Genomic DNA, 144,179 nt, shown 5'->3' with positions numbered 1-144,179 from the left:
TATTTACTTATTTAGCTACTTTGGTTGCCACTAATGGGGTTGGCCGGTGGAAGTTTTTAGCAGATGGCGCCATCATAGCTTGCCCCGTCAATCCCTAGAATTGTGTCAAATTTTTGTTTTTTTAATACCCTGGATGCCAGCTCTTTAAGCCAAATCTCATAGAAAAAGGGGCAAGCTATGATGGCGCCATCTAGGCAAACCTTTGACAGTTGCCAACCCCATTCTTTGACGCTGACTGTACTTCCTATCTAGGTACCTGAAGAGTGAAGACCTATGTAAGTGCATAACTGATACCAGGCGTGTCTCACTCCGCGATTTCGTCGCTTTGCTACAGGTAGCTAAAAGTACATCCGTTCGGCCCCAATTTTGGGGTTTGCCATAAGCCGCGCGTGGCGCTGTCGCCACCTAGCGGCCATATCTGTGCTGATCGTAACAGACGCGTTTTGTTAGAGAGTGAGTCTTCTGTACTTAGTACTATTATTTATTCTGTGCTGATACTATGAATTGGTAATTTTTTGACATTAAGTTTTTGGTTCATACGCCATTTCACTTTCAGTCATTTGGTGTGACAGAATAACAGTATATGATAAAATTATAGTGAGATTTGGTTCTACAGGTACATGATAGGTATGGAGATAATACGGACTAGGAGACAAAATGCATGGAATAAAATAAGCGTAGCAACAAAAACGTATAGAAATTCATGCGTCCGAGAAAGTAGCCTTAAGCCCCTGCTACACGGCAGCCGACAAGCCTACTAACCGTCTGACCTAGGTCTGTCCTTGGTGTGTGGGTCCGTCTGAGTTGTCTGGCTAGACGGTGGCAAACCACAGTGTGTTCAGAACTCGCGGACAGACAACACGTATTGCAAGCGCACAAAATGGCCCCTAACCTTTCAGAAAGTTGGCGTGGCATTAGTACCTACTCAGTGGCGTATGGCCCTAAGGGCGGCGTATGCCACCCCTGGCGGATTGCATTTTGTTTTTCTTCCTTCACTTCTGGGGCGGCAAAACTTATTGGCCGGGGCGCCAAATTTCATAACCTACCTACTCGACTAGTGCAATGACAAAAAAATAAGTTTTTGGCAAAAAAATAATATTTGGTACAAGCTTTTATCGCTGACTGTACTTTTCTTTCCAGAGGCATCTAATACTCGTCGAGACAATTCTAAAAACCCCAAACACAATTACGTCGCGTTGTTCTATCACAGGGTTCCTATGGCCACCTCCTGTCTCCATCTCCCATAAAAACATATTTACATACTTACATTAGGTATATTGCAAGTTAATAAAAAGTTTGTAAAAAAAGAAAAGGGTATATGAATGAAACGCTGGCTCAAAAAACGGCATTTGTTGAGTCATTTCAACTTAATGAATTCGCTGGACTACGCTACGGGGACATACATAACTTTCTGAGAATGAAGAGGAAAGTATTTGATGAATTATTAGAAATGCTACTGAGTACCCATGGCATGGCTATTAACCACACGAGCGCACACGGCGCGTCCTTCAAGCGAAATGGCCTAGTGCGGTCGGTGTCGGGCGGCTACACGGTTCCGGACCGACCGCTCAGACCGCGGTCGCTGGCGCGCGCTCGCATGCCAAGGGCGTCCGGAGGTCAAACGAAATTTTGTTGGTAACAACTGTCTACACGGTCCGGGACAGACCAAGGCCACGCGGTTTGGGGGCTTGTCGGCTGCCGTGTAGCAGGGGCTTAATAGTGACACAACTGCATAGGAAAATAAAAAAGTGGGGAAAAACGCGAATGGAACAAAAAATAATGGGGAACAAAAATTTAGGGTAGCTATACTATACACTCAATATTTAACATGGCCCGATACAAGGCAGAATTCCTAACCTCAAAGTCGTAGAGAAATTCCGCTTTTATAATGTTCTCTGAAGTGCCCGTGAATTTCTAATAACTGTCGGGACTTTCATTTCATGTGTGGAGCCTAACAATATACTAATCATGTTTAGCGAGTATTGGGCCAAACTTGTATGGGAGCGGAACATCATCCTTTAAATGTATAACAACTCTGTTACTCCGATAAAATTGAGGTTTTACCCCCAAGGGGTTAATTATCGGGTCATATCGATAGTTTACGAGGATACTTTCGTTCGCCTAGCGGCCGGTGGAATAGAGCCCTTAATAAATAAATAGTATGCGGTTTGAGGGTATTGCCTCGGGGATGGATTGAGATAGTTTTAGTTACGTGCGGTCCTGCGCGACGTTATGTCACGAGGATTTCGTTAGTTTCATTACTGATGATTACCCTAGAAAACCTTAGAGCATTTAATAACTGGAGTCGCCTTTAAGAGCTCCTCTGCCGAAAAACTAGCACAATTGTGCAAACTTTTGTATGGACTGACATGGCTATTTGTACGTTAAATACGTACACATCATGTAAAAATAGCAATGCATTTGACGTCCCCTCCCCCGCAAAAATCGGCACACTGTTTCGTACAGAAAATGTCAGCCATGACGTCTCCAGTTACTAAATTCTCTAAGTAGAAAACGTAATGAGGGGTTTATTTATTCAACGTGCAAAGTTTAAAAGCAGATGGTACTGCAATCGTTAAAAAACATGTCATTAGGTTATGTTTTGTTTTGATTTGGACAAAACAAAACATCAACATTACGCGTGTGCATTGGTCATTACACACATAGGCTGGTTTTAGTGTCGCGCGGACCGTCCGTGTGGATCCGTCAGCTTTACTCTACAACGCTCCCTGAACTTAATACATATTGGTCCGGTGCGGAGCGATCCGCACGGACGGTCCGCGTGACACTAAAACCAGCCATAGACTTTCTTATTGCGCGCTCGCTTTCAACTCACGCGCACAATATCGCCTCGTGTGTAATGACCAACGACACCAACGTAGCACACTTGTATCACAATGTACTATTATTGCTCCAATATTACATCCTACGTGTAAAATTACAACATACATTCAGAAGAATATAAGAACTAGGTAACAACAGGTAGTCTTATCGCTAAAAAGCTAAGGTTAAGTTTAGTTGTTATAAAAGAAGTCGTCTCCAAGGTCCTTCGTTGTAAGTATGTACCTATTACTTACTGGCAAACTTCAAACTTCAACATTTATTCAGCAAATATGCCACAAGGGCACTTCTACACAGGGCAGATTCTCAAATACTTACTGTAGTCGTAGGGACCTATATCATTATTACTTTACTCGGTCAATTTACAAATAGAAGTACGAAAATTAGTTCAAATCAGTATTTAGAGTCTTAATTTGTTTAAAATAAGTACTACGTTGTTCGTGTATATTAGGCGTAACATTAAAGTTTTGACCTAAATAGGTCGGGAGTATTTATACATAAATATACTCTCTTCGGGCTGCCCTTAAATATTTCTATTAAGTACATTTTAGCTTCCAATTCTATTCCCATTTCGCTATTCCTCATATTGAAATTAAATATTCACTGCCACTCTAAATCTGCATATCGAAATTAGACCGTCAAATGAAAATGCATGCAATTAAATCAATTAACGCCATTTGAAACTCAGGACACTAAAAACAGCTCATTTTGTATGGAAATTAATAATAAAGTGACGCGTTTTCATTTGAGCTTAGGTGTGTGCTACGATAACTATATAAGTAGATTTTTTGTTGTTTTGGTTTATTCTGAAAATGGCGGAAATTGTGAAATAGATCGAATCGATAATAATTTAACGAAGTATTTCTTATTTTTACATTTTTTTAAGCTTATTCCGAAGTCTACAGCTCACAGAGCCACTAGAGTACTTAATAATCAAAATTGTGAGCATTTGTATAAGCTAATCTCAATTTATATGTTCTAACATACGGAAAGAGAAAATACAAATAATAACACTAAATCTTTAATAACCCAGGTAATTGTAATCGTAATTTGTTTGCCAAAACAAGTGCCTCCAACACTGCCAGTTAAAGAAGTTTTTACTATCAACGGGTTTAAAAGCAAAATGTCATAAGTACAGATAATTCAGAAGGTACTTACTACCTTTAGAATGTCGCCAGCAAAGTTGTATCGTCGCTGGCTCGAGTCATAAAACCGATTTACATTATGTTACAAAGTGTCCTTCCACATGGTACCTTTAATACACTTCCATTTTCATTTTGCACCTTATACAGTTGATATAAGATTCATAGTCGCATGACCTAAGTACCTATTAGTATTGCCTGTGCTATTTCGAGTTTAGTATATTAGGTACGTTAAACTTGCCGGCATAGGTAAATAAGGTTTTCTGTTTATGACTTAATTGTGACGTCCCACGGTCAAAGGTACCTTATGGCGGGTATGGAGTTATCCATACCCCAGTAATCTACAATAAATAAGCTATCGATAACACAAAAGATCAACCTTCTAGGTTGCGTAGTTACAGAGATATGATTTTTTGAAAATAATGTTGTGAAATGAGCAACTTTACGATAGAGAAGTTTTAAGTTTAGCCGCCTAAAAAACTATGTTCCTGAAGTAAGTTACATAGTTGACTACAAATAATAATGCCTTATATATCTGAGATTAAAAAAATATTGCGACTTGTTCTGTAATGCAAATAGAAACTTTTGATATCGACTGATTTATGTGTATACTAACCAATCTCTTGAAAATAAAGTTTTATTTCATTTTCACGATTGATTGCAATGAGCTCTCAAGATTTAAATTTTATCTATTAGAAAACGACACTGACAGACAGTTTAAGCAAAAAACAATACCGATTTAGAGGTGAAAATGTATTTTCTGACTTTTTCATATAAAATCACAAAATTGAATATTTTTACTTTTAATGTGACACACAATCAATTTTTCTGAGCACATATGAAAGAAATTCTGTCATTCAAATGAAATAAATCCTAAAACCCCAACTAAATACTATATTTAACCCCTTATGCCACTTTAAACTTACATAACAATAACAGTATTTGCTCCATACATTTACGAAAAGGTACCTTATGGAAATAAATCTAATAATACATCGCTACAAAATATCAATCATATTATAGTTTATCTTTTATGAATAGAAAATATTAATTTACATTAAACTGCCCCCAATTTAATTAGTTCTTCGTCATAATAATCTTAAAAAAGACCAATAATTTGTATGTAATGAAAAGGTACCTTGTGGTCAAGTTACATGATGAGGCATGATGATGATGGAACAGTTAGGATAAACTAATAATATTTTGGGGTTAAGATGGTATAAATCGTCTATTTCTTATCAATAATATATTTCGGTTGCTATTGAAGATAAGCGGCATTGAGGTTCAATGACCTCAGATATTCCATAAGGTAATGCGTCGGGTATTGGCATTTTTCAGCAAACCAATGGCTGATTTACTGCATGCGACCAAACCAAATGAAGATTATTCTAGTTAAGAAAGACTTGACGAGAGTAACTTTGGTATAATAGCAGTCTACTTGGATTTGTGATGTCGGTCTATGTACGGTTATAATATTTGCGAGGCGCCCCAACCAGAACTGAAATTATCAAATTAGTTTTGCAGAATGCTAATACAGTTCTCTACCAAACTTCTTTTCCCGTATTGACTAGTTTTTTTGGGAATTTTCAATCTTTTTTCCATAAGGTACCTTTTCTACTAAACTCTGAGACGACATTACTAGGCTTATAACTAACTTATAACAAAAATAAAAACAGGTAAACAAACGTTACGCATTAAGGTTTCAGATCACACAATAAAAAAAAATTGAGCATTTTTTCACCTCTTTACAAAACATTTAATATCTCCGAAACTAGAAACCCTCATAAGGTACCTTTTCCCGTGGAACGTCACAATTATGTTTAACTGTAGATGAAAGAAAACAGTTAGAAAACAGTCAGCGGCATTTCATTTACAAGCAGTTTGTTGTGTGGTTGTACAGTCGATGTCAAAGATAAATGTTTACACTTTTCGTCTTATTACAAAGAAGTAAGGTGCAAAATGTTAACATATCTTTGATGTCGACTGTTCATATTAGGAAAATCGGACCTAGTGCATAAGTGCAGCTTTGCGGCTTTGCAATAAAATGAGAATACTTAGTTAGGGGTTGTGCACAAATCACGCGAGGTGTTTTCGGCTACTTTTTGACCCCCCTCCCCCCTGGTGATATTTGTTGAGGTTTTTCGCTACCCCCCTACCCCCACACAACCTCACGTATATTTTATTGAAATTTTTTCATTCGACCTAAATTTAAGAAAAACTGTATTGTATGTAGAAAATCTTGTTTATTTTTCTATTTTCGTTAAATAGACTCGCTATTTTGAAGTGCAGAGTGAAGATTTATGTTTAACGAAACCGAGAAAAAGTATCTACGCATGTGGTAGGTGTCTTTTTTTTCATAGTTTCGTTCACTGTAGAAAAATACACGTGAGGTTTCCTTATACCCCCCTCCCCCAACCTGATATATCGTGATTTTTTCGTGACCCCCCACCCCCTATCGAACCTCGCGTGATTAGTGCACAAGCCCTTACTTGAGCAAGTACGGCAAAGTAAGGGCCCCGTATCGAATGAACATTTGTGCCGTTGCGCGAAAAAGGGGCCTTGTAGTGTATTTATTGGCTTGACAATTTTCACGTGAAGTGATAATTTTTATTCGTAATAATCCTTGAGTTAAAATTTGCCTGTTTTGTCAACAAAATCCGTGCAGAAATACTCGTGCTCTACTGTTTTAGGTGAAAATTAAATATTTGTTAAAACTTGTTTTCCAAATCTTACGTGAAAACGCATTTTCACTAATTAAAACAAATTTTCCGAAACGTCAGTAATACCAAAAAGAATAATACAGATGTAGTGCATAATTGTTTTCCATCGCATTTTCTCGGAAACGTTCGTATTGGTCATGCTATTTCAGTCAACCTCAGTATTTTTTGTACCGAGACTTGACGGAAATAGCAAGACACGTTCGGGAGCTTCCGTGAAAATACGATGGAAATAAATAATTGTGCACTACATCTGTAAATATTTTAAACTGGACTTTCTCAGTCAAACCCAGAAAGTATTCATAGAATAGAATAGAAAGTTCTTTATTGTTTATCATTTTCGTTACATACAATTGAAGGGATGTTTACAAAAACAACATAACTGCTTAGAGCGGTTGACACTTTTTTAAGAACATTGTTACATAATCGTTTCAGGTGTCAACCAGTGTAGTCAGTTATGTTGTTTTTGTAAACATCCCTTCAATTATGTCCGCCAAAGGGGTGTGTTCTTAATGTAATATGTTTTAAAGATCTATACATTTATTTTATGTCGTGTAAAAGAATTCATAGATGATGCAAAGTTTATTTTTGGCAGTGAAAGCAGTTACTATACAACTGTAGGTACATAGCTTGAGCTCGGCTTAAACATTTAAACGTACGATAACCTGTTTCCTTACTCTTATAATCCACTTTCGAGTGTGGAAAGCAAGGCTGCATTTAAAATATTACAAGCAGTATTGTGACTTGTATGTACCGTGCTTGTACGCCACGTAAAAAGTGATTTATTAAAAAATAGGTTCAAAAATGTATATTACTTACCTCTTAAGCAAGTTCACATACCTTAATAGATATAATATACATAGAAATGCTACCATACTTAAGATAATATTATATGAATAATGTAATGCGTGATGCCGTGGTCGTAGTGAGGTCACAGCAAAATCTTAAAGCTTTATGTTACCGGATTTGCCATTTTATACCTGTTTGGTATTGGTTTGGTCTTATTGACGATAATGATGATGAGTAAAAAGTATAAGTAGGTACTGTCTTTAAAATACCAAAAGTATTTCAATTTTCATTTCAGTAACCAACACTTTTCGGGTTGCGTTTTATAAGTAAATGTACTGTGAGCGCCATTTTTACTGTGTCAGGATAAATGGATTAGGTACTTTCGCGAATTCTTGAAAGCATTTAACTTCACACAGAATTTCTTAACGTGACAAAAATGTCCCAGTGATTTATTTCAGTGCAGATTTTGTAACAAATTGTACTGGTTGAAGCTTTGGGAGATTTCAAGTAAAAAACTTGAGCGAGGCAGATTTGGTGAAGTAAAATTTCGTTTTGGATCTTTATTTAACTAAAGAAAAGCAAAAAATTGATCTTTCTAGGTTTAAATTTTGCGGATAATTGTTATAAGGCTGAGAGCAAGAAACACCCTATAATATTAAGGAAGGCTCCATTTGCAATTGCATTACCAGACCATATTAATTGCTGTCAGCGTTATTGCTAGAAATATCAATGTAATTTCCTTGTTCCCTGGCTTGCTCCGTTAAGGATGACTCACGCTAGACCGGGCCGGGGCCGGGCCGGAGCTACCGGCCCTTCATTTTCTATGGAATCATCGACACCACGTGATCATCGACCAGCCGTCATAGAAAATGACATGTTTCCGACCTGGATATATGGCACGGCCCGATCTAGCGTGAGGCGTGACGTGAGTCATCCTTAACTCATAAACAATATATGTATATATATACAGTGGTACTACTAAACGAAATGAATAACTAGCTTAAATCTAAAATAGGCCCTTGAGGCATTGTACCAAGGATGCTGGCGGCATTTCCTCGCTGTATCGCAATGCTGATACGTTGTGCGAGGTAGCCGCCAGCTCTTCGGTCACCAGTTACGTCAACCAGACGCTTCACGATTTCTGCGAACAACTTATGCGCGCTGGGACCCCATGGAACTAGAGTTTCAACTCCAAATGGTACAAAGTGGTACTCTCTACCGAGGCTACTCATAAATATGTTTTACAAAATACATATTAACATAATATAAGTGGAGGGTTTAACCCCCTTATTCATAAATGCGCTACAAACCTCAATTAGCTAATAATCGTTTGTCCTTATCTGTCATTTTGACTTATGTATTTGTACGAAAGGGATAAAACATAATTTAAAATCAGTCCCGTAAAGTTTTATGAATAAGAGGGTAAGACGATTTCGTATTGTTCGAGACGTACTACCTAAAGAACATAACTAAACCAAACTACACATGTAGTGCATAATTGTTTTTTCCATCGTATTTTCTCGGAAACGTTCGTATTTGTCATGCTACTTCAGTCAACCTCGGTACTTTTTGTACCGAGACTGACTGAAATAGCAAGACACGTTCGTACGTTTCCGTGAAAATACGATGCAAAATAATTTTGCACTACATGTGTAGCTTGATAATACGTCGGACTCCAGCGGGCATTTTCGTGGCATGTCAGAATGATAGGTAAGGTTCGCAAATCAATCAATTCACTTTCGAGTATTTGTACTTAGTATTTGGTACCTAGTATTCATAATATCAGTTTATAGTATTCAATTTATATAGTGTAAATAACATTATTTGCGGTATTTGACACATTATGACTGACGTATATAGAGATGTAACTAACGCAAATCGATTGTCACAGCAAGCGATTACGATTGGATGGCACGTAGACTGAGGTATCGAATTGTGACGTATAATGAATTTTTATTTGAGATTTAAATAAAGCTAGAATTATATGGTTTTCCCGCAAGCTACCGGTCGGTCGGTGTATTTAATACACCGACCGAGTAGGTCGCACCCATTGTCAAAATTGAAACTAACTGGGGATCTATTTTAAAGTTTATTTATGTTATTTCTGTGTCAAATTTGTTGTCTGTTAAGTGACGATAAATATATCCATATTTACAGTTAATTATCCACCTTTTCCTTATTTTTATTAAAAGAAAAATGAAAAATTCATATCGATTTACTTAGACGACTACCGATTCATAACGGTGGTGTCCGGCCAACCCTAAAATTAAAAAAAAAAAGACGTAGAACGTAAACGTTCGCAGTGCAGTTGTTTTCCTTTGTGATTTCGATGTGCAAAACATTTTACGTACCTAGTATTGCTGTTGTGAGTGACAGACGTCAAATACCGCAAATAATGTTATTTACACTATAGTATTCCAAATATCATAGCAACTAACTGCGTTATTTATAAACGTACTTGGACTACACATGAGTCAAAATGACGCATGTCAGCTATTTATTTGTTTTTTAAGTGGCCACTTCAGTGGGCTATCAGTCATCACTTCAAAGAGTATTTACACATTAAAGATGAATAAATGATAACGGGTAACTAATTTAATTAACTATGTTACAAATACTAGGTACATTATAATACTCGTAAGTTAAGATTTTTTTGTAAACCTTACCTTGCCCTCAAACTGCCCCCTATAGTCCGACGTTTGTATGATAAGTTTGCTAAGTTAAGCCCCTGTGGATTCAGTACTATAACTTCAGTATTATTACGTTAGTAGTTTTTTTAGGTACAGCTGAGCCAACATCCTACGATCTAACTGTCGCAGGTCCGTTTCGGGAATAGGACAAATATTTGTTTGATACCTCAGTCTATTTATTTAAGTCGCAAATGTTCGAATGACGGATCGGACTGGCGCCTCGTCCAATATAAATACTAGTGACTCTGTGAGCTGTCTACACCCACTGTGAGCCACTAGTAACTTATATTCCTCGCGAGCATAGCTTAATAAAACTGAAGAAATGTATGGCTTCGCCATTTTGAAAACAATCCACAAACTGAATCGACAAAAATAAATATAGTTACACGGTGGCTAGAAAATAACTGCATTCCCGTTGCCAGGGAGGTTTTGGGATTATCCAGTCCTGAATAGTTATATGGCTACCCCTATGAGCTCTACAACAGCTGATCATGCTCTGCCCCATGCCCCATCGAATGATCCCTTACGAATCTTACGATCTTAACCTTAATAATTATAATCATCATAAATTCATACCAGAATTCTCAGAAATTTTGACGGTACAAAGAATAATTGAGGATTACACAACAACACGATAACACACAACAGTACGGTTTTTTCAGGTTCAGACAAATGTTTTGTAGCAACATTAACATCGATTTAGAGTGTACAAATATTACCTTTCATATATTAATCATAAAACACATTAGGTTCGACCGCAGCCATTAAGAAACAAAACGGTCTAATTAGAGCGCTAATAGCGCTCGTAAATTATATTTAGTAACTAATAACGCTACGCTAGAGATGGGTTTTGTCTCATTTTAACTTAGGGCAGACAATAGAGATGCGCAAAACGCTTCACTGAGTTGAAAAGATTGATTCATATCTTTCGCTCGCGGTGATATATGTCACTCATTTCGCTCACTTCGCTCAGTGGATCTGTAGACTATAGTTCACGAGTGAGTAGAGAGAGATGTCAATCAGTCAGATACACACAGCCATAAGTGCAACCAAGATGGCAAATCACGCGATACGATCCCGCCATGTTTTCCCGACACTCTCCGAATTCTTCCGAACAGCTCCAAACTCCGACTTGCGGCCCGATTCTAACTTTAAGATACGTCAATTAATAGATCTAGAAAATATATGAATTAGATATGTCAGTGTCAAATGTGACGTTTCTTCAAACAAATACGTCACTTTTGACACTGACACATCTAAACCATATCGTTTCTAGATCTAATTATTGACGTATCTTAAAGTTAGAATCCGGCAGCTATTCACATCGTCTCACTCGCTCCTCGCTCGGGAAAGAGCGCGCAAGGAACACTGAGATAGATGAGCGACTGAGCGAGTTAAATCATCAGTGAGTTGAAGAGTGAGCGAGTTCAATCAAAAGATAGTTCATTTAAATCACTCACTCGTGAACGACACATGTCTAGCAGACACGAGAATTATACTGCCCATGAAAACTCCTCCCGTTGCTCATTGTCAGATTCCGGAATTTTCGTGGCAATTTGGAGAGGATTCTAATTCTAACTTTCTTTAAATGACTATGACACAACTATGATTAAATTTTACATTAACCCATTCAGGGCTAATAATGACAGGGCTTCGTTTTGCATCTATAGGTAAAGCATTTTCGCTACATACCGAGAAACTCCTACGACACGCCTACGATATAGGGATTGTACTTTGCGTTGGATGTGTTAATTAATTTACTGACAGGCCAATTCGAACGTACACTGACATCAGAATGCTATTTGAATCATGTTAATAGGGAATATTACGCAAAACTCTGCGTAGAGGGCATCACTAGCACAATCACATGGCCTACCGAGCAACACGAAAATCGAAAGTTCGGTTTCTGTTTTTCTATCAATCTTCTTCGATCGATAGAGAGGCAGATCACAAAATTTCCATTTTCGCGTTTCGCGGTAGGCCACCTGTAAATAAACCGCCTTGATGCATCAATGTCATAATGAAAACTTGTCAAAAAACTGTTTAAGGCCTAGTCTAGTATGTTACTCTATGGTTTACTAGATGATCAAACGAACTTCTTGAAGTGAAGTTCGATCACTATTATGTGAATCGCTTCATTCGAAGATATAATAAATAACCAGGTAGTTTCTTTAACTTGCTAGGCAACGTAACACGATTTTCAGAGTAAAATAAAGTTTTTTATTTTAAAAAGTAAGTGTATTGACTTTTTTCAATCCCCACTCCAAACCAACCCAACAAGTTCCAACCGCCATATTCTGTCCTCATTCCTTTTAAGTGAGGAGCAAAACTTGTATATGGGTTTATAAGAATCTCTTGTTCTTATGTGACAACGTCACGGGAGGGAGGGTGCTGATTATATCTTCGAATGAAGCGATTCACATAATAGTGATCGAACTTCACTTCAAGAAGTTCGTTTGATCATCTATTATATTTCATCGCTTCATTCTTCAGATATAATAAATAACCAGGTAGAGTTTTAGAGAAGCAAGTTTTGCGTTATGTTGGTGTTTTATTAATTGAAAGCCACTTTGTAATCAATCACTCTGATTTATTTAAAAAAAAGAGTACCTATTAAACATATCCTTATGTTACTAATTAACAAAATGATCAATCAATGATTAATAGGTCAATCAGATATATTACGACCAAAGCACACAGCTTTTGCAAACTCATCATTGTTGCCGTCTTGTAACGGCCTATCATAAAATTTTGAAAATGTTCGGGACTTGGCTGTCCATCCAGCAGCTTTGCGTATGATCTCTATGGATACACCGGCGGCCCTCGCGGCTGACGTGGACGCGTGTCGCGTGCTGTGCGCGCCAAATATGGACACGTCTACGCCCGCCGCTGCTAGCACCTGCCGTATCCATCGGCCCACAGTCTGACTCGTGGCTGCTCTGTGGGGAGCTTTGTATGTCAGTAATAGTGCGCCATGATTCCTGACTCTCTTATTTTGTGTTATCAAAATATAGTCTTTGAGAGTCAGGGCAGGGCAAATGCTTAAGTTCTCTCTAAAGTAAGGTATATTCAATATAGGCTGTTCTCGACCAGGCGCAGAGGTTTTTATCAAATCAGGTATTGAAATTTTGATAAAATTATCTGTGATCTGTATATTTTCAATTTTAATTAATGAGAACGTTTGTACTCGATGGGCCGTACAAATCGTGAGTAAGATTGCGAGTTTTTTAGTTAGTTTCTCAAGGGTAAGTTCGGTATTAGGATACCATGTCGATACTAGATCAAGAATAACTTGAGGATCCCACGTGTTATGATACCTAGGTAAACTAGGTTTTAGTCTAAATATACCCTTGAATAATCTCTTGATACGGTCATCAGAACCAACGTTGGGTAGTAAGAGAGCCAACGCCGAGCGATGGCTGTTTAATGTTCCGTAAGAACAGCCTTTATTGAATTCACCTGTCAAGAACATGAGTATTGTCGTTATTGACGGATTTAGTGGTTCTAAGCCATTTATATTACAAAACTCCCACCAGAGCTTTAGGGATACATTGTATTGCTTTACTGTATTCTCCGAAAGAGAAGCTAAAGTTAAAGGGATCGCTTCTGGTGGAACGCCGCGGCGGGAGAAGGCCGTGCTGATAGCGTCGCGGCAGCCAGGGTAAGGCTGGTGTGCAAGCGGTGGGGTCGTCTGCAATCAGATCGAAGCAATACTTTACTCGGATTAAAATATAGGATTTCTGAGACCAATAGGTTCTGCAGCATTGGGAACCAAGGCTGAGAGGGCCAATATGGGAAAACCAAAATGCCTGTTGCATTATCATCAATAATTTTTCGGATGCATTTCAGTAATAAGCAGAATGGTGGGAATGCATAGAAAAACTGTTGACTCCAATTGAGTGTGAACGCATCGACAGCAAAAGCATCAGGTTCTTGGAACCAAGATACAAATTTGTCGCATTTGGTATTGGATCGAGACGCGAAGATATCTATTTCGGGTTGGCCAAATCGCCTGACAATGGTTTGGAAAGCGTGATTTGACAACTCCCTTTCAGTATCGGGATTGAACCTTCGCGACGCTTCGTCGGCTCGATTGTCCTTTGTATTGACATATGATGCATACAAGATTATGCCACGCGTCTCGCACCAATGCCAAATTTGTCTACTTAGGTCGTTCAAATATGGAAATTGAATTCCACCCATTCGATTTACATAACTGATTGCAGTAGTATTGTCTATCCTTAATAAAATGAAGCAATTTGATTCATTTACTGCAAAGCTCTTTAGACCTAAAAACACTGCTAAAAGCTCTAGGTAGTTGATGTGGTGTTCGCTCTCAGCGGCCTTCCAATGCCCTCCAATAGTAACATCACCGCATACAGCACCCCATCCGGTTTTCGACGCATCCGTGTAAATTTCTAACTTAAAACTTGACGTTCTCATATGTGACAAAGTTGTATGTATATTATCCTTCCACCAACATAAATCATCCAGGATAACCTCTGGAAGATTTATTTTGGCCTCGTAATTATCGTCATGTTTTTTGAGACTTAGGAATTTATGCCTTTCTAATAATTTTGTATACAACCAACCATAATTGGTGGCAGGGCAAGCGGAGATGAGAACACCAATCAACTGAGCATACTCTCGGATGGTACATCGGGGTAGCTTCATGAATTTAGTTACTAAACGGTAAATCTTTTCCCGTTTTTCATGGGGTAAACCTATAGTCAAATTTCGTGAATCAAAAATGAATCCGAGAAATTTACAAGATTGTGAAGGTTGTAATACACTTTTGTCATTATTAATTATGAAACCCAAAGTTTCTAATAAGTTAATTGTAGCGTTTACGTTATTTAAACACTCGTCATAACTATCACCTATACAACAAATGTCTAAGTAAACAACAGATTTTAATCCCTGTTTTCTTAGATGTGTTACAACCTCCTTCATAATCTTTGTGAACACCTTGGGTGCTACGGACAACCCATAAGGCATGGCCATAAATTCGTATATTTCAATTTCATTTGAGCCATGGGGTACAAATTGGAAACGGAGGTACTTTCGATCTACTTCACGAACAGGTATAAGTAAATATGCCTCTTTTAAATCGATAGTGGCTAAAAAGCCATTCTGTGGTATAAGCTTAGCGGCAGTTCGATAGTCCTCCATTTTAAAATGGGACTTTGTCACAAATTTATTGAATGATTTCAAGTTCAATATAAAACGGCTACTGCCATTAGGCTTTGGTACTAAAAAGGTACTAGAAATATATTGATCATTTCTATGATCGTATTTTTTGATGGCTCCTAAGCTAATTAATTTATTAATTGCTGTACTCATTTCTTTTGTATCTTCTGGCGTCAATACATTTTTAGGTACCAAAGGCTGATGCACAGCCTTGCACAACTGTATTTCTAATCCGTGTTTTATCCAGGATAAAACTGTAGGGTTATTTGTGATCTTAGACCAACAACTGTAAAAATGTGCTAATCGACCAGCATGTACCTGGGCTATTGTTGTGCTGGCGCTTGCGACTTGGTCGGCGCTGGGTGCCGCGTCGGGGCAGGTCTGTTGATGTACGAGCGACGCGTCGGATTCGTCCTGCGATACCGTCCTCGCCCCCCCCTGTTCGACGAATAACGGGGAGGACCGGACCAGTTTCCCTGTGTTGTGAAGGCCCGAGTGTTCGTCGAATTAGAAGTGCCAGGCTTTGGTGCACTGACAGTCTTTTTGATTTGTTGACCTTGACGCTCGATAGCCTTACTAGCTTTAATCTTTTCAGATAAAGTATTGCCAAATAGCGATTCATCCCGTTCGGCGTCTTGAATTACGTGAAGAAAAATTTTCTCTAAGCTTGGCGTAATTAACTTTATTCGGTCTTTTGTAAAGAAATTATGCGCATCAGAGAGTATACGGCATCCGTCACTCAAATATTTGAGGGCTTCAAGTTTGTTTTCGGTCTTTAAAAGGACATCCGGGTCAAACAGATCACTGTGTTATGTCTTTCCTGTAGACATACACAAGAGTTAAGGGCTATAAAGGTTAATTTTCTTATTTAACCCTTATCCACGTGAAAAGGTCCTCCTTTTATTTAGAGAACTATGATAAAATCATTGCTTACATGCCCACAAGCTGTTAACTATTGCCCACAGGAGAGAAAAATGTACTGTTCGCGCGAACACGCTAGTTTTCTCTCCTGTGGGCAATAGTTAACAGCTTGTGGGCATGTAAGCAATGATTTTATCATAGTTCTCTAAATAAAAGGAGGACCTTTTCACGTGGATAAGGGTTAAATAAGAAAATTAACCTTTATAGCCCTTAACTCTTGTGTATGTCTACAGGAAAGACATAACACAGTGATCTGTTTGACCCATCCATGGCCCGACTTACAGCTGCTATACCTTGACCGAGTTGTTGTTGGACGGCGACATATTTTTTGTCACGTCCGCGTACCACCTCTGTTACAGCGGCCGATATCTCGGCGTTAAGCTTTGGCGCTTGTAATAATTTACAATGATTAGGAATTAAATATTCCTTAAGGAGTGTGTCCTTATTTTCTTTTGCCAAACCTTTCTTCAGAATAGGTAGCCATAAATTAGCAAGACTATCGTGAACGCTTGTTCCGTATTCAGGCGTATCGGAGGTGGATTCGCCAAGCGCTGCAAGTAGCGTGGGGTCCAGAGGCGGCTCCGTGGCATCAGTGGCAGGAGGCGCGGGCTGCGCGGGAGCGTCAACTTGATCCAGTATCGGCGCGGCCTGTTCAGCTGGTGCGGCCGGTATGGCGGGCGCAGCCGGGACGGGCGCTTCCTCTGGAGGAGCCCCTTCTTCATGTACGCCAGGATCGTAATCAATATTTTCAACATCTAGCTCTTGGTCTAGGTTTTGTAGGTGATTTTCACCTAAAAAGATAAGCAAAACATTGTTAGAACCTAATAAGGTTATTATTAGCACCAACAAATATTGTCTCGCAGACAATACCGTGGTGAACGTGTATATCTATTACAGATTGCACGTATTTGTATAATACATTAATCGAAATCAACTCGCAGTTGATCTCGTCACAGTTAACTCGCAGTTAACCGTGACAACAATACTGAATGTATGAGTGTATAGCACATATGTGCACTATTTTATAATCGAAATCGACTCGCAGTCGATCCCGACCGTCACAGATAACTCGCAGTTATCCGCGACACTATTCAATTTAATAGAGGGTAGATAATAAATATTACTGCACTTTCATTATGAAAATAAATTGTGAGTCTTACCGTGTTCACTGACATCCGACTCACTTGAAGATCTAACTTGACGTTTACGACGTTTGTTATCGTCACTTTTAACTTCTAAATCATAAAGTTTCCTTTTATATCTTTCGATTTTTTCGCGGGTACTACGCTTAGGCTTCGGCATTTTTGCGAAGGTGTGTTCGTTGCCACGCACGAAAAAGGAATGAGGACAGAATATGGCGGTTGGAACTTGTTGGGTTGGTTTGGAGTGGGGATTGAAAAAAGTCAATACACTTACTTTTTAAAATAAAAAACTTTATTTTACTCTGAAAATCGTGTTACGTTGCCTAGCAAGTTAAAGAAACTACCTGGTTATTTATTATATCTGAAGAATGAAGCGATGAAATATAATATGTGCAGAACATTGCAGTAATACTCCCTATTACATAGTTATACTGTGTCTCGCCCGCGCTAAATACAAAGACAAGTACGAAACGAAATGCAAGATAACTAAATAACATGATTTAAATATAATTCTGATATCAGTGTACGTTCGAATTGGCCTGTGAGCCACGGACGGTCGACTCTTTTTGCCGGACGAAGAAGAATTGTTATGTCAAACCGGCTACGCGGCAGCCATTTTGCGATGCTAGGGGTGTTAATCGAGCGTTTCGACTGCGCGCTCAGTATTAAGTATTGGGTAGGTGTAACGATATATTCGTTTTGTAAGGCTTTTATTGTAAATTAATACGCCATCTTCTCCATTTTATTTTACCCTAGCCTTTTGCAAGAAGCACAAGTCTAGCCCATCCGTAGGGCCCCGCACTTAGGGTCATGAAACTGTGATTTACACAACCGCCTCTTATCGACACCTGCTGGCCTCATGAATTTATTCAAGAATTTCGTATGATGAAGAGGACTTCAGGAGCTAGTCAACGTAATTTATTATTCATAGGTGTGTCAAATGAAAAATCAAGACACCGTAAAAGACCGGAATGCTCTAAAGCTTTAAGGCCTGTGCACACCGGCTTGCGTGTGCGTGACGTACACGTGCGCGTGCGCTAAAATGTTGGAGCCGCACACGCACACGCCACGCAAGCGGTGTGCCGTCTCTCATAAGGATCTGTATACTACAACGCCGCACGCGCACGTGCACGTCACGCACACGCAGCCGGTGTGCACATGCCTTTAGTCTTGTTTCTAGTGAACTGGAAACATGAGGGGTGGGGGGAAATGACCGACCGAACCGGATAGTCTTATGTATTTTTCAGTAGGAGTAGCAGCGAAAGCGCTATTATTGTTTGTCCTTGTAACAATCTCACTTTTTTTTTAATCCCCACTATGGCGGTCAGCAAATTATAATCAGCGCGTGTCGATAGCTTAGTATAGATTAGAGCACGCGCTGATTCGGTTGAGATAATGTATGTATCGCCGCAGATGAGAGATGTGATGTCAAGATGACAATTATGTATAAAACGCTTAGTCATCATCATCATCATCTCAGCCATAAGACGTCCACTGCTGAACATAGGCCTCCCCCTTGGACCTCCATACGTGCCGGTTGGAAGCGACCCGCATCCAGCGTCTTCCGGCGACCTTAACAAGGTCGTCTGTCCATCTTGTGGATGGACGTCCTACGCTGCGCTTGGTAGTCCGTGGTCTCCACTCGAGCACTTTTCGACCCCATCGGCCATCTTCTCTGCGTGCAATGTGGCCTGCCCATTCAGCTTACTAATCCGGTGGGCTATGTCGGTGACTTTAGTTCGTCTACGGATCTCCTCATTTCTGATTCATTGGAGATGAGGCCGATAGTGAAAGACCACGTTTCGGAGCCGTAAGTCATCACTGGTAACACACATTGATTAAATAACGCTTAGTGATAATGGAATAAATTAGTCTAAGATTACCAGTCAACGGTGTCTTTACTCAACCCACCCAGTTCCTCTAAACCCACCGTAAATTTAGTATGGATTATGGTGGGCAACAAATCAATTCGACCAATCATAGTGGCTCATTGCGTATGTTTTGTCCCTCACGGACCCACGCGTATAGCACATCTATAGGATCCTACCATCTATGGCTTCTCCTACAAATCTATAGATGGTCAAGCAAATCTTGTCAGTAGAAAAAGGCGGCAAATTTAAAAAATGTAGGCGCGAAGGGATATCGTCTCATAGAAAATTTGAATTTCGCGCCTTTTTCTACTGACAATATTTGCTTGACCATCTATATCTAGACATTCAAAGTCAAAGTCTAAATACTTTATTCATGTAGGCCTAGGAACAAGCACTTATGAATAGTTATTAGCAGTGATCGTACATTTTCCAGCATTTTTGGTGCAGCAGAGTGGTGTTAACGGAATTGGTATAGATCACATACACACAGATATAGTCGCACCAAGAAAAGTCTGCAGCGGACTTGATAGCCCACGCAGTGTAAGTGTTATTTATACGTCATAATTTCATAGAAGTTTGACGTTTAAAATGACATTTGCACTGCGTGGGCTATCAAATCCGCTGCAGACTTTTCACGGTCTGACTCTATATACCTACACACAAATGCGACCTAACCCAAATAACCTACCTTACCTACCGCGTAACCTCAAATAATGCATATTATGTTCTCTTCTGCTAACCATTAATACCTATTACATACACTAAAGCTTATTACGTATTTAATAAGGTTCAAATTCGTTCATATATTTTTGGAGCCGGGCGAACGCAATATCCACAGGATGTGCAATACGACTGAGAAGGAAATCCTTGGTGAGGCGATGTTTTATTTTCTACGGATAACCTATTTTCCAAGGTAGCGAACCGACTGCAGCTTTCATTATTTCTGCGAAGTATCAACAGCACAAAAGTATTTTTCGGATTTAAAAAAGCAAATTAAAAAAAGCCGAGTCGATTTTCATCCACTCGTATAGTAGCGACAATACCAACTGGCGACTGAGATCATAATGGTATCTCTTTCACTCTTGGTTGGTCTTAACAAGGGTAAAGGAGATATTTCTACGGATAACCTATTTTCCAAGGTAGCAAACCGACCTCTGCAGCTTTCATTATTTCTGCGAAGTATCGATAGCACAAAAGTTTTCGGATTTTTAATAAAAACCGGCCAATTGCGAGTCGGACTCGCGCACGAAGAGGGTTCCGTACCATTACGCGAAAAACGGCAAAAATTCAAGTTTGTTGTATGGGAGCCCCACTTAAATATTTATTTTATTTTGTTTTTAGTATTTGTTGTTATAGCGGCAGCAGAAATACATCATCTGTGAAAATTTCAACTGTCACGGTTCATGAGTTGCAGCCTGGTGACAGACAGACAGACGGACAGCGGAGTCTTAGTAATAGGGTCCCGTTTTTACCCTTTGGGTACGGAACCCTAAAAAGCAAATTAAAGAAAGCCGAGCCGATTTTCATCCACTCGTATAGTAGCCGCAATAGCAACTGGCGACTGAGATGATAATGCTATCGCTTTCACTCTTAGTTGGTCTTAGCAAGGGTAAAGGAGATAGCGTCATAACCTCAGTCGCCAATTGCTATTGCGGTGAGTATAGTGCCGAATTGTGTTTTTGGGTCAAAGAGAGATTTAATTTTCAAACAGAAATTGGTGGATTATCTTGTTCCTAAAAAGATTTTCCTGTTTCCTACTGGTACACTGTAATCGTGAAGAAGATCAGTCTAATTTTGACGTGATAACGTCTTATAAATCGATGAACACCGGTAGCATGCACGAAAAAGTGTCACGTTGTGGACGGATCTCCATGGTAACGTTGTGGAGAGATCTCCATGGTAACGCTACGTAATGTAATGGTAATGTTTTCTTATGACGTTATCACGCAAAATTATCGTCCGTAAACCGACTTTACAGACAACCATTTTTTACTTTTAAATTCCTCGTGATACTAAGCCACAATATTAGGGGAATAGAGTGAAACCAGATATAGTCCGTCAAGCAAAGTATGTCAGTAGCAATGTACAGCAAAGTGAAGTAGGGCAACACACAAAGATAAGTTTTTGCGCTAAGAAAAGCAGCAATGTACATCGAACCAAAACATTTACATACATGTTTTGGTTCGTTAACATAACCTCAAATTTTACAAATATTTACGATCAACGAGCATGATTGTACATTGTAGGCACCTTGACTTTGCTTAAGTTCATGCACAATCTTATTTAATATCTTGTGGTATTTAATGGTGACAGCAGAAATTTCTCTTGAAATAGCAACGATTCAGAATGTAAACAAACAAGATGGCTGTCATTCACGATCCACATTCCGCAGATAAAACAGTGTTGCTAACCCGTGATTTTTCAAATTTGCCGCCTTTTTCTATTGACAAGATTTGCTTGACCAAGTATAGCCCTATTAATTAACATTATGACTAATTGACTATCGCCGTCTCGCTCTGGCAAGCATCAAGTAGATTGATTTACTCATTATAATTTTGGTATCCGGTTTCGGCCGCATAAAAGTGATGATGTTGGATTTGTAAAATTTTTGTAATTGCTGATCACTTTAGTGATTAATATGTGGGAGACCGAGCTTTGCTCGGAAAACATAGGTAATAGGGTATTTTCCTACTAGTCAAATCAGTTACTTTTTTAGAACTGTCAAAACGATTTGCTAATATGGAATTTATATGAAACATTACATCGTGACGTCACGGTCAACTCACCTACTTTTTATATTTCTATCCGATTTATTAAATAGAACTTGTGTTTAAAAATAACTCCTTCTGTGTTTTTCTAATAATTATCTGGTGCTTTATTTCATGCATGGTGTAATATAATTTATTTTAAATACAGTATAATACCCAATTATAAAAACTTAATTCAATAGGTAATGCGGGTTTTCCCAGAGATAAGACCTAGCTAGATCGATTATTCACCCCCGAAGACCCCCATATAGCAAATTTTATCGAAATCGTTAGAGCCGTTTCCGAGATCCCCGAAATATAATTATATATAAATAAATATATATATGTACAAGAATTGCTCGTTAAAAGGTATTAGATAGATATATGATTTCATTAAGTTTATGCTCAAAACTATATAAATCCAATTTTGGTACGGTTTGGCACGGGTTGAGGGCTGCCTTTCAACCACATTACAAAGGTATTTCACAGTTCAGAAGGCTTAAAGCCCTCATGTTCCAGTCACTTTCACAAAAGCAATGAACATTACCAGGAAACATTACAGACTAGATAGGCTAAGGCAAATAAAACATGTGTGTAAAACGGAACAAGTCTGCAATTAAAGGCCTGTCCAGACGGGGACAATTTTTTGCCAATCTGATTAAATTGTCCGATCAAATCAGGCCGTTTGCCAATTTGGCCACTTTCACCAATTTTAAATTTATGGTGATATTTGAGACAAAAAATTTCACCACACCAACCCGAAGCAAATATTAAATGTAAAATATCAAACAAAATCAAACAAAAAAAATTAAAATGAATGTTATTAAATATTTATCATCCAAAATCATCATTTAAAAGTCAATTCTACCAGCAAACATATCTTATGTTCAAAACAAAACAACTCAAAATTTGCATTTGATTAGGTACCTACTTTGCCTCACATGTGAATTACTGATAGCAAAGTGCAACTTTGCTATCCGTTTTTGAAGTGCAAAGTAAGCCTTTCCGAGCTGGTGTGGTGAAAAGAACATTCCCATCTATATCCACCGTTATCTTTGACGAAACTAAAAGCATCACAATGTGGCGAGCTCATCCACATTGAGCTTCGAACTTCGTGAAGGCAGACAAGTATCTCAACTTCGCCACCCTTCTATTCTTGCGGCGAAGTTTTATCTACAGCCGATGAAGTTTTACGGCTGTTATAGCGGAATAGATAAGCTTAGTCTATCCGACTTTTGCTTTTAGACTGGGACCACGCTAACTTCGCACAAACTTGGCAGTAAGAATGCATACATATAAATTATAATATATTCTTATAGCACATGTCCTGCATAATTGTATTCCATCGTATTTTCTCGGAAACGTTTGTATTTGTCATGCTACTTCAGTCAACCTCAGTACTTTTTGTACAGTGACTGATATAGCAAGACACGTCGTTCGTACGTTTCCGTGAAAATACGATGGAAAATAATTATGCACTAAATCTGCGTATAGGTAAGCTCTCTCAAATTCTTGACGTAGCACTTGGAATGTGTTGCGGCAAGCAAGAAGAGTTTACCCAATATCATGGCAGATGGCGCTGCGCTGCACACATCGCGCGTTTTGAGTTCCCGGCAACCTATACCGGGTGTGGCCTGTAATATGAGCAAAAAATTTAACTGTAGGCTGTACTTCTCATACTGATCAACATTTGTTCAGCGACTTTTAAAAATAACTTGTGGTTTGATTTTTAATACTCTTTTAAGTTTATTCTAAGACGCAATGTATTGCGAATTTTGTTATGTTTAAGGCGCGACAAGCAACGTCAATCACAACGATATGGCGTGGCGATGGCGTCTATGGAAAATAATATTTATTTTGTATGAAAAATAGGGAGTCTAAATACTTCATAATTTTTGAAAGTTGTTGAACAAAAGTGTCACCGTTTGAGGAGTACAATCTATGTTTTAATTATTTGCTCGTGTTACAGGCCACACCCGGTATAAGCGGCGGCCATTGTCAAGTTTTTCATTTTTGCAATATTCTTCTTACAATAAACATGTATCCTTGTTATTAACCTATAATATATAATTGTATTGCAAATTGGCGTCTCAGTTCTTATTTTACATAATATGAGTTAGGTACTAGACCGTACAGAATGAAAACTTAGCGTAGGCCGACTCTAATACACACACCTAAGCCACACATAAGGGCTTATTACTTCGCCCTTTATCAAGTCACTTCTAAATTACTACAAACGGATAGAAATACTAGGAATAGCTAATAATGTGAAGCATATTGTCTGGCCTTTAGGCCAATAAACACATCACGAGACCTATTCGGATATAGTAAATATACAGGAAACTTGCTGAACCTGGCCTACTGCACCAAATATCGATAGTTTGAGAAATACTGCATGAATTACTGGTATACTGAAGTATAATCGGACGGTTTTAAAATGTCCTAATCCACTTGAGAGATTACCTGCCGATGAATGGCTTTGTTTTCTATTGTAAAACCAAACCGCTAATTAGGCGGCGTGCAAAATAAAATGCAATAACTAGTGTCCGACCGAAGGTTCGGTTTCGGTTTCGGTTTCGGCCAGTTTCGGCCAAAAAATCATGTTTCGGCTGTAGTTTCGGTTTCGGCCAAAAAACGGCCGAACCTTTCGGCCGGGCCGAAACTTACGAAATGGTACTTCGTACTATGAAACTAAACTATGTGACAAAGACCAAAAGTTGGGGAATAAGTAGGACAACATTATATATATTAATATGTACCTACATATACTGATTCATGTATAGGTACAGAAATTAATTGGTTTATTATAAAACACAATTCCACTAATGAGGGCGCCACTAGACGGTCGACGCAGTCTTAAGAGGCTGTTAATACCTATAACGCGCACACTGTCTAATAACTAATTGTATCGGAGTAAATGAGATAGCACTGTCGTATGTTACTGGGCCTGGGCAAAGGAATAATAAGAAAACTCATCATCTTCCTCGCGTAATCCCGGAATTTTTTCCACGGCTCATGGGAGCCTAGGGACCAATTGACAACTAGGAGGCAACTCGTAGGCACTAGTTTTTACGAAAGCGACTGCCATCAGACTGACCTTCAAACCCAGAGAGTAAACTAGGCCTTATCGGGACTAGTCCGGCTTCCTCACGATGTTTTTCCTTCACCGAAAAGCAAATAGTAAATATCAAATGATATTTCGTATATAAGATCCGAAAAACTCATTGGTACGAGCCGGGGTTTGTACCTGCGACCTTCGGATTCAAAGTCGCACGCTCTTACCGCTAGGCCACCAGCGCTCAAGGAAATAGAGTCAGACCAAGAATAGTCTGCAGCGGATTTGGTACCCCACGCAGTTCAAGTGTTATTTGAAACGTCAAACTTCTATGAAATTATGACGTATAAATAACATTTGCACTGCGTGGGCTATCAAATCCGCTGCAGACTTTTTTTGGTCCGACTCTATCTCGCTTTTTAATACAATGGACATTGGTTGGAGTCTGTGCTCAACTACTTATCCTGAAGCCTGAAGCACGGCTTTGACTTCGCATGAATTAAAGTTCGCCTCACTGGGGCACTTCGGACGTTTAGGCCCAGGTGAAGATCGGTAGCCGGCCTTGTGATATTGTCAACAAAAAATTCGCGCTCGCTGCGCTCGCGTTTTTGGTTGACCCTGTATCTACATGTTGGCTTGACTGGTGAATGAATAGAGTTAGACCAAGAAAGTTCTACAATTATTTTGATAGCATACGCATACGCAGTGCAACTAGTGCAAATGTTATTTATACGTCATAATTTCACAGAAGTTTTGACGTTTAAAATAACACATGCACTGCGTGTGTTATCAAAATCGTTGCAGAATTATCTTGGTCTAACTCTAGTAATTTTCTTAAAAAACTGCTTAAGTAACATCAATTTCAAGGACATTGGGTGTTGACAGCCCCATAATATGTGTGTAAAAGTGGTTTTATGACATTTTTTCAACGATTTTAACAAGTCTACAAAAGGTTCGGTTTCGGTTTCGGTTTCGGCCGAAAGGTTACATATCAGAATACCGAAAGTTGATTTACCTAATGTCGAATCACCTATGCTCGATTCACCTATTTTTTTAAACACCTAATGGTTTATTAACCTAAGCTCATAACACCTAATGAACGAATTACCTAATGCACGTTTCACCTATCATTTTTTTACCTAAGCTCAGAATGCCTATGGTCGATCTACCTAAACTTGATACACCTAATGCTTGAAATACCTAAAACCGATTTACCTAATACATAAAACACCTAAAGCTGACATACCTAATGGACGATCCACCTAAAGCTGATATACCTAATGAACGATATACCTAAAGTTGATTTACCTAATGGATAAAATACCTAAAACTGTTATACCTAACGAACGAAATACCTGAAGTCGATATACCTAAAGGACGGAATACCAAAAGTCGATATACCTAATCCACGTAATACCGAAAGTCGATATACCTAATGTACGATATCCCTAAAGTTGATTTACCTATTGAACGAAATACCTAAAGTTAATATACCTAATGCACGTAACACATAAAGTTGATATACCTATTAGGTACTGTTAACTGTAAAAATACGGGTGCACAAATCATCTCAAAAATATGTCCCATAGCTCTTATGTCAACGAATTAAGAACTATGGAACATATTTTTGAATAAGTTGGCTACACCCATTGACGTATAATATCTAAGGACGGGCTTTACGGGCACTAATAATGGTACTAGTTCAGCGGTGTTACTCACGAATTCCAGCCAATCGTGCAGTCTAACGCAATTAGTTGCGACCAATAGCGCGCGTAATGCGAACTCATCAACCAATCGCGCGCGTGATGCGAACTCATCAACCAATCGCGTTGTAGCGGTTTCACACCGCTATACTGGCCCCTGTCATGCCTCATTATTATTGCCCGTAAAGCCAGTCCCTAGATATCTATGTCAATGGCTACACCGATATTTTTACTGTTGACTGTATGTAATGAACGAAATACCTAAATTCGTTATAAAAAATCATTTACTGCAGATAATGTAAGTACCTAAATATAGCATTAATAATAAAAATAAAAATAATATTATATCTAATTAATAATAAAATTATTAAATTAAAAATGATAAAATTCATACATGATAACATTTATTGATTAAATTCAGATTAAAATTAAAAACTCTAAAACAAAAAGCAAAAAATTGTTTAAATCATATAATGTTTATGCGCAGTCAAAAATAAATTAGAATGTGAAACTTAAAACAGGCAGTAAGAAAAAACGCCTCTTCTTTGACAGGCGTTTCGACAGCTATTCCGTTCCATTCAGACAACTTATTAAGAACGGTTTTTCAATTTTCAATATTAAAAAAATAAACGTGTTATAATGATGAAGAGGTAAGTAATAAAATATGAAATGTGTATATTTTCTTACATTAACAGTAGGTTTTTATGTTGATTACGACGTTTAAAGGAAACTAATATTAACACTCATCAATAAGTAGTCATGAATTAGACAAGTATAAATTTAAAAAAAAATGGAAAAGTGAAAAGCACTAGTTCGCGAAAACCAACTTTCCGCACGCTAAACAGCTACGTAAAGTAGCACTTTTTGAGCTGTATATAACTGTATTAAACTTATTTTTTTATCGGGTTCTAAAAAAACTATGGCCTACTGACTGACCCTGACCCTGGAATTACCCTAACTACAACATTTATGGCCACAAGTTCAAACCCCTAATAAAGCAATAAACTATTAATACCAATTTTCTTTTTGCTGATGTTGTCTGAATTTTTTCATCACTTTATGAAAACATTTTCCTTAAAACTCCGACATTCAATAATAGTCACACCTGATTGAAGATATTCGAGTTTATTATGGCCCAAATTTTGGAATGTAGGTACCTAAATTTATGGTACCTACAATAATGTAGGTACCCTACCTGTTTGAAGGTAGTTAGGCATAATCTTAGATAAAATTAGCTATAGGTATTTCGTTCGTTAAAACATATACCAGCCTTAGGTATTTCGTGCATTAGGTATATCGACTTTAGGTGTTACGTGCGTTAGGTATATTAGCTCTAGGTATTTCGTTCAATAGGTGAATCAACTTTAGGCATATCGTCCATTAGGTATATCGACTTTCGGTATAACATGCATTAGGTATATCGATTTTAGGTATTCCGTCATTTAGGTATATCGACTTTAGGTATTTCGTTCGTTAGGTATAACAGTTTTAGGTATTTTATCAATTAGGTAAATCAACTTTAAGTATATCGTTCATTAGGTATATCAGCTTTAGGTGGATCGTCCATTAGGTATGTCAGCTTTAGGTGTTTCATGCATTAGGTATAATAGCTTTATGTAAAGCGTGCGTTAGGTAAAATGTGCATTAGGTAAAACGTTCATTAGGTGTTTCATCCATTAGGTTAATTGAGTTTAGGTATTATAAACTTAGGTCATTCAATGTTTAGTTAAAATGATCGTTAGGTAATTAAAAAATAGGTGAATCGAGCATAGGTGATTCGACATTAGGTAAATGAATTTTCGGTATTCTGATATGTAACCGTTTCACTAGAGCCAAAGCCGAACATTCGGTTTCGGTTTCGGTTTCGGCAAAAAAACATGTTTCGGTCGGACACTAGCAATAACAACAAAAGATTCCATACAGATAACAACTTTACTTTATTTAATTCCCCTTTCATCTGATTACTATTGCGTCAGGTTTATATTCGATTTTGCGTGGGCATGAAGTAAGGGTGGGGGGGTATTAAGTACAGATACAGATGTAGTGCATAATTGTTTTCCATCGTACTTTCATAAATCATAAATCATTTATTTGCGTGAAAAGGGGACAGTTAGAGATGTTCACGTTTGTTGTTGTCCTCCTTTTTCAGCTGTCCCAAACAGCATGCAAACAATACAGTTTTATAAGCAAGAATATTAAAAAATATGCCTACTTATTAAACACTTATAACTACGAAAACCATGCCTATATACAAGAATGTCCATTTTCTCGGAAACTAATAATAAGGCTCCATGTGTACCCTGCCTGAACATCAGCTCCCTGCTCCCGATTTATAAAACCACAACGGACTAGACGATCCCGTACATTTCTCCCTCAGGGAAAATACTATAAGCCCTCTTAAAGCCCCCGTGGGTGAAACTTGTAAAAATGCCCGTACGGCCCCAGAATAAAGTTCCAATATTGAGTAAGTACCTGAATACCCGTAATACCCGAAGGGGTTAAAGGGTTACGCTAGACCTTACCCGATATGCGTGTCGGGAACTCGGCACGTTCTATTAAAGGTGTGATTTTTTCCGACAGGGACAGGAAATACTAAAGGTATTGTGCGAATATTGTACTAAGTATCTTCAATAATATTTAGTTCACTTATAGTAGATCACAGTAGGTACTTAGGTCACCTAACATCTCTCTCGCTAGGTGTATATGTAGACAGAGCTGGTGAGAGTAATCCCGTAAGGGGTTCGTATACTGCTCGTCTTTTAGAGTTGGTCATAGGCGCCTAGCCTTTCAAATATTCGAACGAGCGAGCGAAGCGAACGAAGTTCTTACATTCGACTTGGGACACGCGGCTGGCTAGGGGCACGTCCCTGCATTTCGATGTTTTTAAGCTGCACTATCAGAGGATAGTTTGATACTCAAGAACTTAAGTAAATTTGTTCTAATTTAAATGAAATTGGGTAAACGTGTAGTTGAGGGCATTCTATTTTAGTCATTAAATTATGAGCAGGCTCGATCAAGGGGTTATTGAGCTAGAAGAGCTTAGAAGGCTAAAAAGCTATTTGTGAGGGGTCTTGCTATTCTGGTCATCTTTTTGCAAGAAAGTATGGTCGATTTTGGTATCAAATGAAAGTGCTCGGCTTGCACTTTTATAATATCGTTTTTAAATTTACCATTTTGAAATAATTAGTAAGATAAAAATAAACATAATATAGGTATTTGACATTTAACAGGAAATATTTCGGCTTACCACAGATGGCACAGATACAGTATCAGTTAAGGGATCCACAGACCTTTTAATATATCCACGCGATTTTTGATCTATTGCCGCCTATAGTGCACTATAGTGGGACATAAATTGTCTGTCCGTCCGTCCGTCCGTCTGTCTGTCACCAGGCTGTATCTCACGAACCGTGATAGTTAGACAGTTGAAATTTTCACAGATGATGTATTTCTGTTGCCGCTATAACAACAAATACTAAAAACAGAATAAAATAAAGATTTAAATGGGGCTCCCATACAACAAACGTGATTTTTGACCAAAGTTAACCCTTCTCTTGGCATTGTAACACCCGTGATACGTGGAACTTTAAAAAATCTAGCAGGTTCACTTTATTACCTAACAAAATAATTCTGCCATTAATATGTCGAGATACCCTCCTCCTTTCTTATAGAAAAAAATAATGGACACAAGTGTCATTGTAAATTCATTAGTAATAATCAAAATGGTGCCACAGAAACAACAGATTGCAGTTCGCACTGGAAGTTTTGCATTTATTTCTTAGATTAGTATATATTTTTCCATAATCTACATTTTGATACATTTACTATCTGTTAGTGCATACATACTTACAATGCGTTCGAATTTAAAAACATTTAATACACAGAACCTTGCATAAAACAGTTATGAATTATATTTGATACATTGCCAAGAACTCAGAAATGTACATATCGAAAGGATTGTATTACATTTAATACATTGCCAAGTTGTCGTCAAAATAGTTTTACATGTTTTTTTATTTATTTTTTTTATATTTGTGGGGTTAATAAACATGTTTTAAGTATTTAATATTCGTTGTATTATTTAGTTAATGAACTTTGTTTTTTTTTAAGTACTAGATGTTATTTAACTGTATATTCGTACGCTGTAGCATTATTGCTACGCCGTAGCCCGTAGCACGGAAAAATATGTGTATGGCAAAAAATGCCCTCAAACTGAAAAAAAATATTTTTTTTACTTTTGATTTATTTGTTTGCTTTTCATATTTTACTCAACTTTTTGCTGACGACTTTTTTTTAAACTTTACGGGATCAAATTTTCCGCCCATGTGATCAGGTATTCGTAGATATCATTTATTTTTACAGATGTAATAGTCATCTGATGCTTTAGATTGCGTTTAATTAGCAATAAATGATAATATCTTGTGCATAACATGTTTTATTTTTATCAAAATCATTTTTCTTCTAAAAAGTAGGTAACTATTTTGTCGAGGGATTGGCATTGTATCAAATATGATACATATGATTTTCCGAAACAGGAAAATCCTGGATTTTTTCCCTTATTTTTTAATAGTCTAGTATGCTCAAAAGGTGACGAAAAACTAAATAAATGTTTATATTTAAGATATTTTGAACCTTGCCAAGATAAGGGTTAAGCAACGTCGGGAGTGGTCAGTACTTGGATGGGTGACCGTTTTTTTTTTGCTTTTTTTTTCGTTTTTTTTTGCATTATGGTACGGAACCCTTCGTGCGCGAGTCCGACTCGCACTTGCCCGGTTTTTTATATAGGTGCAACAAAGTCAATCGCTCTATATATTTTTTGGCAAACCGCGAGTTCTCAGTTCGGGGCGAACTACTAGTGCATATTAATACTTAATTGAGAAATTGGAACTGGTGGCCTAGAGGTCATTGTGTTAGCCGTGTAAGGGTAAGCTTGGTCACTTTTTCTTTTATCTATTTCAGTTTATTTTTGGCTCAACCCTACTTATCTGTCTCGAAGCCTGAATGTTAAACGTAATTTGAATCTAAGTCTCAAATTAGACACCAATTAAAGTCATTATGGATAACCTTTTTTGCGCGTAAAATCTTAACGCTGCGCCACTTGCACCATCCCACTAACCCGGGTTTAACTGGTTCAACGGTTAACCCAGTGTCAAATTGTACTGGTAACCATGGTAACTCCAGGTTTAACCGGCTAACCCCGAGTTAGTGAATGCTGCAAGTGGCCCGGTCTCTGCCCACTACACCGTATCATACCATGACCGACTGACCGTGCTATGAACGTGTCAGGCAAAGAAAATATCTTTGTATTAAAAAGTATGAGACTATGCCCGCTAGCCCGTTCCGTCACCGACGATACCCGTCGCGTGCCATGCACGGACCGTCAAAAATTGTCGGCGAGGATATTTTGCCGGCGCCGAAACGCTCCGTGCATGGCACGCAACGTTCCCAGAACGGTGCGTGCAGGCGGCGAAACGGTGAACAGACGGGTTATAAGAAAGAGTAGAGAGAGAGAGAAGAGAAGAATTAAAACAAGGTACCAATTTTACAACTGACGTGAAAGGTGACTATAAATCAGAGTGACCCCTGTCGGATAACGAAGGTATTCATCACTCATCAGTGAAAACACGAGATAAATCTACGTTTCAAAGTAGTTAGCCTAAACAAACAGAAAATATGTATTCGTTAGGCAAACGTTGTTTCACAAGTTTTTAGTATCAATCTAGCTATTTGAATAAAATTCAAACATACTCGTACGAGCAATTTGAAAAGTTTACTTTAATTTATGCCCGCATACAGAAAGCAAATTATGGTTGTGTGCGTAATGTGTGTTTCACTCTCCTTATAGGCCAGTCAAATTAGATAAAAAAAGCGTTTTGAGGAATAAATTCCCAGCAAGCTGGAAATCATTTTCATACCTTCATTTGGTCCTAACTGCGTTTAATCCGAATTTGCTCCATCCCAGGTGTGGATTTTTGGGAGCCTTGGGAGATACATTTACCTTGGATTATTGGTAAAGCCACTCGATGTAGAAGGAACCCACAATCAATTACAATGTCACTACCAGCAAGGTTGTTGTGGATCAGATCAGACACTAGTGAAAAAAAAAATCGGATTTTAACACAATTTTACCAAAAAAAAAGTAATTTAAAGTGGCAGCCATTTTTTACAATCTTTGACAACGAATTCATATTAAGGTTGCTTTCGGATCCTCAGATGCCAATTTTTATCATGGTTAGAGCAAATTTTCAAGGTCGTATGAAAACCAGCTCAGAACCATAACAAGTTATTATATCAGAATCGAGCGCATGGAATCTATTGTTAGACCAAGAAAAGTCTGCAGAGATTTTGATGGCCCACGCAGTGCAAGTGTTATTTTAAACGTCAAACTTCTATGAAATTATGACGTAAAAATAACACTTGCACTGCGTGGGCTATCAAATTCGCTGCAGACTTTTCTTGGTATAACTCAGGTACCTATAGGGAAGTTACATTTTTAAAATGGTAAAGTAGCGCCTGAAGCGAAACGCTTCCGAAGCTAAAGGAAAAAGCTCGGTTAAGCATAATTTCTACCCATTCACACCGTCTACAAAATGGCACCCAAAGCTCGATTTGCATTTTCACGTAAAAAGAAAACACATTTATCTTACTTTAGAAATTGTAGAACACGAAAATGTAGAGCGGTGAATGGAACATGATTTATGATGGCTGTAATGCTCTATTGATCATTGTTTGCATGATTAGGAACCTGAAGGTCTACTGCGAATCGAAATTTCGTTATCTACCTCTCTATCGCTCTTGAATTGACCGATAGAGAGGCAAAAAAGTAAATATGGATTTTCGTTTTCGAGGTAGGGCCTCTGAGCGGTAATGAGTAATGACTACGGGTGAATGGCTTTGTAATTCTTAACTTTATATAGTTACCTTTGAATGGTCATGCGATGACTTGGCGTTCACGGGCGTACAATAAGGTTATTTTAGGTTCAATATATGTATATAAAATGAGCTAACGGCCTAATTTGACAATCGAAAACGAATTTCCCTTATGTCCCATTCCCAAGGATAGTTAGACTTTCGTGCGAAAGTTTGTCTCACTTCTTACTAGAGTTACACCAAGAAAAGTCTGCAGCGATTTTGATAGCCCCCACAGTGCAAGTGTCATTTTAAACGTCAAACTTCTATGGAATTATGACGTATAAATAACACTTGCACTGCGTGGGCTATCAAAATCCCTGCAGACTTTTCTTGGTCTAACTCTAGTGACTCACTGTGGATTCACAACATGAAATAGTGTCAGCCAACACCGAAAACGCAAAAAAGATCTGCTGTTCCATACAAATCATTGGCATATGTCTCGCCAGACAGCAGATTTATTTTGCGTTTTCGATGTTGGCCCAATAAAAGTTGTTCAGTATCACCTACATAAATATTCACCCGTCAGATTATGGTCAGACATAAAAACAACACGGTGTATTAAGTATTAAAAAAAGAGGTCTACTTAGGTTAAATGTAGTTAGTCGAACTTAAGCTTTAAATCCCAATTTAAATCATCAGCATTTGCATTTCGAATCCTTAAAATCCCACAACCCTCTTTAGGCTGTCTTTAGACTTTCTCTATTGCTGCAAAATTCCAAATTTAATATATTTGTTAAGCCCTACTTTTGAGACCGCAATTCTAGGCCAAACGTAATTTGAGGATAATATGGGTACCCTTGATATGCAAAGCACTAGGTTTTGTAATTGAAAAGCTGTGAAAAATAAACTTGAAATTTAGATGTGAATTGGTTACTTAAATGGATAAGTTTGATATATTGTATACTTCATTTCTATCTGTGAGTACCTGTAATTGGCTTTGTATTGTTACCTAAATCTATATAATGTTTTTGCAGCTGTTGGTACTCCTTACAAAATAAAATAAAATAAAATAACCAAAAAGCAAAACCTATGAGGGCAAATTCCATTTGCAATTAACTCAAGCAAACAATTCAACGCTATCAGATGTTCTATTTCGGCTTTCTTTTGGATCCTCCAACTGCCATCGTCTCTTTTAACGGGTCCCAGAATCTTCCTTAACACCTTACGTTGTGGGCAGATAGAGTGAAGGCAGATTTCCGAGAGCTCGGCGTTGGCGAAAGCTGGCTCTTGTGTTGGAGAAAAAGACTCATTTTGGGTCATCGCGCCAACCAAGAAAGTAAGTATATAAGTATAAGTAAACAATTAAAAGCTGAATCTAACCAAAGTCAAGTTTAGAATGCCTTATAATCTTTAACAAAAAAAAAAACGTCGATAAAATTGCCATTATTTTATATTCTCTACTTCATAAATATGTGCTTTTTAAATACAAATTCTCTGGTAAATATAATAGGAAATACCAGGAATCACTAGAGGCACCTAAAATTCTAAAAATTCTCTAGATTTCTACAGGAATCAGGCAATGATCATGTTGACAATTAAACCAACGTCCGGTCGTTCTCGACAAATCGGGCACACCATACATAAATGGCTACAAAATGATGAAGTCTCTTATTAACTGCTATGCGTTTATTATGCTTAACGTTTGCACTACTCGTCCTTACCTAGTTAAATAATCTACACATTTAATAGATAATAATTATTAATGAAACAAACAATGCTTTCCAGTTTACCAAATAATAATCGGTAGGTAGGTATTAATTATCCAGCGAAAACGTCAGGACAATTCAAAATAGATAGCTCGTTTAATAGAGACTCAACCAAAACCGAATCCTTACTGTCAATAATAGGATCCGTTGGCAAACTAGTGGCAGACATCACATAGAATGCTTTTCACTAAATACCGCATTAGGAAAACGTACGACGATTTCACATCGTCTGTGATATTGTGTTTAAAGTGATGGGGCAACTGATGTGATGACTGAGTGTAAGATAGTGTAAGGTAGAAAGAAATATGAATGGTATCCATCACTACTATCTAGTCTAGACTATTTAACCTAACACTAGGTCTAATTAAGGACCCGTTGTTAATGGCATTAATTATTTGTACAAAACGCGAGAGTTTAAAATGTTAGTTTATTTAAGTTAGTTTTATTTTAAGTTTTAAGTTGGTAAATGACGAAGCCTGTGACTGGTTTCTGTTTGTGTCCATTTGACGAGCCTGCGTTGCTGATCACAAACAATGTAGGTAATAATGGTATTCTACAAATTCAAGTATTATTAAAATTATAGTCAGTTTTGAAAAGACGTTTTACTGTCTGTACATCTATCTATTATCTATCACTCATATGGATGCTGTACAACGTCGCCAGCTAGGTTTTTTACGTTCTATAGGTTCTTGATAGCTATTTTTACTAACAGTAGCGACGATGTACAAATGGTAATTAAGATAGTTTTGCTGTCACATAGTTATCTACTTATATTAACTATGCAACGAATATGAAATAAACAGGAACAGGTATTACAAATAAAACAATATAAAAAAGATCGGTGTTTGTAGTGCTCATTTATATTTTTAAAAGTTATAAGTATGCTTCACAAGGAAGGTACCAGTTTTCGAAAAACTTTCAACGCTGTATTTTTCTATATTAAGAAAACCACAGCGTTGCAAGTTGTTCGAAAAGGGGAATTTCAAACGGTGCGAGAGTTTCAAAGCATGAGACTCAATGTTGCGGCTTTAATGTAGTATTTTTATCCAGTTATGATCATGTGAGAGCACTTATATGCTACATCGAGTAATAGCGATCTGTACCACAACATAATTCATTAAAGGGTTTCGTTGACTTTAAAGCCATTTTGGGTCGACTTTCGCAATACATACGCGTACTCATGTAATGAAGGGGGTGGTTTGTATGGGTTTCCATTAATAAGCTGTACGTCATCAAACATCATCAAACATCAACATTCATTCAGCAAATAGGCCACAAGGGCACTTTTTCACGTCATCATTGAATTTACATAAGTACAAGCAAAAATAATAAAATAACAATACATCCACATTTTTATAAAATAAAACTAATAATTCAAACGAATGTATTACAATTACTTAGAGATGTATAATATGGTCTCTTAATGTCGAATTACATAAAAAACCTATAATATGAATATAAAAAAAATACAGTCAAAAACACAAAAAAAATAAAAAACAACGGGTTGCACTCCGGGAGTGCCGACAGAAGTGAAAACTCAATGACTAGTTCAAAATGTCTGCAGCACTATAATTATGTATGTATAATTGACCCATCCTCCTTTCTATTGCAAACTTTAGTTCCGAAATTGCTGGCTAGTGAGCTTAAATTTGTAGCGTTAATTGTTTAAAATTCGAATAGAAATTGTAAAGTTACCTTGCAGACCTCGCATCTAAATACGATGATCATTTTCTAAAGGTGATTGTACTAAATGTGTAAAGACCTAGTGTCCTACCGAGATACCGAGTTTTTAAGAGCAACTCAAAAGGACTCGAGTCTCCGAATAAAGACTCCGTCAACAATTTTATAGGTTTTTCTTAAGTAACACTAAATAAATTATTTATTTTTTGTATGATTTGTGTATTACCTAATTCACGAATTTTACATAAAGACAATGCGTCTGAAAAGGACTCGAGTCTCTACAAAAGACTCGGGTCTCTAACAAGTTGAAAAGAACTCGAGTTTAGACTTAATTATAAGAGTCTCAATAACTGAGTCGAGTCTTCAAGCAGAGGACTCAAAGGGCTCGAGTCTTAACCAACACTAGTTATTTTGATTTCATGACAGCCATGAAACAATTAAATTAGGTATCTAATAGGATATATTCGCGAACATTTCAATGGATTCATTCGTAATAAGGGTAGATATTGTTGCCGAATCTATTTGTACTAGACAAAGCCAGATATTTGTATGACGAGCTATACGTAGGTATGTTATTGGCATTCCTCTGGTGTTATTCCGATTGCTAAACACGGGGAAGTCGAACGTTTGAACATTATCATACGTATTTAATTACACAAACGGGTCTACCGCGATATAATTTCATTATTTTTACCTTTAATTCCGACGTTTCAGCTGAGTTGCACCAGCTGTGGTCACGGAAAGACTGACGTCCCAACAAATGTCAACGGAGATATTAATAAAACACCACTAAACTACCCGAAATTAGACCCGTTTGTGTAACTAAATATGTGTACAAAACGCGAGAGTTTAAAGTGTTATATTATCATACGTTTCAATACTACTGCGCGAAAAAGACGATAGGGGAGGTAGGGGACCATTGGGCAGGCAGTAGTTGTAATAAGCAAGTAACGTAAATTTTATAGCATTTTTGATGCAACGGAGTGGTGTTAACGGAATTCCAACTGGAATGGTAATAAATTAAGGTTAATATTAACGTAATTAACGCTAATTAATCATTAGGGTTGAAATTGTTTATACCAATTCCGTTAACACCACTCCGCTGCACCGAAAATGCTATAAAATTAACGATGTCTGCTTATGACAACTACTACTACAACAAATGCTATAAAATTAACGATGTCTGCTTATGACAACTACTACTACAACAAATGCTATAAAATTAACGATGTCTGGTAATAAGTTACAAGGGGGTCCCTGAGCCTCCCGATTATATACCCAATTGTGTTGTTGTTGTTGTTATTGTGTGCGTGTTGTTGTGTTGTTTGTTGTGTTGTTGTGAGTTCCTTAATTATTAATAAACTCAATATTTTATTGTACTAATTATTATTGTAACATAAATTAAATGTATTGTAAATGAAACCTTTTTTTTTTTTTTTTTTACATGGGGAATGCGTCTACGCATACCGCCGGGCCTGGGAGAAACCCGGACGATTGGGACTCAGGGCTGTAAAGAGGCCCCACTACCCACTAAACCCCATGGTGTCCTCTCGCCGCTATGGATGCGGGGTTACGGGGAAGCTCGCGCAATGCGTCCGCGACCCCGCAGCGGCTATACTGACTAGGATCCATACCCCTATTTTTTTAGTGATCTTCCCTGTGGAAGCGCTTCCGGAACACAAGGTTGCGCATACCATCTCGGGAGCCAGCGTCATGGGCGGGGACGCCCCCATGTCCGCCGCCCGCTGGCTCTCATCAGGGCGGCAGGTTCCGCTCATGAGCGGCACGTCTGCGGCCTATGCGGCGGCGGCGCATTGGGTCAGCCTCGGCCCGGACTTCCCGTTCGCGCTCGGCCGCCTCCTTGTCTCCCATGACGTGCTCGCAGAACGTGAGCACAGTCTCCCACGCACTTTCGCTGCCCAGCGAAAGGTCTTGCCCTACCTGGGCGACCAACTCCTCCCGTTCCTCGCCAAAAACTGGGCACTCAGCCAGTGTGTGTTGGGCCGAGTCTACGTCGGCTCCGCATTGGTGACACTCCGGTGTCGGTTCCCTCTGGGCAACCTTGTGCAGGTAGCTGCCGAAGCAGCCATGCCCCGACAGTACCTGCGTTAGTCTGAAAGTAAGGACACCGGAGCGTCTTTCAACCCAGTCCCGAAGGACAGGGCGCACCGCCTCTACAGTGCGGGTGCCAGCCCTCGGCCGTTCGAGCCGCTGCACCCATATCTCCGTCGCGTCTTTTAGGCTAGCACTCTACAATAGATGATGTGGCTAATTATACTGTTCGACTCGCTTGCGGTCTACTAGCCTCGGGAATACATGGCCTCGGCCAATATCTGTGGAATTGTTGAATAATATAGCGGAGAAGGGTACTCCACGTTCCGGTACATACGTTCAAACAATGAAGAATGTGGTTTGATATCAATAAGATTTAAGCGTAATAATCTGGTGTAGTTTATTTGCTTTTGTAAAATCTAACATAAAAATACCTAAAGGTCTAAATTTAATACCCACCCTGTGCCCTACCCGGAATCCACTTGTGATTGTACCTACTAAAAATAACTATATAGCTTTACCTACATATTTAGCTATACGGTGTCTGTTTACCTTATTTATTATTATATCCCAGTAACTTTGCGATAAAATTCACAGTATGTAGGGTACGGTGTCATCGAACGAAGCTATCTTTGTGGGGCGGAAACTTGCAATAGCTTTAAACGTGAATATACGTAAAATAGCTCGTCTAGCGCGTAGCTCGCGCCGGCAGCAGTGAATGTGCTCAGCGGAGTCTCGGAGCACGAAGCGCAAGCTTTCTACGAAATGCTACGCTACGTTACGGCGTACGAGCTACAGCTCGTAGCATCTCGCGCTATTTATGTAGCGATTGACAACTCACAGGCCTATTCGGATTTCGAGATAATCACAAGATCTTGAGACTATTTAGAGATCAACTAGATCTACATTAGATATCGACTAGATGTGACTTGGATATCTAAGTCATAACTTGTCGAAATCGTTCAAGAGGTCCTCCAGAATCGCGGAAACGTCAAATTTGACATATCTATCTTACAAATATCTTTAAATTATCCGTATCGTAACTTGTTGAAGTCTAGTAGATATCTAATTCATTTTCCGAATCGGGCCGTCAACTGCCGTACTCGAACTTCAAGATATTGACAAGAGACGACACGTACTAGATCCATTCTAGATACGCTATAGTTCAGATATCAACTAGTTCTCTTTTGTAGCGCAATTCGGGCAACCAATGTCACTTTTACGTTAGATAGAGTAAGATATCTATTAGATGTGAATTGGATCTCTAAGTCATATCCTGTGGAAATCGTTCAAGATTATCTCCAGAATCGCGCAAATGTCAAATTTGACAGGTTAGATCTTAAACATATCGTTATCGTATCTTGGTGATGTCTAAAAGATATCTAATAGATGTCTATTTCAAAATCCGAATCGGGCCCCTAGACAGGAGCTTGCCACGATATCACGTCATAAATAGGCAAAGGGACCAAAGAAGAAGAAGGTTAAAGAGGTAACCTTTTAAACCCGCTTTTTGGTGAGATTATTCACTTGCTATGTCGTTAAATCTAAAAAGTACAGGTTCTGAAAAAATAATAAACGAAAATTAAGTTTAATTTTAGACTCTAAAGCAATTTAATTTTATCGGGCGGTCCGTTAACCCTTAACCAACGGCGCCATAAGTTAAAACACTTCTCACGCTTTACCCGTTCCGTAAAACCTTCCAACTATAGTCCAATACTGCAACTATAGGCTAGATGACTAATTTTCATTTATGGTATCAATCGATCAGGTTTGTTTTTAGGATCAAATGTCTATATGGGACCCATTGCATTAAAGCAATACAAAAGTCAGAAATGATAGTCAAAGTCCGACAGTCGTACTTCACTCGCGAAACGCCCCGAACAAAACGATATGTGACCGTGACGTCAAGGTCACAGAGAGTCCATCTTGAAGTATGAGTGGTATGAACAAAACAAAAAAATTTTTTTTTATTTTTTTATTTTTTTTTTATTTTATTTTATTATTAAATACAGCAACTATCCTTACAGGTAACCCTAATACAATAGTGCCTTAAATTAAATAATTCTTATTACTACTTAACTAAATACTTTAAATTAAAAATTCAATATATTACAATTTCATATACAACAAATACACAATAAAGTCAATTTAAATTTCAATATTTCATTACAATTTCAATCCATTACATTCCATAACACAATACATATAAACAGGTTTTTGACAATTCCCACATTGGGCAATAAAAAAGATCTGTCTTATCGGCAACCAGATTCAAAATGTGTATAGAACGGCTGAGAGGTGCTTTACGTTGCAGATTCGTCCTGCCGGTTGGCTCTGCCAGCAGTGGCGGTTGCCGCCGCCGCTCGGTGTACCTGTCCGGCACGCATTGCGATTTTGTCGGTGAAATATTGCGTTTATGTATATAGTTTCCATACAATCTTTTTTGGATAAAATGTGAGGAATCGAATGGTATCCTTATTTTTGTCGTTTTTGGAAGTTGAAAAAAAAACTAAAATTTTGAAACTTTCAGGTGCTGTACTTTTGTATTATTTCTATATATTTTTTTAATATCCACAATATTGTGATAAATTGCTCATTTGCTATCTATTTTACTAGATTTTGTTGTAAAATTCAACACGTCCTTTTGGTTTACTCCGAGTTTTTTCTTCCATTTATAAACATATCTTGCCATAGAACTACAAAAATACAGTAAAAGGGCTGATTTAGACGGCGCGTGAATTCGCATGCGATTTTAGTTACATTACGGACTGTTGGTTACGTCAAATTCAACCGACCGATCAAAAACCGCAATGTAATGAAACTCGCATGAGAGTTCTCGTCTATAAATACTCGTAGGGCTTAAAAGTCACACCTGCGGGCGCAGCACGGTTCCATTTTTATCGTCTATCACTATGCGCGTCCCTTTCGCACTTACATACTTGTTAGAACGTGACAGGCATGGTGACAAGGGATAAAAACGCGACCGTGCTAAGCCGCCTGAACGAAAAAAATAAGTACAGTTAATTTTGGACCGTAGTTGGGAGCTTTCGACTATAATTGGGAGGTTTTACGGTTCTTTATTTTTGTCGACTCGCTCTCGGTCCTATTCATCCACAATTTGCTCCGTTTCACTAACTTACCAACCAGTCGCCGACTGCGTTAATTTATACTGATGACGTCAAAAAATGTAGTAAATTTTGCACCTTGTGCCATTGCTATAAGGCGAAAAATGTATACATATTTTTGGCATCTACCGTGCGATTATACCTACGAAATGAAACGCAGTAACTAAGTACGGAAAACGTGTGTTCTTGGTACATTTTTTCTTGAAACTACTTTAATTTTGTAACTGAGAGCCAGAGCGACGAAAGCTTTATTAAATCTAGGACGTATCTTCCTACATATTAGGATTAAAATCGTTTGAAAAACGAATGTTGACTAGGATCATTTTGGTCTAGCAGACACTTAATAAGCTTGGTGCATTAGTCTCCAATCTCCATACAAATTCTGATTTAGGTGGACGCTAAAATGCATGTAAAATTAGTACATTTATGTAAGTCAATTAGTTATGCTTTTGTAACTATTTTTTTTTTTGCATTTTCGTTTTAGTTATAGGGTTTTTACTTAACCATCGTAGATTTATTTTTCTTTAAAGGAATATGTAAATGTAAAACAAATAAGAAAAGTTTTTACATTACCTACATTATTCATTAGTTTCCTTAAAATACGTATGTTAGAATACCAAAGTCGGTTTTATAAGTATTATAAGTGAAGTCTATTGAATAGACAAGTAAATATTAGCCAAGTTATTCCATCGTTTGAGTTAAAATTATTTAGGTACCTGTTTCTAGCATAATTTTCGTTTAGCAGTCATTTTTCCGTACCCAAATTTTTAATATTTTAGTTACGCAATTAACCTGTAAGTACAATAAATATATCCCTACTCCGTACATGGGTAATTACTAAAAATTACATAACCTTATTTAAAGTCACCGGTCAAAAATTGCATTCTAGGCCTAAGGTAGAAGTACTGCTGCACTAGCATTCGACATGGGCACTTTATGTCAAAGTAATATAGGTTAAATATGAACGGCGAAGATTTTTCTGTTTTTAAATTTAATCCTTGTCACTTTGACATAAAGTGCCCATGTCGAATACTAGTGCAGCGTCGAGCACTAGTACTTCTACCTTAACCTTATGACAGCCTATAAGGATTTAAAAACTAAGAAGTCTACAGCGAATCAGTTAACGTTTTCACCTAAGCCCTCCCAACCATGAGCGGATAAATTCTCATCTTAGCCGACTTCCTTGTGTCATATATATAATTCACTCACACGCCTTAATAATAGATGGCGCTCCACAGCAAATCTCTCCTATACATCCTTAGTAGCGTTCCTATATATCCGTATAGTGACGAGCGAATCTACTAATGCGCGGGAAAATACCCAAGGGATAAAGATTGTACAGATATTACAACGTTAATTGTGTTATAAATTGTAATTAGAAGTTAATAGGATTATTATCTGAACATTTTATAAGTATCGTTAAACCATGTTTGTACGTATACTAAAATTCCTTTTGATATTTTCTATTTTAGGTGTTGCCTGTAATTTGAAAATCATACGTCACATTCTGATATATTGAAAAAATATAATATAGTTGGTCAAACCAAATTTGTCAGCAAATAAGAACAAAAAAACTATACTCATCCTTTTCTTTTGGGTGCTAGTACTAGTGGAAGACAAAGATAGTATGATTCTCTGAGTCTATGTTTGAAATGAGACAGCCCTTTGACAAACTATACCTACCTACTATTCCTTTTTTGACAAATTCTCACAAGAATCATTAAATGGAAACTTGCTTTAAATTCTCGTGCAAGTTTCTAGAATATTCCGAGAATGTTCCTGCATGTTCAAGAATGTTATGCAACATGCACCTTACCTTACCGCCGTACCAACGCCTACACCGAAAACTGTCCATCGGTGGACTTTATACCTTTTGTAATAAGGTTCACCAATGTACAGTCACAGAATAAATAATACTTACTTACTCCGTTGGCTCAGCGACCCAAAATGAGACTTGGCCTCCGACACAAGACAGCGCCACTTTTCTCGGTCCTGTGCGACCTCTCGCCAATTGCTGACTCGAAGTTCGCGCAGGTCCGCCTCCACCATGTCGCACCAGCGATATCTGAATAAAATAAATAATAAATAATAAAATAAATAATAGTACCTACTAATTATAAGTACAGAAGACTCACTCTCTAACAAAACGCGTCTGTTATGATCACAGATATGGCCGCTAGGTGACGACAGCGCCACGCGCGGCTTATGGCAAACCCCAACCTAAACCTGTAGCAAAGCGACGAAATCGCGGAGTGAGCCACTGCTGCTGTTTGTACCACCGTGCCACGCGGAAACACAAGAAAATCGGCAAAAAGTTTTGTCTTAGGGAACTTAGCACTGCTCTGCTTTTTAGGGTTCCCGTACCCAAAGGGAAAAATGGGACCCTCTATTACTAAGACTCCGCTGTCCGTCCGTCTGTCTATCTGTCACCAGTCACCAGGCTGTATCTCATGAACCGTGATAGACAGTTGAAATTTTTACAGATGATGTATATCTGTGGCCGCTACGTATATAACAACAGAATAAAATAAATATTTAAATGGGACTGCCATACAATAAACGTGTTTTCTTTGTGTAATGGTACGGAACCCTTCGTACGCGAGTCCGACTCTCACTTGGCCGGTTTTTCAACTTTATATTTAACCCTAATAGGTAATTCTCTATAGATCCAGTCGATATATCCAAAATGGATCTAGTGAGACAAGTTTTTCTTCTTAGATCCAAATCTTAACAATCAATCATTCGGGGAACGTTCCTAGCATAATTTCCACTAAGCACATCACTAAACCCAAGGCAATATTTATTATTTGTAGGCGGAAAATAAATAAAAGTTCGAGCTCCTTGTTTTCTTTTTGCCGGTAAACCAGTTTCTCTTTAGATTAGAACCTTACCCGCAGTTACTAAGTGAGGTTATGGCGTAATTCATTTCACAGAGGTCGTGGGTTCAAATCCTGGCTCGTACCAATGAGTTTTTCGGAACTTACGTACGAAATATCATTTGATGTTTATTTACTTACCACTAGCTTTTCGGTGAAGGAAAACATCGTGAGGAACCTGCATACATCTGCGAAGAAATTCAAAGGTGTATGTGAAATAAGTCCCCAATCCGCATTGGGTTAGCGTGGGGACTATATAATAGCCCAAGCCCTCTCGCGCATGAGAGGAGGTGCCAGTGGGGCGTATATAGGCTGAAATAATTATTATAAACGAAACAACAAACATTTTAGGTGGTTTGGCAACTGTCAAAGTTTTGTACCTATAGATGACGCCAGCCTCTAGGTTTTACCCTTCGAGCAACACCGGCTTCCGACACATCGGAAGGGAGGGGCCCAAGCGATACCTCACCGTACAAATCTTTCTGCCATTTTTCGCGGGGGGAAAGGTGCACACAGTCGCACTTCTCACACACTTACATACAAAATCCAATCTGTAATGACGACACAAATACATAGAAAATGACACACGTCAAAGACAAATCTTGCAAACCTCAATCTCTTTTTGTGTACGGACGAGTGACAAGTGTCACAACACGTACACTAACACATTTTCGTTGAAGTATGTTATTGTATTCTGAGAGATGAGAAGTCGGATTTGTCGCTCGACCGATCCGCAATTTGTACTGAGCGAGCAAAATCGATAAATTCAACAATTACATGAGACTAAAATATAATAATTGTGTTTGAATGTAATTAAACGTATGATATGTAAAAAAAAATATTACATGTGAAATGTAACACTTTCTTTTCGTAAATTTGATGTCCCCGACCTCTTTTTATAACAAAAAACCGAGCAAACAGGCATTTTTGTGCAGCAGTGTTCACGCGCGCGTCTGGACTCGGTCTAGTGAAAAATCCAAGTGCAACTAGTTTTATTACCCGCGCTAGATTAGATTGACGCGCTAATCTTGTACCTCGGCAGAGGGGAAATAGTGCGAATGCCGCCTCCCTTCTCTCTTGCTCGAAGGTTTTACCTGTCTCTAGTTTTGTCCTATGAGATTTAGCTTAAAAGGCCATCCAGGCCATAAAATTACAAAAAAAAAAACCGGCCAAGTGCGAGTCGGACTCGCGCACGAAGGATTCCGTACCATTACGCAAAAAACGGCAAATAAATCACGTTTGTTGTATGGGAGCCCCACTTAAATATTTATTATATTCTGTTTTTAGTATTTGTTGTTATAGCGGCAATATAAATACATCATCTATCACGGTTCATGAGATAGAGCCTGGTGACAGACAGACAGACGGAGGGACAGACAGACGCACGGACAGCGGAGTCTTAGTACCTAATAAGGTCCCGTTTTTACCCTTTGTGTACGGAACCCTAAAAAAACAAGAACTTGACACTATTCGTAGGATTGACAGGTAAAACCTACGCTGGCGACATCTGTAAAATACTTCGAATGTGTGATCGCACGGTTTTACGTATACATTCTAAAGAAATAATTAACTTTCAAGTGACAGGTTAGGTACTAGGTACTAGTTTATTTTATGGGCCACTAAATATTGTTTTAAATATGGACTAGTGGTCCATATTATTAATATACCTATTCATAATATAGGTGCACCTGGATCTCAAAGTAAAGTAACGTGTTGTATTCTTTCCATGGTTGGCAATTAAACATTTTGCAATAACAGTTTTACTGTCCACTTCACAGCAACTTACATAATATAATAGTTACATATTTGTTTTACAAGAGAGCAAAGTTGTTGTTTAACCGCCCGTCTTAATATTGATACTCGAGCAAGCGAAAGATTCCAAAATTGATCCACGAGCGTAGCGAGTGGTTCGAAAAATGAAATCTTGAGCTTTGCGAGGGTTTCAAAGCACGAGGGTTAAATTAAATTGGCCCCCGAGTGAAACCAAAAAAATTTCACCACACCAACCCGAAGAAAATATTAACTGTAAGATATCAAACAAAATCAATCCAAATCAAATCCAATTAAATATTTATCATTCAAAGTCATCATTTAAAAGTCAATTCTACCAGCAAACGTAAGAAAACAACTCAAAATTTGCACTTGATTACATTGCCTCACATGTGAATAAAATGCAACTTTGCTATCAGTTTTTAAACCATTAAGAGAGCCTTTACCAGTTGTTGTGAAAATAAATAGAGCATGTCTCCATAACACTCTTACACAGATTAAGTGCCGATAGAATCCAATTCGATTACTCAGCACATAAAACGGATGAGTAGAGATGGGACATCAAAGGGGCTTGCCGGTTTATTCCAAAACGTTACTTATTTATATGGGTCGTTCCGACGCGCGTAAACATCCGTCCAGTCATTCTCAAACTATTCCGGTGGAAACTATTTTAGGTCATTTTTTACGGGGCTTTAATTTTGTACGTAGGTACCCAACATCCATTCGCTGGGACATTCTTCTTCGTCGTGACCTCATGTCTGAGGGACGTGACTCCTATGGGGTATTTTTCCTATCACTGCTCTCCAGGCCTCTCGATCTTCGGCCATCTGCATCGTTGCCTGGAGCGAAGTCTGGGTAATATTTTGGACGACATCTAACCATCTTGGGTGCACGCTCTCTACTCCTTCGTCCGTCGACACTCTGTGACATTACGCACGCGAGATTCTATATCTTACCACAGAAGAAATAATAGTACTACCGTACAGAAAGGACACTTCCTACAAACCCGAAGTATGACAGCGATTCAGGGTCGAATCATGCTATCCCTTTCTAATATATAGCACTATCCCTTTCGGCTATTTAGGGTTGTCAAAATTCAAGTGATTATCTTATCTGTGGTCGTGCACGCACAAGGAAGTCAAGTGGTGCCAACCCTAATAATTGCTCGGAGCAATGCTGAGCCGAAAGGAGCCGAGTTTGACCGACGTCAGGAGTGTCTCCCCACTGATCTTACATGTTACTAACTATTAATTAAGAATGAGACTGGCAAATATGTCATCTTAGTTTACAGCACCTCCACATTTCTCAGTCGGCAGTATGGGTAGCTCGTCACAATACATAAATATAGTAGTAGATACAGTCAACTGTAAAAATATGGGTGCACAAATCATCTCAAAAATATGTCCCATAGCTCTTATGTCAGCTAATTAAGAACTATGCTGGGACATATTTTTGAATAAGTTGGCTACACCCATATTTTTACAGTTGATTGTACGTACTGTGCGTAAAATGCGGAAGATTGTGTACCTATGGTGCCTCAACCCAAAAGGAGACCTTACACTTACGATTACATCCAACTTATTTGGCCAACGGGTCCGACGGATTACAAATCTCATTGACGAAGGATTCATCTAAATTACGGAAAAGGTGAACGTAGCTGTTTTGTATCTATACCTATTGATAACTGAGGCAAATACGTAAAAGATATTCCAACGTCTATCCAATCCTCCTTTCAATCTTGTAACATAATCTGGATGACTACCAACATTTTTTTGTCTGCGCGTTGCCTTCGTGACAAGTTATTAATCAAGGGATACCCGAGACCGTAAGAACACCCGGAAAAGATGCAACTCATGGCTCAAAAACTTTTAACTCAATTCTCGAACATATTTCAAACTCAGCCCCAGATCATTATTCCACGCGGCTGTATTAAAAGTCCGTAATATCGGAGTCTAATAGAAGATGACATAGGAAAATAAGTTTCTGCTCAAAATCCCATTTTTTTTAACACATTTATTACCGACTATACCTACTTCCTCCTCTCCTCCTCTCCTCCTCCTTGCTACGTTCTCCTTAGTGCTGAGGATCGTGACCTCCTATGTGGGTCACATGATTCGAGATGGCATATTGTCAGGCCTTTCGATCTCTTGCGACTTCGAAGGATAGCGATTTGCTGATCTGGCGGCTTAGCACGGTCGCGTTTTTATCCCTTGTCACCATGCCTGTCACGTTCTAACAAGTACGTAAGTGCGAAAGGGACGCGCATAGTGATAGACGATAAAAATGGAACCGTGCTGCGCCCACTGGTCGGACCATCGCGTTGGACTAGGGGCCGCTGTTTCCCTCTTTCCTTCCACCGAACCAGTGACCATGCCAATTAAAAACCGACTGCACTTGACGCCCCCAAAGAATTGGACTCGTCAAAATTAATCATATCAATCGAGCGGTCTGCTAGTAGCCATCGAAGAGTTCCACTATCAAAGATTCAGATCGATACTGCTATTGCAAAGTTTTATATCAATAAATCATTCTCACGGTAGTCCAGATAATTAGGTTGAAAACTCAAAGATAAACATTTTTCTCAAACATGCAATGAAATGTCGTCACTCCGTGCGTTATATCAGGCTTCGAAGTATCACGTTTAGGGCGGAGCAACTCCAGAGAACTGTAAAGGAATTTCGTACAAAATTTAAGGCCTAGGCCGGGAAGTAATTTTTTTTTAAATTTCCATTTCACAGATATGTGTGACACACCATTGTGGCATTCAGCCATTAAAGTGATAACACACTATCGCACCGCTTTAAAAAAAACTATAGGCAGTTTATGGTTTATGGTACGATTTCTTTTTTTTTTAATCTTTATAGGGCTGTATCTCCTAAACCGTGCGTCGCAGCGCAAAAATAATAAAATGTTCGTTCCTCTGTAAGAAACCCTTAATTAATATTTAAAAAAAAACACAAAAAAGAAAAAAAATAACAAAAAAAAACTTTATAATGCTGTATCTCCTAAACCGTACGTCGTAGCGCAAAAATAATCAAATTTTCGTTCCCCTTTGGAAAACCCCTTAATAACATTTAAAAAAACTCAAGAAAAGAAAAAAAATAAAAAAAAAGCAAAAAAAATATTTATAGGGCTGACATTCTACTCCGAATTAAAAAAATGGCTGACTAGAAATGCATTTTATGACATGTCAGAATATAATAATTATGATTTAATCGTAACTTAATTTAATATTTTATTTATTTGAATTGTATTGATAATTTTTATATTGTTTTATTTTATTTTAATGAATTGTAATTTAATTGAACTTGACCTAATTAATTAATAACCCTTTTGACATGTAAAGTTTGTAATTTTATGAATAAATGAATATGAATATGAATATCTCCTAACCCATGCGTCGTAGCGCAAAAATAATAAAATGTTCGTTCCTCTGCAAGAAACCCTTAATTAATATTTAAAAAAAAAGCACAAAAAAGAAAATAAAAAATAACAAAAAATACTTTATAATGCTGTATCTCCTAAACCGTACGTCGTATCGTAAAAATAATCAAATTTTCGTTCCCCTTTAGAAAACCCCTTAATAAAAAAAAGGAAAAAAAAAGCAAATAAAAATATTTATAGGGCTGTATCTCCTAAACCATGCGTCGTAGCGCAAAAATAATAAAATGTTCGTTCCTCTGTAAGAAACCCCTAATTAATATAAAAAAAAACTAAAAAAAAAGAAAAAAAAAACTAAATATACTTTATAATGCTCTTAAACCGTGCGTCGTAGCGCAAAAATATTAAATTTTCGTTCCCCTTATGAACCCCACGCACTGAATAACCTATCACATTAGGACATGAAACAATCATCATCATCAATTTTTATTATTATTTCATTGCATGTTTAAGAAAAGCACTATACATACCTCGGCGTGAAAAGGGGTTGTCGGCCTCATAACTATCCGACCTCACTACGTTCGGCCGTCTATATGCATTCGGCCGGCAACCCCTTACTTCCCAGCCTCTGTAGTAATGTTCTATTATTGTATAGTTACAATGAATAAGAAAAGAGACAAAAGTAGATTGTCTAGCCGCGCCCGAGTCCTGTATGGATATGATGGTCGTTCTTGTCTACGTGACAGCGTGATAAAACGGTGTCACGTGGATAAAACCATCCATAATGTGCAAGCTGAATAGAAAGTTTTCTCTAATCTAGGAGTTTGAGAATGACACTTTGAGAACAGCGGTTCTAGACTAGCCTTGAATACGGTCGCACTAAGACATAACTAAGAACGAAAGTAAAGGAGAGAGAAGGAATCAAAAGTAGGAAATAATATACCCGTATCGTATACTCGTGTCCTGTGTTTATCGCCAACATAAAACAACTATAGATCTAGCACTTCTCTCAGGCGGTTAGTTAAGAAGTTGCGCGGTGATTTTTAGGGTTCCGTACCTCAAAAGGAAAAAACGGAACCTTTATAGGATCACTTTGTTGTCCGTCTGTCTGTCAAGACCCTTTATCTCGGGAACGCGTTGAGTCAAAAACTTTTTTAATATGAGTTAAGGTTATGCGTCTTTCCCGTGGACATCTTGAAATTAATGAACTTTAAACTTTAAATAAAGCCTATAAATTCCTTGCCGGATCCTTTTAGGCATATTCCAACTTTCTAACTGCTGTATTAATAAAAGCCTCTGTAAATGGTAGGTACAGTTAGCAGCAGAAGTTGCTAAGCGGGCGAGGTGTTCAAAATGATCTTGACACGACTTTATTGTTAAGAGAATAAGTGCGTGTCAAGGTAATTTTGAACACCTCGCCCGCTTAGCAACTTCTGCATGCTGCTGACTGTACCCAAATCGTGAACATTCATATTGTCCACAGGAAAGACGCCAGTTTTCTCGAACGTTTTTGACCCATTTTATACATGCATAAATAATTTAGTCTGTAAGAAATTTTATTTTTATCTTGGGAATTATCTAGTTCTAAGAGCTTCCGACGCGAAGCAAGAATATTTTGTATAATATTGCTCGGCAGCCGTGCATTTTTGTGCAATAAAAGCAGCTTAGGAGCTCGACAACAATATACTTCGTGTACTTACCATCTTAGATGCTAGCTGAAGAATAAGAATATCGTACAAAGAAACTTATAATTTACATCATTCATTTTTTTAAACCCCAAATTATGTATAATAGACTATTATATTACCCTTACTTGCCTTTAGGTAGGTACTAACTCGCGTTGTAATACAAGTGCGAGTCAGACTCGCGTTCCAAAGGTTCCGTACATTAAGTCCGACTCACGTTTGACTCCACATTTCTAATAGGTTTTCCTGTCATCTATAGGTAAAGAACTATTTTGTGAATTTTTTAACATTGAAAATGTTTTTTCAATCGCATCAGTAGGTATAGCCCTACAATTTCAGCCAGAGTGAGACATCGCCCTAGTCTCGTGAGTTTCAGGGCTACATGAATGGTTTAGGTCTCAAAAGATTCGTCTTAACAAGGGCTACAATATGGGGAAAAAATATTTTGAAAAAGACAAAAACTCTTTTCGGAAATCTCAAAAATGTTGAAAAATTACGCATTTTTTCGGTGTCTTTTCGCACTAAATCGACAATTTATCGAAAAAGAAAAGCGATATCGAAAAAATGAAAAATGCCCTAGGGGTATTGAGTTAGGCTACATTTTGAAAAAAACCGGACCTCTCTATCTCTTACGGCCTAGGCTGTGGCTTATCCTTTATGTAGCGAAATGTCAGGATACCGCAGAAGATGTGCGCGGCGCGGAATAGGTACCTATACAAGTAGTATGTATGATTGAAGTTTGTTGATTATTGTATAGTTAAAGCTTGATATGTTATTGAAATAGATATAAATGGTGAATTTTTTTAATAATTTCCAAAAATTTTATTTCTTTCCAAAATTAGGTATTTAGATGGTTTTATATGTAAGTGTGCTCGTGAATGCACATAATTACTGACATTGTTTGTTATAGGTAAGTGTCATAAGTGTGATTTCAACATTTGTTTACTGTGTTGGTGATCAGTGATTAGTGGTGTTGGAGAGTGATTCGATTCTGTGTGAGATCTGTTTAGTGGGACTAGAGTCTAAAACAATTTAGTTTATAGGTACATACGTCGAGAAAATTCGGATAGACGTCAGATGTCAAGAGGGTTCGCCTTGGAAAACAAAGAAGGAACATTCCCGTTCGCAATTGATGGAAGTATTAAAATGTAGTGATGTTCGAAATCAAAGATAACTAACAACAATTATCTACGAATCTACGATAGCTTCTGTAATTAAGTTGTAAGTTTATTTGACTCAGCATTGTTGTGTAACACACAGGAACACAGATTTTTTGTTGTCGGGCAGGCAAAGGAAAAAAAGCGCAGACCGAGCGCCCCTACACGTGCAAGCCGTAACCACTTGACCACACTACGTCGAATCACTTCGAAAGATCGCTCAAAAAGGACAGTCATTCTTAGATTCCAATGCACTCTCAAAATGCGTTAGTGGTGTGCATTGCAATTTGCGTCAACATAAAACGAGCATCGGTAAAGCGCTCTTAATAATTGCAACAGCTCAGAATTCATACGTGGACAACCTAAATACTATACGTGATATAATCCGGTAAAATTTGTTTAAAATTTCATTCACCATTCAACCTTATTCAGCCAATTTAAAAAAATATTACTCGCGTTATTACTTTTCATATTCACACCGCCCATACTCTTATAAGTGGGTATGAATGAAGCACTTAAAGTTACCCCGAAATACAACAACAGTCATTGATAACTGCAACTTGAAACCCCAGTGATAAGAATTCTTGCCCGACTTTAACAACAAAATATTCCCTAATGTAAACAAACTCAGTATAAACATTTCCTGCATATTAAATTTTTACACGATTATTGAAAGAAAAGACTGTAGTTGAAAGATATATCTTTCTAATACAACTATCTTTTTTTTCATTAATGAATAAAACCGATATTCGATTTAACCCGTGTGGCGTCCTAGGGACCTACGTGGTCCGTAACTTATTTTGCACTCACAATAAAAATGTGAAATAGTTATTTGTACAACAAGAGAGCAAAGTTAGATATTTCTTCGAGTAGTTCGAGTGCTTATTTTGAGTCCCGTGCAAGCAAAAGATTCACGAACGTAGCGAGTGAATCTATTATAGAATCTTGAGCGTAGTTAGGGACTCAAAAGCGGCCGAGATGTAAATAACTTTGATCTCGTGTTCTACTGTGTGATGAAGAAGGATTACCTAAATTTTTAGGTTCAGGATGTCTAATATTTACGTTCTCACTTCTGAAGTGAAAATTTGTGTGTACAACACGAGATCAAAGTTAGTTACATCTCGTGTGCTTTTGAGTCCCTTTCTACGCTCAAGATTCTAAATTACACTATAGAATCTTTCGGTTGCACGGGACTCAAAATAAGAACTCGAACAAATATCAAACTTTGATCTCTTATTGTACAAATAACTATTGTTTAAACTCAAATAATTTGTAGGTACAATTTAAGTGCATAGTATATTTCTTTAACTTTTTTTTAGTATCGTATAATTTTAATCGTAAAGATTTTTCGATAAATAAAAAAGTGATTTCAAATAAAAATATAACTAAGTTTAAGTGTGTCATTTAATAGGAGCCCACGTGTGGTAATTTTGTTTCATCCGTGTGGCTCTGTTTTTTTGTTTTTTATTTTATCTAGGTAGGGTATACAATCTACTATCTAAAATAATATGTACACTTATAGTGCAACATATATTTCTTTACTATTTTTCTTGTGTCATTTAGGAGTGCATGCGTGGTAGTTACTTATTCTTTACTATTTTTCTTTTCGAGTATCGTATAATTTTAATTGTTAAGAATTTTTAAGGAATAAAAATGTGAAAAACTGATTTATTTTAATTCATTTTCAATGTACCCGAAGGTCGTGAGAGGCACGAGATCTGTGAATTTTTCAAAACTTTAGACACAGTAGTTTCGGAGATAAAGTGGGGAATGGTCATTCTTTGGCTATTTTCTTAAATAACTTCTAACCTTTGTATTTTAAAATTATAAAAAATACCTATATTTTAAATTTTCAAGGTGAGATCTTTCATATGATATATATCACGATATAGTTTTAAAAACTTTATTTTTTTACATTCTCATTGACCCCCCTAAAGTGCCCCCCATGTTTAAAATTCATTTGTTTACGTTACATGTCAATCTTTGGGTCACTAATTTACATATGTGTACCAAATTTCAACGTAGTTGGTTCAGTAGTTTCCGAGAAAATAGGCTGTGACAGACGGACAGACAGACAGACAGACATACGCACGAGTGATCCTATAAGGGTTCCGTTTTTTTCTTTTGAGGTCCGAACCCTAAAAAATAGCTCAAAGTACTGGGTAGGTACACAGGCAGCAGATTCGTTGCAAATAGCAATTCCCCATTAGAGCATATAATACAGAACGCCGTACGTTCGCGGAAACCCCCGGCAGATACGTCCTTTTGAATTTAAGAGCGTAATACTTACCAATGATTCGCCCGGGGTCATAGCGGCACGGCGGGTTTACGCTTGGTTACCCATGTTAGTGCGATACAGTTGCACCGGCCCAGGTTTAAAACTGGACGAAAATACACTAGTAGTTCGCCCCGAACTGAGAACTCGCAGTTAACCAAAAATTATTATAGAGCGATTGACTTTGTTGCACCTACTTAGGTACTCGTATAGTGCGACATAAAATATAGTTGGTCAAGCAAATGTTGTCACAATTGTCATCATTATCATCACAAACATCGCAAGAGAAATGCCTGTTTTTTGCCGATATAATAAAGTTTTTTTAAATAATACAATGATGGTGACAAACAGGAATACGGCCCGCCCGATGGTAAGCGATATCCGTAGCCCATGGATGCCTGTGACTTCAGCAACAATGAGACTTGTCGAATTGTCGCACCTGTCACGTTGGTGAAATAGGGGCCTGGATTTATTGCAAGGTCTGAGAGATTTAAGCAAAGAGTAGTATGCATAATATATAGGACTAAGAGAGCCCTCTCGTGGAACTTTTTTGCATCCATTTTGAAATGCCATCTGTAATTCTTAACCAGAAATATCAACGTCAATATCAGGGGGGGAGGGGCATAAATAGCGTCTAAGTATGTTGCGAACGTAAAAAACTTTGACTTTGAAGAAAGTCCTTCAGGATATTTACTAATACACGAAAACAGATTAGGTACTTTTAACTTGACTGTTGATGTAAATAAATTACCTATCATACACGGCTGGAATAACACACAATTGACCACGAAACACAATTACACGCAGCAGGTTGTGAATCTACCCGCCAATTTTTTTTTTTAATTGTTTGGTAATAAAGTTCTCAGCAACTGTGATGGGGTATGAAAACTTTGTTTCTTTTGACATTGTAAAACTGAAAGTATTTTTATTTATCTGGATTATGTCGTAGTACAGACAATAAATGGGGCGTTATAATATTTTGAGTTTTATTTGACAAAGTTGTTTTTTTGTTACAATCGCCTCCATGGCAACGATGGCCATAAATAATCTGTTCAACAGATATTTTTTTGTTTGATCCATGCCCTGGATACAAAGGGGCTACCGCGAAAACCGAAATTCGCAAATTGCGGGGATCTTACTCTTTTACTCCAATGAAGGCGTAATTAGAGTGACAGAGAAAAATGCCCGCAATTGACGATTTTCGGTATTGGCGGTAGCCCTACAAGACTTTTAAGACGTTCTGACGAAATAGAGTGAAGCCATATTAAAAAAAAGTTTAGCGTTAAGTAATATAGATGTCGCTATTTTTTCGAATAAAGTGCTTTATATACGACTGTCCCTCCCCTGGATTTAAGTCATCATACAAATCATAGAGATTAAAATAAACTGTATATGTGCTAAGCCGAAATATTTCCTGTCAAATGTCAAATACCTATATTATGTTTATATTATTTTATTTTTATCTTGCTCATTGGGGGTCATCCATTAATTACGTCACACGAATTTCTAGGTTTTTTGACCCCTCCCCCCCCCCTTGTCACATTTGGTCACATTTGGCAAACCCCTCCCCCCTAGTGTGACGTCACATTTTTTCTACGAAATCGCCTAAGTATTATTAATATTTTATCAAAATATTTTTGACGATATAAATATTAGTAATTTTATATCCCAAAACTGCTTAGGAAAGAAAATTAAAAGAATAAAAACGATTATCGTTTTAAAAACTTGTTATTTAAATGTACAGCGAATAAAATAATTAAAAAAAAAATCGGTTACTGATGAAGTTAAAGTGACGTCACAAAGTTTGTGTCTCCCCCCTCCCCCATGTCACAATATGTCACATTTTCTTGACCCCCTCCCTCCCCCTAAACGTGTGACGTAATTAATGGATGACCCCTTGCTAGCAAACCGAGCACTTTCATTTGATACTAAATTCGACCATGTTTTTTGCAAATAAATTGACCAGAATAGCAAGACCTCTCACAAACAGCTTTTTGGCCTTCTAAGCTCTTCTACCTCAATAATCCCTTGATCGAGTCTGCTCATAATTTAATGACTAAAATATAATGCCCTCAACTTCACGTTTACCCAATTTCATTTAAATTAGAACAAATTTACTTAAGTTCTTGAGTATCAAACTATCTTCTGGCAGTTCAGCTTAAAAACATCGAAATGCCGGGACGTGCCGCTAGCCAGCCGCGTGATCCAAGTCGAATGTAAGAACTTCGCTTCGCTTCGCTCGCTCGTTCGATTACTGAAAAACTGGGGAAAACTCTCGAGATTGCAATTTTATATTTGGCCAAGCCGAATATTGCATCATTCCTTTTTAATTGACTAATGCCCACTTGCACCATTCCAGTAACCCGGGGTCATTTAATTCTCTTTGCCCGGGGTTAGCCGGTTAAACCTGGCGTTACCATGGTTACCAGTACAATTTGACACTAGGTTAACGGTTTGACCGATTAATCCCGGGTTAGTGTAATGGTGCAAGTGGGCCTGAGTAGGTAGTGTCAGGGACGAATAAAACATAAAGACTGTCAACATCGGACTGAAATAGATAATCATACACTAAAGAAAAAGTGACGACTTTGCACCGACTTGAACAGAACAAAGTGAAGAGGCATTAAAACGTCAAATTTCCATAGAATTTATGATTACATTAATGATGTCATTACCACGCTTTGTTATTGCAAATGCCATGCACTTACTGCCTATGTTTCCCATTCATAATAATCATAATCAAAAATAGTTAAACTAACGTTTACATATGTATTGTGTACCTACCTATTTATTAACAAAGAGAATTAAATCACTACGTTTTATTTATTAACTCTAGTCAGTTTTTCTTCTTCTTTTCATTCTGTTATTGTTTACTTTCCTGTTAGGGTGTACGGGTCCAGTGCCTCCAATTATACGTATATTTCTCCTGACTCTGGTCCTTGGCCGTTTGGGACGATTTTCAGTAAGAAAAAAAACTGATAAAGGTGACACATGTTTATTGGCAGTCTGTTTTACAGGACAATCTCTAAGAGTAGGTACGTTAATTATGAAATACATATAAAACTGGAAGTATCAGAGGCATGATTAAGTAAAATGGCAAGGTACTGAATAAGGCCGCCGAAATTTTTGAAGGGACTTAGGATGGTATTCCATCTGTCGAATATCTTGGTCCTATGTCATTGCGTCTCACTCCCTCATTAACCTTTTCGACGCCGTGTCAAACACAAAAGCTGTTACTCGGACGCCACGTCACCGAAGTGTCAAAACTGAAATTGAACTTTATGCATATGCATATGTTGCTCTGTGGTCTGTGACCGATTAATCCGTCTTTGGCGTTGGACCTGCGGTGCGGATATATCGGTCATTGGCGTCCAAGGCGTTGGACTTGCGGTGCAGATATATCGGTCATTGGCGTCCAAAAGGTTAAGCAAAATGTGAGACAAAATACACATTGGACAAAGAAGTTAGACAGGTGGAATACCACCCATTAGATAGAGTAGGTAACATGATAGTTTGAAACAAAAAAACTCTGATTAGCTATTTTTTTTTTCAATATCATAATAAGGAGAACCGTAGTATCTCGTTCATTCTCGTCGTTTTTCAAAAATCAGGGAGCCAATTTTTGAATTTCGATCATTCGATTTCGTGTCCTCCCTTTAATAATATTTCCACTACTAGGTATTTAAATTTTACTAGAGTTAGACCAAGAAAAGTCTGCAGCGATTTTGCTAGCCCACGCAATGCAAGTGTTTTTTTCACGAATTAATAAACTAGTGGATATGAAATGACAGCTTTTTAGTATGAAAACCAGTTTCGCCAAACTCACACATTCATAGTTAAGTACAAAACACGTTTTTTTTTAAAGTCAAACTTATATGAAATTATGACGTAAAAAATAATAACACTTGCACTGCGTGGGCTATCAAAATCACTGCAGACTTTTCTTGGTTTAACTTTAATAGAATTCGATATTCATTACCTCACATTCTCAATTTCTATCGCTCGTATTTCAATGACAGCATTTCGCCGTTTTACTCAGATTTTCCGAGTGAAAGTGGCAGATCGACAGTCGACACAGAGCCACTGTGTGGACCCGCGAAATTTCATAAAAGTATACACGATTTATGCCAAGACGCGGTAATCTCATACAAATGAATATAGTTTAACACAATTTACTTTATCTAATTCTGACGGAATTTTTGATGATACTTCTAAGGGTGGTATTCTACCTGTCCAATTTCTTTGTCCAATGTGTATTTTGTCTCACATTTTGCTTAATGAGAGAGTGAGACGCAATGACATTGGACCAAGATATTTAGGGTTGCCAAACGTCCCGTATATACGGGACTGTCACCGTATTTAAGTATCACGTCCCGTATTTTTACTGGTCCCGTTTTGTCCCGTATTTTGTCGACCGGTCTGGCCTAATGGATAGTGAGCCTGCCTATGAAGAGTATGAAACCGATGATCCCGGTTTCGAATCCAGGTAAGGGCAATTATTTGTATGGTGATACAGATATTTGTTCCTGCATCATGGTTGTTTTCTATATACCTAGCTCCAAACAGCAGCAACCAGATACACCCCCCTCCCGCCCCTCGGTGGCCCCTGCTCTAGAATACCCACTGTCCCTTATCAGTTCCGACTAATTATGGCAACCCTAAAGATATTGAACAGATGGAATACCACCTTAAGTAAAGTTGCTAATTCTATGGACTGTAATGGAACCTAATATGAATTAAACTTTATTTCAGTAGGTTGACTTTTATTTGGGTAGATTATTTTGAGTATATTGAAATAAACTCACACAAACACAACACAAATCTAAAATACATGTCGTCTTACAGTTCCATAAAATTAGCAGTAGACAATAATTTAGGCAACCTTACCCAATACGTAGTCAGCAGCAGAAGTTGCTATGCGGGCCAAGTGTTAAAAATGACCTTGACGCGACTTTATTGTTAAGAGAATAAGTAGCGCGTCAAGGTCATTTTGAACACCTCGCCCGCTTAGCAACTTCTGCTGCTGCCTGTACCCAGAAGTTTAATACAGAATTCTAGTCCACGAGAACCACTCTATTCTTGTCCACCCTAACATTGGGTGCGCTTTTCAATTTCTTAATGAACTTATCTGCAATTCTATCATCAATCTCTTGCCCCGTTGCCTCCTGATATTCGCCGAGAATCTTCTTCTGAAGTCTTTTGAACTGCATCTCTCCTTTCTTTTCAAGCACAGACATTATAACAGCATGCCAATTGAATTTATCTTTACGGATATCTAATTCGCCAATCTTTGCTACATTCTGGTCATGCAGACAGATACTTTCTTCAGCCTCTTCGGATTCTCCAGTGCTCTTCGTTTTCTTCTTTTTCTTGTCAACCCTGCTAACGGGCATTTCAGCTTCGTTGACCCCGTTTTCAGCAGCATCTTTGACCTCCTGAACTGCGCCGACGGTATCTTGTCTTTTACGTTTTTTATTTTTGTTATCTTCTTCTTTAAGTTCGTCAGCGTCACCGTTGCTAACGGATTCAGCTCTGTTTTTCTTCTTTTTTTCTTTCTTTGTGGGCTGCAGTTCTTCCTCTTCCTCTCCAGGCTCCTGCGCTGCGCTCTGCAATTCTGCTTCATACTTCTGACGCTTTTTCTCTTCTTTACGCTGCTTTTTAGATTTCTTACCATGCTTTTCCTCAGTTTCTCCAACTTTCTCTTCTTCTCCATTTTGAGCTCCAACATCACCATTTTCCTCATGATCCTCAGTTTTACCATTTTCCGTAACCCCATTTTCTGTTTTCTCGTTGCTTCCATCATCTTCAGAATTCTTATTTTGTTGATTTTGATTGGGCCTAGCATTCATTGCTGATAACTCGCTCAGTTTAACGGAGATCATATCCCATGCTTGGTTAATATCGTTTGGATTAGTTTTCTGTCCGCAGACATTTTTGACAAAGTTGATGAATTTGGGTTTTTTCCTAGGAGTGTTATTATGTTTGCTGACAGTCTCGATTATCCTTCTAACATTGGCCGGAGCACTCTTTTGCTGTTCCAAAACCTCTTGAAGCATTTCAACCCATACATTTTGCTTCTTTTCTCCTTTCTTTTCCTTAGCAACAAAACCTTTTCCTGAGTAGCGTTCTTCTTCGGTTACACATTTAGTATGAGCCTCGTAGTCATTACCTCTGAAATAACAATTCATATTTTTTAAGTAAACATGACCAAGTCAATAAAACTATGCATCTTTTACATAAATTTACTTGAAATAACAGAAGGTTCGTGTAATAACCGGCAGTTTCATTTTATAGATAAAGTAAACGATTATACTCACAGAAAGTCCTTGAAACAGTCCATGCATGATAAGTTGTGGGGCCTATTTCTACATTTGGTCATATAATGTTTCTCAACTTTAGGCTTGTTCACGGACTCGCCGCAATGGCCACACGTAAACACGACCATGTCTCCAATCTCTGTCCCACGTGCTATTCCAAACGCAAATCCTCGTTCTTTAACCTTAAAATAAACAAACAAAATAAAAACGAGGTTCACACATTTTGATCATTATTTGACATACGGAATCTTTTGGAGTAGACTAACCTCGAAGAGTGTATCAAGTATATGTGTTTATTTATTTAAAATATTTCCAATTTGAAAAGAAAGAAAAAGAAACGAACCGGATAAAATAAAAGATGTTTTCTATAATTTTACGCAAAAACCAACAAGTATTCTGTCAACCGGTGAATGAACCATGAATGAACCACAGATAGATAAAATTTGTATGCATATTTATTTATCCTGGCCATAACATGAAAAAAATACATGCTGTTTGTGTAGTAAAGTTGTATATTTTGTGTTTTTTATTTTGACATTATAAACGATAATGATGTAGCCATATTTGCAAAAACATAACAGCAAAGTGTGCTTGCTAGCCTCATAGCCCTCATAGGGCATCCCTATTAACTCACTGGTGTGGACCAAGTGCACACTTGGTGCACACCAAGTGTGGACCATGTGTGGACGCACTAAAAGAATGAATGATGCTGAATACAACTGAATGAATGGATTCAATTCAATTCAATCCATTCATTCAGTTGTCAACCAACTGACTGTTGTGACAACTTCGGGTGTGTCCATCCGTAAACCAAAAACTTTTCAGGCAGCTTTTATGAATTAATTATGGTAATTTAGTTAATTAAATACTTCCATAATGAAAGAACTTTGTATATTCGTATTGTTATCGGCAGCTTTAGGTAAGTTTTAACTATATTTACCACAATTTTTGCCTTACAATGTTGGGCGTCATCTAGTTGGAATCTTACCTCATGTTTTTCAAACAAAAACTTTCAGCTTCAGTATCAGGAAGCGGAGGAATCAATGAAGTATTCGTGCCGCCTAAAGTGGAAGGGCAGGACGTAGTGACGTGGTGTACTACTTCTATAGCGGCGCAGGAGAAATGTGAGAAGCTGACGAAGATCGCCCAGTTGGACAAAGGCCTACTCGGGGCTGACTATATCGAAATACAGTGTAAACGGGTAAGCATTTAATTTTACCCCAACCGGTCGGCTACTAATTGCCTGTTGACTTATAAAGTTAAGGTAAAGTGCTTCACACATCTGACTTATTTCAGAATCCTAAATCGTAAAGGTGTAAACGCGTTAAGTATTTATTTGAGAGTCTGACTGCACTAACTAAGAATTATTAACAAAAAACATTTTTTTATAATCCTAGTCAGGATGCCAGTTAATATGACTGAATGAAGTAAAAAAAATTAAATGTAAAGATGTATTTTAACCCTTCAACTCCTAGCTCTGAACTTTCGAATTTTCTGATATTCACATGTTTTGTATTAAATCATGTGAGAATCTGTTGTTAGATGTTACAAAGAAATCTTTATGGTCCTTTTTACATTGCAGGCTTTTGACACTGAACAATGCATGGCCTGGGTGGACCAAGGAGAAGCTTCGCTACTGGCCCTAGATGCAGGGGAAGTGTATGTGGCTGGCCGCTACCACTCTCTCGTGCCTATCATGCAAGAAGTAAGTTATCTTGGTTAGGTCTTATAAGGCTACACCAAGCTGACGTCTGAACCTGTTATAAAGCTTTCAGCAAATTATTTTAACAATAAATATATTTTATTATTTAGTATCACTCCGCGATTTCGTCACGTCACTACAAGTACATGCGGCTACACCAGTTTTGGTGTCTAGCAGTAGTAGTTGCCTGGCGTGGTGGTGGCCCCTACGGTCATATCTGTCATAATAAATGCGTTTTGTTAGAGAGTGAACCTACTGTACCAAGTACTATTATTTATTCTATGCTTTATTTTATTATTATTTATTATTTGACTTCATTTGATTTCAAAATAACTGATAATGCCTGTATCTAGAGCCATCAACCGAGTTTTCAGTGTTGAGGAGAGTTTGCATTGTGCTTGTCTAGTTTATTCTTAAACTCATTGACACTTTGGGCCGATACTACGTCCTCTGGGAGTTTGTTCCAAGCTTTGACCACTCTGTTGCTAAAGAAGTGTCTATGAGGATTATTGTAGGACCTGCGGGACATCAGCTTATACTGATGACCTCTCAGACAGTTGTTGTTATTGCGTTCTAGCATCTAGCATTTAAGAGAGTGAAATAGGGTTATATGCATATGTGTGACAGTGTAATTAAGAGTTTCTATCCAGACATATTGAGGCAACAGCTTGTACATTATGTTAATATTCCTCATGTATTACAGTTATATGGCCGGGGAGAACCATACCAATATGCTGTGGCCGTAGTCAACAAAGGAGGCTTGCCTAACGTCCAAGCTGGGACAGGGCTGTACGGGCTACGTGGAGCTAAGGCCTGCTTCCCCGGTGTTGGCTCCTTGGCAGGATGGGTCATGCCTATACATACTGTGAGCATTTTAGAGACTATTCTTTAAGTATTCGGAAACCATTTAATAAACTACTACAACTACTAGGTTACACTTCTGCAAAGAAATTCAAAATAAATAAAGGTGTGTGTCATTTCCCCAATCCATTTGGCTGCTGTATTTATAGCCCAAACCCTCTTGTACAAATAGCAACACTCGTACCTGTACATTGGTGAACCTTATTACGAAATGCTTAAGGTCCACTGATGTACAGTTAACAGTGTGGGCGATAGTACATACAGAAAGCGTGTGCCCACACCACTGGATGATAAACAGGATGGTGATGATAACATTTTACTTTGTACTGCATGATTTCTCTAGAGATTGATAAACAAGACAGAATAGATTTTTTTTTTATTCTTACCTCATTTCCTGTTGTCATGTTTCTAACAGTTAATGCAAGAAGGTGGGCTAAGGATAGCGGACTGCAACAACCACGTCAAGTCAGCGATCGAGTTCTTCGGAGACTCTTGCGCGCCAAATTCGTTGAAGGACATGTACAACCCCATTGGAGACAACCCTGACCAGTAAGCCATTTAAAATAATATACATATTTAATAAGATAGCTGTAGTAGACGCAAACCAAACTGACGACCGGGGTCATATCTTTATCTCTCTCACCCTACCCTCGACCACGCGAGCGTGAATGAGAAATTTTACAACCCCGGTCGTCAGTTGGGTTTGCATCTACTATAGTCACCCACTCCCCAAAGGAGCAGATAAAATGCAAAAGAGAGATATTTAGTCTCAGAGCTTTAAAATGTTTGCATTTTATTTTGCTTGTAGAAGTCACCATTGGGTCTCCAAAGTCCTAATAAATAATAAAAAATTGGGTCTCCAATCAAACTTTAAAATACCAGAACTATCTACGCTTAAACATCGTAATTTCTTTTTACGCTACTTTACGTGCCGTTTGACATAACTGAAATTTATTATTAGTATTTTTAAGCAAGTTTTATACACCAATCCGTCGATTATGGCTCTTAAATAAAGAGAAAGAAAAGTCAAACTCAGTTCAGTCTATCAGTTCTTTCATGCTGTCAGGCAGTGACGTTTTAAATCCAAGAAGTACGTATTAAAGTACTCACCGCAACTAAAAAAAAAACAACGTGCACTCCGGGAGTGCCGGCAGAAGTGAAAACTCAATGACATTGTAACAGTTTTTCGATCAGGTCACGTGTCCGTCTTACGAAGCGTCTTGCTGTCGCGAGTTTAACATTTTTTCCCCATCACAAAAAGTGCACAGCGCCGCTAAAGAAGTTTTCACTTCAAAATATTTCCAGGCTATGCAAGTTATGTGTTGGAGGCGCCGGAGTCCGCTGCACTCTAGCGGACCCGTACGCCGGCTACGAAGGCGCTCTGAAGTGCCTCGTCGCCAACGGCACTGGTGACATTGCCTTCGTGCGGGACACCACTATACAGCACGCGTTGCTGTCAACCAAGATTATAGGTACGTATCTGATATTGTCATGTAAAGTTTGAATTTTTTTTAAGATAATTGCTTAATAGCACGCGTTACTGTGTACTAAGATTATAGTATAGGCAAGTGTTTGTAGCTGAAAGAGGAGGAATCATTTCGCCTTTATACTTGCGGATTCCTGGTTTAAATTATAATACTTCCACTACTACTTTTTTATTGAGCTTAACGACTAACTTAAACTAAGCATATTTTTTTTATTAATCTAGTCATTCGCACAGCGTTTCACCCGATTTTCATTATTTCCCGAATATTCCGAAATAGTTACTAGTATCCAAAGTAGTTTTAGGTATGTAATTTCTGATAAATCTCACTAAATTTTTCCCTCGTTTTGACTCTACTGAGTAATCAAAAATCATCATTATCATCAATTTAAGAGGTATTGACGGTGTCTTGTCGGTGGAGTATTTTCCATTTCTCCCTCTCGTAAGCCATATCCTTGACCTCTTGATACGACACGACACCAGCTTTTTCTTTTATTTAGTCTACATAGCTACGTCTTGGTCTGTCCCTGCCTCTCTCCAAAAAAATCTAAAATGCAATCAAAATATACTGAGACTTCGACAAAAAGCCGTCAGACTACGCAAATCAGTTGATGTGAGCCTGAAAGTAAGTTGATATTTTTCCGTGACCCAGGAGACGTGTCCCCGGACCGGTTCGAGTTGATCTGCCGCGACGGCTCGCGGCGGGCGGTGACGCAGTGGGAGCAGTGCAACTGGGGCCGCGTGCCGGCCGACGCCGTCGTCACCAGCAGCGCCGCTTCGCTGCAACAGAGGAAACGGTTGGTGCTATTACTGCTCTTTGGGAATATATGCTAAGTTAATAACTTTCCCGACTGTTCTTGGAGCTGTAAGTAAGTAAATATCCTTTATTGCAACATAAAGTTAAAAAAGAAGCGAAATATAGCGATATATAATAAATAGGTAACAACAGGCGGTCTTATCGCTAAAAAGCGATCTCTTCCAGACAATCTAAGACAACATAAACCTAACGGCGTCCTTTTAAATTGATAATGTCCATTCTGCGTTTAAACTCAGTTTCAAGAGATCTCCCCGCCTCGTCTGTCTGTTTGTATGTTCTCGATAAACTCTAAACCTACTGTATTTTCATGCGGTTTTCATCTATCTATAGAGTGATTCGTGAGGAAGGTTTAGGTGTATATTTTGTTAACCCGTGCGAAGCCGGGGTGGGTTGCTAGTATCAAACTAAAATACACTTTTCATTTTCAGCTACCAAAACCTAATTCAAAAACTGGTTCAACTGTACGGCGAACCAAATCCCCTGAACAAAAACTCGAATCGAACGGCAACCTACCAATCTCGTGATGGCTACGGGAACGCATATACTTCTACTACAGAGCGATATTCGTACGATCCGTACAGGAGGAACTATAATGATAGGAGCTATGAGAGGGTTGACAATGAAGACAATCAGTTGAGGTAAGTTTTTTAGGGAGTACAGATTCTTTACTGGTTAATTTAGTTACCAATGGATGAATGGACTCTGAGGCTGAGAAAAGCTTTCTTGTTATTATTATGTATGTAACTAGGATGGGCCTTCAGGTATATCCAGGAGCAACAATGAAACACCGAGCTAGCTCAATCGTGTGTAATTCAGGACAGACAAGCTGACATACAGAAATGAATAATGCGCCGACTAGAGGCTAGCCTCTAGTCGGCGCATGTAAACTTAGGTCTACCCCATATAACATATATAACAGTTATACAAATGCTTTATTATAAGATCTACCCGGGCAACTGCAACTACTCTAAAAATACAAGAAGTTAGTCTAGAGCTAGAGTTACTTATACCACGAGTGAACTCTCTTTTATGACTGGCAAAAGTGTGCCATGAATACTATTGAATACAAGTGGTTCTAGCTCACTGTATTTTTGGAGTATGTAGTTGCAATTGTACTGGCTGACTTTATTAGCAAATTAAAGTAAATACATAGTTCTAATGTATCTCAAGTATCTAGTATGTGTTCGACTGCTGGGCAAAGGTTTAAGTTACTAAGCAAACAAAGTTTTTTAAATTTCATTTTCAAATCTTAACAATCGCCTCGCTCAATCGCTGCTTTGATTTAAATATCATAGAATGGTTTGTTGTAGTAACGACGTGACTCTTGAACTACGCTATTATTAAATTATTATTAAATCCCTTTACTTAGGATGATTAGTAATAAATATTAAATTAAATCTTAATTAATCACGCAGTGGACAGAATTTTGAACATTCACCCCTGATCAGTTACAAAAAGGGGGTTATTAAATAGAAACGTTAATTTCAGCATTAGCACGGAGTCTTCATTCCAGCCCAGAAAGGATATAAACGGGCACAATATAGAGTCACCCTTCCGGCTGTTCAACTCCAACGGCACCACCGATTTACTATTGCAGGTATGACCGATATCATGGCAATTAACTAAGAGACATTTGGCATAAAAGCTATTAGAGTCAGACCCAGAAAAGTCTGCAGAGATTGCCAGATTGACAGCACACGCAGTGCAAGTGTTATTTATACGTCATAATTTCATAGACGTATGACATTTAAATTAACACCTGCACTGCGTGTGCTGTCAAAATCTCTGCAGGCTTTTCTCGGTCTAACTCTATTACCCATATTAACCTTTTGAACGCTTTACCTATGGCATAAACAAAAACGTCACTGACACGCCTAGGCGGGCGCTAGCGAGTTAATGTAAATTTTACTTGAAATTGTGAAGGTTATTTTGACAGCGTCCACCATAACACCTATAGTTGTCCCTGGCGCTGTGGGCACGACTAGTGACGACGACTAGGTGTTCTTGGCGTTCAAAAGCTTAAACTTACTGATGTAAATTTCATTTCATTTGTCATTGACACATGTTACTAGATGTAGAGTGTAGGGACGCCCGGCCGGAAGCAGGCGGGCTGTCGATCACGTGTCGCGTTCATTCGGCCCAGTTCCCTGGAGTTGGAGCTGCAGGTTACTGTCCCGGCGGCATTCCCACACTGTTCTCCTCAAATCTTCTTGTTTTCCTGTAGAACAGAAGGACATCTTTAAGTTCGTTTTCTTCCATGTTACTAAGTATACATTTGATTTTTACCTTAACGCAAGCAGAACTTGAACATTTTTACGAGTTTAAACGCTCTTTTATCTAGAATGCTACGCCAGCAGTAACATTGTGCGTCTTTAGTAAACACGGCTCTAATTCCCCAGGACGCAACTATAAACTTCCGTATACTCCAAGAAGAAGAGCAGGCAGCCAAGCACATCCTGAACAACCAGTACGTGGGAGATCAGGCGGAAAAAGCAGTCTTTAACATCAGGAACTGCCCTATCAAGAGGATGATACTGTGTGTTACCAGTGACGCGGAGATGGATAAGTGTGTCAAAATGAGGGTAAGTCCAATTAAATCCAACTTATAATTTTCTTAAACGTTTTATGAGTATGGGCGTTTGTACACGGCTAACGCGAGAATTAATGCGCTCGAACTAGTAATGTAAGAATCGGCGAAGCCAGTTTTTAATTCAAACTTCAACATTTATTCAGCAAATAGGCCACAAGGGCACTTTTACACGTCAACATTGAATTTACATACAAGAGCAGAATGAGGCGTCTCACTGTAATTAGACCCAAAAATAAAGTTACCAAGTATAATCGTACTCGTGTTAGCTTAAACAGTCTTACGAAAGCGTTTGCCAACCAAATACAGTCTGGCTTCCTCACGATTTGTCTTCAGAAGAAAGACACTAATAATGATAACCCTGTGGGCTATTGGGTGATATTTAACCATTTGACCACTAAAAACGGCCACAGATGCTCGCGGTTCCAGTTACTTCGTGCGTAAATATTTAAGGGACTTGAATTAGGGTTAAAGTAGAGAAGAAGGTAAAAAGCCGTAATTTTTTTGAAGTATTAGGGTTAGTTAAAAAGCCCCAGCACGTGCCAGTTTTAAGTATTTCAACTGTCTAAAACCTTATATTCCTTTCAGGTGGCCCTAAAAGCGGCATATCTCCAACCATCACTAATATGCTGGCGCGGCCACAGCACGCGGCACTGTGAGCGCTCCGTCGCCTCCGGAGTGGCCGACGTGGCCGTCATGGATCCGGGGGACATGTTGCACGCGGCCATGGCGCATAGACTTGTTCCTTTTATGCAGGAGGTAAGACCTTAAAGCGGCGTATCTCCAACCGTCGCTAATCTGCTGGCGCGGCCACAGCACGCGGCACTGCGAGCGCTCCGTCGCCTCCGGAGTGGCCGACGTGGCCGTCATGGACCCGGGGGACATGTTGCACGCGGCCATGGTGCATAGACTTGTTCCTTTTATGCAGGAGGTAAGACCTTAAAGCGGCGTATCTCCAACCGTCGCTAATCTGCTGGCGCGGCCACAGCACGCGGCACTACGAGCGCTCCGTCGCCTCCGGAGTGGCCGACGTGGCCGTCATGGACCCGGGGGACATGTTGCACGTGGCCATGGCGCATATACTTGTTCCTTTTATGCAGGAGGTAAGACCTTAAAGCAGCGTATCTCCAACCGTCTCTAATCTGCTGGCGCGGCCACAGCACGCGACACTGCGAGCGCTCCGTCGCCTCCGGAGTGGCCGACGTGGCCGTCATGGACCCGGGGGACATGTTGCACGCGGCCATGGTGCATAGACTTGTTCCTTTTATGCAGGAGGTAAGACCTTAAAGCGGCGTATCTCCAACCGTCGCTAATCTGCTGGCGCGGCCACAGCACGCGGCACTGCGAGCGCTCCGTCGCCTCCGGAGTGGCCGTCATGGACCCGGGGGACATGTTGCACGCGGCCATGGCGCATATACTTGTTCCTTTTATGCAGGAGGTAAGACCTTAAAGCAGCGTATCTCCAACCGTCTCTAATCTGCTGGCGCGGCCACAGCACGCGGCACTGCGAGCGCTCCGTCGCCTCCGGAGTGGCCGACGTGGCCGTCATGGACCAGGGGGACATGTTGCACGCGGCCATGGTGCATAGACTTGTTCCTTTTATGCAGGAGGTAAGACCTTAAAGCGGCGTATCTCCAACCGTCGCTAATCTGCTGGCGCGGCCACAGCACGCGGCACTGCGAGCGCTCCGTCGCCTCCGGAGTGGCCGACGTGGCCGTCATGGACCCGGGGGACATGTTGCACGCGGCCATGGTGCATAGACTTGTTCCTTTTATGCAGGAGGTAAGACCTGAGGGTGGTGGTGGCCGAGTGGATATGACGCCCGACTTTCAACCCGGAGGTCGCGGGTTCAAATCCTGGCTCGTACAGTCAACGGTAAAAATATGGGTGTACAAATCATTTCAAAAATATGTCCCATAACTCTTATGTCAGTGAATTAAGAACTATGGGACATATTTTTGAGTAAGTTGTCTACACCCATATTTTTACCGTTGACTGTACCAATGAGTTTTTCGGAACATGTACGAAATATAATTTGACATTTGCCACTAGCTTTTCGGTAAAGAAAAACATCGTGAGGAAACCTGCATATATCTGCGAAGAAATTCAAAGGTGTATGTGAAGTCCCCAATCCGCATTGGGCCAGCGTGGGGACTATATCCCAAGCCCTCTCGCGAGTGAGAGGAGGCCTGTGCCCGGCAGTGGAACGTATATAGGTTGAATTATTATAAGATTTCTTTCTTGGCTCAGATCTACTCAAGCGGCAAGAACTGGTACTACGCAGTGGCCGTCGCTAAAGAACAAGATCCGGACACGGATCTCACATATCTTCGCGGCAAAAACTCTTGTCACACCGGCCTGGGCCAAGCCAGTTGGATCTTCCCACTGGCCTACCTCATCTCTAATGGATGGATTCGGTAAGAGCTTGTATTATGTTTACTTTCATTTGAAAATTACATACGGCGCGCTCATTTGGGGTAACTTGATCACGGTTTAGAAAGGTAATGTATTTAACACGTAAAACGAAAACGTATATAACAGTGAATATTTCGACTAACATGTGGCTTACCTCCTTATATGAAAAGGTAGTTACAATACCACTTTATGTAGTTACCATAGGGTACCTTTTGACATGAACACTTACATAAAACAATGGTGGTAGTAGTGTGAAATACGTATATACTAGCTAATAATAACTATTATTCCTAAAATTTGTGACTGGGTGTAACGTGTATTTCCGACTAGAGAATTTCGTCCATGTGTCAGCCTGTCCGAAGCCATGTTCGAGCTGAATGCTGCATAATTGGGTATTTTCTAAACACAATTGAACAAGTGTACCTAATGCCGTATTTCTTTCTGTTGAACGATTTTTTGACTTTCGATAAAAATCTGCAATGAAAGCGTACGTTAAAAATTATTTCTTATCGGAAACGATCGTATTTGTCATGCTACTTCAGTCGACCTCAGTACTTTTTATACCGAGACTGACTTAAATAGCAAGCCAGCAAGCCACGTTCGTACGTTTCCGTGAAAATACAATGGAAAACAATTATGCACTACAACTGTACTTAAAAATGAGTTGTTATTTTTATAATTTTTTGTAAACAGTTCATACGGCTGCGACGGCGCGCACGCGGCGGCCCAGTACTTCACGAAGTCGTGCGCCCCCGGAGCGCTGAGCACGGAGTACGTGGACGCCAACACCGTGCCGCACGACAACCTGTGCCATCTCTGTCACGGCGCTGCGTTTAGGTGAGTACCATCAACTATACATAAATATTTAGGACACGAACGACTATTTACACGCCAAAATATAGCCGGTCAAACGACTTTGTCAGTAGAAAAAGGCGCGAGATTCAAATATTCTATGGGACGTTTACACTACGCGCCTACATTATTTAAATTTGCCGCTTTTTTCTACTGACGTAAATGCCTTGACAGACTATAGTTTAATTACTTCATACATTTTTTCCGTTTTGACGTTTAAAATGGCAGCAAATTTTTAGCGCTTTTTGTGGCGGAATTGATTATTTTTCAATTATATTTTGGATTCAGAATCCATTGACATCAATCTTCCAATCTGGTCCCGGGACTCCCGGGTATCTATTACTATTGATCCAGAAAAATACGTTGGTGGATTGCGATGTGAAATTAAGACTAATTTTAATGAACCATGGAAGACCAGAGCCGGGGTTCTCAAAGGTTCCTTGACATGAAGTTGTGTGGAGACGGAGACCTCTTTAGTGACGCTTTATAGTGATACTATACAGGGTGGAAAGGCACGACGATCCTTCCCGGAAGTATTAGGTCGTTTAAGTGATACAGAGACTATTGGTAATGGTAAGAATCGTTAATTGAGTAAAAAATAAAAATTGCAAAAATACTACTTTTTAACTGTGGTGATAACCCTATAGCATGTGCACATGACGGCTAGATTAAGGATCTCCGTCGGGAAAGCTCGGGACTTTACACTTTTTTCCGATCGTTGACAGTATCGCAATGATGTATGAATGACGCATAAATGTCAAATAAATCAAATGCATGCAAAACACACATACGGGTTTCACATACGGTGTTCAAATGTACCTCCGTGTATTACAACGCCGCCGCAGCCCGTACCCGAGTATGTCGATGCACATGCGATATAGTGTATGCTCTTCGTCATTTATCCTCCGCAGAAAGCACCAATTAGCCTTTGTCTCATTTCGTCCGCAGTTTCACATTCCGTTTGGTTTGGTACACCATATCTTTTACACAGCCCCACAAATTTAAATAGCCACGAGCATCTAACATTTTTATTTGAAGAATATGACATTCAATAAGTATAGTTCAATCACTGAAATATGAAACCTATGGAAGTGAAACGTCAACGAATAATGCGTGCCACTGTGACGTCATCTTAGAACTAAACATGGCGGTTTTAGTGCTGCCCAGAAGATTTTTACTGTTACTAGGTTTTATCGATACATCGATACCTTTTTAACGTTCTCGGCTCATTTTATTTAAAATACTAAGTATGTATTATTTGTGGAGTTTATGTTTTAATAGGAAGTAAGTAAATAAATAAAAATTCTTTATTAGTATATTGTTATGTGAAAAGATACTTTGATTTAGTAAGATGTGTGGAGTCTAGGACAATTTCGTGCTTCAAATTTGACAGGTAAACGAGATGACGCTGTACTACTCAATACATATTGCGATTTTTGCGGTAACACTGATTTTCAAAAGTTGACGTTTGACAACTTAGTGACCGCAAAACACATGGCGCAGTACAGCGCCATCTGTTTTGGATGTCAGAATAAGTGTACGTGTTTTTCTTGGACTTTACCTCTCTATTACAATCAATTTTGTTGTGTTGCTAACCCAGAAGTCTGTAACACACTACCGCACTGCACCTCGACCTTGGTGTGCCGTATCTATAAGTGAGAGCGATACAAAATTCAAGCTTATTAAGCGACGGGTGAAAAAAAACAAAACACCTTCAGAACATTTTTTTATTACAAAAATAAGGAATGACTTCCGCTCTTCAACTTCTTCAACATTTATTCAGCAAATAGGCCACAAGGGCATTTTTATACGTCAAAATAATAACAATACATTAACCATTTTATAAATTACAACTATATGTATATGGTCTCTTAATGTCGAATTATATAAAAAAACTATAATAATGATATAAAAAAGCCCGCAGGGCAGCTTGTGGAGTAACGACCCCACGGACCCGAGTGCTCCCGAGAGTCGGTCAGGGTCTCCATCTCCAGCTCTTTCTTTTTATGTTCATTTCTTGGTAAGCTATAAAAATGATTTAATTATTAAATTAAGATAATTTAGTTGGTTTGAAGCGGGGTAGCATGATAAAATAAGAAAATATAAATAGGCAATCATAATATATCGATATCAAAGTCGATAAATAAAGTACAACCCTAGCTGAAATGTTTACATTATTTAAGCGTAAAAATATAGTTAAATAAATCCAATCACTTCATGATCTATAACTGCACAGAAGAACCTTGCTATTTATAATGTGAAACATCCTTAAATTTCCCAGGAACATTAACAATAACCAATATTTTTCATGTAAATTATAGCGTACCTGTGTATGGTTAAAGATGGCTGATTTGGTGGTTTTCTTATGCCGCACCCTAATACACTACACACTGGCATATTCGCGACGTAATTATTCACATTTGGCTTCAATTATTTTCAATCACAAGCAAAATATTGAAAGATAATTAATAATTTTAATTTTCACCACGACTTTTTGACAGGACAAGTACCTGCTGAACTGACAGACAATGACATTTGCGTGACTAAACATGGCGGATTTTCGGCCGCATTAGGTATTTACGTATTTTCATGGAACACTTTATGTCCGTACTGAAATACTGTCACCTTTTTTTGCTATGGGTTACAGTGCTGAGTAAAAACGAGATAGATATATATTTATGTATGTGCCGTCAAAATGGGTGCTATTTCTATAAGCAATTGTACGTATAGAACAATATGTCTTGTCCCTATTATATAGGTCTATGAGTTCAATGAAAATTTAATTTCAAACATCAGACGTCTTGTCTATTTCCTACCACGCAAGAAGGTTTGTTAGTTTGGTATTGAAGAAGTATTTATTCTTGATTTATTCTTAGTATTTCATTTTTGCAAGTTCATTTGGTGCAACTAACACAACCTACATGTAATTTTTTATTATTTTAAATAGTTTCCAATTATTCGAAAATAATTTTGTGAAACGTGTTAAGAAACTAAAACCTTTTTATCAGTCAAGGAAACCAGAGATATTTATAAGACGATTGCGTACTTTTGAGTGGTTGTCAATGTCACCATTTGAACTGTCGTTGTAAACAATGTTGTGGTTAGTATTATTAATATTAAGGAATAACATAACTATTTCATTCAAGTATTGAACAAGTGGAACCACTAAGAAAGCGAAAATCCTGCAATGATTCTTACCGTGCTGTAAGCAGACCTAAAAATGGTTAGATGGCAACAAATTAGCATAATTTCCTGTCGAATACTGATTGTTTACAAGTAAGTTCATTGACCCTGTCACCTGTTAGGGTTAGAACAAAGTAGTTTTTTGCGTGGATGTTTAAAAGGTCATAATTTAGAAACGGTTGCCCATATTAACATAGTTTCTATGGAGAAAATATAGAGCTTAGGCTAAACTATCTCCCATTTCCGGAAAGCATCGTCGTGCCTTTCCACCCTGTATAAGTGTTAAGTTTTAAATCAGCGTTTTTGAATAAAGCTTTTTCTATTAAATTTTGACGTTCACAGACGATGCCGCCGCGACGCGAGCGAGGATTACTACGGGCATGTAGGCGCAGTCCGCTGCATGGTGGAAGGAGGGGGGGATGTAGCGTTCGTCCGGCACACCGCGCCTGCTGAGGTCTCAGGCGGCCGTCGCACTGAGTGGTGGGCGAGGGACTTGCTGCCTGATGACCTGCAGTTGCTCTGCCCTGACGGTGAGGGACCTACAACATTGTGTTCTCAGGCGATACCAGTGACTACGGGCTCGTACCGTCCGCTGCAGGGTCAATGGTAGATTTGCCCTAAGGCCCATTAGGGGCGGCAGCAAGGCTGCAGTTTATAGATGGCTGCTGAGAAAGTGGCGGCTAGTAGTTACTACAGGGTTTGGGGCCTAGGGCGGCCAACATTGCAAATCCGCCACTATGCATGGTGGAAGGAGGAACCCACGCCTGTGACGGTGCTGGAATACCCGTAAATGCCGCCTTCTGTGCTAGAGTAATGACATAACCAAATACACAAGTTCTGTCGCGGTCGCCATGTTAAGGGATAAGGGCAGATAGATGATGCAAGTACCAGTAAGCGAATTCCGATACATTGTAGTACTTGAACCACTCGTTGAGCTGGTTGTTTTGCACCTCAACAGTCGGCAACGTAGCGAAACTTGTATGCGATTTTTCACTCTGTCTATCTGAGCCCTAAGAAGGCGAGATGGGAAACAACCAGATGAAACGCTACCGATTTATTTTATTTAAACATCTTACCCATACAACCATTTCCAGTCGCCGTTACGACGCGGTGTTGACACATCTTGTGTCGACACCGTCTGTTTCGGTCACAATTCCAGTCGCAGAGTCGTCGCCGTGTCGACACAGTTACCAGAAATGGGGAAGGGTCGACACATGACATAAAGTGTGGTCGCCGTGTGCACACATTGTTTCGGGTTTGCGACTACTTTATGCCAAAATCATTCGTTCATTCGTTCATTTTGTTCCTGTCAAATGGAAACTGTCAGATGGAAAAATACTTAAATAAAAATAAGTGACATTAATACGCCATCTCTAAAACGGATTACAAGACGTAATTATATATTGTTTGCATTTATATTACAATAGGACTTAAATTATTATGGGGAATTAAACTGCTCGAGTGATTTGATAAACTAAGTGTAATATAATCAACGCGCCACCACATTGTTTTAGTTTAGCCGGAAATGAAATTGTTTACTTCTCAGTGCCTGTGTTCATAACTATATTATTTGAAGCATTTTTAGTACTTCGATGCGTATACTATACTTAAATAACAGAAATAACGCTTTACATACTACGAAACTTGTTAATTATGATGTATAAATATGGTTTAAGGCTGAGAAATATTGCAGTCACAAAGTAGTTGCAATGTTTCGACTTTGTGTCGACTCTGTGTTGACACATGACACGCGCTGTCAAAAGTAATAACAAAGTTACTGGTATGTTACTGGATTTGCAAAATGGCTCCTTGTGTTGATTTGTTTTCAGATATTCTCAAAGTGTAAAAATGCCGTGGTCAGAGATGGGCATTAATCGATTAACTGTTTATTCGACTAATTAATGGAATAAAAAAAGTTAATTCTCAAATTTTAATCGCGAGTTTAGTCGACCTAACATAGATTGAAATTGAATTAATCTGAATATTAATCGAAAAAATTATCGATTAAATCTCGATTGAAAGTTGACAGGGGGCCATTTTTGTACGTAAAAATAATAGAAATGTCTTGCATGCAGATGGTAGCAAAACACTTTGTCATAAAAGTCGAGATGGGTGTCGATATATAGGTTTTAGGGAGTGCCGACTTCGAAAATAATGACCATTTTGGAATCCGAAATGGCGGCCATGCACTGTGTCATAAAAGTCGTCATGGATGTCGTTTTATACGTTTTAGGGGGCGCAGATTTCGAAAATGATGACCATTTTGGATTCCAAGATGGCGGCCATGCACTATGTCATAAAAGTCGTCATGGGTGTCGTTTTATAGGTTTTGGGGGGCGCAGATTTAGAAAATGATAACCATTTTGGATTCCAAAATGGCGGCCATGCACTATGTCATAAAAGTCGTCATGGGTGTCGTTTTATAGGTTTTGGGGGGCGCAGATTTAGAAAATGATAACCATTTTGGATTCCAAAATGGCGGCCATGCACTATGTCATAAAAGTCGTCATGGGTGTCGTTTTATAGGTTTTAGGGGGCGCAGATTTCGAAAATGATGACCATTTTGGATTCCAAGATGGCGGCCATGCACTATGTCATAAAAGTCGTCATGTATGTCGTTTTATAGGTTTTAGGGGGCCCCGCTTTCGAAAATGATGACCATTTTGGAATCCAAAATGGCGGCCATGCACTATGTCATAAAAGTCGTCATGGGTGTCGTTTTATAGGTTTTGGGGGGCGCAGATTTCGAAAATGATAACATTTTCAATTTAAAAATGGCGGCAATGCACTATGTCATAAAAGTCGTCATGGATATCGTTATATAGGTTTTAGGGGGCGCAGATTTCGAAAATGATGACTATTTTGGATTCCAAGATGGCGGCCATGCACTATGTCATAAAAGTCGTCATGGATGTCGTTTTATAGGTTTTAGGGGGCGAAGATTTCGAAAATGATAACATTTTAAATTTCAAAATGGCGGCCATGCACTATGTCATAAAAGTCGTCATGGATATCGTTTTATAGGTTTTAGGGGGCGCAGATTTCGAAAATGATGACTATTTTGGATTCCACTTTTATGACAAAATACGTAGCCGCCATCTTGGATTGTAAAATGATCATCGTTTTCGAATTCTGCACTCCCTAAAACCTATAAATCGACATCCGTGACGACGCAAGTTATCTTTATTTTCAGATCTAACAAATTGCTACAGAATACAAAGGACAAAAAAGAAGCGAGGAGGTAATGAAACAAGCAAACATACAGATGATTCCTCGACGCAATTGGGTGATTCTTAAATTGTGTCCAGATTTTTTTTGTCATAAAAGTTTTTATTTTTCACATATTACTCTCACAAGTTCCGTGACATTTCGACCTTGTAATTTTTTAAGTAAATGTTTTTGTTTATCTATGAGGATCTCACTAGAATAGTATAATCAAGGTATGTTTATATTTGATGAATGAAATAGTAACGCAAAAAAAAAAAATATTTGTGTCTTATATTCCTGCCGAAGACTTTTATTTTACTTTTTCCTTCTACACAAGTTTGGCCAAGTAATAAGAATTTAGGGCTCTCAATTTTATTTTGACTTCTACAACAGTAAAGCTACGAGGCCATGTTTGGTATCGTTTTCGTATAAATTCGCAGTACCAAATTTAGTTAAGGTATCACATTGACACCATTCCGAAGTAAAAACATATAAACTTATTAAAATACTTTCTTTTAAACTCCTCTTCACGCTTAAACTGCTGAACAGTTTTAATTTAAATTTGGTACACATATATTTTGAGTCCCGAGACAGGATATAATAAGTTATCTCAAAAATCATCCTTTAAAGGTGTGAAATGAGGTGTAGGGGGGGAATTCAGAATTGACTTCTTGAAGTTAATTCTGTTTAAGTTTAGGTTTGAAGTCATGTTTTTTCATCATTTTTAACTAAATCAAAGATGTAGACCATCCCAAATTTCATATAAATCGGTTCAGCGGTTATTGATTTCCCGTACAAATTTCCACGCCACTTTTCACACCTTCAAAAGATGATTTTGGTTATAAGATCTATCCTATGTCCTGTTCCGGGACGCAAACTATTTCTATACCAAATTTCAACGAAATCGGTTCAGCGGTTAAGCGTCAAGAGTTTCAAAAAACCGGCCAAGTGCGAGTCGGACTCGCGTATTAAGGGTTCCGTACATTAAGTCCGACTCGCGCTTGACTGCACATTTCTAATAGGTTTTCCTGTCATCTATAGGTAAAGAACTATTTTGTGTATTCAGACGGACATACATACAGACGCACGAGTGATCCTATAAGGGTTCCGTTTTTTCCTTTTGAGGTACGGAACCCTAAAAAGATTTATTTTTATTTTGTGGAATGGTGTCAATGTGATATCTTAAATGGATTCAGCACCCCAGATTTATACGAAAACGATACTTTTGATATGTTCACCTCTTAACTTGTCAAACCGAGTTACGGAGTCAAAAATTGTGTTCCGAGCATTTCCCTCTACAACTTTTGGAGCATTCGTTGCCTGACCTAAGTAGCTTATTGAATTTCTTTAAAAATTAACTTTTCTGTAAAAGGTTGACGGGTGTTGGGTGTTTATATGGTTTCGGTCGATTATTATCATTTGCATTGCCCATGATGACTTACTAGAATTACGAGCACACGAGACACTAATAGTAGTTTGACAAACCTTGGTTTTCAAGAGGTATTTTATATTGACATTTGCTGTCACAAATTTGCTGTCAGATTTAGTCGCAAACCGCACGCAAAGTGCACACAAATGTGTCGACACCTTGTTACGGAAAAGTGTAGACACGGCGACGACACTTTGTTTCGAAACAATTCTAGACACATTGTGTGGACTCTGTTACGACACATCTGACATTTAGTTACCACTTTGTGATTCTGCGACTGGAATGGTTATATGGGTAATCTATTCAGTATACTTGTCCTATAATATCAGTTTTCATTGACACACTTCTTTTAGGTTTTTAAGCGGGATGAATACAATCCCAAGCATTACATTTTACACTGGTATTAATTTAAAGTAACATTTGATAGGGACCCGCGCGAAGATGCACGAATACAAGCACTGCAACCTGGGCAAGGTCCCGGGGTCGGTGCTCATGGGCCGCGCCAACCACACCGAGCTCGACACCTACTCCAACCTCATGGTGTACGCGCAGCAGTTGTACGGAGCCACGGCGACTGATGAGTTCAGGTGAGTCATACACTTCTTTGAAAAAAAAATGAGGCATGCAACATATGCAGCCTATTTTTTTAACATAAATTTTCAGGTGTATTAATCAAAATCCATAGTAAAACCTTTTTTACAGGTGTTAATTCTAAAGGCAAAATAAAAAAAGAACTTTCGTGAAATACTAAACAGTGATTTTTAACCTAAAATAAAATCAATAGTTATTTAAAACCTACCTATTACATGCTTGTAATATTGACTTCCCTCTTACTCGTATACAAGAAAATCAAATAAAATGTTAAAAATCATCACAATAAAAATGTAGACATTAGGTTGTACATTAGGTCGATTTGCGCATAATTTACAAGAATAAGCTAGACACTTTATACAACAAATTACAACTAAATAATTTCCTTCCAGCTTCAGCATGTTCGACTCAAAACCCCCATACTCCGACCTCATCTTCAGCGACGCGGCCGTCCAACTGAAACCCTTACCCCACAAAGAGCGCTCTGCGGAGCTCATCGCCGGCTCCGCTCTGCTCCGAGCGGCGAAAATAGTTTCCTGCGACGCTCCCCAGTCGGCCTACTATGTCGCGGCCGATGCTGACTTCTTGTCTCATGCTTATAGGACAGGGATGGTGGGATATGTACTAGCTGTTGCTTTGTTTCTAGTGGCGTTACTTCGATAAGTAACTATCACATTTAGGATATAGGGATATCTGCCTTTTAAAAGCTCTTTTAGCCAGAATGGCTATGTAGAATAGAACGAGCGTTATTTCTATTAGCGTTATTCATAAACGCCTGTTAAGTCTAACAAGTCCTAGATAATCGTTTGTCCTTATCTGTCATTTTTAGAAAGGGACAAAATTTAACAAAGATTTATTAAGTTTTAAAATATACTATCATTTCCCCAAATTAGGATTCCTTAACACGTAATAATGTGAAAGTAACTAATGTAAACAAAACTATTGAAGTTTTAAAATGTGAACAGTATTCGGTTGATCCTCAGAATTTAGGTACCCGTGTGTATTATCAAGTATTCTTCTTTCTCGTTCCCTCAATGCTGAGGATCGCGACCACATGCAACATGTTCCCACTGATTGCGGTCATAAGCCAAGTGAACTGCACGGTGCAGGCTGCCGCCACTCGCCTTCATGGCGTCAGACCATCTCTTACGAGCCCCACCCTGAGCGCGTTTACCATTCATTCGCCCCAAGATGATACACTTCTCCAAATCATGCATTGACGATCTCATAATGTGTCCGAAAAATCTAAGGGTTCGTTCATATCAAGTATTACATATTGGAGTAAGTAAAAGTCGAAGCTAACTAGAACATGGCGCCAATGTCACATGTAGTATGTTTTTTTATTTGATCTGATTTATTTAAAGGTAAGGTTAATGTATTAAGTAATCATTTTGTACTGCTAACTAAAATATTAATCCGTCCCAAATGCCTTAATATTAAAAAAAAATAATTTAAGAATTAGATGGAGTGAACTGGCTGCATATAATAACAAGAGTATGTATCGCCGTATGGTACAATAAAGTTATGCTTTATGATATTGCCTGTACATATAGAAACATGTTTTCACATTAATTATATTTTTCTTTAACCTTTTGAACGCCACAGACGGCAATTGACGTCAACGCAAAATCATGACAACGACGCCAGGCACGGCAAATGGATGCGCCGTTTGGCGTTCAAAAGGTCTAGTTCTGGGCATCACTTTCGTGATTATTATATGAATAGCTATTGAAATTATTTATACATTAATATTATAATTATATGTATGTAGAGAATTTTATTTTGGTTTCATAGTGTGAAGTTATTTTAATCTATATATTTGTTTTACAAAACTTGCGATAGTTTTTTACATCGTTGGCTGAACCTACATATTTTTATGTACCTATGTGCCTTTATAGTGATACAGAGATGCATTTCTGAATAGTAGTTTCTGTATAGATATAGGCAGCTAAGGTATAATTAAAATAAGATTAATTACAAAGAATCTCATAATGATATTCCGTCCAATAGTTTCTTGTAGGTATTTAGACTCACGTTTTATCATGCATACTGTGAATTATGAATAAGTAGTGAAACTTTCCTTTGCTTTTTTATTATATCATATCTAATCTAGGAACACTTATTTATAATTTACATTTTACTTTCACTTTCTTTTGATGTGAATAATAACAATTTCATCTTTTTATACATATCTGTGTGTCTATCTCATTTAAAATTAAATGAACTACGATTTTTTCTTCAACTTTATTTTTAATTTGTATTACAAGTGTCATGTTGTTACATGAATGTATGTTAAGAAATAAAAGTGATTTTAAAATGTTTTTTTTTTCATTACATAATAATATTGTAAGTCAGTCTATATGTTTGTAACATTGAAAGCCTTCGGGCAAAATTTCGAAATTTTTCATTATTATTTTCAGATCTGCCCTTTTACAAACTTCACGAATTGCTTTCATTCTGCAATTCCCTTCAACATCGATCCTACTTGAGTGTTCCCTCCATTTGCCAAATATGCAATTGCATTTGGCCAATTCATCTTTCACTGGTGCAACTAGTACACTGCATTTTGATGTCTTGCTTGCACATAGACTTAATGCCTTAAACGCTAAGTATCGCAAGTGGTTTATACAATATACAAACATGATTTGAGCTGGTGTATTCTTCTTCATAGTTTCCAATATAGAGTTGCTAAGTTTTACTACCACACGCTTCTTGTACAAAGGCAAGTAGTCCAATATATCATTCTGGTTACACAGTATAGCTAATATGGTACAGAATTTGTTTGCTGACAGGCAGAATGTGGTGAATATGTGCTTCCAAATCAGCTCCTCTGTGTTGTGATACAGATTGAAGAGTTGTCCATTTATTTGAATCCCAGACTGGCCTATTCGGTTCTCAAGTAGCTTGTAAGGGTTACATATGGCTGTGGAAAAGGATATCTTATAGCACATTTGTCCAGCATACACATTGCTAGCTCTACTTACTTGCATGGTATTTGTATCATAGCTGTATCCAAGGAAATTAATTATGCTACATGATGGTATTCCTGGATATGAGAAATTTATCATAGTTTTCCCATAGTTCACATTGCTGTAGTTTGACAAAGCTTCCAGGAATGAAAAAGCATCTTCAAGAGAGTCTGTAATATACAAATAGTCATCTACAACTCTGGTGAACAGTTTCAGTTGTGATGATGATTTTTGTAAATGAGAGAAATAAGTTTCATCAAGGTGTGTGTAGTAGAGCTCGGATAAAGCTGGTGAATACTTGTAGCCCTGGACCAAACCCTGTTTCCACTCATAGATTGTGGAGCCTGCTCGGACTAAGAGAGGTTTATGGAGCTCTGTGACCATTTCTTTATATTGCAGTGCAATTTTTTTCTTCACATTAAAGTTGGTCTCAGAATTCTGAAAATTGCAATGCCTTTCATTCAGTATCTTCATGAGTTTTTCTTTATTTATGGAGCCAAAGGCATTGCTCAAGTCTGTTTTTACGAAGAACAGTACAGGTTTGTTCTGTCTTACCCATTCTTGGTATAAAGTGTTGTATTGACTCTCTAATCTCTCATTTGGTTTCCCAGTGAGTGTTTTTAATAAGGCCATTCTTTCTCTCATTTTGTATCTGTCTGCTGGAGTGTGTATGTCCTGCTTATACCGAACTATTGGCCGGCAATCATTGTTACCCTTTAAAACAAAGTGCAATTTCGGAATATCTCTATTCACAGCTTTCAACCTCAATATATCATGAAGACTATACATCATTTTGAATTTCTTTCCCAAACAATAAATATCACATTTCTGTAGAGTTTTTGATTTAACCATTTTCAGTATTTGTTTATCATAGAAACTTTGCCATTGGCTTTTCCAAAAAAAATACAGTTTGTTTTCATCGGCATCAAATTTACAACTTGTGATGTAAAAGTTCAAGCACAGCATTGGTGACAGTATATATTTCAATATCCAATATAATATGTTGTTCAAAATCTTTTGCATTTTATCAGTTGGTAATGTGTTCCAAGGGCTTACTTTGAAGTCCCAATTTTCCACCATCTTTGAAGCTATTATATATTGTCTCTTCATGCTGAAAACAACAGTTTTCACAAGTTTTCTAAATATTTTTGCGTTATGATTACTTTCCAATAAAGCTTTGGGTAAAATTTGATACAAAGCATTTGAGCAGCAGTTGAAAATTTCTTCCTTTTTGACTGGTGACGACAAACCCTCATCTTGAGTTATTTTAGAAAAGAAGTTTCTGAAGTCTAGTTTGGAAATGTTGTACAAATTCTTCTTTAAATTGTTCAGAATAGCTAACAAGTCCTTTGGTGTTTCTCTTACCATCTGCTCGTCCTGTAAAACATGATGAAGGAAAGCAGAGTCGTCTTTGGTCTTCAAAATATTTAGTTTCACACAGTTTCCAAAGGATCTTATGTTTAATTTATTAACAAAGTGCTTTGATACACAAATTGGTTCACCAGCGTTCATCGTGTAACCATTTATTCAGTTACAGTGAAATAACTCGTAAGTTTATGAGAAATATATAAACTTTCAGCGAAACTACGCGTCGCCCCTTTCAATAGAATTCAAATTTTGCGGCGACTTGTTGAGACCTGCACAACGGACGAAAAGCACCCCTGTCACCCTCTGTCACCCCTATAAGGTAACGTCCCATTTTACGAAAGTATACTGACACGACACAATAAAAGATATATTTTTTGCTTTTTATTCCGGTGATCTATTATGTAGGTATTTTGCCTTCTCATAAGAAATAGAAAGTACTCAACACTTTGAACTAATCATTAATAAATATACCATTTATAATTTCAATAATTAATGTTGCAAATGGTCAGTTAACAGAGCGAACGAAACGGAACGAGCCTTGACGTTTGTTATCACCGTTCTGTCAATCCTTATCAATAACCGGTTTAAATATAATGACCTTCATGAGTTCATGACAATCATGACATAAATAAGGTTAAATTATTCATTTGTTTAGATTAAATAAATAATGGCTAAAATAGTGATACGTGACTTGCTTCAAATTTTCAAAAGCAGTGTATCTGCAGTGCTTCCAGACAACCTGATAAGGAACTCTGTTAAATACAGCCCAGTGAATCAACAACTAACCATTAAAAATGACAAGTATGATCTTCAAAGCAAAGATGTTCACGTGGTTGGTACAGGCAAGGCCGTGCAAAACATGGCAGTGGAAATCGAGAAGGTTATCGGATCTAAAATAAAACAAGGAATTATAAGTGTGCCAGTTGGGAGCCTGAAACATAGACCATCAGAAATACTAACCTATTTTGAAGGAGCCAAAAATAATTTACCGGACACAAACGCCGAAAATACTGCTAGGAAAGTAAAAGATCTTGTTACAAAATTGGGACACAATGATTTGCTTTTGGTTTTAATATCAGGAGGTGGGTCGGCACTGCTGCCGTTACCAAAAGAGCCTATAACTTTGCAGGAAAAAACTACATTGATAAGGAAGTTAGCGAACGCAGGCGCCGATATAACTGAGCTAAATGTTGTCAGGAAAGTGATCTCAGATGTAAAAGGTGGTCAATTAGCCATTCAAGCACAACCCGCACAAGTTGTCTCATTAATACTCTCTGATATTGTCGGTGACCCCTTAGACTTGATTGCGAGTGCACCTACAACTGAAAATAAAGATGATGTATCTATAGCACTGAAAATATTAAAAAAATATAACTTATTTCATGACCTTCCAATGTCATTTAAAACTGTACTATCTGAAGATAAAGTGCAAAAACTATTTCCAAAAGAAAATGTAAAGAATTATTTAATTGGAACCAATCAACTAAGTATAAATGCTGCCTTGGAGGAAGCAAGGAATTTAAACTATTCTGCTCTGGCATTATCAAATATTGTAACAGGCAATGTAAAAGCCGTAGCAAAGTCATATGCAACTCTTGCAAAACTGGTCTGCCATTTAGTAAACCGGAAAACGAACTTGAATGAAGTAAAGGCACATATTGGTAGCCTAAATATTCCAGGACTAAATCCTGAGATACTGAATGACCTGGTTAAAGTTGCAGATAAAGATATTTGTCTGGTTCTTGGCGGGGAAATAACAGTGGAAGTCAAAGGTATTGGTAAAGGAGGGAGGAATCAGCAATTAGCCCTTGAGTTTTCTGCACTCATAAATGAGATGAGAGATGATTTTCATATGTTTGAAATATATCTACTCAGTGCAGGAACAGATGGTATAGATGGGCCTACAGATGCTGCCGGCGCTATAGGATATTTAGATTTAGATGCGGATGCAAAAAAGGAGAATCTAGACATTAATATCTACTTGGATAACAATGATTCTTATAGCTTTTATAAAGCATTTAGGTCTGGTGGTCTTCATGTTATTACAGGGCATACCAATACTAATGTAATGGATATTCATTTGATAATAATAAAAAGATCTAAATAAATAATTTTATTTACTCATGATGATTTCTTCAAGAATTTTGACAATAATGAATCCTTGTCTTTATCTTTAGCTTCCTTTAGTTTTGCCGTTGTAATCACAGCTTGCTTGCATAATCCAGCAAACTTATCCTTTTTCTTTTTATTATTTTTTATCACTTTGTTTGGTTTAATATTGGCCAGTGCATTGTTTTTGTTGTTTAGCGAGAATACTTCTTTAGCATTATAATAAATACTAGTTTCAGTTTTTTTCTCCATGACTTGTTTGGCTTTTGGATTATTTTGTTTGGCTGCGTTACTTGGTGCTACTACAGGGGTTTTCTCATCTTTATTATTAGAAGTTCCATCCTTGGTAGATTTTAAAACTGTTGTCACTGTACTATGCTTGCAGAATGTGCATATCCTTTCCTGTAAAAAAATCATAATATTACTAATTGTCAATCAACAATATTGCTTCATCAATTTAGTTTTAAAAACTTACCATCTCATTACTTTTTAATAAAAATGTAGCATTGGGGCTTTGAGCAGTTGGTTTATGAGATTTTAATCTTTTTTTCTGCCTTTTACTGAGTTTGAGGGTTTTGACCTGTAAGTTAAAGTACATAGATCACTTATCGATAACATTTATAAAACGAAAATGCACACAAAGTCTTGTTTACCTTAATCATTGTGTCCCTTCGCCATTCAGTGCAACAGTGAGGACACCTGGCTTTGGACGAAAAGTGCTTGTCTGGTAGACCATAACCCTTTGTTACTTGCATACATCTCATTCTAGAAATATACAAAGCATATTACCCACTTAAGTTAAGACTTATACAAAATACAGTCAAAGCTAAAGTAATTATGTACTTACAAATAATGACTTCTCAATATAGAATGTGTTTTATTTCTTTCTGTCTGAAGAAGAGTAGATGCGGCATTATATAAAAATCCAATATGTGCCTCTGCCATTGTAAAACTGAAATAATAAGTAAAGAACCCTAAAAAAAGGGATAATAAAATTATAACCTCAATTCCTTATCCAGACGATAACAAATGTCAAAAACATATGTATTCTATTATTCTGAATGCATCGTTATTCTCTGCATTTTAGTGAACGCAGTCATAAGCTAATGAAATCTATCCAAGACATTTCAAAAAACGATGATCGGTAAGGGAAATAAACTAATTGTGTGAATTGTAAGCACTTGCCTCAAATAGACTTCGCCATGTTTTCCCGCCAAATTCTGTTACTGTCAAGCCGTTGAGTGGCTTTGTTTATTGCGCGAAAGATTGTTTTTATTGTATGTTTGTGGCTATTAATTAATGAAACGTTAATGTTTTTATTTAAAAGTAGTCTAAGTGTTCGTTTTTAACTTGTGGGATAGTGATTTAACTCGAATTTCATCATGGATGTCGCCGACACCTATGCTACACAAAGCCAAGTGAAAGATGAAGTCGGAGTTCGTTGCCAAAAGCTCTTCCAGGACTTTTTGGAAGAGTAAGTGACAATAAATTGTAACAATCTAAGTGTTATACATAACTTCGGTTTCAGCTATTTTCTTTTTGCTTATGTTTCTAGAACCATACTTTTTAAGGTTAGGTCCTAACCTTGTATACTTTTCGTTACAGGTTCAAAGAAGACAATGAAATAAAATACGAAAAACACGCTAAAGAGCTCCTTAAGCCTGAGTTGAGTACACTAGAAGTCAGCTTTGATGATGTTGAGAAATACAACCAAAATCTTGCAACTACATTAATTGAGGAGTATTATCGAATATACCCATTTATCAATCAAGCCATTCTGAATTATGTGTTGAGCCTTGCTGATGCTGGCATGAAGAAGGACTTACAAGGCAAGGAGTGCTACATTTCGTTTGTGGATGTGCCAACAAGACATAAAGTGAGAGAATTGACTACAACCAAAATTGGAACATTGATCAGAATCTCAGGACAGATTGTGAGAACGCATCCGGTGCATCCGGAGCTGGTCTCTGGAACTTTTGTGTGTTTGGATTGCCAGACAGTGATTAAAAATGTGGAGCAACAGTTTAAGGTAATGAATCATTTGCATTACTAAAAAGCAGTAAAATTTTACACAAATATACCACCTTTTATTTTGAGACAAATTGTGAATATGCTTACAAAGAAAGATAACTATTTAGAATAAACACCTACAGTTATGTTGTAGACAGAGATCGGCGGGAGTGAGCTATTTGCCTTATAATATGATGTAAGACATGTCAAATTATTAGGTAAATAGCTCACTCCCGCCGATCTCTGGTTATAAATGTAAAAAATGTTCAACTTTTCTTATATGTATCATTGCAGTACACCATTCCCACTATCTGCCGCAACCCTGTCTGCGCGAACCGGCGCAGGTTCATGCTGGACGCAGACAAGTCGGTGTTTGTGGACTTCCAGAAGATCCGCATCCAGGAGACTCAAGCCGAGCTGCCGAGAGGCTGCATCCCAAGGTCCTTGGAGGTTATATTGCGAGCTGAGGCTGTTGAATCTGTTCAGGTAGGTTTTATTTAATCTTTGAAACTTGAAATTTAAAAATATCTATGAATACTTCTGAAAATACTAGGAAGGTGTGGAGAGGAGAAACAAGAGGTGAGGAGAAGGAAAATATGGGCATATAAAGTTATTGTCCAATCATAAAAATCAGTGGAAAGATGGAAAACTGCTGGACATAGGCCTTCCCTAGGAATTCCACAATGAAATGAATGCATGCTTGACTCTGATCAAATATACCTTTCAAGAATTCTAAGCCTTTTTTTACTTTTCATCTTCCTCCATAGGCAGGGGATCGCTACGACTTTACAGGCACCCTGATAGTGGTTCCTGATGTGGGCTCTCTGTCCATGCCTGGTGCCAAAGCTGAGCTGACAACACGGACAAGACAGAACAATGAAGGCCAGATGGAGGGCATAAAGGGGCTCAAGGCTTTGGGAGTCAGAGAGCTTCATTACAAGTAATAATTCTCATATAATTTACATTTGTCGTCTTATCCTCCTAAGGCCCAGCCATACAAATGAAAAATCCATAATTGCCATTGAAATTATAACCTATAGTGTAGGAAATAGAGTTGGTTTTGGCTTGTTGGAAAATTGAACGAAACAAAGCAAAAACGACTCTGTTCCAATTGAATAGGATTTAAATTTCAATGAACTGAAGAGGTACTATAGGTTGGACCTTGGGCCTTAGGAGGTTATTGGTTCGAAACGTAAATTTAAACTAGCCTGACCACTGTAAGAGGCACAAAATAGCCTCTAAAACGGTTCAAAGGAGTTTAAGTAAAATGTAAAACCTTTTTGGTGTGACAGCAAAACTCTAATTACGTTTTAGTAGAAGTAGTAGTAAATTCTATGACTTAGGAAGATGATAATCAGAGGGCAGAATTGCTCATGGCAAAAATCAAACGTCAATAGAGTTGGAACGTTGAATTTTATCGACTATTGAATAAAATGAAATTATATTTAAGCGTATCTTTATTTATTTATGGCTGCTATTTAACTGATCACCAGAATTAGTAAAATTTAATACCAAAAAAATCTATTTTACCACCCTAAAATCATGAATGATCACCAAAATTATAACACCATTTTAATGTGAAATGATTACCAATTTTATTACATTTTACTATCCTTTTAAAGGAAATGACACCAAACTAATCATTATTAACCCAAAAATAGTCAATGATTACCAAATTTCAAACCCCATTTTAATGTGAAATGATAACCAAATTTTTACATCTTGCTATCCTATTAAAGAAAATTACACCAAAATAATCATTGTAAACCCAAAAATAGTAAATGACCACCAAAATTAGAACTCCATTTTAATGTAAAATGATAACCAAATTTTTAAATCTTGCTATCCTATTAAAGCAAATGGCTCCAAAATAATCATTGTAAACGCAAAAATAGTAAATGATCACAAACATTGTAACTACATTTTAATTAAAAATGTGCAAACATTTAATATATTGTTATCCTATTAAATTAATTAATCCACTTCGTCACCTTTTTCTAGTAGCATTTTATTTCTGTAACAGTCGCAGTTCTAACCTAACCTAACCCACTTTTCTAGTAGCATTTTGTTTCTGTAAGGGTCGCAGTTCAAACCTAACCTAACCCACTTTTCTAGTAGCATTTCTTTTCTGCAAGGGTCGCAGTTCAAACTTAACCTAACCCACTTTTCTAGTAGCATTTCGTTTCTGTATGGGTCGCAGTTCAAACCTAACCTAACCCACTTTTATAGTAGCATTTCTTTTCTGTAAGGGTCGCAGTTCAAACCTAACCTAACCCACTTTTCTAGTAGCGTTTCGTATCTGTATGGGTAGCAGTTGAAACTTAACCTAACCTACTTTTTAGTACCATTTCGTTTCTGTAAGGGTCGCAGTGCTAACCTAACCTAACCCACTTAACTGATAGCAGTTTAACTTACTTTTCTAGTAGCATAACGAAATGCTACTAGAAAAGTAGATTAGGTTAGGTAGGTATGCGGTGCGGGCTACGGGGGGTTAAGCGGGAGGGGCTAGTAATTTTGGCATCAGTTTACTTTATTTGGTAATATGTATACATTTTTTGGTAATCATAGTGGTTTATTTAGGTGAAAATATCGCATTAATTTGGTCTTCAAGATTTGGTGATCATTAATGATTTTTGGTGATCATTCAATATATTTGGTATTTGAATACAATTTGAAGTGCAGTCGTAATTAAAGTGGTGGTACTTTTGTATTTTTAGGCCTTATTCTTTTGGTGTTCAGAAATTTGTTTTGGTAAGCATGATTTTTTTATTTAGGGTACCAAAGTATTTTTTGGTGGTCATTATATTTGTAGCATTTATTTATTAACAAAACTAAACCTCAAATCCATAACCAAACAATAATAGACTTCATATGAATATTACGGAATAACATTTAAATAAAAGACAATATAAAACGATAATTTTAAAAACTACTTAACTTAGTACTGCATTATTAAAACTACCTAAGTTTCAATAATACAACCTAAGGATTCAAATCACCTGTGAATTAATTTTCATCGTATAAAATGTTAAAGGTGACTGAACTTATGGATAGCTGAAAACGTCGATAAAATTCAACGTTCCAACTCTATTGACGTTTGATTTTTGCCATGAGCAATTCCGCCCTCTGATGATACTTTACAGTACATATGCTACTTTACCGGACCAGTGTGGTAATTACCACTTTACATGCCTAAGGGCCATACATACTATAAAACGTTGTACGATACACATGCGAATTTCCTACTTTTCGCACTTGTATCGTAATGTACATATTACCATTATTTCCCTAAGCTTAGCGCAATATAGTTCGTGTCATTCACGACACGATCACGCGCAGATTTGTCAAATCTAACCTTTAATAACATGACAATACGAGTCAAGGCACGCGTCTTCGTGAATGACACGATCTATAAGCACATCACGTGCACTTCAGCTCGTTTGTGGTGCGCGTGCCGCGGCCGCTGCTGGAAGCCATCGCGAGCGCGGACTTCTGGCCGAAGGGTGTGATATTTCGGCGGTTCCGTGGGAATCTGCCGAATCCTACACCAGAGCAGGTGACGTCGCAACAGAAAACTGCGTCACAAAAATGATTTTTAAGTATTTAAGATTTTTATTATTGTATATTATATATGTTACTTTGTAAGGTATCTATGGGCCTTAGTAGCCTGAAAATAAATGCTTTGATGGATTGTATCTACATTACCCTTCCAGAACGGCATTCCTGGCGTGCAGCGTGCAAGCCATTTCCCGGCGCTTCGGCACCGCGGAACTCTCCGCCGATGACATGACCACTGAAGACATGAGGAAGCAGATGACAGACAAGGAGTGGGATAAGGTGAGCCCATGAATCTATTATATTGGATCTGCCATGAGGGGGGGAATGACCGAACGGGATAGTCTTATGTATCTTTCAGTAAGAGTAGCAGCGAAAGCGCTATTATTGTTTGTCCTTGTCACAGTCTCACATTTTTTTATTCCTTACCGCAAATTTAGTATGTATTATGGTGGACAACAAATAAATTCGACCAATCATAGTGTCGCATTGCGTATGTTTTGTCCCTCACGCGGAGGCACGCGTATACCACTTCTATAGGATCCTACCTTCTATGGGTGAGCCTCATCTAGCGGTCCAGCATAAGTTGCGTTCTCGCGCGCGAGTCCATACTTGAAGTCGCGATTGATGAATGGAGTCGCGCGCGAGAACGCAACTCATGCTAGCATGTCTGCAGTGAAAAACTCGATTTTATGGAGAATTTAGGCATTCATTTCATTTTTATATAGGTATTAAAGGGATTTGAAAAATGTTACTGATTACTTCATAAGGCAGAAAGATCACTGATCAAATAAAAAACGTGCGTTTGTACAGGACTGGCCCGTCTAACACGCGCCTAGGCCTAAAATTATCGGAAAGTCATTAATTTAAGTTTATTGTCTCTGTAGAGTTAATATTTCTGAAAATGCTAAAAATATTTGTGTTTAGTTTGATAAGAAAACTTTTCTATAAATTGTAAATACAGATATAAATTACAATGAAAAAATCAACGATGATCAACTCTGGTCAACTGTGGTCTGGTAATAAAATATATTAACATTTTAAGAAAACTTTTATTGCGTCTCACGCCAAAACTTATTACCTTGTTTTTGAATCTAAGTTATTATACCAAAAGTAGGATTTTAACATATACAGATGTAATAAAAAGAACCTGACACTGTTGGTTCACCAGTGTTACTTCTTTTTATTTTAGTCGGTTCGTTTCTCCAACCTATTATTTGTTCCAGGTATACGAGATGTCTCGGGATCGCAATCTGTACAACAACCTGATCGCCAGCCTGTTCCCCAGCATCCACGGTAACAACGAGGTCAAGCGCGGCATTCTGCTGATGCTGTTCGGAGGGGTGGCCAAGACCACTATTGAAGGTAAAAACTATAAAGTGATTCCTTTAAACGAACTGTAATATTCTATATTACAACACACTTCACAATTTTCAAAGTTACTTTGGGGACGGTATAAGGTAAGGGTACTATAAGCCAGGGGTCTCCAAACTTTTTTACCTAAGGGCCTTATTGCACCTCAGAAACTTTCTCGCGGGCTATCGGTTTTTTGCGGGGTGTCTCATTGCTGAACCCCTGGAGCTTGGGATCCATTTGGGTTTGGCTAGTTTTCACGAAAGCGACTGGCGGAGAACTAGGACTTTGTGGGTATAGGGTTGGTTCCTTCGTACAAAGTTACTAGCGCAATGACCCTATAATGGACAGTTTAAAAAGTGAGAGATAACTTAGTTAGACGCTAATCTTTAAGATACCTACTTGATAAAACCATTTTTTTTAATTTAGGCACAACCCTCCGAGGCGACATAAACGTGTGCATAGTGGGCGACCCAAGCACAGCGAAGTCTCAAGTCCTGAAGCAAGTCAGTGAGATCACACCACGAGCCGTCTACACCAGCGGCAAAGCTTCGTCGGCAGCCGGTCTCACTGCAGCTGTTGTCAAAGTTAGTACACTCTCACTTCACAACCCTCTGTGACGACAGACCTGTGCATAATGACCGACCCTAGCACGGCCAAGTCTCAAGTCCTGAAGCAGGTCAGTGAGATCACACCGCGAGCCGTGTACACCAGCGGCAAAGCTTCGTCGGCAGCCGGTCAAGGCTCACTGCAGCTGTTGTCAAGGTTAGTTGAACTCTACTTTTGACATTTCTACTTTTCATTTTTTATCTCAGTCATTCTCAAAAAATATGTCTGCGGTCTATACAAAATATATGAAGAGTCGTGGCAATTAGACTCAACTGCAGACATATTATCAGAGAATGATCCATCTCAAGGATTTCATTGTTAACTTAACGCTTCCTCCTCAGGACGAAGAATCGTTCGACTTCGTAATCGAGGCTGGCGCTCTGATGTTGGCGGACAATGGGGTGTGCTGCATAGACGAGTTCGACAAGATGGACTTGGCGGACCAAGTCGCCATCCATGAGGCTATGGAGCAGCAGACCATCTCGATCGCCAAGGTAATGTCATACAGATGTAGTGCATAATTGTTTTCCGTCTTATTTTCTCGGAAACGTTCGTATTTGTCATGCTAGTTCAGTCAATGTCTTCAGTTCAGTACTTTTTGTAGCAAGACACGTTCGTAAGTTTCCGTGAAAATACGATGGAAAATAATTATGCGGTACATCAACATATCTTTGATGATGATGAATTCCTACGGCTAACACTTTATCACTGCATGTGCTATCAAAATTGTTGTAGACTTATCTTGGTCTAACTCTAGTATTTTTAGCATTCTTCTACTATTTACATACTCACTAGACGAGTGGTGTGGCTTACAGCGTAGTATTTTAGTGTAAATGCTATAAGATTTATCCTTCTAGCTAGACCCATAAGCAGTTTTGTTTTTGAATTTGGTATGTTTAGTTAATCAATGAAAGTTCAGAATAGATTGTGGAGGAAGGTTACTCAGTAGAATAGTGCATTCTAAGATTCCTGCTTTCCATAACCTGACGCCACTTTTACCAAATCTAATTTTGTGCTCTTATTCAGGGGCTTCCATACTACGGCCCGCAAATAGAACCTAATCCTAAAATCCATACAAGGAAATGGGAGGTCTGGACGGTCCTCAAATCAAAAGTTTGGAGACTCTTGTGCTCTTTAAATGCCAATACTGAGTCTATTGCGTTAAGACTCCAGATTAACTAGACTAGATCTCGTGTTAAAAGAGTGAAGAAATCTTTTCTAGGACAGTGTATCTAGTTTTACAATAAGTTACCAAGGGAGTTACTGGATTTCCCATTTCCTGGACGTAAAAAATACGTTAAATCTGGTCTACTACATAAGGCATATTATACACAGTCGAAGAGTATATTAATGATAAAGATGCATGGCCTTATAATAAATTAATGAACTTTGTAATGTATGTGTATTGGTAGTAAATTAAATTTGTTTAATTTTGTATTTTGTAAGCTGTTTTTTATAATGTACTTTTTGACGATTCAAAAGAGATTTTAAAATCCTACTTGATTAAATGAAATTCTATTATATTCTTAAGTGCATTCCACCTTATTTTTTTTCTGTTCCCCAGGCCGGCGTCCGCGCCACCCTGAACGCGCGCACGTCCATCCTCGCGGCCGCCAACCCCGTCGGCGGCCGCTACGACCGCGCCAAGTCCCTCCAACAGAACGTGCAACTCTCCGCACCCATCATGTCTCGCTTCGATCTGTTCTTCATACTCATCGACGAGACTAGCGAGATGGTCGACTACGCTATTGCGAGGAAAATTGTGGATTTACATTGTAATAAAGAAGAAAGTTACGATTGTGTGTACTCGAGGGAAGATCTGCTGAGATATATTGCGTTCGCGAGGAGCTTCAAGCCTATTATTACCGAGGTAAGGGTCCACATATTTCGTATTTAAATTCGTAAAATTAATAGGATGACAACATTGACAAATATCTAAAGATGGGCCATTATGGGCATTAAGAATGGTGCTAGTTCAGCAGTCACTCACAAATTTGAGCCAATCGTGTAATCTAACGCAGCTAGTTGCGACCAGTCGCGTGTGTGATGTGAACTCATCAACCAATCGTTTCGTGGCGTTAGACTGCACGATTGGCTCAAATTTATGTGCGTGACACCGTACTGGCCCCATTCTTATTGCCCGTAAGGGTCTTTAGATGTATGTCAATGACAAATATTAATTTGTTCCCAGGACGCAGGCAAGCTCCTGGTGGAATACTACACTTGCCTGCGGCAGCGCGACGGCGGCGCGGGCGGCGGCGCGTGGCGCATCACGGCGCGGCAGCTGGAGTCCATGATCCGCCTCGCCGAGGCGCTCGCCAAGATGCACTGCAGCGGACACGTGCAGCCCCGACACGTGCAGGAGGCGCACAGGTATGTGCACACTAGCCCAGGGGTCGGTTGACTTGGTAGAGTACTACGCGATAACTGCGACAGCGCTACGGAGGCGTCGGTGGCGGCGCGTGGCGCATCACGGCGCGGCAGCTGGAGTCCATGATCCGCCTCGCCGAGGCGCTCGCCAAGATGCACTGCAGCGGACACGTGCAGCCCCGACACGTGCAGGAGGCGCACAGGTATGTGCACACTAGCCCAGGGGTCGGTTGACTTGGTAGAGTACTACGCGATAACTGCGACAGCGCTACGGAGGCGTCGGTGGCGGCGCGTGGCGCATCACGGCGCGGCAGCTGGAGTCCATGATCCGCCTCGCCGAGGCGCTCGCCAAGATGCACTGCAGCGGACACGTGCAGCCCCGACACGTGCAGGAGGCGCACAGGTAATGTGCACACTAGCCCAGGGGTCGGTTGACTTGGTAGAGTACTACGCGATAACTGCGACAGCGCTACGGAGGCGTCGGTGGCGGCGCGTGGCGCATCACGGCGCGGCAGCTGGAGTCCATGATCCGCCTCGCCGAGGCGCTCGCCAAGATGCACTGCAGCGGACACGTGCAGCCCCGACACGTGCAGGAGGCGCACAGGTAATGTGCACACTAGCCCAGGGGTCGGTTGACTTGGTAGAGTACTACGCGATAACTGCGACAGCGCTACGGAGGCGTCGGTGGCGGCGCGTGGCGCATCACGGCGCGGCAGCTGGAGTCCATGATCCGCCTCGCCGAGGCGCTCGCCAAGATGCACTGCAGCGGACACGTGCAGCCCCGACACGTGCAGGAGGCGCACAGGTAATGTGCACACTAGCCCAGGGGTCGGTTGACTTGGTAGAGTACTACGCGATAACTGCGACAGCGCTACGGAGGCGTCGGTGGCGGCGCGTGGCGCATCACGGCGCGGCAGCTGGAGTCCATGATCCGCCTCGCCGAGGCGCTCGCCAAGATGCACTGCAGCGGACACGTGCAGCCCCGACACGTGCAGGAGGCGCACAGGTAATGTGCACACTAGCCCAGGGGTCGGTTGACTTGGTAGAGTACTACGCGATAACTGCGACAGCGCTACGGAGGCGTCGGTGGCGGCGCGTGGCGCATCACGGCGCGGCAGCTGGAGTCCATGATCCGCCTCGCCGAGGCGCTCGCCAAGATGCACTGCAGCGGACACGTGCAGCCCCGACACGTGCAGGAGGCGCACAGGTAATGTGCACACTAGCCCAGGGGTCGGTTGACTTGGTAGAGTACTACGCGATAACTGCGACAGCGCTACGGAGGCGTCGGTGGCGGCGCGTGGCGCATCACGGCGCGGCAGCTGGAGTCCATGATCCGCCTCGCCGAGGCGCTCGCCAAGATGCACTGCAGCGGACACGTGCAGCCCCGACACGTGCAGGAGGCGCACAGGTAATGTGCACACTAGCCCAGGGGTCGGTTGACTTGGTAGAGTACTACGCGATAACTGCGACAGCGCTACGGAGGCGTCGGTGGCGGCGCGTGGCGCATCACGGCGCGGCAGCTGGAGTCCATGATCCGCCTCGCCGAGGCGCTCGCCAAGATGCACTGCAGCGGACACGTGCAGCCCCGACACGTGCAGGAGGCGCACAGGTAATGTGCACACTAGCCCAGGGGTCGGTTGACTTGGTAGAGTACTACGCGATAACTGCGACAGCGCTACGGAGGCGTCGGTGGCGGCGCGTGGCGCATCACGGCGCGGCAGCTGGAGTCCATGATCCGCCTCGCCGAGGCGCTCGCCAAGATGCACTGCAGCGGACACGTGCAGCCCCGACACGTGCAGGAGGCGCACAGGTAATGTGCACACTAGCCCAGGGGTCGGTTGACTTGGTAGAGTACTACGCGATAACTGCGACAGCGCTACGGAGGCGTCGGTGGCGGCGCGTGGCGCATCACGGCGCGGCAGCTGGAGTCCATGATCCGCCTCGCCGAGGCGCTCGCCAAGATGCACTGCAGCGGACACGTGCAGCCCCGACACGTGCAGGAGGCGCACAGGTAATGTGCACACTAGCCCAGGGGTCGGTTGACTTGGTAGAGTACTACGCGATAACTGCGACAGCGCTACGGAGGCGTCGGTGGCGGCGCGTGGCGCATCACGGCGCGGCAGCTGGAGTCCATGATCCGCCTCGCCGAGGCGCTCGCCAAGATGCACTGCAGCGGACACGTGCAGCCCCGACACGTGCAGGAGGCGCACAGGTAATGTGCACACTAGCCCAGGGGTCGGTTGACTTGGTAGAGTACTACGCGATAACTGCGACAGCGCTACGGAGGCGTCGGTGGCGGCGCGTGGCGCATCACGGCGCGGCAGCTGGAGTCCATGATCCGCCTCGCCGAGGCGCTCGCCAAGATGCACTGCAGCGGACACGTGCAGCCCCGACACGTGCAGGAGGCGCACAGGTAATGAAAAAATGAAAAATGAAAATGAAAATGAAAAATTATTTATTTCCTTATTAAGCTTCTACAAATTGCTATCAGTGGTTGGGACTTCCTTTTAGGTGAGTGAACCTGTATCAGGGTGCCCCGCTCCTCCATAACTAAACAGTCTTGTTATTACTTATATTATAGGAAATGTTATACATATGAAAGTAACTTATTTTATTTATTAACTAATTATAACTAATATTGTACATTATTTATTTTCTATTTTTATTTTAAAGAATGTTTTAGGTATTTGTGCTATTATTTACTATTTTAACCTAATTAAATACTATGTTTATGACGAGGATATACGAGTATGAATGAATGTGTGTGTGTGTATGCGTGTGTGTGTGTGCGCGCGTGTGTGTGTGTGTGTGAGAGTATGCATGTGCGTGCGTGTGTGGATTAGCGTATGAGTTCTGCCGATATGTTATGTTTAATTAATAATTTACACGGTACAGTAATGACTCTGTATCATCATAACTTAGTTGTTTCAGCCATTTAGTGAGTTCTATCTTACACTTATACAACAGTAGTGGATGGATATCAATTTGCTTGTTTACATTATTATATATGTATGCCGATTTATAGGTAATCATTTTTAACATCAACCTAAAAACACAAACAATACTACTACAACACAACACAACAATATTTTTGACAAGTCCAAAATGACCAGCCGATTCACCTTCATCCAACAAGATAGTCATCTTGGTAACAGTTTATAACAGCCACAGCCATTCTCAAAGTGTGCTCTGTGGACCCCTAGGGTTCCGCAATGCCTCTGTGGAGACTCCGCGAGAAAAACGAAAAAAAAAACCACCTCTACTATATGTCTGGTCCAATGTTCAATAGTGACAAACGAACATTTTTAATTTGGGGCTCCATCAAATATTTCGCTTACCCCAGAAAAACGCCCCTTACTATCCCCTTTTCGTCGCCAGAAAAGTTTGAGAACCGCTGGTTTATAACAAAGTTGCTAGACTGAATCTCCCATAGACAGGTACAGAATAAATAAACTGGCTTTGTTTTGCACAGAAACTTACGCACTCATAGAATCTTCTCACAGCAATAACTTAAATAACGTAAAAAATACCTACTTTTTTGGTGAATGCCTTGAAAGTTGCTTGATAACTTCTTTCAAAGGAATAAATACCTTATGACTTGCATATTGAATAGAATGTTATTTTTGTTATTTTCAGATTGCTGAACAAATCCATCATCAGAGTGGAACAGCCCGACATCCACTTGGACGAAGACGAACCCCAATACGAACCCAGTATGGACGTCGATCAAGACGTACCCAACGGTACAAATGGTACAACAGGTGCGTTCAGTATTCACTATAACAATACAAATATTATTTCAAGGACACGTCACTAGACGTCTTATCACAGTTATCACCCTTTTTACCTATCACTACAGAGCGACTTTTTCCAGGCAATTTTTGAATACGGAAAACTCCTCTCGAATGCTGGAACGCGGATCTACGTTAGTAGGTATTGAACTCTAATTATTAATTAATTAGAGTTCAACACTTACTGCGTGGATCCACGTTCCGGCATTCAAGAGGTAAGAGTGGTACAAAAAAGGCTTTTGAAGACATCAAGGGCCTGAGAGCAGTTCAAGAGGGTGCAAAAAAAAAGCTTGTATCACAAGGACTACATTCTATTATTGGCATAAACAACTAAACCTGACTAATTCTGAACTTTGAACATGTTGAATAAACAATTCATTGGCGTTAGACAATCGGACTATCACAAAATATATGGGACCGTAATATTTACTATCCATACGTGTTTTTCAATAGTTTCCAATGTGCCGCTTTTATGTAGGAAACTAAATCAATGAACACTTTATTGTAATGTTTACAGAGACGCCAGTCAACGGAGACTCGGGCAAGAAGAAGTTAACTCTCTCCTTCGAGGAATACAAGACCCTCAGCGACATGCTGGTCGTGTTCATGAGGAAGGAAGAAGCGGAGGCGGAAACCAGAGGTATGATTAGTAAAAAAACGTTTTCACATCACTACGTTCGGGATTCTATTGTAGAATCCATCGCTTGATTCAGGATTCAATGTACGCCCTTGACGGAAATATATCATTTTGATCCCTTGTAACACAAACTAAACTGCAAAACAAAAAAAGTAAGACAATGTTGCCACTGCAATAATTTGTTTGTAAAATAGTAAATTCCTTTTGATAAATAATCACGCTAAGATAATTTATTTATTAGTAATTTTACTCCTACGATTTAAAAAAGTACTTTTATTTACTTATTTTTCCATAAATATAAGACGCGCTAGTAAAAAGTGGCAACATTGTGTTACTTTTTTTGGTATTGAATTACGTTTTGCAGTATACTATTGATGACCCGTGGCCTAGTCGATAGTGCCTATGAATAAGCCGTTGGTCCTGCGGCAGAAGCACGGTCGCATTTTGATCGCTTGTCACCATGCCTGTCACGTTCTAACAAGTATGTAAGTGCGAAAGTGCCAGGCATAGCGACAGGCGATAAACATGGCACCATGCTGCGCCCGCAGGGCTCAATTCCCGGTTAGTTGTGTAATGAGTTGGTTATTAAATGTAAAAAAATATGGCTGCTATTTAACTGATCACCAGATTTAATAAAATTTAATACCAAATAAATCTATTTTACCACCCTAAAATAATGAATGATCACCAAAATTATAACACCATTTTAATGTAAAATGATTACCAATTTTATTACATTTTACTATCCTTTTAAAGGAAATGACACCAAACTAATCATTATTAACCCAAAAATAGTAAATGATTACCAAATTTTAAACCCCATTTTAATGTGAAATGATAACCAAATTTTTAAATCTTGCTATCCTATTAAAGCAAATGACTCCAAAATAATCATTGTAAACCCAAAAATAGTAAATGACCACCAAAATTGTAACCGCATTTTAATTAAAAATGTGCAAATATTTAATATATCGTTATCCTATTAAATTAATTAATCCACTTCGTCACCTTTTTCTAGTGGCATTTTATTTCTGTAAGGGTCGCAGTTCAAACCTAACCTAACCCACTTTTCTAGTAGCATTTCTTTTCTGCAAGGGTCGCAGTTCAAACCTAACCTAACCCACTTTTCTGATAGCAGTTTGGTTCTGTGAGGGTCGCAGTTCAAACCTAACCTAACCCACTTTTCTAGTAGCATTTTGTTTCTGGAAGAATGATTATTTTGGAGTCATTTGCTTTAATAGGATAGCAAACTTAACCCACTTTTCTAGTAGCATTTCGTTTCCGTATGGGTCGCAGTTGAAACCTAACCTAACCCACTTTTCTAGTAGCATTTCGGTTCTGTGAGGATTGCAGTTCTAACCTAACCTAACCCACTTTTATAGTAGCATTTCGTTTCTGTAAAAGGTCGCAGTTAAAACCTAACCTAACCTACTTTTTAGTACCATTTCGTTTCTGTAACGGTCGCAGTGCTAACCTAACCTAACCCACTTAACTGATAGCAGTTTAACTTACTTTTCTAGCAGCATAACGAAATGCCACTAGAAAAGTAGGTTAGGTTAGGTGGGTATTCGGTGCGGGGTACGGGGGGATGAGCGGGAGGGGCTAGTAATTTTGGCATCAGTTTACTTTATTTGGTAGTATGTATACATTTTTTGGTAATCATAGTGGTTTATTTAGGTGAAAATATCGCATTAATTTGGTCTTCAAGATTTGGTGATCATTAATGATTTTTGGTGATCATTCAATATATTTGGTATTTGAATACAATTTGAAGTGCAGTCGTAATTAAAACGGTGGTACTTTTGTATTTTTAGGCCTTATTTTTTTGGTGTTCAGTAATTTTTTTTGGTATGCATGATTTTTTTATTTAGGGTACCAAAGTATTTTTTGGTGGTCATTATATTTGTAGCCAAAAAATATTCCTGTTACAGGCGAAGAGAGCTCAGGGATGAAGAAGAGCGCCGTCGTGAGCTGGTACCTGGAGCAGCTGGTGTCACAGGGAGCCATAGAAGACGAGGACGAGCTTCTAGAACGAAAGACTCTGGTCGAGAAGGTCATCGACCGGCTCATGTACCATGTGAGTATTGTAATGTATTATACAAGAGAGCTCAGGTAAGAGCGCCGTAGTCAGCTGGTACCTGGAGCAGCTGGTGTCACAGGGAGCCATAGAAGACGAGGACGAGCTTCTAGAACGGAAGACTCTGGTCGAGAAGGTCATCGACCGGCTCATGTACCATGTAAGAGATACTTATATTATGGTATATAGAGCAAAATACAACAGACGAGATAGAAAAGCAAAGTTTTGAGAGGTTCTTCACTCGTGATCTGTTTATTTTTACGGGAGGATATTCTTGAAATTAAAAGGCCATGTTTTTGCTTCTGAAGTGAACTTCATGAGTTGAATATCTTTCTTGTCATTACAGAGGAATAATAAAACGTACAAAGAAGCCGCAGTAGATGGCGCTAAATATTATGAGAAATTAACATCACAATATTTATTCTTAAAAAAAAAACCCTACGCAAAAGGCTAATACTAATAAAATAACTCGATAAATAACCACTAAGAAACAAACTTTAAATATCCATTCTGAACTTAGCTTGCTTATTCCTTCGGGGGTTAAAAATGCCCTACATTCGACTTATAATGTCAAAATTTTCTACCTGTTCTAACCTACACCAGTCACCCCATACCAGCGAAGATACCGATACCGGCGAAACGTGACGTTACGTAGCGCGTAGCTTTTTGACGCCGTGTCAAACACAAAAGCTGTCACTCAGACGCCACGTCACCGAAGTGTCAAAACTTAAATTGAACTTTATGCATATGCACGTAGGTCTATGTTGCTCTGTGGTCTGTGACCGATTAATCCGTCTTTGGCGTTGGACCTGCGGTGCGGATATATCGGTCATTGGCGTCCAAAATATTAAAGTTTGTCGTCTTCTTGGAGACAACAACAGCTAGCCCGCCAATTACTAATTATTTATACGTTCTTTGCAGGACCAAGTGATAATCCCGCTATCCACCACCGGCCTCAAGAGCACACAGAAGTCCGCGACAGAGCAAGAAGTCGAGGACGATCCGCTGCTGGTCGTGCATCCCAACTACGTCGTCGATACGTGATAGTTATACTCATACATGCTCATACCATACAATACAACGTATCATGAACAGCAGATTACAGTAACATTGAGGAAAATGTACCTCCTGGCCATATCACAAGCAACAGATATCCAGAATCACATCATCATTGGCCACCTGTGGTAGATGCTTGCGGCGCTTGTGGGTTTATTGGATAGACTATAGTAAACCATGCTGTAGTTATTGACAATCGGCAATGTGGTACATGTTCTCTAAGAACGACTCAATATATAGGCAGATCAAGTCAATGCGGCCATTTCCGTACCCGAGCGTACATATATTTCTTCTATTTTCAACCGTAGGAAAAAAATCTGGTTTTTATTGATGAAACTAAAAGCAATCGCTGCTTTGTCGATGAAATTATCAATTGTGTACTTATTGCTTGAAAACGGAATTGGCCGCATTACATACAAAGTGAGATAGGATTTGGCCAGACAATATTTTATAAACAAAACAGCGCAGGCTTCGTCATTTTCCAGAGAGCTCACCCACCTTAGGTTTCGTCAAAATGAGACATGCATTTACGCATCGTCAAAATCAAGAATCTTGAAACACTCGTCATAAAAACCGATATAGTTTATTTTATACGTGTATCTGCTTGATTGTGATATCTGCGGTATTGCTCTTTGTAAGAAGTAAACGACTGATGTGTTATACAACCCTTTTGGATTGAAAGAGCAACATAGAATAAGCCCGCCTTTTTTTAATAAAATCGTTTTTACCTTATCTGTTGTTTTGCCTATTTTAACCTATGTCTTTTTAATTCTTGTCTTTGGTTTAGTAATTAACTCCTAATTTTGCAAAACTTTTACTTAGTTTTCGCTGTTCTGTCGTTAAAAATGTAACAAATGATGGTATGTTTCAGATTATGTAGGTATTTTACTAGTAAATAAAACTACAAATCGAACAACATAACTACAATTCATTAAACATGAACATCTTTCAAACACCTTATACAAATCTGGCAGATTAGCAATCTGCAGTATCGCTCCATTGCTCACAAAACTCGTAGGCGGTAAAAAGTTCCACCTTATAGCTGGGAATATAACATGTTCCTGCTTCCAATGCTCTGACTTTACGGACTCTGTTGTGGTATCAGGAGTTGGCTATATCTCTCAAACACCTTATACAAATCTGGCAGATTAGCAATCTGTAATATCGCTCCATTGCTCACAAAACTCGTAGGCGGTAAGAAATTCCTCCCTATAGCTGGGAATATAACATGTTCCTGCTTCCAATGCTTTAACTTTACAGACTCTGTGTTGGTATCTGGGTTAGACTATATTAACATCTCTCAAACACCTTATACAAATCTGGCAGATTAGCAATCTGTAATATCGCTCCATTGCTCACAAAACTCGTAGGCGGTAAGAAATTCCTCCTTATAGCTGGGAATATAACATGTTCCTGCTTCCAATGCTTTAACTTTACAGACTCTGTGTTGGTATCTGGGTTAGACTATATTAACATCTCTCAAACACCTTATACAAATCTGGCAGATTAGCAATCTGTAATATCGCTCCATTGCTCACAAAACTCGTAGGCGGTAAGAAATTCCTTCTTATGGCTGGGAATATAACATGCTCCTGCTTCCAATGCTCTGACTTTACGGACTCTGTGGTGGTATCTGGGTTGGGTTGGCAGTAGAAAATGGCGGTTTGGCGGCTGAAGGTGTCGAAACACTCCTTCTCAGAGTCCCAGTTGACTTCGGTGACGAGGCGGACGAGGTAGGTTGGTAATGCGCCCATGAATGGGGTGTGGTTGTCTGGAAATGTTTGTCTTATTACTAGGAGCTTAAGGTCTATGTTTAAACGTACGTTCTACAAATCTAACAGCGGTGGAACATAAAGTGCGACATAAGGGTGGTATTCCCCGTGTCCAATTTCTTTGTCCAATGTCATTGCGTCTCACTCTCTCAACAAGCAAAATGTGAGACGCAATACACATTGGACAAATACCGCCCTAAGTAACTCACCCAACAACAGGGGCAGCGCCAACAGTTGCCCATCGCTGCTTAGCTCTAGCGAGAAGTATTCTAGAAGCATGGTTCGCTTGCTCGTAAGAAGCTGACACATTTGTTGCGCCATCTCTCTCATATCGCCTGCAAACATTTAAATATTAACCTTATTAATATACGGTTAGGGTTGGTTTTTAGGTAATCTATTATGCGAGTATATTGCATGCAACGATCTTTTATACGGAGTTTAAAAATATTTTGTTCAGGGGAGAGTAATTGGTCTTTAGTAGACCTTAGGGTGGTATTCCACCTGTCCAATATGTATTTTGTCTCACATTTTGCTTAATGAGAGAGTGAGACGCAATGATATTGGACAGATGGAATACCACCCTTATACTATAGGAAATAAGTTGTTAAAACGGTTGCTTGTGTTCGATTACTCCTCCTTATTACTTAGGGTGGTATTCCAACTGTCCAATTTTATTGCCCAATGTGTATTTGCGTCTCACATTTTGCTTAGTGAGAGAGTGAGACGCAATGCTCGTTGGACCAAGAATTTGGACAGGTGGAATACTAACGTTACCTAGTTCAGGGTCCCATTCTGACTCTTGAGACGATAGACCGAGGACGAACAGCTCTTCCAAAGGCAGTGGGTTCGATAGCTTTATCAGACCGAAGTTCTGGAAGTCGTATAGCATCGTTTCGTAGAATAATTCTTCACTGGAAAACGAGAAATACGCATCACTACATATACTTTAATAACTCTTAATTCAAGATAAATAAAGGCAAAAAAAAACGTGCCTCCTAAATTCAAGAAAAAAATATGTTCTAATAGATGGCGCCATACCTTTGGCCTATACTCGTTTGATATTTAACAATTTTAACACATCAGTGAAAGAATAAGGATCAAAGTCAAATGGCGTTCTAAAAGTTTTAATCCTGTGTCGAAAGATAGCAGTAAATTTACCGTGACTACAAAATTTACTTTGACAATACGCTAATGTATTGTTTATCGGGATGTATTCAAGCGATTTGCTTAATTTTTTTAAATAGTGCCACACACATTGCTAATTTTTGACAGGAAGTACCGTTTGGAAAATTTTGATATTTAGGCAAGTAGTACGCCAATGTCTGGCCTACAACTAGAAAAAAAAATTAGAGGTGTCACTACTTCACCACGACATAAAAAAATGTTTTATTTTTTTAAACTTTTTTTTTCTTTTTTTTTTATATGATAACTGGTATTCGTTTTTTGAGTATAGATGCATACCTAAGTAAAGAACACTATTTAGAAAAATTAAGCAAATCGCTTGAATACATCCCGAATCCCGATAAACAAAGAAAAAAAAAAGTCATAAGTCAAAAACTGTCACTAGTAGGATGTTGATACTCAGCAAAAATATCCTTCACCATAAGAGGTACTCACAAAAAAACCCGAATCAAATTGGTTTAAGGGCCAACTTACTATGGAAAACCGACGGCCTTTTGAATCATCTCTGGGACACTAACTTAACCACTAACAACTGAGCTACGTACAGTCAGCAGCAGAAGTTGCTTAGCGGGCCAGGTGTTCAAAATCATCTTGACGCGACTTTATTGTTAAGAGAATAAGAGCGTGTCAAGGTAATTTTGAACACCTCCCCGCTTAGCAGCTTCTGCTGCTGACTGTACCCAACTTAAAAAGTATTTCACGCCTTCGTAAGCATTTTAGTCTGAAAATATGATTAACATCTTTCAGATTTTACTTACGTCAACCGAGTCGTGTCACACAAATACAGCTTCGTCGAATGCTGTATAAGCGACTTATGCAAATCTATACACCCAATAAATATCAAATTAGCCAATATCTCCCTTAGATTCGAGTTACACTGTTTTTCTACATCCATCCTTAACTGCTTCACACTGGTCAACTTAGTTTCAGTCCGTTCATACTTAAACGTTCTAGTTTTGAATGATTCCTTAGGATCTATGTAGCTTGTATTGCCTTGGTCTAAAGCGGAATGATTTTTCCACTTTTCTGGCATTTTATTTATTACCACTGGTTCTTCTATAAGTGAATTTTCTATGACTTCATCTACTACCATTTTGTCATTGTCATTATACTCTGTTGTTTTTACACTTTCTTTGACAGGCATTTCCCTCGTATTTTCAGTGTTTTCGAAATTATTTGCGTCTGTTTCAACAGGCTTGGTTCTGAAGAATTTGTCGATCTTCTGAACATCGGAGGTCACTCGGACCATGTTGTTGGGGTTAACTTTGGCCGCATCCGTTGTTTTCTTCACCATTTCTTCTACCATCGTAGCTCCAGGTAGGCGAGCCTGTAGGCATACAATAATTGTAGTCACTCTGTTAAGATTCCTCACTATTTAACAAAACCGATGTTTTGCAACAGAAGGCCATGCAACATATTCTGATATTGTCCTTCCCTAAGGTTGGTATTTCATCTGTCCAATATCTTGGTCCAATGTCATTGCGTCTCACTCTCTCATGAAGCAAAATGTGAGACAAAAAACACATTGGACACGCACGACCCTAACACGACACATACAGTACATACACTCTCTAGTCTGTCTCAACAACTACTCGGAGCAAACGCGAGCCGAAACATAGAAATAAAAACTTACCTTGTCAAAGTCAAAATTCTTCGATTTTAGATCTTATTATAACACCTTAAAGTTCATTATTACACGTACCTGCGTATATAAGACCCGCGTAGAGTTACAGCTAAGTAGTTTACTTTCAACACACGCCTTTAACTTTTCTATGATTTGTTCTTCGTACAGGAACTGTACCTCATGCTTCGTAGGGTGCACATTTACGTCAACATTCTTGGGATCTGAAATATACTTTACGGTAGAACATTAATTTGTTTAAATAGTTACTAGTGGTTCTGTGAGCTGTAGACATGTGTAGACCCAGTGCCGTCTTAAACTATGCCGGGGCCCTTTTGGAAGATAAAGAAAGCGAATGAAACTAACATTTTTCTGCTATGATCTTCTATTTATTATGGGTAATCAAATATACTGTCACTGTCTGTCCTTCGGGGCCCCCTGAGGATGGGAGCGCTGGGCACGGGCCCCGTGTGCCCTGATTGTAAAGACGGACCTAACGAACGCCTGTGGTTCCGCCATTTCGAAAAAAAAAATCCAAAAACTTGTTTGACAAAAAAATCCATAATTAGCGAACCTACTTATTACATTTCACAAAAATCGGTTGAGAAACGCGACATGTAGAGAATAACAGATGGACAGATATACTCAATATTTTTGACCGAGTTGAAACAGAGACCTTCGTAGTCAACAACAGAGCTATAAATACAGGCAAAGTGTCAAAAATATGTATAGCTTTATTGCCTGTACATTAAGGTCGTGTATACATATTTTTGGCACTTTGCCTGTATTCATAGCTCTGTTGTTGACTGTACATAAAATCAGTGGCGGATTTGCAGTGTTGGCCGCCTTAGGCCCCAGGCCCCGTAGTAACTACTAGCCGCCCCTTTCTCAGCACCCGTCTATAAACTGCCGCCTTGCTGCCGTCCCTAATATCTTGCCGCTCTAGGCCCGGGCCTACTGGGCCTTAGGGCAAATCCGCCACTGCATAAGATGGGATTCTTAACTTAGTATTAGCTATTAGCAAGTAATTGTACTTACCTAATTCTATACTGAGGTACACGAAAGCATGAGAGTTCTTTGGCAAATACGTTGAGTACACGGAATCAACAGCTTTGCGGATAGCTAAAAGAATAGACATAATTAATTTACCTATACATATAAAGGCATGTATGTAATTATTATCTTTTTAAGAGAAGCCTAGTATTTTCGCTTAGGATTTTCATTCTTAAATGAGTTAAAAAAAATTCGACTGCGGGATGATTAGCCTCATGCATGAAGTTTATATTTGAACGAAATATTTTTTATTCGGATGTTTGTTGCCGTTATATCATATTACAAATGCATTTTCGTTATTAAATTATTATTACTGCGGGCTACCTTCAACTAATCGAAATATCTTCCATGTTTTACATTAACTAGAGTCACACAAAACTCATCTTTTTCGCTATCTGGATATATGTAGGTATATGGCACTCTAGTTAATAATGTAAAACATGGAAGATATTTCGATTAGTTAAAATTACCCCGCAGTCGAAATTGTCCCCCTGCACCTTATGTGATTTATAGCCAGTTTATTTAATTTAAGGTATAAAAATTATAAATTTCTTGTTAATGTAGTTAACAATCTGCCAGTTGAAACGGACGTTATTCAGGAAAAATCAATCATATCATACAAGCAAACAATAATTTATTTGCAAAAAAGGGTAACGTTACGTTAATTACGTTAACATACAGACATTAACTAATTTATCTGCAAGACCTACTACTGATATACCCATTGCTTAATTGTTTTCTATCGTTTTTTCTCGGAAACGTTCGTATTTGTCATGCTACTTCAGTCAACCGCAGTACTTTTTGTACCGAGACTGACCGAAATAGCAAGACCCGTTCGTACGTTTCCGTGAAAATACGATGGAAAATAATTATGCACTATTGTAACTTACATTGCGAGTCAACTAATCGATGGTTGATAAACAGCAGCATGACTCCTTTCTTATGAGAATAGTTCACGTTCGTAATATATCCGTGTATGGACAGCTTTAGCGTTTCATCTTTTATTTCTAGCTCCATTAGCTCTCTGGCTATTGAGTTACCGTGGATCTGTAAAATGGAGAAAGTTCAGTTAAAAATGAACTTTATTCCTTTGTAATAAGAATCATTAATGGGTTGTTCATGTAGCTGCAGAGATAACTGACCCCCCTGCATAGAAACTTGTTTGGAGGAAGGGTCGTACGATGTACATAACGTTATATGACCGCCCCGCGCCGGTGACTGTACGCAACAATTGTCGCTGCCATTTAAATATAAAATGTAAGTATTGAACAAGACGTTCAAATTCCTTTGACACTAGCAAGAAGCGGTACAATATTCCGAAAGACAGGTAAAGGCGACCGTAACTGGACGCTCCAACGTGCGAGCGGGACATTGCTACATACATACATGTATAGTGCTGTCTCGCTCACACACTGGAGCGGCGTGCGAATCTGCATCAATCTGATAACCATGTAATACTGTTGTTGTTGTTATCCTATGGCACCCCAGTGGTGCAAAGGGCCTTCACAAGTTCGCGACCTCTCTGGCCTCGCTCCAGCTCACCCGACCGCTCGATCATTTGTGACGGACGCTGCCAAGAGCGTACAGGGCGCCCTTGGCCCCGACTTCCGTCCAGCAGTGTAATACTAGTAGCAGTGGTAGTGTATTTTTCTTATTTACTCGTAATGCATGTTAATTATAAGATGTAATAATGTTTTGAAAAGATGTGTCTCGCCGAGTTTGTTGCAGGTCCCATATTGGGATACCCTCCTCCAATTGAGGGGGGATTTAAATCTTCTCGAGGCAGAGGTGTAGGGTTGGAGCCGGTATAGCTTTATATGACGTTCATAAGCGCATTGCAATATGCCTACTTGAATAAACTATTTTTTATCTTTATCTTTTTTTATCTAGCAATTAATTCAAATAAACGTAAGGTCAAGGAATTTAATATCAGTACCATTTCATACCTTGTCACAGTGACAACAGTATGAGGTCTCTAGCGACATTCATATTGATTATCACTGTGACTAGGTACAAAATGGTACTGAAATTAAGATGTTTGACTGTATGATCCACATGATGATAAACCATAGATGGTAGGATCCTATAGATGTGCTATACACGTGCGTCCGTGAGGGACAAAACATACGTAATGCGACACTATGATTGGTCAAATTTATTTGTTGCCCACCATAATCTAATTTTAACGGCCTCCTAGCCTAGTCCGTAGTGCCCTGCCTACGAAGCAGGAGGTCCCGGGTTCGAATCCTGGTAATGGCATTTATTTGTGTGTTCATCACAAATATTTGTTCCCGAGTTATGGATGTTTTCTATGTATATAAGTATTTATATATATGTGTATATTATATATATCGTCGTCTAGTACCCATAACACAAGCCTTATTGAGCTTACTGTGGGACTAGATAGATCTGTGTAAAAATTGTCCTATAATATTTATTTATTATTTATTTATAATCCATACTAAATTTACGGTGGGGAATAAAAAAATGTGAGACTGACAAGGATTAAAAGATTCATAAGACTATCCCGTTCGGTCATTTCCCCCCACCCCTCATGCCTGATCCAGTTATAGCTTCAGGAGGCCCAGCCATACAAATGAAAAATTCCGAATTTGCCACTGAAATCTGAACCTTTAGTGCAGAGAATAGAGTTGATTTTGGTTATGTTTGAAAATTGAATGAAACAAAACAAATGTGACTCTGTTCCAATTGAATATGATTTAAATTTCATCGAACTGAATAAGTACTTTAGGTAGGACCTTGGGCTTTAGGAGGATATACTAGACTCATGTGTTAAACAATAATACTTACAATCCTAACATTTTCTATAACAGAAGAATTGACAGGGGTCTTCAAATCGGTCTTCTCTCCAAACTTCTTTAGCGTAAACCCGACATGGCTATTATGCACCGCATAACCACCAACCACATCCATTATGTGTGTGTATTCTTCTGTGGGGCTCCGTAGGGCTCTCTTGCGGGCTATGACGTTGTAGAATAGGTCTTCAACCGTGATTTGGGTGCCATTGTTACCAGCACAGGCCTTTATCGGGCCTTTTACCTTGCCGTCTTCATATGATGCCCTGGAAATACCATTTTGACAGTGAGGGGTGTAAGTATAATATCATTTTCACAGTTTTTCATTAATATCTTTAACAGCAAATAGTGTTATGGTGTATTCAGGTAATTCCGAAAGCAAAAACACAAAAATAAGTGGTGGATGTTTCCGAATAGGGACTCTTATTACAATGGAAAATTAGTGATTTTGAAAAGATTTTCTGGATTACCAGATGTCCAAAATTACCTGAATACACCTTATATAAAAGAAAAAAAAATTAACTTTTAACTGAAAAATGGTACTGATGCTGAGTCTACATTTGATCAAGAATGTTGAAATGCTAGATGAATTTCCAGAATATTATTGTCCTAATAAAATAATAAGGTGGCTATTTACCTAATCAATTCTTTTAACTTTGCACTCAGGACAATACAAGGCATACATTATTTTAGAATGAATCTTCTTACACTGTGTTCCCGCATGTGACTCCACACATCTCTATACATTCGACTTCAAGTATGGACTCGCTTAATTGCGAGAACGCAACTCATGCTAGACCACCAAGCAGGGGCGTATTTACCCTAGGGCCAAGGCAGGCGGGGTGGCAGGCCAGGCGATTTTTTCTGGGCGCCTTTTATAATCAAACTTAGCTATATTTTTTATTATATTTTAATTGACATTTAAATTAATAAACAAACGAACGCTTCAAACCCCACCAATTGCTTAAAATAGTAGATATTTTAAGCAATTGGTGGGGTTTGTACAACCAACAACAAGTACCTAAATTAAGCAACATTTTCGTTCAAGAAGTCTGGTAGCAGCTCTGACCCCACTAACTTTAGACCGATATCTGTGCTACCAACATTTAGCAAGATTTTTGAAAAATTAGTTCTTTCTCAATTAGTACGACATTTTAACGTTAATAATTTGATGCATAATAAGCAGTTTGGTTTTACACGGGGTCGCTCAACAACCGATGCTGGTGTTGAGCTAATTAAGCATATTTTCGATGCCTGGGAGGAGTCACGAGATGCTTTAGGTGTCTTCTGTGATTTATCTAAGGCCTTCGACTGTGTTTGTCATGAAACATTAATCAGGAAACTTCATTATTACGGAGTTAGAGGATCGGCACTGAATTTACTTACTTAAGTCCTACTTAAATGGTAGAATACAAAGGGTCGATGTGAATGGACAGCGATCACCTGGGTCATTGGTCTCTATGGGTGTACCACAGGGGTCAATATTGGGGCCTTTCCTGTTCCTTATCTACATAAATGACTTGCCATTCCTTGTTAAGACCCACCATGATATAGTATTGTTTGCAGACAAGCTTACAATGATGTAAACAATGCCATTTCAAAAGTAGTAAATTGGTTCAATGTTAATAATTTATTGTTAAATGAGAAAAAGACTAAATGTATTAAGTTTGTCACTAGTAGTAACGTAAGGCATGTGCAAACAAGTGTCATTGTGAAGGATGAGGAATTGGAATTAGTTGATAGTACAGTTTTTCTTGGTATAACTTTAGATTCTAAACTCCAGTGGGGTCCCCATATTGCTACTCTTTCGAATAGACTGAGCTCTGCAGCTTTTGCAGTGAGCAAAATCCGTCAGTTAACTGATGTGAAAACAGCTCGATTAGTATATTTTAGTTACTTCCATAGCATTATGGCATATGGTATTTTACTGTGGGGCGGTGCTTCAGAGATAAATACCATTTTTGTTCTGCAGAAGAGGGCTATTCGAGCAATATACAAAATAAACCATAGTGACTCACTTAGAGATAAATTTAAGGAAATTGACATAATGACAGTGCACTGTCAATACATTTATGAGAATATTCTGTATGTACATAAAAATATTGTAAATTTTAGGAAAAATTGTGAAATTCATAATATTAATACTAGAAATAAACATAAGCTCGCAGTGCCCTTCACTCGGCTCCATAAAATTAAAAAATCATTCATGGGTAATTGTGTAAGATTTTATAATAAACTTCCAAACCATATTACTGAATTATCTATTCATAAATTTAAGAATTATGTAAAGCGTAAACTTATTTCTAAAGCTTATTATACCACACAAGACTACATGAATGATATTACAACGTGGGATTAATTGTTATGCGAAATGATTATTTATTTATTAGGTATATTTGATTATTGATGAGGAAATGGATATTCCGATGTAATACTATCTACTTCTTTTGTTACTTATGCTTTTTTTTTGACATTTAGATTTTATTCTAGAAATTCTAGACTAGTATTTTTTTATACAATCTTTTTAATGTTTGACGATCCTTTTGTGAAATTCTTAGTGTTAAATTTGATATGTATAATAATCCAATTTTATTATGGAATAATATTAACATCAATAAATTGCTCTGATAATTATTAGATTAAGATTAATTACGATTCATAAGAGCTTGTTGCTAGGCCTACATGAATAAAGTATATTTTGATTTTGATTTTTGATTTTGATTTTATTAGTACGTCGCAGTGCCGGATTTACCACTAGGCTGAGTAGGCTGAAGCATAGGGCGGCAGATTTTAGGGGGCGGCAAATTTGGGTCAAAAAAACCGGTCAAGTGCGAGTCGAACTCGCGTCCCAAGGGTTCCGTACTGCACACATTTTCGAACGAGCGAGCAACGCGAAGTTCTTAAGTACATTTAACTGTTCATTCAATTGTTCCACATACGGCTGGCTTGGGGCACGCCCCGGCTTTTCCGTGTTTTTTAACTGATCTATCAAAGGATAGTTACGCATTAAATTTTGTTCAAGTATTGTGTTAAGCTGGTTAGGCGTATCTCTGTTATTTCAAGATAACAGGGCTATAACCACGAAAATCGAAGTTCGCAAATTGCTGGCATTTCTCTCTGTCACTCTAATTACGTTTTCATTGGAGTAAAAGAGAAATGTCCGCAATTTGCGAACTTCGGTGTTCGCGGTAGACCCTCTCATATACGGCACTACAGCCTTCTCATTTAGCTACTCGTACTTACACCAATTATTTGTTATTATTATTTGTTCTGTTTGAGCACTAACTTCCTACACTACAGCTAATCCTTCGACCTTACGTGGAGGCGCACCTCTCTCGGATGCTCCAGGCTTTCGGCCCAACGCAGAGCTTAGCCTTCGACCTTCGCACTAGCTGTCCACACCACATTTCACGTAAACAATTGCGGTTGTGGCCCTGATAGAGCTTATCCGCAATTCTTATTCTAAGTCCGGCTCACGCTCAATTGCAGACTTCTTATACGTTTTTGCAGTAATCTATAGGTATCGGGCCCAATCGCTTAGCAAAAGATAGAACAAAATCGACGATCTCCTTTGCAGGAAGCATGCACATGTCAGAGGCTCCGGGCCTTCAGGGCCTTCGACCTTCGCATTCAAACACTTGTACTATAATTTTTCTGTGTTTGAGCACTAACTTCCCGTAACTCGGCCTTCGGCCGTACGTTTCAAAAAGTCTCTGAGGGACGCTTCGGGCCTTCGGCCCTACGCGTAGCTCGGCCTTCGGCCTTCGCAAAAGCTGTCCACACCACGTTTCACGTAAACCATTACGGCTGTGTCCCTAAAACAGCCCAACCGCGTTTTTTTTCTTAAGTCCGACTCACGCTTGACTGTAGACTTCTAATAGGTTTTCCTGTCATCTAGAGGTGAAGAACTATTATGTGTATTTTTTTCAAAATTTTAGACCCAGTAGTATCGGAGTTAAGGGGGGGGGGAATGGTCATTTTTTGCCTATTTTCTTGAATAATTTCTAAACTATTTCATATAAAATTATAGAAAAAATATATTTGAGATCCTCGAAATAAGCCCTTTCATTTAATATGTAACACGATTTGGTTTGCAAAACTTTGTTTTTTAATTTTCTCATATTCCCCCTAAAAGTGCCCCCTATGCTTAAAATTCATTTGTTTTTATTACATGTCCGTCTTTGGGTCACAGACTTTCATATGTGTACCAAATTTCAACTTCATTGGTCCAGTAGTTTTTGAGCAAATAGGCTGTGACAGACGGACAGACGGACGGACAGACAGACGCACGAGTGATCCTATAAGGGTTCCGTTTTTTTCTTTTGAGTTACGGAACCCTAAAAATATTTTATTTGCTGTTCAGATAGGGTCGACCAGAATTTTGGCGCTCCCCTATTACAAAAAATTTAAATAACAAGCATTATTTGCCGATTTTGCCGCCCTCTGTCATGTCAAGACCCTTTATATTGAGACAGACAGACGGCCGGACGGACAACAAAGTGATCCTATATGGGTTCCGTTTTTTTCCTTTTGAAGTACGGAACCCTAAAAATTTACCTACTATTTTCTCGAAAAAGTTTCGCGCTCGCTACGCTCGCGTTTTCACTTACGTACCTACATTATTAGTGACCCATCTGACTACATTGGGCGGTTCTTGTGTCTTGTGCCGAAACTCAGTACAGATAGAGTGCTCTCGATATCAGATACAAATACAATACTTTTCATGACTTTCCAGCACCACAGAGTGAGGGATAATGGTACGGCCTGTGTAATAGGTACGCATCCCTACTACTGTCGTCTGCATAGCAATGATTATCATTGATATGCAGCAATGACAGCACAGAACCTAGTGCAACGACAGCGGTAATGTCCACACTATCGGAGCAGCTTCCGTCTACTATACGGCTCATGTGCGTCTACCGGAAAAAAAGCTAGCGATCCATTTGTATAACATAGTCCCTCAAGCAGACTCGATGCCAGACCCGACCAAACTCCTTAGCTATATCCAGCCTGACTGCCAATGCCTCACCTTGATTCTCAATGACCAAAACCCAGCAGTACCAGTACCCACCGGTCGCCGATCAGATCAGGCAAATATAACGAGGTCGCATTGTCATTGAGTGACAAAAACGGCCCATATAAATCTGTATCTAGAATAGTGACATTAGTGACGTCACCTTTCTGCACTCAAAAGAATAAAAAATTATCTATGTTCCACTATCAGTGAAGAGCGCCTGAATAGCTTAGCTCTTCTTAATATAGAAGCTGAGCTGACAAAAACGTTTTAAATTACGACAGCGTCATTGATGATTTTGTCAATCAATTCGTACATAGGAAAACAATGTAAATGCCTATGTGAGTATATGGTAAATGTTTAGTTTTTTTTTATTTCACACCCCAAAGGTACTTGTTGCAGGTTTTTTTTTTCTTAAATAAAATACTTTATCGTCACTGATGATGGGGGGCGGCAAATCAAAATGGCCCGGGGCGCCAAATTTGTAAATACGCCTCTGCCACCAAAGGTCCTATTTTGTCATGTTAAGTAACTTACTTGTAAGCACATTTAGAAGCGGCAGTCTTGGTGAGTATAGTCAGATGGGCAATATGGCTGATGCTCGCCAGAGCCTCTCCCCGGAAGCCGTAAGTGTTGATCTCCTGTAGATCCTCATACTGGCTCAGCTTTGAGGTGGTGAAGCGCTCACAGACAATGTCTAAGTTGTCGCTTCGAATTCCAGTGCCATTGTCTTGGATCTAATAAAAAAATGAATATATTTGAATCTTTAAATAAAATAAAAAAAATGTAGAATGTAGTATGGAATGGAGTTTTCAACAAGCACCTGTAAGAATATAGGGTTAGAATTTTTTATGATAAGCAGGCACATAGTGGGCGTCATGGTAATTGGATGATGTATTCTATAGATCTAGCAAATCCTTGGTTTAAATATAAAACTACCTAATTAGAAATTAATATGAGCATTACCTGCAAGTATTTTAAGCCGCCAGCTTTTACAGTAATAATTATATTGGTCGATTTGGCATCCAAACTGTAATTAGAAAGGGTGTGTTAGTGTGTGAGACGGTTCAAAATGATAGAAGCAAGTATTTGTTAATTTTACCTATTTTCAATAAGTTCCTTCAAAGCGTTTGCCGGCCTTTGAACGATCTCTCCGGCTGCAATTCGGTTCACCACATCCTCACTAAGTTTTTTTATGATACCTGGTTCGGACATTGTTTCTTAAGGTTCAACGACATGGGAATCTTTAGGAGAATTAAGTTAAATCAAAGAATAGATTCTGATCCCGAGCATTCAAATATGATTCAAATCACCACTTCAGGTATGTTTGATATTCAATATGGTGCTGTCGGAAATGACAATCATCATACCTAGATATTAAGCGTTTTTAACAAAAGCTTGAATAACTTGGATGACAGTTAGTAAGCGTACGTTCAGAAACACACAGCGATTGTATTGAGGGATACTGCAATATTGCCATTTTTATACTATTACACCTACTTTACAAACTAAAAAAATCGAATAAAATTACACATATTCGCTATAGAACAGATTTTTACTGTAATTAGTCGTAGTCTAGGTTGCTAAATAGTAATTTGAGAAAATAACACTCAATTTCGTTCCGTTTACAATTATAAATTTGAACGTACTTTGATTTTGACAGGTTTGAACATGACATTCGATGCGATAAGCTAATTAATTTGTGTTTTATTTTTCGGAGTATTGGCAAACTTTCAATGATTTAAAGCTATACTTATTTGTATTATAAAAGGCAAACAGTGCCATTCGTTAAAATGCTGACTACGGATGTGGATAGTGATGAAGAACAGCAGCTAAACGATATAGCGCAGCTAAATGCCGCTCTAGCACAAGACGACGAGCCTTCTATCCTCCTAGGCTCGTTAAGCGGCAGCGTAAGCTCACTACACTCTCGGTCCATTCTCAGCACTTCTACTAACACCGCGGCACAGGAACATGCAAGAATCGACTCTGCTTTAGCCCTTAACAAGCTTCTAGACGAGAAACTACGAAGACTGGAATCAGTGCTCGTTGGCCGCTTACATGAGTGCAGACAGGGCCTAAATGATCTACACAAGCTAGCAGTCCCTACAGAGAAAGATCGGCAAGAAACGTTCCGCTATATAAACTGTGGTAAGCCATATTTTAAGGACAAATCAAATTTTCCAGCTCCCGATAATGAAGATACTATAATTATGAAAAAAAGCAACATGTATGACTTCTCTGAGATCACTTCACTCCCTGGCTGGACTGCAAAAGACAAAGTCAGTTTGAATAAACTTCTTCTTGTAATGTCAATTGATATTAAAAAGAAAGAGTTGAATTCAAAGATTGCACAGCTGAAACGCGAGAACAAAGAGAAATGGTCAAGAAAATTAGAAAGACAAGTAGACGCTATAAACAAAGAGATAAGTGCTTTAGGTAAAAAGACTTTAAAAGAATTAGCATTGCCGATAGACCAGGAGTATGACTGGGAAATAGTTGCAAATAAATTAAATAAAAGACACAGCGCTGCAGAGTACAGAATACTATGGAAAGAATTTTTGCATCCTACCATCAATAAAGAACCTTGGAAACTAGAAGAACATGCCCGCTTTCAAGATATAATAACCAAGTATAACTTTCAAGACTGGGCTACCATCGCTAAAGAACTGAACACCGGCAGAACAGCCTACCAAGTCTTTGTTTACTACAGAACTAACATGAGCAATACATCCAGCGGTAAAAAATGGACTAAGGAAGAGGAACAGTTTCTTCAGCGATTGATCGAATATTATAAAGAAGAAGATTACATACCCTGGGGCAAAGTAGCTTCATCTATGGAGAACAGGACTAAGATACAAATTTATAACAAGTATTTCAGGCTTGTAGAGAAGCGGAAAGGCAGGTTCCTGCCAGAAGAAGATGCTGTTATATTGACATGTTTGGACAAGTTTGGACCAAACTTCAAGAAAATATCAGAGTATCTACCAGGCCGTTCAGCCACTCAGATCCGTGTGCGATACCAAGTGTTAGCTAAGAAGAGGATCTCTGCTGTCTGGACAGTTCAAGAAGATCGGCAGCTGCTTCAACTGATGGCCAACGAGGAATGTCTGACCAACTACTCCAGTGTTACCAAGCACTTCCCTGATAAAACCCGAGTGCATTTAAGAGCTAGATATATTACCTTATTAAAATGGATGAAAAGACATCCAAACTTGTCACTTGAAAACGCACCAAGAAGAGGTGCACGGCGCCTTGGCCATGGACTCGCCACTGACAACCTAAACAAAGCCACTGAAGTCCTAAAGAAGAGAATAGAAACAGAAATCGATAATAGAAAGAGCAAAAGGATCACAAGGGAATCACCACTTGAAATTATAGAAGATGCCATCATAGCTAATCTTTTAACTGAACATGTCAAACAAGAGGAGGAAAAAAAAATACATGAAATCTATGATGAAGATGAAATATTTGTTCTAGATTCTAATGCTGTAGTATCAGCACATAATCTGAATGTGTCAAATCTGCAAAAAATGATTGTTTTCTTGAGAGCAAAGTTGAAGCAGGACCTTTTCAAAAAAAGCTCATATGCTGAAAAGTATCCAGGCTTGCTAAATTCGCAGCAGGACATAAATCTATTTCAAGTAAAGAGTTACTCGAGAAAACAACAAACAACTAGAGCTATTATGTTTCCTAATGCACCAGACATATGGGGAAATAACTCTTTAGGCAGCGTGACATATGTGCTTCCTCCACACTATGCAACAATAACAGGATGCAGAAAACTCATGGCTTATATCAACACCAAGACCAAAGAAAACACATCAAAACCTGATGCGAATATCAATCTGAAGCTATTGATGAGAAAAAATCCAATTTTCAAAGAGCAATTGTTTCTCTTAATGGAGAGGTTTAATTCACTGTTTCTGTATTCAATGCTACTGTCAAACGAGGGGCCGGAGCGAATAGGGAAGCTGACAATGCCTGAAAATAAACAGAAGACTGATACAACAAAAGCTCCGCTTAATATGCTCTCTAGTGTTAGCATTCCAGGTCCGTCCCAATCTTTCAGAAGCAGAGTCAAATCAGATTCCCAAAGTGACACAAATATGAGTATAGACTTGGAGCCTGAGAATGATCTGACTGATAAATGTTGCGTTCAGAAAGTTGTTGTAGATGATGTGGTTAGGTTTATTGCTGTAGATGGTTCTAAGTCGCAGAGAAAAAGAAAAAGGCAGTATGTGTGCTCTTATTAATAAGATTCTACATCTAAAGGACTGAAAACAGTATTGTGAAGATTCTGAATTTATTTTATCTGTGTTAGTTACTGACTGTATGTTAGTATAGTTTTAATATAATTGCATAGGCAATGAAAACTATTTTAGTATTTAAGAAAAGGTGTCTAAATATTATTGCTAAATAAATGTTTGCATGTAACATTTTTTTTTATTATGTTTCCTTAATATGTAAATAAGATCAAACACAAAATCTCCCTTTTATACTTAATCTGGCAATTCAAACAAAATTATACCAAAATTTTTTAGGTTTTAAAATAATGTAACCAAAAAAAAACTTGACCATCATTTATAACTGGGCGTTTTCTTAAATAATTATTGAAAACCTGATTCTTTCAAATGTGGACGTTCTTGGGCTCATTCTACTCAGAATCGATAGCATTCTCCATCCCACCATTAAAAAAATATGTCCCAAAATGTCCGTCACGTTTTAGTATGAAAAAAAATTTCACTTGTATGTGCGTGACGTAGTGGAACGTACAATTTTCATACAAATTTTTGGGACATTTTATTTTATCATCAGAATTGAATATGCTAGTGATTCTGAGTGAGAGAACCCAAAAACACCAGGATCTGTGAGAATCAGGTTTTCGATATTTATTTTAGAAAACGCCCAACTAATGATATGATTCAATAGATTTTATTAGTCAAATGACATGGAAATAATTAATGAATATATCAAATCACTATCAATAATAATGTATGCATTCAGTGCTACCTTCATTATTTCATACAAATCCTTCCTTATAAAACCAGATAATGAAAATCAAGAAAAGTTACAACAAAAATGTATTTGAATAATAAAAATAATTTACTATACAGTATTATTAATTAATTGTTGGAATGTAGCACTTAGCAGTACATTCTTCTCAGCCTTTCTTTTCCAAGTGCTCTAAAAATCCCTTGGAACATCTTACAGACTGCTGGTAACATTTTTCAAAACCCTTGGAATCAGCATCCTGAAAAAAAAAATATACTTACATGTTTCATTCAAACAAATTTAGACCTTATTGCATTACAATAAGATTTAAATTGATGAAAATAGAAAAAATCTTGGGTAGTTGGGAGGGATGGTTTTATCATCAGTCATCAGTATCATCACAACTTGTCAGTCTTTGTGACTTCAGATGAAAAACATAAAGATAAATACTTTTATAAATATAAAAAAATATACTAAATACTAAACCAAAATATTATGGAACTTCCTTTGTGCAATATGCAGTTGCCTAAGGGTCTCACATTTTGCTTAATGCGCAATGACATTGGACTGATGAAATACCACCCTAATTTGCAATTTTTTTTTAAGTTTTGACATAAGCATGACTAAAATGTTTAACTTACATAGTAAGGATCTCTGATAATCCTGTCACCCTGAGGGTCAAAATCACCAAACAGAAGGAGCTCAGCCTTGCAGTTCTTGGGAGCTAGTCTCTTGAGGTCCTTCATGTTGGCCTCATCCATGCCAAATATGTAGTCATAGTGGTTGAAGTCTGCCTTTGTAATCTGCAACAAGTAAACATTTCAAAAAAACAAAACCAAACCAAGTAATTTTTGACAAATAAAATTATACATTTTTTATAATGGGGTTGGCAACTGTCAAAGGTTTGCCTAGATGGCGCCATCATAGCTTGCCCCTTTTTCTATGAGATTTGGCTTAAAGAGCTGGCATCCAGGGTATTAAAAAAACAAAAATTTGACACAATTCTAGGGATTGACGGGGCAAGCTATGATGGCGCCATCTGCTAAAAACTTCCACCGGCCAACCCCATTGCTACTACTGTGATTTTTTTCTTATCTGTTGCCAGTAGGAACAACTGAGAAAAACATCCAGCTGGGAATAACCTTGTATATACATTATTATTGAAAATACAGAATATGTAGGTAATGTAAATATTACCTGTCTAGCATGATTGTTATATGGAACATTATGCTCCTTCATAGTGTCCATAGCGCGATAGTCCGGTGAATTTCCGACATGCCAAGAGCCGATAGCGGCACTGTCGATCTCCCACTTATCTCCGATGTTCAAGTCATTAACGGTTTTCTGGAAAACGCCCTCGGCTATCGGCGAGCGGCAAATGTTTCCTAGAACACGTAATTTTATTTCACAATAAAGTTTTGAGTCATGCTATAGCTTACAGTGCCTTACAGGATACTTTTCTAACTTTTAGTTCATTGTGCATTTTACAGCCGAATACATACCAAGACAAATGAACAGTGCTTTCTTTTTCTCGGCCATTGTTTGTCAGGTTACTGCGAACGTAAATTAAATCTTTTTCGTTGGAGGAAAACTTTTCTGGGAATATAAGTAATGGGAATATTGGGAATGGGAAGATTGGGAAGTCGCAAGTCGCTCATCTGTCAATGTCACTCCAATGTCATTTTTAGGGTTCCGTACCCAAAGGGTAAAACGGGACCATAGACCTATATAATAGGGACAAGACATATTGTTCTATACGTACAATTGCTTATAGAAATAGCACCCATTTTGACGGCACACACATAAATATATATCTATCTCGTTTTTACTCAGTACTGTAACCCATAGCAAAAAAAGGTGACAGTATTTCAGTACGGACATAAAGTGTTCCATGAAAATACGTAAATACCTAATGCGGCCGAAAATCCGCCATGTTTAGTCACGCAAATGTCATTGTCTGTCAGTTCAGCCACTTGTCCTGTCAAAAAGTCGTGGTGAAAATTAAAATTATTAATTATCTTTCAATATTTTGCTTGTGATTGAAAATAATTGAAGCCAAATATGAATAATTACGTCGCGAATATGCCAGTGTGTAGTGTATTAGGGTGCGGCATAAGAAAACCACCAAATCAGCCATCTTTAACCATACACAGGTACGCTATAATTTACATGAGAAATATTGGTTATTGTTAATGTTCCTGGGAAATTTAAGGATGTTTCACATTATAAATAGCAAGGTTCTTCTGTGCAGTTATAGATCATGAAGTGATTGGATTTATTTAACTATATTTTTACGCTTAAATAATGTAAACATTTCAGCTAGGGTTGTACTTTATTTATCGACTTTGATATCGACATATTATGATTGCCTATTTATATTTTCTTATTTTATCATGCTACCCCGCTTCAAACCAACTAAATTATCTTAATTTAATAATTAAATCATTTTTATAGCTTACCAAAAAATGAACATAAAAAGAAAGAGCTGGAGATGGAGACCCTGACCGACTCTCAGGAGCACTCGGGTCCGTGGGGTCGTTACTCCACAAGCTGCCCTGCGGGCTTTTTTATATCATTATTAAAGTTTTTTTATAAATTCGACATTAAGAGACCATATACATATAGTTGTAATTTATAAAATAGTTAATGTATTGTTATTATTTTTGCTTGTATGTAAATTTAATGTTGACGTATAAAAATGCCCTTGTGGCCTATTTGCTGAATAAATGTTGAAGAAGTTGAAGAGCGGAAGTCATTCCTTTTTTTGTAATAAAAAAATGTTCTGAAGGTGTTTTGTTTTTTTTCACCCGTCGCTTAATAAGCTTGAATTTCGTATCGCTCTCACTTATAGATACGGCGCACCAAGGTCGAGGTGCAGTGCGGTAGTGTGTTACAGACTTCAGGGTTAGCAACACAACAAAATTGATTGTAATAGAGAGGTAAAGTCCAAGAAAAACACGTACACTTATTCTGACATCCAAAACAGATGGCGCTGTACTGCGCCATGTGTTTTGCAGTCACTAAGTTGTCAAACGTCAACTTTTGAAAATCAGTGTTACCGCAAAAATCGCAATATGTATTGAGTAGTACAGCGTCAACTCGTTTACCTGTCAAATTTGAAGCACGAAATTGTCCTAGACTCCACACATCTTACTCTATCAAAGTATCTTTTCACATAACAATATACTAATAAAGATTTTTTATTTATTTACTTACTTCCTATTAAAACATAAACTGCACAAATAATACATACTTAGTATTTTAAATAAAATGAGCCGAGAACGTTAAAAAGGTATCGATGTATCGATAAAACCTAGTAACAGTAAAAATCTTCTGGGCAGCACTAAAACCGCCATGTTTAGTCCTAAGATGACGTCACAGTGGCACGCATTATTCGTTGAAGTTTCACTTCCATAGGTTTCATATTTCAGTGAACGGGACCCTATTACTAAGACTTCGCTGTCCGTCCGTCCGTCCGTCCGTCCGTCCGTCCGTTCGTCCGTCCGTCCGTCCGTCCGTCCGTCCGTCCGTCTGTCACCAGGCTGTATCTCACGAACCGTGATAGCTAGACAGTTGAAATTTTCACAGATGATGTATTTCTGTTGCCGCTATAACAACAAATACTAAAAACAGAATAAAATAAAGATTTAAATGGGGCTCCCATACAACAAACGTGATTTTTGACCAAAGTTAAGCAACGTCGGGAGTGGTCAGTATTTGGATGGGTGACCGTTTTTTTTTTTGCTTTTTTTTTTTTTTTTTTTTTTGCATTATGGTATGGAACCCTTCGTGCGCGAGTCCGACTCGCACTTGCCCGGTTTTATTTTGATCATTTCAGACATCTCTCTTCACGCTGGAAGCATTTGAAAATTTTCACACTTTAGCCCTTGCCAACACGGTCGCCAACAAGCCCCCAGACCGCGTGGCCTTGGTCCGTCCCGGACCGTGTAGACAGTTGTTTCCAACAAAATTTGACCAAAACAAAACTGATCAAGGACAGACCAAGGTCAGACGGTTAGAGGCTTTGGTTAGAAGGCTTGTCGGCGACCGTGTAGCAAGGGCTTTTTCCATGGTTTTGCCACAGATAAAGCAGACAGTTTCCGTTGGGTACGTCGTACGTCATTCATTTCATTCATTCAATTGAATTGTCAAATGTCATAGTGATGGGTCAAATCGAAAAATTTTCAAACCGAATAAGTCGACTCCGATTTAAACCCAAATCGGTTTGCAAACCGATTTGGCCGAGTCGATTTAACTTCAAGTTTTTAATTATCAGTAGTTCAAACCGCTCCGTAGTCGCTTGGTTTTGAGTTGAAGAAATCGAATTGTCAATTTTACGGTTTGTTCGACCCTTAGAATAACACGAGAGCAAAAACTTTGACTTAAAACTTTTGTAATATTTTTTTACTTTCCGTTGCGCGGTAGATCAAATTTTCATTAATTGCTAAAGATAAAACGGGAAAGCACTATACGAGCAAGCAGGAAAGAGCGTGCGGTCTCTTGCGATTGCGTGAGTCATTGCCGCGAATTCGTACAGTTAGCAAATCGACGCGGCGCAAAACTGGCAAACCGATCCAAGTATACCGCCAAATCGATCTATTTAAGCCTATGCGAAATAAGCTTACAATAAGTTTCATTTTACTTTACCTGTAGATACCAAGTTTCGACTTGACTCGACTGGCTGACAATAATGGCGGCAATGTGCATGATGGCAACATTTTTCTTCGTAGTTTGAAGTCGATTCGTGTACATTTTATGCCTCAATATGTCAAACGAAAGTGACCCAGCAACAAATCGGAAAGGGTGCGCTTAGAGCGGGTGAACGTATCTTAAGTCGATTTACGGAACACTCAAGTCGATTTAGTCGACTTCAGACCTAAATCGGTTTGAACCGATTTGTGAAGTCGAATCGTAACATCGCTAAAATGTCAACCAAGGATGCGGATGCGATCGCGGTTGTTTATTGATAAAATCATAATGATTCTTAATAAATAGCGAAGAACTAAATTAAAGCACATAAAATGTACGACTTGAAAGCTTGTACAGTTTGTTTTAGTACAAATGTTAACCTTTACAACATGGACTCTGGCACGTTACGCCAGGAATTCAATTTGATATCTGGCTTGCAGGTATATTTTTCGCTTGGTATTCTGGTATTTCCGCTAAGATTTTGTGTAACTTTTCCCATGTAATGATATTTATAAGTGAAGAAAACGATAATACTGTTTCCGAAATCATTATAAATTATTTTTTTCATGTTTTCAGACTTCTGACTGTTCTGGTTTGCCCAAATATTTGTGTGTCCAGTGTTCAGCATATGTGAAACGTTTTGTAAAGTTTCGTAAAAAATGCCAGCGAGCCCATTTTACGCTGCGTGAACTCCAGCTGAGGAATAAAGAGGTCAGTCTATATTCTAGTTATACCCTAGAGTTTATGAGGAACTGTTTAAAATAGAGAAGGGGCCTAAAAGGTTAGTTTAAAAAAGCTTGCATCATATTTACCTATCTGAATAGTATAACATTTCATTATGACAGTATTGTAGTATGGGCATGATCCTGTTTTCTTTCTGACAAGAGCACTAATTCCGTTTTAGCTATGTGCTAGTGCAAGAGAGAGAAATGTTTAAAAGTACCAGTATAAGGTAAATAAATAAAAGTGTATTAATTACACAACTTAGAACTACCAACAACATGATAAAACAAAACAATGAATGAATACCATACATATCCTGATATAGGTATGAGAACTTGTGAAGCTGCCTTAAGTAAATAAGTAATTAAGTAACTGGAGAGGTTGATAATAAAGTATACTTTTTGTCAGTTCTTCTTAGTATTCTTTTTATCAATTACTTGTAGTAATTCTATTCTATTTTACCTTTCCTTTAAATAAAATACTGATGAAACTGTTCATAAAACTATTGTTTTGTAATGTAATTTAAAACTAATATCAAACTCTTCATATTAATGATACTTACGTTTCCAATACCTACCTACCTGTGCCTGTACTTAATTGACCGAATGAAACAAAGGTCTCCTTATCAGCTTGGCCAAAACGCTGTTTTATGTCCAGATTTTCTCCTCTACAGGTTGCATTTCTCAACTGATTCTCTTAAAATTTTGTAAGCAGGTTGTGAATTGAATAGATTTTTATTGTTGATTCAGTTTTTAGAAATATTTCAAAATGCCTGAGCCATGGGGGTCCATGAGGTCTACAGCTCACAGAACAACTAATTTTAAAGTGCAATAAATATTTACCTACTTACTTTTTTTAGCTTATAATTTCTTATTTATTTCAGATCAGCATACATAAACTGGAGGCCATAGATAGGGAATGCTTAGACCTAAAACCTTCACTATCCTACATAGATATAAATAGGACAAATTACGAAGAAGCATACTCCCAATGGACCAGAACTAGCCGACTAGGAATATACTACGGTGACATAGTACCAATCATCCACCACAGTACATACACCACCCAGGTTATACATGTACCGAAAAAACAAGAGATACAGCAAGAAGTTAAAGTAGAGGTAGAGCCGCAATCAAGTATAGAGCATCAGAATTTAGAGCAATCAATATCAATAGTTAAGGATGATGATGATTACTTTGATGATAAGGATAATATTAGTGATCTACATTCCGACGAAGAGCCCCCGCCTGCTAAAAAACCTAAAGGAAAGGCTAAGAAATTAGAACCGGAAAGCTCAAGTTTAGATGAAGAGTATGCTAGTATGGTAGCTATATCAGATAAGGAGGCGCAGGCAGCGGTGGATGTGTACAGGCTGTTTAGTCACGGGACATTCCGGTGTCAGGTGTGCAATAAGGGCTATCATACTCAGCAGAGACTGACAGCACATTTAAGGATGCATGATCAGGTGAGAAAACACTACCAATGCGAGTCAGCCTCGCCCACCGAGGGTTCCATACATTTTAGTATTTGTTGTTATACTGGCAACAGCCTTATGGTGACAGACAGACGGACAGTGGAGTCTTAGTAATAGAGTCCCGTTTTCACCCTTTGGGTACGGAACCCTAAAAAGGAGAGCTATGTTTTTGATAAATGAACATAGAGATTTTGCACGGACTACTACCTATTCTGTTTTTTTTTACAGAAAACACATTTATAAACTGACCATTTTTATACAATTACATGAGTCAATTTGAATAGGTAGTTAGCTACTGATTAATATGTATGTATGTGACCTATTTAAAACAAATGTGAAACAAAATTGATGAAATAATGATCTATGTAATTAGATTGAATATTCATTATCTTCATTAACCTACGCGTATTTTGAATGCTAATACCCTAAAACGTGCCTGTATCGTATTTTTCTGTGGTCTTGTAGCTTCCAAACAAATGAACCAATTTGAGTGTGGCTTTCTTTAATCAAGAGTCATACATATAAAATAAATAAATAAAATAATTAAATATTAAACAACTGGCTTATGGCTGGGAGCATGCACAAGTCCGTGACGAGTGGCGGAAGACAGGGGAGGCCTTTGCCCAGCAGTGGGACACAATGTAGGCTATTAAAAAAAAACTAACCATGCGCGTCTTTGTAGGTCAAATGGTACTATTATATAATAGTTTTTTGTATAATAAATTTACTCAGACTATAAATCTGAACTATTTCCAGCATGTAAGTGGCAACTTCCTCTGTAAGCTGTGCAACTACTATTACAAGACAGAGTACCTTTTGAAGACTCACACTACTGAGAAGCACATGTACAAGTATGAGTGTAAGAAGTGTAATGAAGTCAGTTTTGACCGGTAAGTTACTTTACCAATACGCTGGTTCACATAGGGTTACCAGATACAAATCCGGGATTTCCTGACAAAATTCCTAATTTGCGAATGTTTTCCCTGACGATCATATCAGCGACGGGAGGTCGATCTAGCCGTAAGCGATATCAATGTATGCTTGAAACATTGTTTATATTAATTTAATTTAGTTTGGATTTATGTAAGTAAATTTGAATAATGTACCTTTTTAGGTACATAATAGAAAAGTCTGCTAATTCATTAAAATTCCTGACATTTTCGTAATCCGGCCTCATTCCTCCAAAATTCCTGACATCTGGTAACCCTACGTTCACACGTTCTGCCTCGCAGGGAATTTGCCGCGCGAAGCAGCTCCGTTTGTGTAGATTTGCTTCGCCCTAAACATTTGGGCCGCGCAGCAATTTCCTCGCCAGACAGTTCGTTCTCTGGGGATTCGGTGTCAGTTTTATACCAGAGGTTTTCAAATCACTTAATTGTATTCATAATTTAGAACATCATTATGGGTTAACCCAGGGGTCTCCAAACTTTTTTACCTGAGGGCCATATTGCGCCTCAGAAACTTTCGCGCGGGCGTCGGCGGGCCGGATTGGAACGCGTCGCGGGCCGGATTTGGCCCGCGGGCCGGGGTTTGGAGAGCCCTGCGCTAACCTAACCAAAAAACTTAAAATAGTAACCTATTTCATACATTTCATTCATAATCTTTGTGGCACACTGGTTGATTTTAACCACACTTGGCAAAGACATATGGTACACCAATGGTCACTTAAGAGTGTTGGTAATTTTGTTTTAACTCTGTAAAAACTTTTGGACAACTTCATTGACTTTATAAAATAATTCTGTTTAATAACTTTGGATGATTTGTTTTATTTTATACGTAATCTTTTTTTTGCCGGTAACTAAATTTATTTTTCAGGTTGTCAGCTAAACAGCACTATATCTGGGCTCATCTCCAACGAGGCAGGAAGAAGGACGCCAACTGGTACGAGTCGCGGCCCAAATGGCTGAGCTCCAAGGGCGGCAAGCGGGTTAAGGGCGTTGTCACTATCCGACCTGTCAGGTAAGGTCTTTTATGTCTTCATGCATTAGATTTGTACCCAGGAGGCATATTTTTTGCCACACTAATATTAAAGTAGGTATCTATTGAGGTTTGATGATGGTACCTAGTACCCATGTAGAATTTATAGAATAGAAAATAGAATCGTTCAAATATTTATCAACATCGTCGTCGACATAGATCTCCCAAAGGATAAAAAAGCGGCCAAGTGCGAGTTGGACTCGCAAAAACTATTTACTAGATCTCGTTCAAATCAATTTTCGGTGGAAGTTTGCATGGTAATGTATATCATATTAGTTTTTAGTTTTATCATTCTCTTATTTTAGAAGTTACAGGGGGGGGGGGGGGGGACACATTTTACCACTTTGGAAGTGTCTGTTTGAGTTTCAGTTCTAAGTATGGGGAACCCCCAATTTTTTTTTTATAGTTTTGTGTGAAAATCTTAATGCGGTTCACAGAATACATCTACTTACCAAGTTTCAACAGTATGGTTCTTATAGTTTCGGAAAAACGTGACATACGGAAGGGCAGACAGACAGACAGACATGACGAATCCATAAGGGTTCCGTTTTTTGCCATTTGGCTACGGAACCCTAAAAAACAGCCCCCACTGTCACTTACGAAGTATCCAATCCATGGATTTTGTTATACATTTTTAACTTTAACCGCCAAAAACGCCAGCTGACGCGTGCGGTTACAGCCCAAAAGCAAACTTCAGGATAAGCGTGGCGTTCATAGGGTTAATTTTCCGCAAAAGGGGTAAGGGTTAAAAGGTGTCATCCGCTTCCCCCTTTTTTGCAAATTTTTGTATTCGTCATGTGTTTGTCTGTGATGTTCATAACAATTATTTGTTTTTAGGTTTTCCCAACTACATCCTCCCAAAATACAAAATTATTATACCCAACATTCTCCTCACGTGTGAAAGTCAACACCGACATTGGCAAATTCTCCCTGTGCAAAATTGCAGGGAGTAAGCCAGAATAAAAAAAAAGAGGGTTAATAATTTAATTTTGTACTAAACAGAAACATCTGCAAGCATAATTACATTGTACATATTTAGACGTGCCTCGCGCGCGCCGCCTCGGCCGAGGCACGTTTACACCGGCCGTTTTGTGAGCGAGGAAATTGCCTCGCGCGTGTGCTCGCTCTGTGTGGACCCGGCTTATAGGATCAAAGTAAAATAAAAACATTCACGACTTCGACATTTTTAATATGTTGCTTTTTTTTCAGGAAAATCAACAAGCTACCCCCCGACTTCCCTGTGTACTCTCCCGTGAAACACGAGGAGCAATACGAGTTGATATTGGAACGCAAAACCTCCAGGAACTACTTAGAGGCCGAGTACAAGTGCGAGCTGTGTTATAGAGGCTTCCGGGCCGTCAACACTTATGGCAAGCACATGAGGAAACACGACCCGGTGAGTGAGACAGAATATCATGCAGTTTCACTAGCAGTATGTGGATTTCCATATCAAAAGGTTTCATATCCAGTGGTCATACTCATACTATATAATATGGAAAGCCACATATGAGCGATATTGGAACGCAAAACCTCCAGGAACTACTTAGAGGCCGAGTATAAGTGCGAGTTGTGCTATAGAGGCTTCCGGGCCGTCAACACTTATAGCAAGCACATGAGGAAACATTAAAAATAAAAGAGTAGAAATTAAAAAGTGGCAATACTGTAGTGTCGTCCCGTTTTCTTAATATAGCCTCGTAAGACCCAAGCCAATTTTTGCGCCATTGAATTTGGAACTTTCTTTTATTTCTATCAGAGTTCATAACTCGAATTTAATTTGTATTTGTACATACAAGTACGCGGAGACTTACGAGGAAAATTGATTTGAAAGGGACGACACAACTGTATCGCCACTTGACTTATATCGACCGGGATATGAACTACGATTACCTTTTGTATTGTTTTCGAGCTCCCGATATTTCGACGCAGTTACATACATCTTGTTTACGGGTTCTTACCGGGTTCAGTCTAGTGAAACTAACCGTGAATCATTCAAAATGTTAGTAGTGCCACTTTTTAATTTCTACTCTTTTTTGTCAGACTATAAACCCTTATTCATTGATTTTAGTTTAAATAAAGTAAACTTAATAAACACTTTGTTTCGCAGGCCTACGCGGGAGCATACTCGTGCGATATGTGCAAACTGCACTTCAAGTCGCCCCGCAAAGTGTACCGGCATATGAACATCACGCACCTCTTCAAATACTCCTGTCAGATCTGCAAGTTCGTCTGCTTCAACAAGTAAGCACCAACATACCTTGAAGCACAATAAATAATAATAATAACTCCACGGCCGACTTCGGCCACGGCGACAGCTGTCAACTCCGTTGCTGTCGCTGGTGTGCTCGCAAGTGGCTGTTTTAGCCGATCTTGCCGCACAATAAACTAGTGGCTCTGTGAGCTGTAAACCTCGCGAGCAGAGCTTGAAATAACATGGTGCTAAGAGCTTTAAATACACCGTTTTTTTTTTGATTTCCGTTAATTTCAAGGGTGCATTCCTGAGCTTAAATCAAGTAACTTTCTCAAAGACACCGATGTTCTAATTAAGTCCATTTCGGAGATAATCCATAATTTATTTTTTTACTATAAGGCCTCTACAAGCGTGTACACTTGCCTTAGGGCCGGCTTACATATTGATTAGTGTTTAGAATGAGTTCATACATTTGCTACTAAACTTAAGTACAATCTCGGTCGATTGATGTACGAAATGACATTGATATGTCACAGATTTCAATTGTTTGGTTGAGTTAAATGTAATGCCCGTGTTACAACAACGCTATATGCTACATTTATTTACTTTTTAAACAAAAAAAAAAACAAAAAAGAAAACAAAAAAAAATTTTTTTTTTGAAAATTAACTATGCCATTTAGTTCTTATAAACGTACTTAACTATACCCCGAAGTTAACGGAATTCAATAAAAACACGGTGTATAGTAAATTAAAGAAAAACAATACGAAATTTATGTGTAAAAAAATACAAAAAGTTATAATATCCCAGCATACAATTACTGGGGATCGAACCCAGACCCTCTGTGCAAACAGAAAAAGCGAACGTTTACAAACTGAGCCAAATAGTTCTTAGATGGGTTGACGAAATTTAGCTACTCCTTCTCAAATTAAAATTAGTTAAAATTAAATATCTAAATACCGCCTAAACCAGCGATAATTTTTTTCTGCATTTTTTGCTATTAACTCTGTAAACATGTTTCAAAAAGAAAAAAGTCTTATGATATCGATACGACTATTTGTTTAGGCGCCAGGTATCACGACTCCGCCATTTTTAAAAATTTCCAAAAACCGGATTGACAAAAAAATTTTATTTAGTCATAAAATTCGGTCACAAAATTTCACGAGAATCGGTTAAGAATTGCGACCTGTAGAGGAGAACATCCGGACATACGAAAGCAAAATGCCCGAGTCAAAACGTAGACCTTCGCTTCGCTTCGGTCAATAATAGTACTAGGTACAGAAGGATCACTCTCTAACAAAACGCGTCTATGACCGCAAGGTGGCGCAAGCGCGAGCAGGCGTCAGTTCCGTAGCGGTGCGCAGCAACTACTTTGTCTCCCGAATTGTATGCAAATAATAGTTATTTGTTTTACAAGGGGGCAAAGTTGTTGTTTGCACTGTGTTGCCATCCTTTTATTTTTACGTTCATTAATATTAATATATGATTGTTGGTTAACAAATTCCTATTATTTGGTTCAGGTACAATTTGGAAATACAATTTTTATACACGAATTAAATGTCTATCACACTTGATCATACTTTTTCCTGGCAATATATTAATGGTCAAATAAATTAAATATTAAATGGTCAAAGTAAAATTACCCTCATGAACATTTTATGTTAAACCTTTGCAGTTAAACACAAGCAAATTGTACTGCATTGCTTTTGTTTCTAATGTAACTTTTTTTACAGGGGTCAAGCGCATATGCACTATCGTTGGCATAAAAATGTCACGTACCAATGTCCGCATTGTGAAAAAGAATTCAAGTAAGTATACAGATAGATTCGTAAATGCTGATTCGCCTTCCTTACTATTATGTACTAACGAGTGTGGCCCCGGCATAACGTAATGTTTCCCGTTGGAAACGCCGGGGAACACCGTTGGTTACGCGATAATCCCAGTGTGGCCGTATGAAAAGTGACAATTATCGCGATAATCAACAGCGTTTCCCGTTGGTGTGGCCCCGGCATTACGCATACCATTTCAAGTATCTCAAAAACATTCTGAGTGAAGAAAGAACATGTTCTAAATTCAACTGTTTTTTTTTTCAACAGAAAAGCGTCGACCCGCTTGACTCACATCAGGATAAAGCACCCATCCACCAACATTTGCAACATGTGTGGCCATAGCTTCGTCAGTGAAAACGGCCTTTATTGCCACAAACAACTAGCACATAGTAGTGAGGTTAGTCTTATTTTTTTCTATTTTAATGATTTTATAGGAAGTCACTGAGATATTCCCTTAATCAGGGTCAGCCCAGCCGGATGTCTACTGCCACGAGCCTTTTATAATCATTATAAATCAAAATAAGGACCATCCTTGAGACCCCCTTAGGTATGTACCCACAGAATAGATACCTGCTACGTACAGATGTCTGTCTAACTTAACCGTTGTTTTGGAAAGTCACGAATCTCATTGTCCCACACCACCCCAATGCATGACACGTTCTCTTTCTAGCTCACTAGATCAGGTTATCGCTGTTGGAATGTTTGAGTTTGGGTTAAGGTTGGGAGTGTACTACCGACTGTTTCCTTGGCAGGATCGCCATGTAAGGACGGTTCGTATTAGTAGAGTGGAAATGAGTATCCAAACTTATACAATACTTTTTAATGTACTGAATACTTGCAGTAATTGCCATACTATCTGGATAAGAAATTTGTCTTACTATATTTTAGGAGCGGGACGTAATGAACACAAGCATAGCTAACCCACAAGACCCGTTATTCTGTGCTGACTGCAACATTCAGTTCCTCAACGAGGCAGCTTTCGCTACACATCTGGGCAGCTCCAACAAACACGCCACCACTAACTTGTAAGTTTACAAACTGAGGTTCTACTACGACATCGAAGATATTTCGTAAAAAATATGCGGGCCCCGTTCGGATAAAAGCCGCCAAAAGTTTATTTGTAAATTTTGTATGAATCACGACATTGAAGTTTTTGATCAACAATTTTACGGTTTTGACGAGCAATGAAAACTTTGCGTCATCGTAGCATGATGCAGGTTCATAACCTTTAGAGTCTACAATAGTTACTTACGTTTATTGCTGTAAATGTATTAACCAGTGCAGTAGTTGCACCCTTATTTTCTTGGATAAAAAAATTGTGTCGAAAATAGGTTCCTGCCGGTAAGCGGTGTCACTACGTTATATAGTTTCTTCTTCATTGAAGAACGCCTCACATATTCCGTAGTTTGAGGCCATAATTGTTTAAAAAAATCTGTATTTTGATCAATTATTACGCGCGCTATCGCGAAATAGATAGCCGTCTAAACGGTACATTATTTTTTATCAAAATTGACACCACTTCCACTATCAGTAACTCTTTGATCTTGACAGATTGACCGTTTTACTTTTAAATAGTTCAGTTTTAATTTGTCGAATATTATTTTTCAGGTCGATAGTGAAGCCCAACCGTCGGGCGGGCGGCGCGGAGGGCTCGCGGCGGCGCGGCCGGCCGCGCTCCTCCATACTCAAGTCGGAGGTGCTCAACAACGGCACCGTCACCTCTACCAGCTGCGATCTGGTAAGATCATGAGGCTGAGGCCTTTATCCCCTCGCTTATATTTTTATATCACGTCGGTGGCAAACGAGCATATGACCCGCCTGATGGTAAGCAGTCACCGTAGCGTATGGACGCCTGCAACTTCACAGTTATGCCTAGGAGCATTCCACGAAATTGTCTATAGTTGTCCCGTAAAAACGGGAATTTTCTGAAGATTTGCAGATAGGAGTTTTTTTTCTGCCACAATGGATATGAAAAATGCTCAATGGAATAATCATCGACTTGAAGCGTTCAAAAATGTAGGCAATATACAAAATAAAATGCGTGTGTACGGGACAAATCATGTAATGTCCTTTTTAATACATTTAAAAGCACGATGTTGCTTATTGGCTGGCATATTTTGACTCCTGAGAATTAAGGAACGTATAACAAACGAACGTGGAACGTACGTATCAGAAGATTTTGTCCATCAGTAAATACTAATGTTATCCTCGACTTATATACTGCCCTCCTAAGCTAAAAAGCCGTATTTGCATTCAATTTGTATGAAAACTGAATGCAAATACGGCTTTTTAGCTTAGGAGGGCAGTATAAGCCCTCCCTTTCCTCGAGCCGATAAATTTTCCTCTGATAAAATTGACTGTTTTAATTTACCAGCGCGCACAAGTTGCTTGCAGAAATCGCGAAGCGTCTGGTTGACGTAACTGGTGACCGAAGAGCTGGCGGCTTCCTCACATTACATATCAGCTTTGCGATACACCAAGGAAATGCCGCCAGCATCCTTAGTACAATGCCTCAAGGGCCTACTTTAGAGTTAAGCTAGTTATTAATTTAGTTTAGTGCCTTTCACTGTTTTAATCTACCGTTTTCTACCTAGTGTGGCGAACATATGGCGAACGACGTGCAAGCTCGCAAGCATTATGCGGAGCAACATCCGGGGGCAGAGTTCCTTAAGCGGTACATGTGCGATGTGTGCGGACACACTACCAAGGTATCTAGCCGACTAGCCACACATAACATCAGTATCATCAATCAAATTACTAAAGAAAATTCTTACGATATATCTAACCTCCTGAGACTAAATGTACATTACAATGTACATATTCGTGCAATCTAATTTGAACCTTTCATGAACCGAATAAAGTAGCATTTCCTTTGTTACATTGCTTTTTAAAACAATCGAAATTCGTTCTAATTTACTTATAGAATAAGGTTCAAATTTAAATTTTGTAAACTTTATATGGTGGGTCTGACGAGGCTAAGCTACGAGCAACGCCGGCATCCGACATGTCGGAAGGGGGAGCCCAATCGATATCTTACCGTACAAATCATTCTGCCATTTTTTGCGGGGGGAAACGTCCGTGAAACACTTTTCACTCACTACATACAAAATCCAATCTGTAATGACGACACAAATACATAGAAAATGACACACGTCAAAGACAAATCTTGCAAACCTCGATCTCTTTTTGTGTACGGATGAGTCACTATACGCATCGCCATAGGTACAGTTGTACCTATGCTGCGGCAGAGGGGAAATAGTACGAATGCCGTCTCCCTTCCCGGTGTTGCTCGAAGTATCTAATAAAGTAAAATCTTCGAACTTAGTGTAGGCTTTGATATTCATGGCAATCATGGCCACAAAAGGGTAATGTCACTTTTTCCACGGTCTCTCATAGTTGGATTTTTTTTTGTGCGATTTAAATATCGACGAGCTAGTTCAGCTAGTACGCATTGTATAGGTATATGAAAAAAAAACTAGTCATATTACATTTTAGTATTTTTTTTTCATTGAGATGTAAGGAATGGGCCAGTTCATTCAATTTTCAATTTTAATTTATTTAATTAATTCAGACATACATATGTGTCGCTTAACTTCAAACTCGGGTAAATCCATTCGACCCTCTCAGCAAATATCTACCCTATTACCTTTTCTTAATACCAAAATCGCATAATCTGACAGATGGATTTACCCGAGTTCGAAGTTAAGCGACTCATATAATGTACATACATATCTAATAAAATGTGACGTTCCACGGGAAAAGGTACCTTATGAGGGTTTCTAGTTTCGGAGATATTAAATGTTTTGTAAAGAGGTGAAAAAATGCTCAATTTTTTTTTATTGTGTGATCTGAAACCTTAATGCGTAACGTTTGTTTACCTGTTTTTATTTTTGTTATAAGTTAGTTATAAGCCTAGTAATGTCGTCTCAGAGTTTAGTAGAAAAGGTACCTTATGGAAAAAAGATTGAAAATTCCCAAAAAAACTAGTCAATACGGGAAAAGAAGTTTGGTAGAGAACTGTATTAGCATTCTGCAAAACTAATTTGATAATTTCAGTTCTGGTTGGGGCGCCTCGCAAATATTATAACCGTACATAGACCGACATCACAAATCCAAGTAGACTGCTATTATACCAAAGTTACTCTCGTCAAGTCTTTCTTAACTAGAATAATCTTCATTTGGTTTGGTCGCATGCAGTAAATCAGCCATTGGTTTGCTGAAAAATGCCAATACCCGACGCATTACCTTATGGAATATCTGAGGTCATTGAACCTCAATGCCGCTTATCTTCAATAGCAACCGAAATATATTATTGATAAGAAATAGACGATTTATACCATCTTAACCCCAAAATATTATTAGTTTATCCTAACTGTTCCATCATCATCATGCCTCATCATGTAACTTGACCACAAGGTACCTTTTCATTACATACAAATTATTGGTCTTTTTTAAGATTATTATGACGAAGAACTAATTAAATTGGGGGCAGTTTAATGAAAATTAATATTTTCTATTCATAAAAGATAAACTATAACATGATTGATATTTTGTAGTGATGTATTATTAGATTTATTTCCATAAGGTACCTTTTCGTAAATGTATGGAGCAAATACTGTTATTGTTATGTAAGTTTAAAGTGGCATAAGGGGTTAAATATAGTATTTAGTTGGGGTTTTAGGATTTATTTCATTTGAATGACAGAATTTCTTTCATATGTGCTCAGAAAAATTGATTGTGTGTCACATTAAAAGTAAAAATATTCAATTTTGTGATTTTATATGAAAAAGTCAGAAAATACATTTTCACCTCTAAATCGGTATTGTTTTTTGCTTAAACTGTCTGTCAGTGTCGTTTTCTAATAGATAAAATTTAAATCTTGAGAGCTCATTACAATCAATCGTGAAAATGAAATAAAACTTTATTTTCAAGAGATTGGTTAGTATACACATAAATCAGTCGATATCAAAAGTTTATATTTGCATTACAGAACAAGTCGCAATATTTTTTTAATCTCAGATATATAAGACATTATTATTTGTAGTCAACTATGTAACTTACTTCAGGAACATAGTTTTTTAGGCGGCTAAACTTAAAACTTCTCTATCGTAAAGTTGCTCATTTCACAACATTATTTTCAAAAAATCATATCTCTGTAACTACGCAACCTAGAAGGTTGATCTTTTGTGTTATCGATAGCTTATTTATTGTAGATTACTGGGGTATGCATAACTCCATACCCGCCATAAGGTACCTTTGACCGTGGGACGTCACAAATAGTTAGTAATTACATATTTACAAGACATATTCATTTTATTGAAGTGTTAAATTTTCTTTGCTCTTTATTTCGATAGATTGCACCTTAGGACCCACCCCTATGTAGTTCAAATTTCACTTCATTGTAATAAATATAATACGATGTTATATAATTTGTTACAGCAATACGCGAACCTGATGGTGCACATGCGCACTCACACCAACGAGAAGCCGTACGAGTGCCCGCACTGCGAGCGCCGCTTCAGCATGCCGAGCAACCGCGACCGCCATCTAGTGGTCAGTAACATATAATGTTACAGCAGTACGCGAACCTGATGGTGCACATGCGCACTCACACCAACGAGAAGCCGTACGAGTGCCCGCACTGAGAGCGCCGCTTCAGCATGCCGAGCAACCGCGACCGCCATCTAGTGGTCAGTAACATATAATGTTACAGCAGTACGCGAACCTGATGGTGCACATGCGCACTCACACCAACGAGAAGCCGTACGAGTGCCCGCACTGCGAGCGCCGCTTCAGCATGCCGAGCAACCGCGACCGCCATCTAGTGGTCAGTAACATATAATGTTACAGCAGTACGCGAACCTGATGGTGCACATGCGCACTCACACCAACGAGAAGCCGTACGAGTGCCCGCACTGAGAGCGCCGCTTCAGCATGCCGAGCAACCGCGACCGCCATCTAGTGGTGAGTAACATATAATGTTACAGCACTACGCGAACCTGATGGTGCACATGCGCACTCACACCAACGAGAAGCCGTACGAGTGCCCGCACTGCGAGCGCCGCTTCAGCATGCCGAGCAACCGCGACCGCCATCTAGTGGTCAGTAACATATAATGTTACAGCAGTACGCGAACCTGATGGTGCACATGCGCACTCACACCAACGAGAAGCCGTACGAGTGCCCGCACTGAGAGCGCCGCTTCAGCATGCCGAGCAACCGCGACCGCCATCTAGTGGTCAGTAACATATAATGTTACAGCAGTACGCGAACCTGATGGTGCACATGCGCACTCACACCAACGAGAAGCCGTACGAGTGCCCGCACTGCGAGCGCCGCTTCAGCATGCCGAGCAACCGCGACCGCCATCTAGTGGTCAGTAACATATAATGTTACAGCAGTACGCGAACCTGATGGTGCACATGCGCACTCACACCAACGAGAAGCCGTACGAGTGCCCGCACTGCGAGCGCCGCTTCAGCATGCCGAGCAACCGCGACCGCCATCTAGTGGTCAGTAACTTACCTATAATGGGGTTGGCCGGTCGAAGTATTTAACAGATGGCACCAGCATAGCTTGCCCTGTCAATCCATAGAAGTGTGTCAAAGTTTTGATGGAATTTTATACCCTGGATGACATCCCTTTAAGCGAAATCTCATACAAAAACCGGCCAAATGAGAGTCGGACTCGCGCACGAAGGGTTCCGTACCATTACGCAAAAAACGGCAAAAAAATCCCGTTTGTTGTATGGGAGCCCCACTTTAATACATCTTAAACTGTCACGTCTGAACCGTGATGATGTATTTCTATTGCCGCTATAACAACAAATACTAAAAAGTACGGAATCCTCGGTGGGCGAGTCCGACTCGCACTTGTCCGGTTTTTCCTGTTAACACATACCTGTACCTGTCTGCCTGTCGTAATCAAAATTCTAATAACACCAGGTCCACACCGGCGAGAAACGCTACCAGTGTCAGCACTGCAACCGCCGCTTCACCCAATCCACCGCCGTCAAACTGCATATACAGACCGTCCACCTCAAGATCCCATACAAGCCGTGGGAGAAGAAAAACAGGAAACGACGTAAGGAGGAGCCCATTCTTGGTCCTGTCAGCTCCGTCAACGTCAATACCATGGCTCAGGCAATGATGCCACAGCATAAGCTGCTGTTAGAAACGCAAGGAGACTATTTGAACGCTTTTATTAGCTACACTGATGAATAAACACCGTAAGTGTTTATGTGTTTGTGTTTTCCATCGTAGGGTAATTCGCCAGGAACTGACCACTTTTGGCCGCCGCACTAAAAATTAATTCTATTCACCAGATTCACCTACAGAATTCATTTTAGTATAAGGTTTCAATAACTGGCCAGCTTTCAATAACTGACCACTTTATACTAAAATGAATTCTATTTATAGGTGAATAGAATTCATTATTAGTTTAAGGTAGCCTGTTACTGGCGCATTACCCTATTATCCCGTTCACGCTCGTATTTGTCATGCTACTTCAGCTAACCTCAGTACTTTTTGTACCGAGACTGATTGAAATAGCAAGACACGTTCGTACGTTACCGTGAAAATATGATGGAAAATAATATGCACGACATCTGTACTGAACTTGAGTTGACTTTAAAATACGGTAAGAAACTGAAAACGAGGCAAGTAGAAGCTGTCAAAGTAATAATAACGTGAGCATAATACGTCCACACCTAGCCAGTCAAATAATGTCAAACTATAGAAGCTATTAGAGGCAGCTATGGAAAATGGCGTCGCAGTTTGCGCCAACGTTGCGTCGAGCAGCAGCCATAGAGTTGACTATACTCTGTATCTTTAGGTATTTAAATAAAAGTAAACAAAATCTACCCTCAAATGGCTCCTTAAGCCAGTTGAGGGTAGATGAAAACATTACATGATCAAATAATGTAGGTTAAAGTCAGGTCGTTCAGTGACTGATCCAGGTGGTTTTGTATTTGGTTGGTTAACCAACAAATGTTATAACTACCCGAAAATGTACAAATTGTTTGTTTACTTTTATTTAAATACCTAAAGATACAGAGTATAGCCAGTCAAAGAA

At 38.8% G+C, this 144,179-nt stretch overlaps 11 protein-coding genes across 13 annotated transcripts; 5 read left to right on the top strand and 6 right to left on the bottom strand.

The window, feature by feature from the left end:
* Positions 1-15,692: 15,692 nt before the first annotated feature.
* On the bottom strand, positions 15,693-17,592 carry LOC134801333 (uncharacterized). The gene is made up of 3 exons (XM_063773874.1): positions 17,451-17,592; positions 16,561-17,081; positions 15,693-16,160 (listed from the first exon to the last, which is right to left on the bottom strand). The coding sequence occupies exons 1-3, from the start codon at positions 17,590-17,592 to the stop codon at positions 15,693-15,695; spliced, it is 1,131 nt and encodes a 376-aa protein (XP_063629944.1).
* Positions 17,593-58,406: 40,814 nt separating this feature from the next.
* LOC134801141 (cell growth-regulating nucleolar protein) lies at positions 58,407-62,183 on the bottom strand. 3 transcript variants are annotated; one of them, XR_010145631.1, is made up of 4 exons: positions 62,011-62,158; positions 61,745-61,926; positions 58,813-61,598; positions 58,407-58,768 (listed from the first exon to the last, which is right to left on the bottom strand). XR_010145631.1 is itself a non-coding variant. In XM_063773681.1 (3 exons), the coding sequence occupies exons 2-3, from the start codon at positions 61,870-61,872 to the stop codon at positions 60,482-60,484; spliced, it is 1,245 nt and encodes a 414-aa protein (XP_063629751.1). In that variant the 5' UTR covers positions 61,873-61,926; positions 62,088-62,183; the 3' UTR covers positions 58,407-60,481. The 3 variants fall into 3 exon arrangements, 2 of the variants coding, with proteins under 2 accessions (XP_063629751.1, XP_063629750.1); XM_063773681.1 differs by having other exon boundaries at positions 58,407-61,598; positions 62,088-62,183; XM_063773680.1 differs by having other exon boundaries at positions 58,407-61,598.
* Positions 62,184-62,520: 337 nt separating this feature from the next.
* Positions 62,521-82,951, top strand: LOC134801293 (transferrin 2). The gene is made up of 16 exons (XM_063773832.1): positions 62,521-62,663; positions 62,761-62,945; positions 63,327-63,449; positions 64,150-64,311; positions 64,723-64,856; positions 65,613-65,779; positions 66,443-66,587; positions 67,036-67,245; positions 68,096-68,204; positions 69,007-69,189; positions 69,783-69,953; positions 71,445-71,611; positions 72,303-72,446; positions 75,987-76,174; positions 80,708-80,867; positions 81,264-82,951. Exons 1-16 carry the CDS (start codon positions 62,621-62,623, stop codon positions 81,532-81,534), a joined length of 2,562 nt encoding a protein of 853 aa, XP_063629902.1. The 5' UTR covers positions 62,521-62,620; the 3' UTR covers positions 81,535-82,951.
* Positions 82,952-83,210: 259 nt separating this feature from the next.
* Positions 83,211-85,494, bottom strand: LOC134801295 (telomerase reverse transcriptase-like). Its single transcript, XM_063773834.1, has one exon. The coding sequence runs from the start codon at positions 85,350-85,352 to the stop codon at positions 83,223-83,225; it is 2,130 nt and encodes a 709-aa protein (XP_063629904.1). The 5' UTR covers positions 85,353-85,494; the 3' UTR covers positions 83,211-83,222.
* Positions 85,495-85,825: 331 nt separating this feature from the next.
* On the top strand, positions 85,826-87,319 carry LOC134801296 (glycerate kinase). The gene has a single exon (XM_063773835.1). The coding sequence runs from the start codon at positions 85,876-85,878 to the stop codon at positions 87,313-87,315; it is 1,440 nt and encodes a 479-aa protein (XP_063629905.1). The 5' UTR covers positions 85,826-85,875; the 3' UTR covers positions 87,316-87,319.
* Positions 87,313-88,316, bottom strand: LOC134801297 (uncharacterized). The gene is made up of 4 exons (XM_063773836.1): positions 88,165-88,316; positions 87,971-88,082; positions 87,793-87,897; positions 87,313-87,719 (listed from the first exon to the last, which is right to left on the bottom strand). The coding sequence occupies exons 1-4, from the start codon at positions 88,260-88,262 to the stop codon at positions 87,330-87,332; spliced, it is 705 nt and encodes a 234-aa protein (XP_063629906.1). The 5' UTR covers positions 88,263-88,316; the 3' UTR covers positions 87,313-87,329.
* Positions 88,317-88,535: 219 nt separating this feature from the next.
* On the top strand, positions 88,536-104,812 carry LOC134801298 (DNA replication licensing factor Mcm6). The gene is made up of 14 exons (XM_063773837.1): positions 88,536-88,791; positions 88,923-89,346; positions 89,622-89,813; positions 90,095-90,267; positions 93,041-93,164; positions 94,109-94,247; positions 94,665-94,822; positions 95,186-95,338; positions 96,409-96,714; positions 97,036-97,217; positions 100,851-100,975; positions 101,523-101,645; positions 103,574-103,719; positions 104,641-104,812. Exons 1-14 carry the CDS (start codon positions 88,700-88,702, stop codon positions 104,761-104,763), a joined length of 2,460 nt encoding a protein of 819 aa, XP_063629907.1. The 5' UTR covers positions 88,536-88,699; the 3' UTR covers positions 104,764-104,812.
* An 871-nt stretch (positions 104,813-105,683) lies between these two features.
* On the bottom strand, positions 105,684-119,512 carry LOC134801294 (DNA mismatch repair protein Mlh1). The gene is made up of 11 exons (XM_063773833.1): positions 119,336-119,512; positions 119,200-119,263; positions 118,771-118,970; positions 113,215-113,485; positions 111,294-111,450; positions 110,389-110,472; positions 109,432-109,574; positions 108,488-109,056; positions 107,322-107,458; positions 106,757-106,882; positions 105,684-106,546 (listed from the first exon to the last, which is right to left on the bottom strand). The coding sequence occupies exons 1-11, from the start codon at positions 119,446-119,448 to the stop codon at positions 106,245-106,247; spliced, it is 2,166 nt and encodes a 721-aa protein (XP_063629903.1). The 5' UTR covers positions 119,449-119,512; the 3' UTR covers positions 105,684-106,244.
* A 448-nt stretch (positions 119,513-119,960) lies between these two features.
* Positions 119,961-122,672, top strand: LOC134801292 (uncharacterized). Its single transcript, XM_063773831.1, has one exon. The coding sequence runs from the start codon at positions 120,027-120,029 to the stop codon at positions 122,487-122,489; it is 2,463 nt and encodes an 820-aa protein (XP_063629901.1). The 5' UTR covers positions 119,961-120,026; the 3' UTR covers positions 122,490-122,672.
* A 629-nt stretch (positions 122,673-123,301) lies between these two features.
* LOC134801164 (low molecular weight phosphotyrosine protein phosphatase-like) lies at positions 123,302-124,900 on the bottom strand. Its single transcript, XM_063773710.1, has 4 exons — positions 124,731-124,900; positions 124,426-124,613; positions 123,870-124,031; positions 123,302-123,487 (listed from the first exon to the last, which is right to left on the bottom strand). Exons 1-4 carry the CDS (start codon positions 124,765-124,767, stop codon positions 123,398-123,400), a joined length of 477 nt encoding a protein of 158 aa, XP_063629780.1. The 5' UTR covers positions 124,768-124,900; the 3' UTR covers positions 123,302-123,397.
* Positions 124,901-128,157: 3,257 nt separating this feature from the next.
* LOC134801177 (zinc finger protein 420-like) lies at positions 128,158-143,837 on the top strand. The gene is made up of 14 exons (XM_063773724.1): positions 128,158-128,357; positions 128,494-128,628; positions 129,524-130,105; positions 130,871-131,004; positions 131,930-132,073; positions 133,301-133,487; positions 134,196-134,329; positions 136,011-136,085; positions 136,374-136,503; positions 136,995-137,131; positions 137,715-137,844; positions 138,701-138,814; positions 141,546-141,659; positions 143,051-143,837. The coding sequence occupies exons 1-14, from the start codon at positions 128,250-128,252 to the stop codon at positions 143,327-143,329; spliced, it is 2,403 nt and encodes an 800-aa protein (XP_063629794.1). The 5' UTR covers positions 128,158-128,249; the 3' UTR covers positions 143,330-143,837.
* Positions 143,838-144,179: the final 342 nt, after the last annotated feature.

The sequence above is a fragment of the Cydia splendana genome, chromosome 21 (assembly GCF_910591565.1).
Source record: "Cydia splendana chromosome 21, ilCydSple1.2, whole genome shotgun sequence".
In the NCBI taxonomy this organism is placed as follows: Eukaryota; Metazoa; Arthropoda; class Insecta; order Lepidoptera; family Tortricidae; genus Cydia; species Cydia splendana.
The sequence above is the reverse complement of the archived record's forward strand: the minus strand, read 5'-3'. Positions and strand labels throughout refer to the sequence as shown.

Coding starts and splice junctions, on each gene's coding strand:
- LOC134801333 (XM_063773874.1), bottom strand. CDS start 17,592: ATGCCGAAGCCTAAGCGTAGTACCCGCGAAAAAATCGAAAGATATAAA. Junction 17,082..17,450: donor GTCGGATGTCAGTGAACACG/GTAAGACTCACA, acceptor TTATCTTTTTAG/GTGAAAATCACCTACAAAAC. Junction 16,161..16,560: donor TAGCAGCTGTAAGTCGGGCC/ATGGATGGGTCA, acceptor GATCTGTTTGAC/CCGGATGTCCTTTTAAAGAC.
- LOC134801141 (XM_063773681.1), bottom strand. CDS start 61,872: ATGGTCGTGTTTACGTGTGGCCATTGCGGCGAGTCCGTGAACAAGCCT. Junction 61,599..61,744: donor GACTGTTTCAAGGACTTTCT/GTGAGTATAATC, acceptor TTGTTATTTCAG/AGGTAATGACTACGAGGCTC.
- LOC134801293 (XM_063773832.1), top strand. CDS start 62,621: ATGAAAGAACTTTGTATATTCGTATTGTTATCGGCAGCTTTAG. Junction 64,857..65,612: donor ATTGGAGACAACCCTGACCA/GTAAGCCATTTA, acceptor AAATATTTCCAG/GCTATGCAAGTTATGTGTTG. Junction 65,780..66,442: donor GCTGTCAACCAAGATTATAG/GTACGTATCTGA, acceptor TCCGTGACCCAG/GAGACGTGTCCCCGGACCGG.
- LOC134801295 (XM_063773834.1), bottom strand. CDS start 85,352: ATGAACGCTGGTGAACCAATTTGTGTATCAAAGCACTTTGTTAATAAA.
- LOC134801296 (XM_063773835.1), top strand. CDS start 85,876: ATGGCTAAAATAGTGATACGTGACTTGCTTCAAATTTTCAAAAGCAGT.
- LOC134801297 (XM_063773836.1), bottom strand. CDS start 88,262: ATGGCAGAGGCACATATTGGATTTTTATATAATGCCGCATCTACTCTT. Junction 88,083..88,164: donor ATATTGAGAAGTCATTATTT/GTAAGTACATAA, acceptor GTATATTTCTAG/AATGAGATGTATGCAAGTAA. Junction 87,720..87,792: donor TATTAAAAAGTAATGAGATG/GTAAGTTTTTAA, acceptor ATTTTTTTACAG/GAAAGGATATGCACATTCTG.
- LOC134801298 (XM_063773837.1), top strand. CDS start 88,700: ATGGATGTCGCCGACACCTATGCTACACAAAGCCAAGTGAAAGATGAA. Junction 89,347..89,621: donor ATGTGGAGCAACAGTTTAAG/GTAATGAATCAT, acceptor GTATCATTGCAG/TACACCATTCCCACTATCTG. Junction 100,976..101,522: donor CGGTACAAATGGTACAACAG/GTGCGTTCAGTA, acceptor TAATGTTTACAG/AGACGCCAGTCAACGGAGAC.
- LOC134801294 (XM_063773833.1), bottom strand. CDS start 119,448: ATGTCCGAACCAGGTATCATAAAAAAACTTAGTGAGGATGTGGTGAAC. Junction 113,486..118,770: donor GCTTCTAAATGTGCTTACAA/GTAAGTTACTTA, acceptor TGGTATTTCCAG/GGCATCATATGAAGACGGCA. Junction 106,883..107,321: donor AGAATGGGACCCTGAACTAG/GTAACGTTAGTA, acceptor AAATGTTTGCAG/GCGATATGAGAGAGATGGCG.
- LOC134801292 (XM_063773831.1), top strand. CDS start 120,027: ATGCTGACTACGGATGTGGATAGTGATGAAGAACAGCAGCTAAACGAT.
- LOC134801164 (XM_063773710.1), bottom strand. CDS start 124,767: ATGGCCGAGAAAAAGAAAGCACTGTTCATTTGTCTTG. Junction 124,614..124,730: donor AGCACTGTTCATTTGTCTTG/GTATGTATTCGG, acceptor TACGTGTTCTAG/GAAACATTTGCCGCTCGCCG. Junction 124,032..124,425: donor ATAACAATCATGCTAGACAG/GTAATATTTACA, acceptor TACTTGTTGCAG/ATTACAAAGGCAGACTTCAA.
- LOC134801177 (XM_063773724.1), top strand. CDS start 128,250: ATGTACGACTTGAAAGCTTGTACAGTTTGTTTTAGTACAAATGTTAAC. Junction 132,074..133,300: donor GTCACTATCCGACCTGTCAG/GTAAGGTCTTTT, acceptor CTTTTTTTTCAG/GAAAATCAACAAGCTACCCC. Junction 138,815..141,545: donor TGTGCGGACACACTACCAAG/GTATCTAGCCGA, acceptor AATTTGTTACAG/CAATACGCGAACCTGATGGT.